Source organism: Equus quagga, chromosome 15, assembly GCF_021613505.1.
Source record: "Equus quagga isolate Etosha38 chromosome 15, UCLA_HA_Equagga_1.0, whole genome shotgun sequence".
Taxonomy (NCBI): domain Eukaryota; kingdom Metazoa; phylum Chordata; class Mammalia; order Perissodactyla; family Equidae; genus Equus; species Equus quagga.
This window is the reverse complement of record NC_060281.1, coordinates 19,462,918-19,607,096: the sequence shown is the minus strand read 5'-3', so window position 1 is coordinate 19,607,096 and position 144,179 is coordinate 19,462,918. Positions and strand designations below refer to the sequence as shown.

Here is a 144,179-nt window from a genome sequence, read left to right as displayed (position 1 = left end):
TAAATTGTACAAAAATATTTTATTTAACCCTTCAAGTAAGAGCAGTTCCATTTACCAGCCCTTCCAAGAAAAATAAATAACATTAAATTTATATTTCAATGACAGCAAAAAAAAGAGCAAATCTTGGCTAAGGATGAGTTAGTTCATTAGAAAAAGTTAGTGATTATAATTTTTACAGTTGCAAAGTATTTTGTTTTGTGTTTTATAATAGGATCTATCAGAAGGGGCGGGTCCAAAGTTGCATTTTTGGTAGGTGGTAAAGTTGGGATAGTCTGAGCCTTGGGACACTGTCCAAAGAAGTTCCCCCATGGCGAGGGAGTCAGAGGTCAGGGTTGGTTCTCCAATAGTGTGGGTGAGTGTGGACAAAGAGAGGGCTTCTGCGTCAGCCTGATCTAGGTTAGCATCCTGTCCTTACCACTCTGATGGTATGAATTTGGGTAGTAATTTTACCTCTAGAATCCCTGTTTTTCATGTATGATTGGGAACAGTAATACTCAATTTCTTTTAGAATTAAATGAGATTATTATGTAGAGCCCTTGATAAGCTGTGACTTACCTAGTTAGGTTAGATATCTTTTCTCTATCTCAGTTTCTGTAAACAGTGTTTATTCCCCTTGAATACACATTTGACTTACTTGGATAGCTCTCGATGCCCTGACAGACCCCAGATCAATAAAATCTGAAAAATAATTGAAAATCAGATTGCTTGTCTCTGAGACCATTTAACTGTCCTCACACCAAAAGTGGGCACAAGTGAGCGAGAAATCTTAGCTATCAACCCAACAGTGTTTTGTTCCTATGTGGAAATTTGGTAGGAGGGAGGGGTCTTGTAACAATAGATTATATTTTCACAGCTCTTTTGTATTACCTTTTATAGGGCTCTTCATATGTGTTACTGATTTTATTCTCTTGGCAACTCTGAAAGTTTTTCAGCTTCAAAAAGATTACACCACTTGTAAAAGTTCACACAGTTTTTCCGTGGAAGAACCAAGACTCTCCCCCAGGTCTTCAAACTCCAACTCCTTCCCAGTCTCCAAACTTCTTATTAAACCACTGTAGAGATGCTCTGTTATCTGTTTTGTCAACTGTTTCCTCCCTCTAAGCAGACTGGTGATGAGATGGGGAGAGGGGCTCCCCTATGTCTGGAAGGTTACCTGCTCCCACACTGCCAGCCCCAGGAGTTGTGGGCTGGTTTTCCAGACAGCTGGAAGAGAGGACCAGTTACTCAAGGCATCTCGTCTGTAGCCTGAGAGTCCAGGGTGAGTGGTTCTTGGGTGTGTGTCTTTCCAGAGCAGAACAATTTCCCTCACATTGGAAGAATAACATGGGATTGCCAACTTTTTATTTTACTGAATGAAGACATAGAAAACAAAAACAAAACAACAAAAAAAACCTGTCATCTACTACCTATACCCTTTCAGTGAAGACTTTTAATATCACCTCCAAAAAGATGGAACATACTCGCAGCGTAGGACAGCTCTTTCATGGAATCAATCTAGTTTTGTGAACAATTCCCTCCCTGTCTTCCTTCCTTCCCTCCTTCCTTCCTTCCTTCCTCTCTCTCTGCCTCCCTTCCTCCCTCCTTCTCTCTCTTTCCTTCTCATCTCAGTGCAACCCAGTCCATGAGCATCACTTTGAGAGCCAGAACCAAAGCTTCCCATTCTCCCTGGGAACATACGCCTCTTCATTTTGGTAGAGGCCCCTGAGCAGGAGTGAATTAAACCAATTGTGTGTTTCTTGGAGTCACTGAGATCTGTGTGTTTCCAAGAAATGTGAAGGATTAAAAATACTGGTGCACCATGATATAAAAAAGCATGCGGAGCAGCAGAGTCAGGCCACCAAAGTGTTGAAACGTGCCCACTGAAAACAAAAGGGACCCACCTCTCCTCTTCCCAAAGGAGGTGCAAACAGCTCAACTGCCATAGAAAACACAAAGTCTGAGAACTGCCCATGCACTTGACAGCTCCGGAGAGCTCCTTGGGGAAGAGCCCGGGTGGGTCCCGTCAGGAGAGGGTGGAGGCTGTGTTGCTTGGAGAGCAGCGCTCTGAGTTGGATGCTCCCCTTTGCAGTGGGGAGATTGGGTTTCTCTGACAGTATTTACTGCTCAGGCAATCACAGCTGAGCATGAATCACTTCATTTCCTTTATGTTGTCCCACCCTCCTACCCACACCCCTCTACACACTCTTAAACCTCCCAAAAAAGTTCCCAGAAACTCCCCACCATCCCAGTTCTTTGGTAGTGAGGACTGTGTCTTGGGTTGGTCCCGCTGTGCCGACAGGGGAGCAGGGGACAGGAAGGAGACATGGATTCACAGATTCATTCAGGCTTCCAAATCCTGTTGGCATCCTACAGACTCACTGAAGGGCTGGCCGTGGACCAGCATGGCTGACAACACGTGGAGGTGTGAGAAGTGCCCCGCTCCAGAACGACCGACTCAGGCTCTGCATTTTAACAAGACCCCCAGGTGATTCGTGTGTGTGCTAGAGTCTGAGGAGTGCCACTCTACAGCACTCGGGGTGTTGAAAAATTAAAAATTAAAATCATAATTCCCATACAACTGTAGAGTGAACACAAGTCGAGGATTTATTGAGCTCAATCAAGAAATCCGCAAGATGCTAAAACTACTTTAAAAGAGAATAGAAGAGACAGCAGTATAGTCAATAGAAGAAAGAATGCTGAAAAAAGATAGAAACTTTACATGTACAAGATTAGTTAATATCTTACAGGACAATAAAACCATAACATTCGAAGTCATCTTTTCTGTTAGGCAGACATTGCTAGCATTTCTACCAGATAAAATTATATGCAATCTATCAATCTCCTATAAATTAACATCTAACTTTACAAAGTCTGGGCTCTTAATATTAAATAGTAAGTCAAAAAGGCTATATCCCCAGGACAGAATCAGATGGCTCTCAGGAAGGCTTGCTAGACAGGGCTCTAGTGTGACTCAGAGAGGGAGCTCAGTAATCTTTTGTGTTATTTCCAAATCTGGATAATCTTTCTTAACATGGAGTATGACCAGAGGGGTGCTGCCAGCTTCCTCCTGCCACAAAGCCTCTTCTCCTCCAACTGTCCCAGGACACACATCCCATTCCACTAGGCTTCGATTCCCCTCATTGCAGATACTTTGGGATCAGAAAACAAGACTGAGGCGTTGTCTCCAGAAAGCAACCATGAGATGCGTGGGGTTAACCCGGGACAGAGAGGAGAGGAATGAGAGACTTGTCCACTTCTCTTCCTTCAGCACATTGACACGGAGCTCTTTAACTGATTGACTGTCGTCTTAGATGGCAGACAGGGCCCAGCCCTCAGGAGATAAGTTGCAAGATGGGCAAATAACAATGAGAAGGGTGGTTCAAGAAAAGAACAAGTTCTCAGATACCAGGGTAGGGGCAGAAACCATAATGAGCAAGTCTCTGAGAGTACCAAGGTCGGCAGGTAACTTGAGTCTGTGGCCCGAGAAGAGCAGATTGATGGAAGTCTCTGGGGCCCAAAAAGTGAGGGAGACACAGAATTCATTCTTATATCATTCACTGAGCCTTTACTCGCCAACTGCTCCGGTCTGGGCATTGGGCTACTAAGGTGAATAGAAATCAATCTCTGCCTTGGGGACAGTTAGCGAAGGCTTCAGGCTTCAGGGGGCCCCTGAAATTACAAGCATAATTTCATGTTTATGTTAATTTTTCTGAGTCCAGAACTTTTGTCAGAATCCCAGCATTTGTGTCCCCAAATAGTTAGAATTCAATGACTAAGTAGAAACAAAATTTTAAGAAGAGGGCTCAAACTCACAAAATTTGCATTATTAGCCCCAGAAGCCAACAAAGTGGGCAAATTAGTCGGTACAGAATGTAAGTTATGTCTACTTAGAAGATTCCCTTATGGAGACTCCAACGGGCATCCCAGTGTCCAACTGACCCACGGAACAACAGTCACTTGCCTGGCCTACCTTTACAGTTTACTGCTTCTTCTGTCTGGAAAGTTCTCCTCACTTTTCACTGCTTTTCTGGGGCTCCATCCACCCTTCAGGGCCTACCTCCTCCATGGAGCCTTCCCAGATTTCTCTAGCCCTCAGAGGGCCCTTATTCCTCTGAACTCCTGTGGCCTTTACCCATCTGGCTTATTAATGGCTCATGTCTTTCTTTTCTGTGCACTGTAAGCACTTTTAGAGCAGAGGATGGAATGGAAAAGGGTGTCATTCCTTTGTGTACCAACAGCTTTTGGTTCAGTGCTATACAACATGGTCATTGAATATTATTGTGATTTTGTTTTTTATTTTTTGGCTCTTGGGTCCCCTGTATAGGAAAAGGGGGCCTCTTGCTGGGATCCTACGGACAGGAACAGAAAATAGAGAAAGACACAGATACAAACCAAAGCGAATGAAGTGGTAAGGACGAGAAACCCTACGCTGTGATTACAGCCTCCATTTTATTCCATTTCTAACTTGAACCATTTCTTTTGCAAATTGTTTGGCATGGAAACACTTCAGTGCTGCTTAAGGGAGGTGGAAAAGAAGTCAGAGAAAAATGGAGTTTGAAGAGGCAGAAACTGTAAAAAGGAATACAAAATCTGGATTCCAGAGAAAGGCAAGAGGCCGTGCAAGTAAACAAAGACAAGGGGAAACTTCTCCAGACAACAGGGGCTCATCGTTGTGTGTGCATTGCCCACAACTATGTTTGCACAAATATATCAGGGGTAGCAAGAATGTTATAATGATACTGCATCACCCATGGTTCTCGTTTTAACCACTGTAATAAGCAAAACATACAGAGCACATTGCTGGCTTTAAAGACTATAATTTTCTCTGAGGAGAAATATTGCAAAAAGGGAAAAAAGAGAGAGAGAGAGCAGAAAACATGATATTTTGTTCTGTTCCTAAAAAAAGCATTTTTCCCCTTTCTTTGCTGCTCTTTCCTTTCATTAAACTGTCCTTAAGTGCTTTTAGAGAAAACTAAGTAGGCCACAATTCTGGGCTGCTGACTAAATAATTATGAGTCTGGGAGGCTGTTGGGATGGCCAGAGAGAGGCCCCGGTCCCTTTCCTGAAATCCAGAGACCCGTGGGGATTGTGCCAGTTGTGGCTGGACTCTTCACGTTGAAATGATTTCTCATTTTAAAGGAAAATCAGGGACATTCTTAGCCTTATTAGTCCTCTGAGAACTTGGGCCACTGCCAGGTTTTATTGGAAAATTGCAACAAAAGAAATTAGAGATAGTGAGTCCTGCAAGGGTCTTATGTTCGAAGGGTTACACTAGAGGCATATCGAAACCAGATTATTTCCAGATCAGCTCGGCTCTTCGAACTAAAATATACTCTTTGCTTTTTAAATATCCACATTTCCTTCAGTTGAGATTCTTATTGTTAACTATTGTTAGTTTCTGTTTGTGTATAGGAAGTATAACTTCTTTGTGTTATAAGACGTTGTCATAGGATTACCATAGGGAAAGCTACTACAGAGCGAGGGATGGGTACTCCACCGCCAAAGGATTCAATTCAACTGGACAAGCATCTTCTTGTCTACTGGGGCCCAGGAGATGGCTGGGCCTATGGGGTGGACACCAGAGAAGAGACACAACAGGAGCTGGGACATACTACCCACTGGAGAAAGTGGTCTTTTCGAAAGGCCTGAGAAGAAATGTGTTTGATGTTTGGATCTCTCAATGGCATCAATGTCTGAGCTTCCCAGGGGCAGCCCAGCATGGGGAAGAAATCCAGGCTTGGGAGCTGGATACCCCTGGTATTGTATCTTAATTTTGCTCCTTGTTTCTTGTCACATGGGCAATTTACCTACCCTTTCTAGGTTTCTGAGATGAATGGATTGTAGCAGAGGATCTCCAAGTTGCTTGTTATTCTAAAATTCAGAGATTCCTCATTTTCTAGTAACTTTTCTACAAATCTGATAGATTTGCTCCAGGTCATAAGTATAGCTTCAAGGTAGCATGGCGGACTTGAAGTGGGTGTATATCATCTTTTCATCTTACCCTCCATTCTCCCTCCCAGTACCCATGTATTGTAGCATGCCACTCTGACAATTTTTAATGTGGTGTCCTCATGTTCCAGAAGGAAAACTATTGGGGTGAGGGAGCTGAATGTTAGAAATGTGAAAGAAAACAAATCATAATATCACATAAACTCAGCACAGTAAATTGTGACATGCGTTATAAATGTCTTTGTTCTCTGACAGTGTAAAGATCACAAATATTAAAGCCAAGAGAGAAACTAAAAAATAAAGGAAAATCATGAGCACAGTCTCAGGAAGAGACCCCCCCACACGCACACCAAGTAAGATTGTGTCTCTCCGCCCACCCCCACACATTTTCGTCACTCAGCATCTCCGTAAGATGGTGGTATTCGTCCCAAGAGAGACACCTTGTTCTGCCGCTAATAGAAAAACACTTTCTCACCTCCTTGGGTCCCGATTTTTGTATTGTAATGAGAGTCTCAAGGTTTCTAAACTCTGCTGAGGTTTCAAATTTTCCCCTCCAGAGCACTTGGGATTAATGTCCATTCTAGATGCAATTCTCAAGAAGCTCTGAATGCCAGAGGTACAGCTGTCCATCTTTAAGCATGTCCACCATGCTGGCTCCACAGTGTGAGCTGAATTTCAAGAGCCCTTGAAAACCAAAGAGAATGGCCCCAAGCTTGGGAGGCTGGTGTAGAGCAAAGACACTGGTTGGGCACTCTTTATGCCCATGAGGGGTTTCCATGAGCTCTCACGAGTTTGAGGGACCGATGTAGACCAAGTTAAAAAATGATTGGATATGGGATAGATGCCTTGTAGTGTTACTAAAGAAATTTAGCTACTTAAAATAGAAGAAGAATTAGGTGGCTCAGGGCAAACATCCTCTCCTCTCTTGCTCCAACTGTGATTTTTGAGATCATAAAGCAGTTGACTCTGCTCAGGAGCCTCAGCTAGAGACCCGTTGCTCCCACCTCCCTGGCCCACAGTGAGCCTGGAGTCCTGTCCCTGGGAGGCAAGTATGGCTGGTTTGTTCATCTCTGCATCCTAGCTTTTCCCACACCAATGAGAGTTCAGGGAACGTGTTTAAATCCCCCAAAGAAGCAGTCTCTTCAGCATTGTTATCAAACGCTGTTTCCAAACCTCTCGGCCTCTCTCTTTCCAAGAAGCACTTCTCACTTGAGGCTCCCACTTTATAAATGTCAGCCTGGCTTCTCTCATTGTTCTCTCTCAGAGTGCTCCATGAAAGGAGGATTGAGGCCATATTTTATCCTGCTTGGCAGGGTTCCCATGTGAGCTGTAGAATGATTCTCCCCATGTATTACAAGGGGGGCGTGGAGTTATCTTGCTTGTGGTCCCACAAGTTGCACAGAAGCAAAGACAGATCCAAAGCTTTTCACATAGAAAACATTTAATAACTACTTGTTGGGTGCATAAAATCAATTAATGACCCTCATTTTATACTTCCTCTTGCATTAATATTGTTTGGAGGTGTGGATGTTGGCTAAAGGAGTTGTTATTTTACCAAGCACCTTTCTTTGCTAACTTTTTGTTGGCCGAAACCTAAATCCACCCCTGACAGAAGTATTGGTGAAGAACGTCCATTTGGTACTGCCTGCCTATGCCCTTCCAGCACTTTCTGCCACAGCTCCCTCTCTGTCATGGAGTGGTCCTTCTACAGCTCACCAAGAGCTGGACAGCGTTGCCCCCACCAGCCTGCCACCATGTCTGAGTTTGTGTTTCTACTTACACCTGTTCTGTGACTGTCAGCCAAATCCTGCTGAAATATAATGCATCACTTGCATTCTCTCTCCTGGGATACTAGTTTTGCATTTAATAGGAGCCTTTAGGAGATCCTGTGCTCTCCCTCCCAGAGGTAGCTTCAGAGTGAGGACTTTGGCAATAGGAATTTAACAGCAGATATTACAATAATTTGTCTCTCCTTTTGGACTAAAATCCTCTTGAGGGCAGTCCCCTGTTTTATACATCTAGTATTCCTGGAAACACCTACCTCTAGTCAATCATCAATAGTATTTCAGGAATAAATATGAGGTGACTAGCTAATATAATAAAGTAATTCAAGAGGTGATGGATATGGATTAATATAATCCTGCCCATGTAATGTATTTACATCTTCCACAGTTCTCTTCAATGGTTTCAACCCCTTTGGTTGAGAGAGAACATTTTCAATATGGAGGTTCCCATTGATCCCCATGTCCTTGTATTCATGGCCTTATGTAATCCCCTTCTCTTGAGTAGCTTCTCTTGCTTCTAGCCAATAGAATATGGCAATGTTGGTTTGGTTATGTGGTCAAGTTACACTTTTATTATTAGGTTACAAAAGCACTTTTGTCACTTCCTTCTAGCTTTGATGAAGTGAGTCGCCAGGTTGAAGAGGCCCATATGGCCAGGAACTGAGAGCAGCTTCCATGTAATAGCCAAAAAGAAAGTACCTTCTCAACCCAACAACTTGTAAGGAGCTGAATGCTGCCAACAACCGTGTAAGCCTGGAAGCAGATTCTTCCCCAGTCATAACTTTAGATTAGACCTCAGCCCCAGATGACATCTTGATTGCAGCCTTGTGAGAGATCCTGTGGCAGAGGCTCCAGCTAGACTGTGCCCAGACTTCTGACCCACAGGAGCTGTGAGATAATAAATGTGTGTTGTTTTAAGCTGCTAAGTTTGTGGTGACCTGTTACATAGCAATAGAAAACTAATGCAGGGGTCTCTTATCCCATTTTCCAAGTTGTCAGACTTTCCCAATGACATTTTTTTTTAAAGATTTTATTTTTCCTTTTTCTCCCCAAAGCCCCCCGGTACATAGTTGTGTATTTTTAGTTGTAGGTCCTTCTAGTTGTGGCATGTGGGATGCCGCCTCAGCATGGCTTGATGAGCGGTGCCATGTCCGAGCCCAGGATTAGAACCGGTGAAGCCCTGGGCCGCTGAAGTGGAGCGCACGAACTTAACCACTTGGCCACAGGGCTGTGCCCCACCAGTGACATTTTAAAAGGAATTATCACTGGGAAAAATTCCAAAGATTGAGAGCTGAGGGATAGGCCAGGCCTTGGAGAGTTGCTTCTTCCCATCTTGTCTCCTTCCGCAACGTGACTCCTTCATGAAAATTCATAGCATTGGCCAAACTTCTCAGTTTCTAAAATCCTATATGGTTCTGACGACAATGACAGAACCAGACCCAAGAGATCCTTATCCTGTGCCTTCCTAAGACTACTTTTATGTCTCCATGGAGTTCTGCCTTGGTCCTTAGAGATGTGCTTCTCCCCGTCCTAGGGCTTGTCCATGTGAACCATATGGCAGAAAGAGATGCCAACCCCTCCAGCAGTGGGAACCAATCTTTCGTCCATAAATCATCTGGGAAGTTTGTTCAAATAGCAGATTTGAGCCTTACCTATTGAGAGCTTGTTTCACGGAATCTGAAATGGGGTCCAGGAATTATAATTTTTAGCAAGCTCCCAGGGGACTCTGATGGTGGTAATGAAGTCCCAGATTTTGAGAAACCCTGATCTGGAGGCTCAGAAACATTTTTCAAAGTTTCCCAAAGAGGATCTTTGACATCAAAATGTCCATATATCATTAACAACAGTATGTAATTGCCCTTGTGACTCTGAAAAAGTCAGTTTTTCATCTCTCTACATCTCAATATTCATAACTTCCATATGAATTGACTGATTTAGATATTTTCCTTCAGTCCCATGATCTAGGATTTAAGTAATGAAAGGGATAGTTTAGTAATAAAGGGAGAGTACACCAGTGGCATTTCCCATTGTCAGACACTGCTCCGAAGCTGTTCTGCATGAACCCCTTTAGCCCTTAGAACAATCCCATGAAGTAGGTGCCATTCCTAATTTCATTTTACAGATGAGGAAACTGAGGCCCAGAAAGACCAAGTGACTTGTCCAAGGTCACACAGGTTTACTACTATACTAGTAGATAGTATAGGCAGGATTCAAATATTGACAGGGTGGCTCCCTGTTTTAACTACCATGCTAGACCAACTCTCTTTCAAATTGTAAGTGTTCCCAAGTTTACCAAAAAGCAATACTGGTGCAGACTGCACTTATTGGGCATGAGTACGAGTTACGACTGTCCTTTATTATGGAATATCAGTGGCAAAAGACATGAGAGAAAGATATTGTAAACAGAGGCAACCCCAAGAGACGAACCAGGGAAGTAGGCCTGAGGGTGGCTTATGGGTCAGGTAATGAGGAGACTGGCTGCCCAGAGCAAGGTCCAATGGGAGAGCAATGAAAGGTGGGGCTGCAGAGGGAGAGTGGGCTATGAGGTGGGGACAGGAGCCGGGGCTTGAATACCGTGTAGAGGAATTGTTAACTCTCCAACAGCATTTCCCCTTCCCCCTTACTAACCAGAACTCCAATTTTCTTCTTGCAATCCCAGGGGATGCATATGATTGTTCTGCTTTAATTATAGCCACTCTCTTCCCCTTAACCAGTGACTCAATTCAGCCAATAAAACATAAGTAGAACTCTGCTAGGGCCCACTGGAAAAGATTTTTGTCTATAATTAAAAAAGGGAGATGCATGAGAAAAAACTTTTCTGACTCCTCCCTTCCTTCCTCCTTGGGATGCTGTGGTGTGAAGACGTGATGTTTGGGCCTTTGGCAGCCATCTTGCAGCAATGAGGGGAAGACTAGAGAATCATGAAAATGATTCCATAGAACTGCTAGAATTCTATTCTTATAGAATCCATGGAACTCCTCAGCGTTCTAACTTCACAGAGCTACTGGACCTAGAACCACTTTCCTCCATTCTCGCGTTTATATGTAAGATAAGGTAATGCCTTTATCATCCGGACCACTGATAGCTGAGTGTCCAGTTGCATGCAGCCAAACAAATCCTAATTGATAGAGATTATACAGGAAGCCAGGGTCTTTAGTGAAATAATATTAATAAGAGTTATTGACAGGATTGTGCTTCCACGCACATGATTTCATTTAGTTAGAAACGAAAGATCACCAGCTTTGGAGTTAGAGATCCTGGGTATGAATCTCTGCCCCGACTAGAGGACCTGAGAGAAACCATCCTCTTGGGCCTCAGTTTGCTCATCTGTAAAATGTGCAAAATAATATTGTCCCCTTCAAGTTGTGAGGATTAAATGAAATATTTTCATGGCATCCAGCTCAGCATCTAGCACTAACTCATCTAGAAGGTAGATAGATCGACAATGATGATAATAGCAAATAATTATGAGCTCTTACAGCATGCCTGCCTCTGTATCAAGAACTTTAGGCATGCTGTCTTATTTAATCTTCTTGGAGATTGGCCTTGTTAAAATCCCATTTCCACTTGTTCTTAATCCCCAGAGCCCTTTGAGGAGTAGGGAGAAGAGGTTCAATCGCCATTCTTCCCCTTCTGAATGGAGGAGGCAGTGCAGTGACTGGAAGTGGATTGCTGAGGGCTACATGATGGCAGAACTGGGTTCTGGTTCCCTCAATCTAAATCCTGACTCTGAGCCATGACATGTCAGTGTCCTGTGCCAGTATCCCGGTGTCTTGTGCCCAAGGGTGACAACTTACCTTTCTGCTGGCTGTGCTTATTAACAGAAATGATAGCATCTGTGATTGTTATTAAAAATATATACCCCCATAAACTCTGAAGGAGGAGAAATTGTAATGCCTTATGTGTCTTGGGAGAGGCCTGTGGCTTCCACCTGCTGTGCCCACAGCATCCATCTGAAGACGTGGATGGACCCGATTTAATGAGGTTGCTAGCCAGCTCCCCATGGTGGTAACAGGGGCTTTGTTAGGAGAAGTTTCCCATCCCTAAGGAGTTCTTTGCAGGGTGATGGACCAAATTGTTGGCAGTGGGAGGTCTGGAGAAAGATCTGGGGCTCTTCTTATATGGAAAAAATCCTCTTAGCAGGTACACGATATTTTCCACTTCCCTGTGGGGACCACCCACATGTGGAGTGCCCTGGAACGGAGAGGGGAAGCAGCCATGTGTTTTTACTTAGGTGTGGGTCGCTCAGTTGGGTTAAGTGTCACTGCCTACATTGCTTCAGCCCTGTGCAGCCCCTGGATTCTGAACAGTGGCTCTGACTCCTTTGCTCTGTTTTTGATCATGCAAGTTGAGAAAGACTCACAGAAGTTAGAGGGGACCTGAGTCATTAGCGCACCTTCCTTACTGGCCAGGGGGTGGAGTGCATCTCCCAAGTTCACACAGCTGGTTAGTGGCACAGCCAGGCCCAGAACCCAGAGCAGCCACAGATCAGAGCAGAAGGAGCCCGGAGTGCCGAGGAGTACCCAGGCTCCGATTCTGCTTTCTTTAGAGAAGAGAGTGGCAGAGCTGCCTACCACCTTCAGGAGTAGACTCAGCATTATTTGTGTTATCCTGCCTGGTCCTCACGTCAGCCTACAAGGCACATGCTGCCGTTCTATGCGCTGTACAGATGGTCGTGGCCCGAGGTCACAGAGCCGGTGGGGGACAGAGTTTTTTTCACACTGCTCAAGGCCAGCTTGATATTTGGAGGTCCAGGGTTCCAGGCTGTCCTGGGGCTCACCTCTTTCCTTCCAGCGGTGGGGCTGGCTGTGGTGGGATGGCAGCTTTCCTACCTATATTTTCAAAGACCTGAGGGGTCCTGGACACATTGTCGGTGTCCCATTACCACTCAAGTCTGCCCCCGCCCCCCTCCCCACACACTGTTTGGAGGCAGCTCCACGTGGCATGAAGTGTGAGCTGCATGCAGTGGTGTGATGTGAGGGCTGCTGGAAACCCCCAGCCCTGAATCCCTTCCCTGGAGTCTTGTTGCTAAGAGCTAAAATCTGAAGCCCGGTTCTGGATGCCAGTGCCCTTTGAACACCGCCCTTCCTTACGGAGACAGTGCACCCCATAATTCTTGACAGTTCAACTTCTCTAATTTGTATCCAGAGTTTCCCAGCTCCCAGCCTGGAAGACTAACAATACGAGAACGTTTGGCTCTCAGAGGTAAGGGAGGAACTGGACTGTGGGGGGAAAGAGGGATAAACGAGGAGGCTGAAGGACTGAACTTGGACTTCAACCACAGGCCCTTAGGGCCACATCAGCTCTGCCTGAATCTGAACTCAGAGCTTCTCAGCGTCCAGTCTGGATGGGGCCAACGCAGGATTCTCAGCCACCAACACTGAGGGGGAAGTGACACGGCAGAGCAAAAGGACCTGCCGCGCCGTGGGTGTGTGCAGAGGGCACTGGGGAGGGTGCGTGTGGGTGGCACAAGAGCCCGCCTCTGGTATTTCCATTCCTGCCTGATGAGGCCGAGGGAGCTTGGGCTTCCCAGGGCAATTCCAGCACAGTTCATTTGTGCATGTTTTACAATGGTGTTGATAAAATCCCCATGGAGCCCTGGAGCATGTGTGAGGAGTTCCCACCAGAAATCTAAACAACGCCCTGGCGTTGCTGACAGCTTAATAATGTGACAAAGTTCAGCTCCTTCAATGACAGGGACAGGAATGCAGCTGGGCTGGTCTGACCTAGAGCTTTAAAAATACCCCCTCGAACTCCAACCCAGCATTTGACAAATAACCTTTTCTTAGCCTCCTTGAAGGCACCAGACAGAACCAAGTGCCACGCAGGGGCCACATGCCACCGTTAAAATGTTAAATGGAGTGGCAAGGGCCACCAGAGTCACCTGGGGCTGACATTTATCTTTATTATTATTATTAATAATAATGCCTATATTGCTTTTTGGTGCATTCCAGGATTTTTTGCACTCCTAAATCATGCGGCTGTACATCAGCAGGCCCGATAAATCACCCAGTGAACCCAAATTCAATGCAGCTGTCAGGCCAGATCCGCGAGAAGCGGAGTTAGCTTAATTGAGCTGCAGCAGGGAACCGACGGGCGTAGCCCAGAAAATCAGAATAATAGCAGTGTTGCTGGTGACATTTCAAGAGCTAGATGTGAACTGCTAGCTTCAGCTTTAATTTTACAAGAAGGGGTGGGGGGACGGGTGCAGGGAGAAATCCAGACTTCAACAAATATTTAAACTCTTAGTTTTTCATTCTGCCTCAAAGCCAGGACAGACAATGAGTTCCACATTTAGAAATTTCAGTAGAAAGCATTCCGCTTTTTCTCCTTTCTCTACCTTCCTCTCATTTCTTCTGCCTGCGCCCTCCTCCACTCCATGCCCCGTCCCAGCAAAAGGAAAGCTGAAAGTAAGGGAACCACAGGATTTGAGTTGGAGCCAATTTAATGGGCCAAGAGGTTACATATGGAGCCAACAAATCATAGAACCATGAAGGATATTACTGATTTAAAGTTATGTATGTTAAAGCCCAAATCTTAACAGCATTCATAAAGGTAAAGGTAACTAATGGAGAGGCTTAACCGACAGAAAATGGGCTTTTTCCCCAGCTGCCCTGCCTCCCTCTTCAAAATTGCAGTGCATCTCAGCTGAGAACGGCTCCCAGCTGCAGATTCTCCCGTTTTCTGATGAGAGGAGAGACCTCAGTCATACTCACCAAGGAAGGACAAGCTCAGCTGGATCTTGCATTTATAGGAGGCCTCAGACACCATCGTTGGGTTTCTTTTTGTGTGCACGAGAGTGTGTGTTTCTTCTTCAGATGTTTTGGGGTTACCAGAAAAACCATTCTCTTTCCCCCTTAATTTTTAAAACTGTGTGTAATTTCAGGGAAATTTGATCCATGTGTTTCAGATTCATTTGCACTTAATCATGAAAATCTCTCTGGAAAGAGCTATTTTCTCTTCCAGAAGACTTTGGTGCCCTTTTGAATAAGCCCGGTGAGTGCCCTTCCACCCCAGCCTGCCCTCTCCAACTGCAGAAGGTTGTGTTTGGCCAAAGGAAAACCAACCTGACCACCAAGGGCATGGGTCTGGTTTGAAATGTCAAACTTGTGAATTTGGACCGTATTCTGACAGTGGGGAAATGACTTCCCCTGGCCCCAGTGTTTACAGAGTCAGAGAATGAAGCCCTCCAAAAAAAAAAAAAAAAAAATGCGAAGAAGTGCCGACCAACTCGAGAGCATTGCCATTCCTGCCAACCAACCACGCCAGGCCCCTTGGAAATGCCTCATGGCCATCGGCAGGTGAGAGTTAGCCTCTGGTCACAGGTGCAGAATGCACCACTGCTGCTTTTCTTGGAGGTTCTTTGAGAAAATGCTTTTATCCAGAGACTCCCAACTACCTAAGAAGCTCCCAGCTACCAAAACCACCCTGGAACCCTTTTGGATGGCTCCCAACAGCCATGGCATGACCGTGTCCAGGACACGAATTTCCCCACCCTCCATCCACAACAACCCAACCACTGCATTGAAGCCACAATGGCATTCCTTCAATCCAAAACAAACATGTCATTACCAATCTCAGATTAATTGATGCCATTTGTGTGCCCTGCCTGTTGGGTTTCAGCTGGAGCCCACCCAACAGCAATGGCCACCGCCCTCGAAAACCTCAAGGCACTCAGAACTTTGGCCCTTGGCAGAATTCTCTTAACTGCTCTTCTTTACCCCTGTGACTCCAGGCCTCTCCCCCCTGCCCACTCCTTGCCCCCTCCTCTCCCACTCTGAGTCCTTTGGCAATTTTGAAATGAGTTTCTAGCGGAATAAGGTTAACCGTAGAACTGAGTTTTACTTGAAGTGTCATTGCTGTATTTTATTAATTTTAAGGTACACATTTGTTTTTGTTTCAATGCCCCTGAAATTAGGATATTGCTTATAACTGATGATGAGAAAGTATTGTGGTGAGGTCACGGAAAGCATTTCCGTTTGTAGTGGCACATAGAATAATGATGCATCTATCCTAGTCCCCAAAAAGATATGTGACCACTTCTTAGAACACTGCGATAAACTTTTACCTCTCTCACTCCTTCACTCACCATTCACTCTTCAGTAAGAGTATACTGACCTCAGGGCTGGCTCTGTGCAGAGTGAGGAGGAGGTTCGAAAGGGTTGAAATGGCCCCTCACTTTCAGAAAGTTATAATTTAGCTCTAGGCATAAGTGCATACATGACCAACCAAGCAAAGTGCTAAATTAGTGGTGTGGCCAGAAAGCGGTGCAGAAAATCAAGATGGAGCCAGAGGGAGATGGAGAGACTCTGAGCCAGGAGGCAGGCAGCCTCACTGATGGCTCGGCTCTCTGACCCAAGGAAGTGAATTCTCACCTGTAGACTGAGGGGCTTGTCCTGGGTGAGAGTCTCCCACAGTGTGTTCTACAGAGCTGAGTCCAAGGGAATGCTTTGAGAGAAAAGGCTTCCACAGTGGGGGTCAGAGGAGGCACTGAGAAGTGTCACCATATTCCTTTCTCAGAAATTTCCAGCACATGTTAGCATATTATGGGCTCTGAGAAGTTCTGCAGTGAAGGACTTGTTTAAATTTTGTTTAACTCAATGCTTCCCAAGTATATTTGTTTCTGGAATCCTTTATTTCACTCAATAGCTATTGCTGTAATAAACCTTAGGAAAACTCTAAAGTCTCTTCCAAGTCTAACATTCCAGGAATTCATGAGACAACATGGAGCTGGAACACGTGGGGAGAAGAAAGCCTAAAAGGAGAGATTCGAGCTATGGTTACCATGGGATGGGCTCCTGGCATGGGGCGTCATCGCCGAGAAGAAAGTCTTTACCAAGTGAGCGATCAAGAAACATTGATTAAGTACTTATAGTGTACTTAATGAATAGAGTTCAATAAATATACTACAATTTAACAATAGCGTGTAGTATAATAAATATAGTGTACTGTCCCGGGAACTCAGAAATAAGGAAAACACTGCCCTGACCTCAAGTGGCTCCTAATCAGGGAGAAGATGGAATGTTAACAAATAGTCAGGGTAGAATGTGTACTTGGCTTGTCACTATGTAGGACCAAAGTGCACCAAAGGACACCGAGCACTCCTGGAGGAAGGCAGTGAAGGCTTCATGGAGGAGGAACCCGTCAGAACCAGATCTAGAAGGAGGGGTATGAATATCTATGTGCCTGGAACAGAAGCAGAAGGAGAGCATTGTAGGCAGGAAAAGGAGCATAGATAAAGAGGAAAAGGCACGAGAATGTTTAAGTAACTTGTACTGGCTGGAGGGCAAGATGCATCGTGATGAAGGGAGGAAACTGAGGCCGACTAGTTAGGTTGGGACCAGACCATGAAGGTTCTAACTCAGCAGATAACACCAACAACAACAAAAAGAGGAGACTTAATTATCTCCCATAAGAAGGCATCTGGACATCCATCAGGAGAGGGTCTAGAACTGGCTCAGAGCTCAGTGACGCTCCAGCAGCCTAGGCTCCCTGCATCCCTCTGTTTGGCTAGTCCTCAGCATGTTGGCTTTTCATCCACGTGCTTCTTGGCCCATGTCAATACATGGCTGCCACAGAACCAGTGTATTTCTCATGGATGATACACTTGATCCTTCAGTGAAGGCATTCGGAAGTATCCTATGGGGAAGGGAAGCCTGGCTTCTTTACGGAAAGAAGTGATATGATCAGACTGGTGTTTTTATGAGACAACTGACTACAGCGTAAAAGCAGGAGTGGGAGAAGAGAGATTGGAGGCAGGAGACGGTCTAGAATTGAAATTATCTAGCAAGAAAGCCTTACATGCCGACACCAGATCCCCAGCAGGACCTGGAAGGAGGCAGGAGAAAAATGCTTTCCTTTTACCATGGGAGACCATTCTCCTAGGCAGCCCCAAAGACTCACCTTCTCTCTCGTTGACCTGGTCACATGGCCACCCCAGCACAGGGAAGCCTGAGAAATTGAGTCTCTGGCAAAGGGGAATGCAATATCGTTGAGACCGCTGAGGAGTCAGTCACTCAAGTGGGCTGGGCTGGGCTGTGACTCAAGTGAGAAGTCAATCTTGTCACTGATTGTTGGTGATTATTGGTTACAGCAGTTAGACTACTTTTTCTAATATATATGGATCCCAATGCCCGATAGAAAGAGAAGATGGCCTCGTGTACGAGGAATGGGATTTAAGGCTGACCTACGGCAACCACAATTTTTGGCAGAGGGGGCATTTTGGGGATCATGTACTCCTTATTCTTTCCTCTCTCCAGAGGTAAATAATGATTTGCAACTGCCCAAAATGTGATAAACTACCAAAAGTACATGAAAAATGCAGTGTTTCTCCTGAAATAAATTTTTAAAATCCCAACATTTTCAGTAAGGGTAAGGAAACAAAAACAATTCCATCGAGAAATCGAATTGAGAGCGTCCCCACTCCACCCTGCCCGTTACCTGACTCAAGGATTACTCTTCTCTAAATATTTTAGTCATGTTGTGCCCATGATGTCAACAGAACATCATTTGTTTCCTTAAAGAAACAGATGTGATTGAAAGGGTGGGGAATAGTCAGTCCCCCAAAGTGGAGGCGTGTGGAAGACACTTCTCTGTTGTGGATACAAATCTGACAGGAAAAGATGAGGGGATGGGGAACTCTCTGGACATCCTCTGAATCTAGTTTCAAGCAAAAGGATGGTTGATGAAATGAAAGTCATGGAAACCCAGGGAGAAAGTGTCCCTGTCCTCCAAGAGCTCCTAAAGCTAAGGGGACAGTGTGCCCTTGGGGATGCCTGTAGAGGCTTTAGTAAGATATTGAAGAAGTTCAGAGAAAAGTAAATATGGTGCCATGTCAAGATGCTTCAAGTGGGAGATGGCCCAAGAGGAATGGGAGGCTGCGAAAATTCTGAAAATATAATAAAAATATGAACTTAATGAGGAAGCAGAGCTCCCCGGCTAAAGTAACCAATGTGGCACGGGAACGTCTTTAGAAAATCCCCAAGGGATGAAAGCAGGGGAACATAACTGTAGATGGATGCTAAAGAGTGGGACCAATTGGCTAGAATAGGATCTGAGAGATTAAATCCCAAATGAGCAGAGCCCATTAACGTTCTAACACTTCTGTAAGAGAGACCTCTGGGTCTCCTCAGAGTAGGTCCTGAAATGGGTTGGTCTGTGGTCTCGGCCAGTCCCACGAGGCAAGAGGAAGCAGAATCCTTACCACCTCTCCCAGGGGAAACCCACGGTCCTGACACTGACCAGGCATCTGGGTCAGTAACCGACGGTGAACCACAGGGAAGACACTCACCTAACCCTCCACCATTGGGTGTGCTCTGAGTGGCCCCACGCTGAACAAGTGTGTCCTGTCCTTGTCTGCCTAAGTCACACCTGCACAGACCCCTTTCATCAGCCCAGCTTCAAGTGGCAATTTAAACCTCTTTAGGCCACCTGTCGAGCACCCACTCAGTAGATTTCCTTTTATCACTAGCTCGAGGAGTAACGGGATAACATAATTACGGGGCAGAGAACAGGGCGTTTTGATTTGTGTTCTTTGAGGAGTAGCCAAGTGCCTCCCTGCCAAATCTGTGATCCCCTGAAAGGAAATCTGAAGGAAGAACCTGCCAAATAAGTCCTCCAGGGGCTCTTCAGGCAAATGGCTTTGAAAATCGGCCTTTTCTGCCCTTTTCTCGTCACTGCAGAGCATGAAGGCTTTTCGAGTGGACAAAGCTGGTGGCTGGCTCCTTGCACGATGAGGTGGAGGGAAGCAAAGGAAGACATGTTTTCCAAATGCCTGGAGCCAGGACAAGACAGTTGGGGAGCCTTTTGGATGTGGGATGATGTGCAGAGGAATGACGTGGAGCCAGACCTCTGCTTTCCTGCGCACTCCTTCCTGGGCGGGACATCACCTGTCCCGTTCCGTGCAGAGGCTCTCAAGGATGCCCAGGAGGGGGCACAAACAGGCCACTTGCTCTCAGACTTCAGGGCATGGGATGCTGAAATCCCACCTTTGATGCAGTGGACGGCCTCTCTGAAGATGTTGGAGTGACATTGCATTTTGGCTAGGAATATGTGGAAACAGATCTAGGAAGGGTCGCATGCAGGACATTTTTAGAAATGAACGACTACATGGTGTATTCGTTTCCTAGGGCTTCTGTAACGAAGGACCACAGTCAGCGACTTACAACAACAGAAATCTGTTCTCTCACAGTTCTGGAGGCCGGAAGTCCACAACCAAAGTGTTGGTAAGGGGTATGCTTTCCAGAGCCTTCAGGGGAGAATCCTTCCTTGTCTCATCCAGCCTCTCGTGGCTCCAGGTGTTCCTTGCCTTGTGGGACTGTAACTCTAGTCTCAGTCTCTGTCTTCACATGACCACGTTCCCTCTGAGTCTCTCTGTGTTCAAATTTTCAGCTTCTTATGAGGACGCCAGGCACATTGGATTAGAGCCCACCCTAATCGAGTGTGACCTGATCTCAACCTGATTACATTTTCAAAGACTCTATTTCCAAACATGGTCACATTCAGAAGTACCAGGGATTAAGACTCCAACATATCTTTTAGGGGGACATAATTCAACCCATAACACACAAATGTGTGAAAAAACAAATTTACTATTCACGTGATTTATCCTATGAATACCAATAATGTGTGGAGTCTTGGATCTATTGTCACTTCAGCTTTGGGTTCACCCTTTAAAAGAGGCAATGGCTTTTTAATGTTCTAATTCTAAAAAGAAATAACCTGGTATAATGTAATATAGTGTATAGTCAACTGACATGTAATAAAACTATAATGCAAATATAGAAGGAGAAGGAAAGCCACGGGGACCTAATTGTCACAGGAAGCTCTCTTAGAAGAGAGAGAGGGAAAAATGGATTGGGAGGAGAGAGAAGAATGATCAATGAATCTTAAAAATTTTGTTTAATTTTTTAGACTGGCACCTGAGCTAACATACATTGCCAATCTTTTTTTTTTCTTCTTCTTCCTCTCCCCAAAGCTCCCCCAGTGATAGTTGTAGATTCTAGTTGTAAGTGCCTCTGTTGTGCTATGTGAGATGCCACCTCAGGATGGCCAGATGAGTGGTGCCATGTCTGCCTAGGATCTGAACCAGTGAAACCCTGGGCCGCCAAAGCAAAGCAGGCGAACTTAACCACTTGGCCCCAGGGCCGCCCCGTGATCAATGAATCGTAATGGACTGAATTACCCTAAGCCTCCTGCTGATCCTAGTAAGACTGGTTGAAGAGGGTGCCTGGTTAAGGGAAACATTAACAAGGCAGCACCAGAATACACTGTGTGGTCCTAAGATCTCCAGAAAATCCAAGCGGTGGGAGACTGTTGGGTGTTCGCATAAGTAGTGGTTGAGAGAAGAGGACTGAAGTGAGAGCAGCTTCAGAGGATTCACCCCTGGGGAATGAATCATGGGGCTTGAAGCACAGAGCAGTGTGTGGTTTCATTTCACACATGGGCCTGAGAACAGGGCTTTGCAAACCCAGGCTGCCCAGGGATTCCCCACAGCCTCATGGTGTCTCTTCGCCTGACGTTTGATCTATATATGATAGAGCGCGTTTTCTATCACATACATTTCTTAACTGAATTTGTAGGAAGGGTCTGTTAACTGGTATTTCTAATGTTCCTAGAGTTTCAGGAAAAGGGGATAATGCAAGAAATTTTACATTTACCACCTGGGGAAGAAAATTCATGGAAATTGATGCTGAAGGTTGTGCTACAAGTCAAGGAGAGCACCAATGGATGAATTTGGAAGAGAAGCATCATGGCCATTTATAACTTTGCTTCAAGAGCCTAGAGATGCCCTGAACAGCCTATTTAAAAAAAAATTATCCCTATGAGTTCATCTGAACCTGTCATAAATAGATTTTGACACATATTCCATAACTTTCAAAATAGGTATATAGCGCTGTAGCATAGCCACATGATTCAAATAATAAAACACACAAAGGTGTACAGAGAAAAACCTCCTTCCTATCTTGTTCCCTCCCATTCAGTCCCCAGCCTCCCCAGCAAAGCACATTATTGTTAGTCTTTTGTTTATCCTTCCAAGGAATTATTACAAATTTGTCAGCCAACACAGATACATAAGTCTATTTTCCCTTAATTTTTTACACAAATGGTAGCAGGCTATATGCATTTTCCTGCATCTGTTCACATGAGTGTGAAATGAACTATGTACACATTTATTAATTACAGCAGTTTGCAACAGCAAAAATTTGGTAATAACTTTAGTGTCCATCGAAAGGGGACTAATTGAGTTATGGAATATCTATAACTGTAGAAAAGTAGTACACAGCTATAAAAAAAATGGGCATGAGCCCTATGTATTTATATGGGAAGATCTGTTATACATTAGGATACATTAGGTAAAAAACATATGATGCAGAACAATATATATAATATGTACTTTTGGGGTGAGAAAGAAGGAGATAAGAATATTTGCATTTTCTTGCATCTGAACAAAGAACAATCTGGAAAGGTTCACAAGAAACTAATGAAGTTTTTACTTACAGATGGTGAAGGAAGTATAATGATGAGGGACAGGGAGAGAGGTGAGACTTTCCCATATTTATTTTGTTATAATATTTTCATTTTTGAACCATGCAAATGTATTTCCTATTTAAAATAAAAAATAGAATGAATTAATTAAATACACATCCCCAGGATTTGATAATCATACCACCAGGAACTTATCCTACAAATATTTTCTCACACGTTGAAAGATACCTACAGGGATGTTAAGCAGCATTATTCCAACAGCAAAGGACTGGAAATGCCCTAAATGTCTATTAAACGTAGGCTGGTTAAGTGAATTAAGTTATATTCAAATAGTGAAACACTATGCAGATTTTACCAAGTATGTAAAACACGTATTGTTATGGAAAGTTCTTCAAGATGTAAGTAAAAAAATGCAACATAAAATACATCACGCTCCCATTTTTGATAAAATAACTATGATGCATGTATATATACCCACACATCCTGTATTCTTATTAAAAAAGAACATGCATGTGCAATGGGATGTATGTGTGGCTGTGTGTGTACACATGGAAAATTTCTGGAATACGAGAAATTGTTAACAGTGGTGGCCTCTGGGAAGGAGAGAGTGTTTGCAATGAGAAGGTCACCTACTTTTCACTGTAATGACTTTTGAGCCATGTGATTTTTCTTTTACTGTGTGCATGGGTTTTTTTCAATTAAAAATGTTTATAAATAAATCAATAAATAAAGGTACAGCCATACAATGAAGACTGTGAACCTCTTAAACAAACAGCTGAGGATGCTCTTTATGTACTCATACAGAACAGCCTCCAAGATACAGCGTTAAGCAATTTGTATTTTTAACTCTAGCTATTTCACGGTTTCCCATACAGTGTGTTACATGGTTCACCCTTCTACCTGGTGGTCAACTCACAAGACTTCTCATTACTTTGGGTTTGATCATATTATGGCTCTGCCTTTCAGATTGAGGAAGACTATTTTTTGTTTCAGTCTGTCTTTCTCACCTCTAAGACTTGATGTTAGTCTTTTGGGTTGAAATCCTAGCTGCTACTGGCTTCTGACCATGAGCAACTTGCTTAAACTGCTGTGGGCCTCAGATTCCTCATGTGTATGGGAATGTTGTAAGAATTTCAGATAATGCAAATACATACTATTTAGCACCTGAGGACACAAGGGTAGGCACTCAACGCGGTGGCTGTTACCACCATTAATATTCCTTGGGATATGGCCATCAGAACTGCAGAAAGTGACCACACCCTGGTTTTGCACTGGAAAAGTGCAAGGCTTTGTGTATCATGGCCGTGGCTGTACCAGAGGAAGCCCAGCATTTGGCTGGTCTGTTTGGCCACGGTGGACTTGGCCCAGTAATGCAGAGAATCAATGTTCTGTGAGTGCAATGAGGGCTGGGTTCTTGCCTATTTGGGGCATTTTACAGCTCCTCTTAAGGAAACTTAGTCTCATCTTTTAACCACGAATTTTATCCAGAGGCTTCCCCCTCGAGATGCTTTTTGCTGCCATCTGTTGCCCTCAGTCCATTAGGCCTATTTGTGTTTGAGTGCATATTTATGACGGTGTCTTTCAGAAGAGGAAGTGAGGATGTCCATGTTGGCTTTCTTCATTTTTACAGGGTTAAAAAGAAAAAGAACTGCCTCTCTGTGTTCTCTCCATTTCATCTCCCAGTGTAGCTCTGGGTCAAGTGGTCCCGCTGACTATCTAGTTGGCTTTCTGCCTTGATGCATTTATTGGGTCTTTTATTATTGACTTTGGAGCTCCTTGCAAGGTACTGCAAGAAAGCATTTTAAAATAGTCTCTAGTGGGCAATTTACATTTTAACTGCTCCTTTCATTAGCCCCCTCAATACCCTCATGCAGTTCCCTTTTCCAGAATTGAATAACCACATGATAGCTTTTGGGCTCCATGTCTCTTTTGTATGTTGAACTTGGGCCTGTTGTGGTCTTTATTACATAGTGGTTCAGTTAGTCTCATGCTCTTTCCCATTCAACACCTTTCCCCTAGTTTTTATTTTCAGGTGATATGGCATCTTGATAAATTAAGGCCCAGATAGGTTGTGCCATCTTGGTTTAGGTTTTTGAGAATTCTGCTGAGAATCACTGACACTGCGATAAGAGATGATGGTCGAGGAGTTGTGTGAGCCTGAGAATGGGACGGGGGGAAAAGGGAAAGACTGAAGACTCCCATTGTTCAGAAGTCCTTTGGTTCCAGGTGAATATGAAGTCTCCTTTCCCCATTAATAATCTAGGATTTAAGACTGGAGATCTGCCTGTCTTGGGTCTTATTTTAGAGGCCACAGCACTTTGGAGGCCATTACCCTGGAAATACAGATTTGGCTTTCAGGTTCTCCTTCTTCACTTTCCTATCGCCCTTTCACAAATCCCAGTGCAGGGCCTGCCACCTTGCCATTTTTCTCTCCCTTCACTTTATCCACACTCATCTTCCCTAAGGACAGGCCTGATCTTACTCTGAAGGCCAAAAGCTTAATGAATTGTGAGAGTTTCTGGTGAAAATTTCTGGTAGAAAATAGCTCTTCATAAGTCCAATACTAATGTTTCCAGAGCTATGTCAGAGAAGACGTCCTGCCCCTCCCCAGCCACACACCACACACACCTTCCCCTAATATCTTCCTGATACCCCTGAGACTATACTGGCAGGGGGTACACTGGGTTTGATGTAGGATAGCAATCCTTATATGGCCTAAAATAAGGAATTTTTTTCTTTTGTCTTTTTGTGAGGAAGATTGGCCCTGAGCTAACATCCGTGCCAATCGTCCTCTGTTTTATTTGTGGGATGCTGCCACAGCATGACTTGATGAGTGGGGTGTAGGCCCACGCCTGGGATCTGAAGCTGAGAACCCCAGGCCACCGAAATGGAGCACGTGAACTTAACCATTATGCCCCCAGGCCAGGCCCAGGAATTTTTTCTTTTTTAATTGTCTCATGTTTTATTTAAAGAAGGAATTCTACATTTTTTTCTTCTACTTAAAAATAAACCAAGAAGTCCAAACAGAACAATAACTGCCATAAGAACCAGTTTATACTCAACTCATTCCATGATATGGCAGCTTCGTGGATTTGTAGTAGCTAAATTGCAGAGGCAGAAGCTAGCACATTTCCCTCTATGACGGAGAAAATCGAAAGACAGTAAAGAAACGGAACTGTGCACTTAGGAGAGATCCTCAACAAGTGGATAAATAGATAGCCGTCAGGTATATTTCACTTATCAAATTGAGAAGAATTGAAAAATGATACAACCCGTTACTGGCAATAATGGAAGAAAATAAGCACTCATACTCTTCTGGTGAGAAAGTAACTTGGACCAATCTGGAAGCAAATTTAGCAATACCTATCAGGAACCTTAAAATTTCCATGCCTTTTAATTTAGTGATTTCACTTCCAGAATAGATTTATTCTAAGGGGGAGATAGAGATAACGAAGAATCTAGCTCATTGGAACTTCATTACAGCATTGATTGTAAGAGTAAAAAACTAGAAACACCCTAAAGACCAAATAATAGAGAACTGGCTAAATGGATTATGATACATAAGAATGATGTTATAGATGAAAAAGGACATGGAAGATGTTCATGCTATATGAGTAAAAAAAGAAACATTAAAAACAGTACATAGAGTGATAGCTGACAATTACCAAAAAGAGGAAAACTACTAGAAATACTTGTTGATATAGAAAAACTAAGTTTATTAGATTTATCTCAATAAAGAAGAACACCTCCTTGACAGAGGCTCGTTGTATAGCAGGAGAGGATGTTGGGAGAGAATATTTACAGGGTTTTAGGGCCAGAGCTGAGAGATTATAAAGCAGGTCTTACCAGGTAGGGAACTGGCTGGGATTGGGCAGTTCATGACATGGTAGCTTTGGATTGGTGGGCGCAGTAAGGTAGGTCTTAAGTAAATATTGCTGAGCAAGCTATTGGTCTTGATAAGTCAGCAAGTATTTTCTGGAGCAAGCAGCAAGTTATGTTTGTCTAGTCCCAGTTTTGTTTGGCACAGAAAGAGGAAAATATTCTTTGCCCATAATTGTTTATCATAGGGACAGGAAAGTGTGTTAATTTCAGTTCTCAATAATAGCTCTCCTTTTATTAAAAAATTACTCATATTTCTATTTCACTAGAAAAAGTCTAGGCAGATGATTATTTACAAATTAAAAGTGGTTATCACTGGGTGGAAGGATTACAGGTGTTCTCTAATCTCTTCTTTTTTGCTTATCTGTATTTTCTACATTTTCTCTAATGAGCATATATTTGGAAAAAAAGATGCATTTTTAAACCCATATTTAGCCAGATAAATCCAGGACTACAGTACCCAGAGTCACCCTCACCTCGAAGCTTCTAATGTATTTCTAAAAATAACCAACAACCTAGGCAGAATTTTTGCGGCCAACTTGAGGAACTGTCTAAATAGTTACCTAGTCACAACCACATGATACCATAAGCATTAGGCAGCTTTTCATCTTTTCAGACAGACAGATAGATGCTGCACAGCCTGTTTTAGAAGGATCCATTCTTCAGAAGCATATTTGGAAGCATATTTAATTAACGCAGACACCTGTTTCTCCCCTTGACTCTCTGTTATCACTCCATTTTCAGAATTACGGTGCAGCAGGTGCCAGGGACTCCAGGGAAATGGAGAGTGAGATCCCAGGTGAGCCCAGAAGTAGAGACTACTGTCTCGTGACCTCTCCAGGCAACCGCTAATAAATATTTGTGAGCATCTAATATTGACTGAGTGCTAGACAAGGGGAGGCATGGCACAAAAATTGGATAACTTACACTCTATCCCTTAAAGGAACTTAGTTTTTAATCGGAAAAAGGGTGGTGAGGAGTGACTAACACACAGGGACAATTCCAGGTGGATACAAATGGCCTGCAACCAAGACTTGCTCCACAGGTGGACCAGTGCTTGACTCCATGCTCATCTCCATTATGATATTTGTATTAGTGGTCTTGTGTGGTCTAGATAGACTCTGAGTCCTACATAAATGTGGAGATAAGGAGGTTTGGGATGTTGAGATAGTCTAGGTAAAAGAGGTTAAACTCAAACTTTTTTTGATTTCCATACCTGTTCTTGAAAATCTTTCCAACATTTGAGTCTGCTTTACCTTCTATATAAATAACTGTAGCTTAATGAACCAAATTTTGGGACCCCAGGGTCATTTTCATTGCATATAGATGTAGATTCATTGAATGTAGACTGGAAAGGTGAGAGACTAACATGGATGTGAATTGATTCCAAGATAGCTTGAAATTTACTTTAAAAGAAGCCCCCCCCCAATTCCTAATATCTGTATATTTTTTTGGTGATCAGCTTCTTTCCCTTAAAGAGGACCCCAGTGAGACCTTCCAATAGATTGAAGGTTCTGATTGGTTGAAATGTCACTCGACTTGAAATAACCCTTTATTATCAATCACTACTCTTCATCAGGGATCTCATCATCTCAAGACAAGGGGCCTTAGTAACCCCCTTGAGGAAACGGAGGCCCAGAAAGGGGCCTTGCTCAAGTTCACATAGTCACTTAGTGATGGACCTAGGATTAGAATTCTGTTCTCCTTGTTTTCGATCCTGAGCTTCCTGCCTCTCCAGTCCGATACCCCAGGCAGTTCCCTACAAGCCAAAACTTACTGGGGACTCTGGGGAACTAAGCTACAAGAGGTAAAATAAAAGAGACACAGCTCACAACACCTTTGTGTACAGTGAGATGTTCTCATTTCCAAGTCCACTTTTAGGAAGCTTCTCTGGAACGGGACTCAGTTCTCCTCAATGCCAGACACAGGTATTGTCACTGTTGCACCCCTTGGTTTCATCATAGCACAATTAAGGAAACCAAGATGCAGACAGATGAAGTCTCTGTCTCCCCAGCCCTGGGCCAGCCTGTACAGCAGCCCCTCGACTTTCAAATAATGGAAACACAGAACATCTCCCAGCTGAGCAATCTGATGCTTTAACTGGCTATTAAAAACAGGAAGCATCGGGGGCCAGCCCCAGCCCCGTGGCCAAGTGATTAAGTTCACATGATCCGCTTCAGTGGCCCAGGGTTTTGCTGGTTCAAATCCTGGGCGCAGACATGGCACCGCTCACCAAGCCATGCTGAGGCGGCGTCCCACGTGCCACAACTGGAAGGACCCACAACTGAAAATACACAACTATGCACTGGGGGGGCTTTGGGAGGAAAAAGGAAAAATAAAATCTTTAAAAAAAAACCAGCAACCAACTTGGCTAATACACCACTTAAGATACCTTTGGGCGCTCATAATAATAAACAAACAAAAAGACTCCCTCAAACAATATAGGATGTACTACAGAACAGGGAAGGCAGAGTTCAAACCATTTTTAGGGTTTGCTGACTCAGTAGGTCGGTGTCCCATCAAGGAGCCAGCCTCTGCATTCTTGTGGAATTTTGCAATGTACTGCCTTTGCCCTGGAGCTTGAGCCTCATGGGCTCCAGAGGGTGGCAGCACTTCCAGGCCCCAAACCCATATCCAGAGGCAGCACCAGAGGCACTGACTTGAGTCACTTTCTTAAGAACAAGAGGATCTCTATTAGAAGTTCCTGAATAAATCTCCCCTCATAATACCGGGTGAAACCTGGTCAAGAGCAGTCTGTCACCTACCGTAGCTGGGAGGATGGGCACAGCCATTTGTGATTCCCCCCTGTAACTGGGGTTGGAACCACTTTCCTGTGAGTCATGTGAGGGTGGGGAGGGAGTGGAAGGTGAGGAGAGAGTGATGGAAGGGAGGGAGCGAGAGGGTGGAGAGTAGGGAGGAGTGGGGAGGCAGAGTGTCCTGACCCAATCAGAACTCAGCCAGAGGAAGATGGGGGTGGTTGGAATGGAGAGATGACCATCAACAGCGTCTCCTACACGTGCTCTGAGCAACAGGCTGCCTTCCCCATCTGAGTCAGGTGTCTCATCCCTTCCAAGATAATGAGAAGATGCTCTGATAGAGCATGGAGGACACAGGAAAGCATGAAGACCTTTGCACCTTTTAGCAATGTGAATGCTCACAGAGGTCCTTGTCAGGTGTTATGTTGACCTCAGGTAAAACTTACTGAGGACTCTGGGGACCTTAATCCAGAGTCAATGATGCGGTGCTAAGCGAGGGAATGCTGATAGAGCAAGGGCCGAGAGAGACCACTGGGTGTAGGTAGACCAGTATTTTAAGGTACTCCTTCAATCACACTTGGAATGTCACTGTTGGCCTACCTCAGGAATGGCCATATAGATAGGAAATTGAAATGAGAACATGAAGGAGCATCGACATATTTTTTTGCCTAGCTCATGCACTATGATAGAATTTAGCCTTGCTAACATAGAAATTAGTTTTGGATGGCTGGGTCACAAGGTTTTTGCTTTTCCTTCTCTTCTTCTTCCTCTTTTTCTTTTTCTTTGCTTTCAATTTTTAAGGATGAACGTATTTTCTTTTATGATGGGAGAACAGCATACCCTTTATTTGGAAAAAAAAGAGCTATTTCACACGTCATTTAAAACAGCATAGGAAATCCCCACGTCAAATAAGAAATCTGATGATCACTTTTGTAATATTTGAAAATAAACCAACTTTATTTGAATCAGTCAATATCAATCAAGACTGGGAAACAAATTTATAACTGGTTCAGATTCATGTGAAAACACTCAGCATTCTCTTCATTAAAAGACAATTTACATTTATTAAGGCTTGAAAGCAAGTCCTGTTATTTTATCACCACAGTTAAAGGTCTTGAGAAAATCAAGTAACCACCATTTGGAGTGTCTTTATAAAATAAAATGTTTGTTCTTTTGTAAAAGCTAGGCATCTTTTGCTAAATTAGTTCACTTCCCAGCTTATAAAATGGAACAACCAGGTAGTCAGTAAAAGACAAATTCAAACATCAGCTGGATATTTTATCTTTTAAATAAATGCATAGTCAATCTTGTGAAATCTCTAACTCTACATAGAATACCTTAGATAAGTGGATCCTTGAAACTATGTTATGCCAAAAAACAGATTGCTTTTATAGAAACACAGATTAGGCCAAACCCTATATGAGGCAATATTTCATCTTATTTTTGGTTGACGAGGGGAGCATTGGATCTACTTCTTTAAGTAATATTAAACAAAATTCTACACACTTTGGATCATACCTAATTCTGAAATAAAATATCCTGAAACTAAGCTGGGAGAAGAATATTGACAAAGGGAGAGGAATATGCAATCAGGAGGAGGGCCCTGTTGTTTGGTTTGAATGCTAAAGAGCATTGGACAAAAGACAATGAGCCTTGTGTACACACAGGGCCCCAAGGCCAATGATGTGACCCCTGTCTGTTTCCCTAACATCGGAATCAGGATGCTTCACATGCACACTTCTTTCTCTAATGCTTAAGATTCTTTTTAATGTCATATAAAAAAATAAGGAAGTGATCCCTTGGGAATCATGAACTCAGCTTTAACCATGAGCTAATGCTTCATCTTTCCAAGGAGGGAGACACCAGCATCTTGATTCACTCCGCTATTGAAATGGCTCCTGGCTAGTGGGAAGAGAGGTAAGTCATGGAGTGCCCACTGGAGGTCTGCTGTCACTAGTCCAGTTTAATTTTAGACACAGGCTCTCACAGGTTTCTCATGATGGAAAACTCTTACTAGAGAGACCTGTACCTTCCTGACTCTACCTCCCTTTTAATTCTGTTTGTCCAGGTCTTGCTGATTCCTGGGACTCCTAGATCTTCGGGGTCTATTCCAGGCTGTGATCCATTTTGGGGCAGTTCTAAGGTGCGTGGTATTGTCTGTCTGTAGAGTGGCCAGTGGGCACAGTGCCGTGAAGAGCTTCTGTTGTTTCATTTGACAAACGCTAGGAAATGCAGCCCACGAAACCTCACTCTTGACAGAGCCTTTTTCTGATGAAAAGATCAAGATCCTCGCTGGCTCCACCAGCAGAAGTGAAGACCGAGGACAGCGGCATTTCCTGGGAAGCTGAAACTAGTCTGAGACTGTGTGGCCAAATAAACTGATGGAGTGTGTTTTTTCACTTTTCAGCTCATTAGTTTGGTGCCAGGCAGCTATACCCCTTTGTTTAAAATAAGATAGTCATCCTCATGCCTGTGATTCTGAATTGTCAGGCATTTGACTCCCTCTGTCAGGATATGAGGCACAAAATAGAAGGATATGCTCTGGAACAGTCAAGATTTTACTTCTCCAGCTCATCTTCTGTAGTTGTTAAAATCTTATCCCACACCTTCTCTGTGGGCCGAGCTGAGAGGGAGGCAGTACCGCGTAGATGGGTAAATTCAACACAGTCATCCTGACGTTGCTCTGCCTCCGCCTTCCTCCCGCTACACTGCCCCATAAAAAATAGTGACGTGACAGTCAAGGGAGAGAAATAAATCCAAAAGAAAACAGGATCTCAACCCAAATAAATCCCCTTTCAGTGCCACTGAAATGCTCTTTGAGGCGTCAATATTCACTCAAGACCAGGGACAAGGGTTACCCCCTGTCTTCTAACTCTGGGGTATGGAGTGCAAACCGCAGACCTTCAGTGCTCCTTGAGTGGGTGGGTTCTGGGGACAACTAAGGACCTCATCACACTGTTGCCAGGAGACGAGTTGCTCTGTTTATGACAAGGTTATGGCCAAAACCAAGGGAGGCTGAAGGACCTAGAAGAAAATCTCCTTTAAAAAAAATAATCAGAAGGTTATATTACTGTTATTTAAAAGTACTCTGATAATCTGGCCATCAGACACTAAAGCTCTAAGTCAATAGTCCGTTGCATTATATGATAATCTACTGTTGAAACAAAAAGATATTCCTGAATGAAGTCCACAGAAGTGCCTTCTATCTGTAGCTCCATGCCCTCCTTTAAATGCTTACAACTGATCACATAACTGCCTCCGCCAGTGCCAGAATATTGTTAGTGATGTAAAACTAACTCAACCACAGAAGGAATATCTAGAAACAACAATATTGATTTGGTTTGGCTTGTTTGGTTTTAAATACTTGGTAAAGACTTGCCAACTGCTGAATTCTGAATATCAAATCCGAGTCATTAGCGTCCCATAACTTCTCTGGGGCAGCCGTTCTCCCCGGAGTCCTTCTGTTTTCTCTGTCGTTCGGGCTGTGCAACACGGAAGTGCTTTGAGAACAGCGTCCCTGTGGGTCTCAGGAAAGTCAACTGCTTCCTAGGTCATCGAGCCTGTGCCGTTAGGTCCGGGGCAGGATTTCCTGGGAGGACAAGAGGATTTCGCACTAATTAAAAGGCCTTTGGGATCATTCAAGTTTTCATCTCCCAGGAGGCCAGCTTGGGGCTTTTCCCTACAGAAAAAGGACTGTTTCCTCACCAGTTCTCCTTTTTAAACATCTCCAGGGACTAAGTTTCCAGGGAGTTGTGGAAAGGTTTATTTAGAAGTGGAAATGAATCAACTCCTTCTGCATTTGCAAAGCTCTCCGGCTGGCTTATAAAGTGTCCTACTGGGAAATGTCCTCTTCCTCCATGGGTTACAGGAGACGCCTGCTTCCTCCCCTCTGCTCTGATCAATGGGTCACTTTTTTTCTTCAGAGATCCCTGGATGCAGGTAGGTCTCGGGGTGGCTGGGGTTAGAATTTATTGATGTTTCTATGGAAAGGACAGTGCTGTCCTGCCCTCGCTGAGCTATGAGCCACGTCTTGGGGCTTTGGGCACTTGGGAGCCTCCCCCTGGAGCAGCGGGCAGCACAGAAGGAGGATGTCGAAGGTGAGGGGCTGCGGCTGTGGCGGGTGGATTTTCTCAAGGGCGTTCGCTGGGAGAGGGAGCCAATGATTAGTTCATTTTTCTTAGTTTCCGCTGCACAGGTCCCCCCGCTCAAGTCGGGTAAGCGTTTAAGGAGGTGAAACTCAAGGAGAACGTCTAAGGAGTGAAATATTAGTTAAAAAAAGTTTCCTTGTTTTCATCTGGCAGTTGAGTCAGATGGTAGGAAAACGAACCCAGGTGGGCATCTATTTTTCTTTGAGTTCAAACCACATGGTTTCCCAGTCAGAAAGGCCCATGGACTTTCTTCCTAAGGTGTTCCATGATCATGCCACCTCCTAAATGGATCTTGCACCCACGAGCGGCTGCCCGAGAGCACCCAGCTGGCAGACCCAGATCCAGAAACAACTTGAAGAGACTGGAAAGTCATTTTTGGCCAATTCTTGCATTTTTGCTCTAAGGCTAGTAGTTAGATGCATCATCAGTTGAAGACTCAAGTTAGATCATGAGAGAGAAGACCTCTCTAAAAGATTTCCAGGGAACGCTGAGCCACGTGAAGAACTTATCTTCACTCATTCCTCCACCGCCCCCATCCCCTTTCTCACAGACCCAAATGCACTCGCGGATAAACACAGTCAAACCCAGGCGTGCAGTCTCCAAGGAAACAACTACCCTACGCAAGCAAACTCCATGGCTGATGGACCCCTGTGGGTCTTTTGGCATCGACACTGCTCCCCAACCCTCCCTTCCCAGTCACCCCAGTTTGAAGTGCATGCCGACTTCTTTTCCTGGCAAGGCCCGGATAGCATGAAAGCAGAGGTCAGCGTGGGCCAGGGGTGCCGTGGCCTTGAAGCATTCACAGCACAGCCGCAAACCGAGGCTGTGTCTGAAGTGCTTTTCCCATCTGGCCTTCAGTGCCCAAGGTGACAAGAGTGTCAGAAATTAGTGAGTGGCTGAAGGGGTGCCTGCCAGACACCCAATCCACAGCCTGCTCAGTCTTCTCCATTCACTCTCTGTCATGCCTAAGAGCGGTGGATCTCGGTCTAATGAGAACTAAGATGGCATTTGGCCTTGGCCTTCAAGTGACAAAGAGGAGGAAGAGGACACTTTGCATGTTCCTAACACATCTGAGGAGATAGTCTGATATTGGCAGAAGGGGACAGTGACAATGCCACACCTGAATTCTTCAACACTGCCCCCAAATACGCTGAACCCAGACCAGGCCCAAAGGCTGAGAGCTTGACTATTTCTATCATTCCTGCTTGCAGATTCCCACATGAGCAGGTGGGGTTGGCGCTGACAGTCATAAAAAACAGCAGCCTGGAGTTTTGATGATGCCCGCAAGATGTGACCTGATGAAAAAACGTTTCCCGAGGCAATGCGGAAGAGGAGTCCTTTGGGAGAAGCTGAGTCCTTCTGGAGCAGTGATGGCAAGATGGCCAGCTCAGGATCGGCTGAGGCGCTTGGCGACGTCTGCGTAGGCCAGCTCGATCTCTGTGTCCGCTGCACAGGTGTTGGTGAACTCGTCCCGGGCGTAGGCATTCTTGAGGTACCGCCACAGGCCTGTCATCTCAGCCGGGAAGTCATAGTTCCGGTATTTCTTGGCCACAATCTGCAACAGAGATGGCAGAACGGAGATGGTGTGAAGGCATGAAACCAATCATTGGGAAGGTGTTAGCGGTGCCACCCAGGGTGGGCACAGAGGGCAAACCCCTCCCTGCATCTCAAGGGACCATCAGCAAAATGACTATAATGCAAGGGGGCAGTGCTGCCTTCTTTGTATCTTCTTTTATTTCATATTTCTTAAACAAATATAATTTGCCATTTGACCTGGTGATTCTGCTTCTGGGGGGATTTTTCCTAAGGAAATAGTCATGGACGCACACAAAGATTTAACTATACATATCTGATCACAGGACTATTCGGAATAGCAAAAAATGATACACGACACAAATGTCCAACAACACGCGAACGGATAAATACATTCTCATACATCAGTACAAGGACATGCTGGAGAACAATTAAAAATGATGCTGCAGAGGAAATGCCTGCGATCTGGAAAACTCTTCAAGATAGAGCGTGAAGTTTAAAGTTCCGTGTAACGCATTTGGAGAAATAGGTATGCTGACTAGAAGTGTACATTACCAATATCTTACCAGTGGTTATGTCTGACAGACTTACAGACCATTTTTTTTCTTTTTTCCCTTATCCACTTTGTTTTATGTAAGCATCCTTATTTAGAGAAGGGAATACAAAGCATAAAAAGTAAGTTAGATGTTGGAGTGGATGTGCAGCTTCAGGGTATGAAGTGGGAGTAAACAAATAGTGGTTTCTTTCTCTCTGTAGTTTGCCACACTTGGGGGCTGTGGACTTGGGTGTTAAGGGGAAGTGGCATTTGTGTTGAGAGAAACAGTAGTGTGGTGGGTGAAAGCATGGGCTTTCCATCCCAGCTGACTGGGTCTGCAGTCCTGACTCTGCTACTTAACAGCTGTGTGACCTTGGAGTAGTTACTTAACCTCTTGGAGCCCCAATTTCTTTATGTCTAAAATGGAGGTAATAACAAGACCTACCTTGGAGTAATAAATTATTTAAAACACATAAAATACTTAGAGGCGTGGCTGGCTCATAATAAGTGCTCAAGAAATATGACCTATTATTATAATTCATTGCGACCCCCCTTTCGCCCATTTGCATGCATTCCTTCACAGGTAGGGGTGGGGCGGGCTCTTTAATCAGGTCTCTTTACCAGGGAGGGTTTCACAGATGTGTGAGCTGTGCGGTCACACGGGGCCTCGCACACAGAAGGGCCCTGCTGCTGGTTTAACGCTCTGCCATCACTGTCGGGAAACTGAGTGCTTTTGTCCCACAGGCTCCCTTTCTTTTCCCCGCGTGCTAGGCCCTGCACATTAGCGGGTCTTGCCTCTAACCCCCCGGGGGCCGGGGTGGGGATAGCAACAAGCAGCCTCTCTCCTAAAGCACTGACTTGCTTGCTGTGTAGAGAGGCCTCCAGATCACGGGCCCTGGGATCCTCCTACTCAGGGAGCCCTCAGATCAGCCTCCCTAGGCTTTCAGCTTCGTTTTCGGGCCAGTGATGTGCAGGGTTCCCTGGAAAGCGGTGCTGAGTGACAGACGACCACGACTTATTGCGTGAGAAGCTCCGTCTCACGGATGCGACCACACTGGAGGGAGGATGCATTTCCGCCTCGCTCTCCTCCATCAGCCTGAGCTCCTGTCCCAACACTAAGAGCCACGCGATCCCAAATCCCAGTCACTATTCCTGTCTCCTCTCCTCTCCCTCAGCTTGTGAGCAGCATCAGGACAGGAAGTGCAGCTTCTTCACTGCCGCACCCCTCCATCAGCCCAATCATGCTGTTGACAAGGGTGACGACGACAGCAAACGTTTCTCGACTCTGGGCTCTGCTCCAGCACTGCTTTAAGCACTGTGCAAGCTACTTAAATTTCTCAATAACTCTACAAGGAGGAGTGAATTATATTGCCATTTTACAGATGAGAAAAGTCAGGCAAAGAGAGGTTAAATAAGTAGAGATCCAGTAAACAGTTGTATTTAATCTTTGCCATCTTCAGTTATCTTAACACCAGACAAAGTGCATCTAGTGTCAAATGTAATTAAATCTCTTGGGGCCGGCCCCGTGGCCGAGTGGTTAAGTTTGCACACTCTGCTTCGGTGGCCCAGGGTTCACTGGTTCGGATCCTGGGAGCAGACCTACACATCAGTCATCAAGCCATGCTGTGGTGACCCACATAGAAGACCTAGAAGGACATGTAACTAGGATATACAACTATGTGCTGGGGCTTTGGAGAGAAAAAAAAAAGAGAGAGGAAAACTGGCAACAGACGTTAGCTCAGGGCTAACGTCTTCCTCACCAAAAAAAAAAAAAAAAAAAGCATACCTAAAAATTATGTGGCTTTAAGAAAAAATCACTTAATTTTAAAGATTGAAGGTCCTTAGCAATGAGCAAACTGAAGCCACAGAGTTGTAGTGGCTTACACAATGTGACACCAGAAAACAACAAATTCAACCAATATCTACTGAGTAATCATTAATATTTATTACAGTCCCAGTTTCCTAACCCACAGTTCTTTCCACTTTGCCACTCAGCCCTCTGTAAATGATAAAGGAAGAGCTCTACTCAGCATCCTCCTGTGCCAGTTGCTTATCTCCAAACCTACCCTTGTATTTGTTACTTTGTGATGCTTGGACTGGGACTGGGCAAACCACACCTCTGCTTTGCCAGCGACTCCCTATTAGGCTCTGCCAAGAGGGGGCGCTAGAGAGAGCCTGCAGGGCTGGAGGAAGGTGGAGGCACGTGCCCCTTCCTGTCCACTTCCTGTTCCTGCCAGAGTCCCCTTTGTTCCAGCAGCAGCAACTGAATCCAGTTTGTCGTTTTGCCTAGACTCAAAGAACCAGCGTCATCACCCTGGCTCAGAGAGGCCAGCACGCAACAGTGAGCCCACTGCAGAGGCTGGGTCCCAGCGAACATGGTCCCCAGTGCCAGCTGAGCAGCACCCCACCTCAGGAGTCCACAGTTCAGCTCTGTGGGACCCCTCATGTGTGTTTCTAAGTTTTGATGATTCCAACCTCTTCCCTTTGCCTCCCTTGCCCGAGGGGTAGTAGCTGCCTCCTGAATGTGGAACCTCATGGTGCATTCTGCCTTGCTAGTTCTTCAGGACTTAGTACTTCTTTATATTAAGTTATCTCCATTAAAATAACTGGTTTGATGTGGTCACCAAAGGAGCCACCCCCACAATGTTCTGTCTGCCTTCAATGTGGCTAAGAAGCAAAGGGAATGGAAAGAGTCCTTAAGCAGAGCACTCGCCACAAGCGAGTGCTGGGGCCAACAAACCCTGCCGGGTCTCCTCTGTTCGCTGTATCATGAGGGTCCCCTGAGTTTTCCCAAGAGCATTTGAGCAGAGGCCGTCTTGGCTACAGAGCAAATCCAGGCAGGAGCGGTGGATTACAAACTGATAAAGCAGCCTCAAGTCTCTCCACGCTGGGATTTATTTTCAAGTTTTTAAAGGATGTAATATGAGCCTTAAAACAACAGAAATGCAATTTATGAATATATGTTTGTGTTTATATTTATACCTCCCTTCCCGTTTGCTTCAGGGGCTGAACAGGTCACTGCACTAGGCGAGGGTCCCAGTGGCGGCTAGAAAGCTCACCACAGCCCTCCCTGCCCGGATCTGCCTCCCTGAGCCTGGGCGGCAGAGCCTGTTGTTTGCTCACAGTTGGCTTGATGTGGGGAGATGAGAACTAGAAGGGAGCCAGACAATGAAAGTTCAAACCAGGCTCTCAATGAGTGCCTGGGCCAGAGCAACTCCGCTTCCACGGTGAAGATGAATCTGAAAGAAAGCCAGAAGAGAGAGAGAGAGACCGAGCGAGGATGCGCACACAGAGCTGTGACGTTTGCAGGAACTTCCATGCTCATGTTCTGAATTTATTCTTTCATATGAAAACAGTTAGCTCCCACAGCCCAGATTAAGTTTTGGCGTCAGACGCCAAACTGGAGGCCTGACTTGGCTTCCCCTTGGCTCTTTCTGCTCTGCAGAGGTTTGCCAGGTCTCTGGGATCTGATAAGCTGGATCAGCAGAAATCCAAGGAGACAGGAGGCGAGGCCCCGCCTTCATCCCCTCGCAGACCATGCTCCCTCTGATCCTCAGCTTCTCCGAGTGACCAACTCACTGAATTTCATCCAAGAACAGTGCGTAACTTAGTCAGTTAGGACTGGAAGGAACTGGAGGAATCATAGGATGAGCACAGGGCCTGGGAGATCTCTTGGTTCTCCTTATTCAACAAGCGATTTTTGAGTGGGTCATCAGTACATGTTTGAGTAAGAGAGAAGCAAGAAGCAGGGAAAGAAGAGAGGATAAAGAAGCGAGAGGGTGTATAGTCCACATCTTTTAGGCAAAAGAAAAGTGAATTCCCAAAAGAGTGAATGACCAGCCCCAGCTCACGCTGCTAGTTGGTGGCAGACAGAGGACTAGATCGTGGATTTCCTGACTTCCAGAATGAAAGTCTTTCCATTATATCACTCTGACACTACATCAGCGTGACTGGACTAGAATCATATCGTCTCAAAGGGTGCCACTTGTTCCTCAGGAAAAGAGAAGAAAGGATGTTTCAGGTGTGCAGTGGGCATGCACTAATTAATAACTGCAAAGAGATACAGCTTAGCTGGATCTACAAGTGACCATTGGCTTGGCCCCAGACCCAAAGTGTCTTCATATTGATAGGCTGTATTTGCCCAGCCCGTCAGCACTGGCTTGCATGACTCCTTCCCAGTTTCCAGCTCTGGCTGAGGCCCATGGGCGACCCAGTGCACGCACAGCTGAGATTTCAGCTCAAGCTGGTGTGTGCTCTGATTGGAGGGAAGCCTGCATTTCTAGCCCAGAACTTCAGCTGAAAAAGATAGACAGATATTCAGCTGATAAATGGTTGAATCTTATTCTTCTCAGTGAAGGGTAGAAAAAAACTGGGTATTATAAAGACACAAGCTAGGTGATCAAGTGGTCAATCAATGAGTATTTATTAAAGGACCACCACGTACCCACCATCATGCTTGGAGAAGCCCCTATCCTCGCAGAGCTTATTGTCTAACTGAGACGGAAGATATAAATGTGTAAATGTAGAGAGCAGTCTAACTCTACAACCCCGCTGTATTTTCCTGTAGGCTGGTGAGGGTCAGCAAAAGATGTGAGAAGTGTTAGTTTAGGGAAGTTTGGGAGACACAACTGCTGTCTTCAAATGAGATGAAAAAGAGCAGCCGTGTTCTGTGTTCCTCCAGAGAACAAAGGGTAGCAGGGTAGCATGGAGGCCCACTTGGGCTCAGCATAAGGAAGGATGTTTTAATAATCAGAGCTGTCCAAAATGGTGGGGCTGGCTCTTCAGGCAGGGGGCTCTTCATTACCAGAAACACGCAGTCACAGTGGCACAGAAGCCTGTCACAGACACACAGAAAGCAGCCCAGTTAGGGGTAGGAGGTTGTTTTGATGACCTGGGAATTCCCTTCTTTCCAGCTCTCAGATCCTAAGGTTCATATAGGAAAGGATTAAGCTGCATGTCGACAATGGTCAGTAAGTGCAACGATAGCAAGAACATGACATCACCTCTTACAGCCTCCGGCTCTTCAACTGATAGATGAGGAAAGTGATGCCTGCCCACCCTAGGGAGTGGCTAGAAGGAATGAGAAGGTGGGTCTGGGCATAAAGCAAACATGCACATGTGGGCACACTTAATAGAGATGATGGGGTATAGCCAGTGAGAACCTACGAGGAAAAGGCAAAGAAGAGGCCTTTAGAGTGCTATGACTATCTGCAACTACATATGATAATGACAATAGCAACTATTACGTATTGAGCCCTTACAGTATGTCAGGAACTCTCGTGCCATATTACTCTCCTAGCAACCCTAAAAGTAAGCAATATATGCTATTCTACAGGTGAAAACTGAACCTTAGAGAGGCTATACAGCCAGCACACAGTGGAGGCTGACTGGGACACTAGTCATGTGACTTCAGAGCCCCAGCTATTGACCAGCAGGTGGCACTGTCCTTGACTCGTCCACACAGGTGACCAGGGCCTAAGATGGTCTGGCGAGCAGCACCTGTGGCGGAGGTCTCTTACCTTGACCACGTGGAGCTTGGGCAACAGATTGCAGTCAGCCAGAGTCAGCTCGTCCCCATCCAGGAACTTGCGCCGGGAGCCCTTGTCATCATCCCCGCGAGTGTTGGCATCGATCTCCTCTGGCAGAGGGGTGTTCAGGTAGTCATCAAGTTTCTTCAGTGCCTTGGTCAGGCCTCTCTCAAGGGCTGGCATGAAGAGCAAAAGAAATACCTCTATTCAACCTTCTTGCCACCGGATACAGCCACAGGGTCTTCAGAGTAAAGTAGCTTATCCCAAACCCTGTGCCCTCATCACACCGCCAGCTCCCCACACACTTCAGGAGACCTGGCAGCCATGAACACAGTGCAGTAGAAGAGTTTAAATGGCCTTAAAAAGCAGACCTTAACCAAACAATGAACACTAGCTAATCTTTTTTTGAAAAAAATATAACTACAGCAATGCAACCATTAGGATATATATGAAAGCTTATATAGTGCTTAGCTCCAGCAGATGCAATAATAGCAGTCCTCTTTTATTTTCTTTCTTGCTTATCTATATTTTGCCAATATCCCACAATTAACCCATATAATAATTTTGTAGAAAAAAAAGGGCTATTAAATAAGTAAACACGAACTGCATAGAAGTCCTAGGACAGAGATAGGCACCAGATTCTGTGGAAGCATTAACTAACCCAATCTAAGAAGCAGTGGGGACAAGACTTCCAGGAGGACATGACACAGGAAAGTGAGCGGCCCTGTTTGGCGTTGCCCTTAGAGAACCAATGGGTATCAGAGAAGCATCCTTGAGTTTAACCTAGGGAAGTTTATGCCAAAAATCAGAGCTCTCTCGAAAGGAAGGGCCAGTGCATCAGGTGGTGGGGTCCCCCAGAAATGCGCAATCTCAGTCCCATGGAAACCTTCATGGATACAGCTCCAAGAATAACGATCCAGGGGAAGATACTGTGGCAGAAGACTTTTCCAGTCTTGCCCCAAGAAGGATCTATCCAATAATTCACTGAGACACAAGAGCAGAACAAAATGCTCAAAAGAACCACCACTTTGAAGTCACTGTCACTTAGAGTCATTCCACCTCCAATCTCACAGTCCATTCTAGTCGCAGAGCACTAACACAGAAACCATCTCCTGAGCCCAGAGGACAGAGGTGGAAGAGATGCTGGCCGGGTCATTAGCCACTGCACCTGTGTCATCAGCCCCATCCCCAATGGCTGTTTTTCCCAGACTCTGGTTTGGGGCATGACACTGAGATAAAGGGAATCAGTCCTGGTGTTAATTCCAGCAGAAAAAGGGGGATTCTGCCCCTGGAAAAAGAAACCAGAGGACTGTACTCTTGTTCAGATTTTCCCCAATGTGCCTCCTGTTAACCGCCCCTCACATCGCCACATTTGTCTTTTCATAGAGGGCCTTTTGTTTGAGACAATGAAATGACACCAGCCCAAGATAAATCAATTGAACATTTACTGGAATGTTTGGAAACAGCCTGGAAGTTGGACGTAGTTTCTCAATACTTCCTTCTCCCTGGTGTGGCATTTGAACTTGGACTTCACCATCTGCTTTGTGTTTTCAGTTTGGGAGAATAGACGGAGCAGGGCTGGGAAAAATGCTTGTATTCCCCTAGTAATTGTCTAGACCAGGACGGGACTGCAAGCCTATTCAAGGGCAACAGTAGAGGGTGGGTACGAAACAATACTTATTAGGCTCCTACTCCCACCAAGGCCCTTGTGATTTATATGGAGCTTGTTTGCTTCCTCTAATCCTTCTACCCCTTCAGTTACGGAGATTACAACAAAATCGTGATTCTAATGGAGAAAGGAGAAATTAAAGAAGAGTGCCCGCTGAGATCTGACCAGCTGATACCAACCAAGAGAAAGAGACATGACGGGAAACAAGACGCTGCGAGTTCTAATTCCACACGCCCCTTGGAGAGCTGGGCAGGCCGCTGCACTAGTCTGTGCCCGTTACCCAGTCTGGGAACTATCACGAAATTTGGTAAAAGAGGCCAAGACCAGCAAGGGAAGCTCCTTGAGAGGATAGTTCTGGATAAGTGTCAACTATCTCTCTAGTGACGTCTTGAGATGAAGGGTAAAGTTTGTCAATAGGCACGGTTGTTGCCTTATGTTGTAACTGTGTCACACCATGTGACGACCAAGTCAGCATGTTCTGAGGATGTCCTCCCTGTGTCCGTTTCATCACTCTGTTTGTGTATTTTTGATCAAGAATGTGAAGGTCGGGGTAGGGGGGCGCCCTGCGGCCAAGTGGTTAAGTTCGTGTGCTCTGCTTTGGCGGCCCAGGGTTTCCCTGGTTCGGATCCTGGGAGCGGACATGGCACCACTCATTAGGCCATGCTGAGGCGGCATCCCACATGCCACAGCTAGAAGGACCCACAACTGAAATATACGGCTGTGTGCTGAGGGGATTTGGGGGAAAAAAAGCAGGGAAAAAAAGAGGATTGGCAACAATTGTTAGCTCAAGTGCCGATCTTAAAAAAAAAAAGAAAGAAAGGAAAAAAAGAATGTGAAGGTCAGAGTTGGTAATAAGCGTAGTCGAGAGAAGAGGAGACAAGGGAGCAGAGAAGGGGCCACATGGCCTGGAGCTAACTCTGTTTAAAGTTTGACTTTGCTCAGGGTAGATGTACTGCAATGCCACTGAGATTTAAGCTTCAAGTTCCCTTAATGAAACGGGCCCCTTCCAAGGCCTTGAACTTGGTTTTTAAAATTCCTTATTTGTATTTGTTGTATTGGCTTCAGACCCCACAAATCCTGGAAATGTCCCTGATCCTGGCAGTTACTAAGTGAGACCTTGGGCCAATTCCTCAGTTCCACTGAGCTTCCGTTTTCTCCTCTGACTATAGGACGAAGGATCCCTAACCTTCATAAGGCCATTGTGAGGATTAACTCAGATTACGCAGGTACAGTTTCTCCTACAGTGCCTGGCCCACACTAGGACATCGATCAGTGAGAGCTATTGCTATCGCATTACCAAATATGGCAGCCATCCTGCTCTCTGTCCCTCATCTCGTACCCTTGCTCAGTATAGTCCTCAAAAATCCACGGTGCGGCAAAGAATGAGAGAGTCTAAGGAGCTCCAATTCTGAGGTCCAGTCTCTAACGGAGGAAATCATTAGCCCAGAGCTTCGCTTCTCTTCCTGATTTAATGTACAGGCACAGCCCTATCCCTGATGCTCCCTGGGGATCCTTCTCAGTGACGAGCTGTGTTGACAGGCACAGCCAGAGGGAAGCAGATGCAACACGCCTATGTGCTAACACACTGCCATATTATTGAATAACAAACGCCAGTACCAATCCTTCTCTGCCAGTTCTTTTCCCTTGTACCTGCCAACTCATTCCTCTGACCTTGGCTCAATCTGGCATCCACAGAATTTAATTATCTCTTTTGGCTGACGGCACCCAGGTCATGAAACCATTGGTGGCAAACTTTCTGCTCTGGTAAGAGTGAGGGGGACGTGAAAGAAACCAGAGGGACAAGAAGATGTTAATTTCTCTGGTGTTCACATGTGAAACCCTCCCTCCCAAATATTTCCTCTGAGTAGCAGGATGGGGTAACCCTCAGATCACAGCAAGCAAGCCTGACTTCAGGGGACCCCGAGACCCAGGATCTATAACGTTCCAGGCACTTGATGGATATCCAGTCCTTTCCTGCTTTCTTCCCCTCTCCACTCCACCCTTCCTATAAAGATTTATTCCGTACCACACACAAATGCACTGGGTAAAATATGTGATGAGGAAACAAGGGGAATAGTTCATAAATATTCTCAGCCATATGCAAACAATCTCAAATTTATTTTTCTCTTTTTTAAGGAGGAAAAAAAAAATCCACCCATTCCATGATCACTTCCAGATTCATTGAGGTTGATATTACATAAGACCCAATATTGTTTTCTCGTTGTAGAGAAATAATGACTTGGAAACGGCAATTTGAGCTAAGAAAATAATATACTCTTACCAGGGCATGGAGGCTGAATGGGGACCAGGGAGCCAAGACTCCAGCTCAGCCTCCAACCAGCTCTCGTAAGCGTGGCTCAGCCCTGCTTTGCTGGCACGCTCTGTGCAGCAGGGGTGCTGATCAGCAAGCAGCCGTGCAGACCCCTTGGGCTCAAAATTCACGTGAAGTGGAACAGTGTCAAAGGTGGTTTTTGAAGGGACCAGAGCAGCTCTGTGGATCCAGGTTGCTGTCCTCTCAGTTCCTCATGTGTGGTTTTTCTCTGCCATGTGAACATGCAGAGAGATAAGAGCCAGGGGTCCACCTCTGCCGACATCTACACCCTGGATGGGGGTCTGTTCATGGAGAAGGAGATCACGGCTACTGGGGGCTGGCCCCAGGCAGAGCACCCTCGGCCCTGCTGTGTTCCTTTCATGGCTTTAATCCTGTTCCCCAGCACCAGCAAGAAATACACTTCTGAATTTCGGAAGTGGTCCAGGGATGTTCAGGCCACCTACCATTTATGTACACATTGAAGCTACTGAGATGGCAAGTATTATTCATTCCCATTTAACAGATAAAGAGATTGAGTTTTAGACTCATCCAAGGTACACACGCAGTGCCAGCACACACATAAACCATTCAAACTACTCCTGGGATGTACAATGAAAAAGTACCTTATTTTGTTCTTAATTGTTGTGTTCTTCCTTACAAGCTCCAGCTCCTGGGTAATGGGAAAACAACACCTTTAACCCATTCTGGATTATAACCTAGTCTGATGTAATAATGTAAATAGTTCCTCTAGAGAATTCTCTGTCTCCTTTGCATAAAAATACTCAGTTTCTCAGAGAGCCCTGCTCTCTGCTCTTCTCTCTGAGTAAATGGGGCGGTAGGGGGAGGAAGCTCCTGTGACCTCCTGGCACTGGGGAGACCGGAGTCCTGGGATCTAGGGGGCAGAAGGCTTTGGGAAGCTACCACAGGTCCCGCGTCTCTTCCCAGTTGTGCTGAACCTCTACTTCCTTCTACAGTAACCACGAGGATGTTGACCCCAGGGTGCTGGTCAGAGGTGGGCTGCTGGCCTCCCTCCAAAGCCCTGGAGGGATACCCAAGCAAAGCACCACATGACACATCTCCAGTTCCCTGGCCTCTCTGCCTCTCTCTTCTCCTTCATCCCCAAAGCCCCTGGGCCAGAAGGGCTGGGCTTTCCTATGTCAAATGTTCTCTCCACCACAGAGCAGCAAAGCTCCCCGGCTGCTGCACAGGCAGAGGGCTCTCTCGTCTGTAAGCTGAGGCCTCCAGGGACGGTTCTGGACATGCTAAAATTGAGAGATAAAGGAATTTAGAAAAATTTAAGGCAATAGCTTGGCTTGCAAGGCTACTGGCTTGTTGAAAATGCTATTTTGAATATCAGAAGCTCAATATCGAATTCCTCTTTCTTCCTTAGAATTCTTTCTTAGAAAGCCTCACCTCTCTTGGAGCCAATGGATGCCTGGAAGTACCTCCTTAGTAAGAATCATTTACTCAGAAAGGCAAAGAGAAAAATATTTTCAAAGGAGTAACCCTATTACATGAGTTAGGAGCAAAACCAGGACTTAAAAAGAGGGTGGTTGGATTCGAAACCTTAAACTTCTTCCGGTCTACAAGGCCGTCTCTGGGTGCCAAGGGCTGGCCCACTGCTCCTTGGGGTCCCCCCAGCCGCCACCTTCCTTTCATGCTGCAGACCTTTCTTGCACACACTTATTCCGCTGACAAGCATGTGGCTCTCAGAACATCACTCCACACCCACTATGTTCCTCCTAATTTGATAACACGTGTGTTCTGCTATTAATGGCTTGACTTTAGTTGGACGTCTCGGTGGTCTCAATGACCATGATTGGGTTTAGAAGGAGTTCTCTCTAACAAGAGGGTCTAGTGAGACCCTGCACATCATTTCTCGGCGACAGATACCAGCTCTGCCTGTCCTTGAGGCCAAAGCTGTCACATTGCCTATGTGACAGTGAAACATCTGGGCTAAAAGTAAGAAATCCATTTGAGTTTTGCTTATGAAGAAAGAAACTTCTAGATTTTAAGAAACACCTGGAGGATTGAATGAAGTTTTTACTTTTCCTCTTCTCATTTGAGATCATGGTAATATAACTAAAGAATGCAAAAAAAAAAAAAAAAGAGAGGAAGCCGAGCTATGGTTTGAGGGAGACCACAACGGAGATTTCTCTGGCCATCACATATTCTTGGAGAGAAAACACAAAGATGGCCACACCTGTTGACATTTGATAGTTTTGAACATGAATGAAAATGTGATGGGAACAAAAAAATCAAGTAATAAGAATTTAATATCACTTCTCCCTTTTGGAGGAAGAAGACTTCCTTTAGAAACGGAGAGAGGTCACACTGCCCTATATAGGATGCCCAGGGCCAAAGATCCAGGAGCGAGGAGGAGGCTGGAGCAGCAGCAAGGCCCAGGAGAGTTATAAGGGGCGGGAAGGAGGAGGTGCAGGCCAGGTGGGCAGAAACTCAGGTGCTGTCGCAAAGAGTGCCATCTTAAGGAAGAACAAAGATGTTTGAAGGGGACTTTTAGGACTTTCAGCTTTGTGATGGGCAGTGTAATTCCCTCCCAGCAGCACACTTTCCATAAACATCCACAATTATCTCTCAGGTTTCGAGGATTAGAGCCACGTAGCTTTTCTCTGTTGCATAACTCCTTAAAGAGAGAGTAAGGTGGCCTAGTTATACTTGGGTTACATAAGTAGGAATAACCACATAGAGGTAAAATTATAAAGCAGGTGGAAATGGGGGTCACACCCCCTGACCCACAGTGACCCTTGTGGACAAGCAAGGAGTGGCTGATGCCCATGGTGCCTTTGTCTGTTAAAGCATTATCTATGCCCAGTCCTCATACCACAGTGACGCAGAAATGGCTGCAGGGTTGTAGAAGATGGGACAGGCTTTCTCTCAGGTTTGGTGGGTGCTCCTCTGCTGTGTCTGGGCCCTCTGGCTATGCTAGCATGTCACTGATATCATTGGGGAAGGGACAGAGCAAGCCTGGGTCAGGGGTATCAGAGAACCCTGACCCAGGCTTCGCTGAGAGGACTTGTGATAACAGACGTGGTAGTAAAGTGGCGCATCTGCTCTGGCACTAAGGAGACCTGGGTTTGAATCCTGCCACTGATCATAGTTGTTCACAGGTCCTGCTAAAGCGTCTTCTACAGACTCTGGTGCACAGTGGGACTCAATGAAAGATAGCTATTATCATTACGGCTGCAGAACTTAGTGTGTGAGAAGATGGGAGGGAAGGAAAGAGTGAGTGAAAGCTTAAGCCAAGAAAGCAACTCGAGGCAGAAGCTGGGTGTCTGAAGTGAAGCTTATCCGAACATTCCAGAATTGCCCAGGTGCAAGGAGAATCCTGGAGAGATCACAGAACGAAACCCACTCTTGAATTCCCTGACATGTTCAGGATTCCAAGTTGCCTAGAATCGTCTCTTTGGGTTTGGCATTGTTCTCTCCAGGCTACGTGGGTGTGTCAAATTCTCTTGGTTTGGAGAATTCATGTCCACCTTTGGCATCAGACCAAGAACCAGTGAAGCCAACTGGACTTGGCCTCACAGCCAGAGAGGAGGATATTGTCAGATTGGCTCTGGCTTTGAAAGACCCAGGGGCTCACACGTGGGAAGCAACTCCAGGCCTCTGTTTCTAGGCACGGCTGAAAACAGGAAAGGTGGAAGGACAACCGGTGGTTTGCGAGAAAGCAAAATGCAACGGTGGCAGCTTCAACAAGATTCCCTCCTATTCCCTCGGGCCGCGTCAGCTGAGCTCGAGAAAGCTCTGCAGCTCCTGCTGCCGTGGGTATTATTTGTCGTTCTAGAAAAGATTTCAGCCGTGAATGGGAGGGTGAATTAAATGACAAACTCCCATGGTTCTTTTCAGTAAGAGGCTACTAAATGATTCTTTACTCCCGAGGCAGGATTCTAGTCTGACAACTATGGTGGATTGGGATCTAAGACACTGGTGGATGCCCCCACCCACCTTCGGCGGAGAGAATCACCCGGTGAAGGGGGTACCCTCTGATCTATTCCCAGGGACTCAGGGCTTTTCCCTGAGGAACAGACAGATCCACTGTATCGCTTCTTCTCCAAGCCCTATCGGAGACCCTTGCGAAGAGTTACCTTTTTTATACAGTTGTGCAAACCAACTTGATATTCACCCTATGTCCAGAAGTATTATTCCCAACAACAATTTTTTTTAAAAAAGACAATCTTTGGCAATTATTTGGCTGTGTTGAAAACACTAGCACAGGAGAGAATTTTAGGACAACTTCAGCATGATTCTCATAAGATGTTTTTTAAAGTATGAAGGAAAGTATGGATAATCTAGACAATTCCAGATGCTGATAATTTTCCAAATCTCCTAAAAGCCACAGTAAATTTGAAGAGAAAGATTATCACTTAGGTCTTCAAACTTAGGTTTCTTTTTGTGTGCACAGTCTGTACCCTGTAAGCTCCCTAAATATTTATTTATCAACAGGAGGAGAAAGAGAGACTGGTTCTGAATGAAGCCAGCCCAAAGAGGAAACTGCAGAGACGCACCAGGGAGGGTGCACGCCAGCACTGGCGGAGCAACCCGGAGAGAACGTGTTCCCGATTAGGGAGCCCGGCTCAGGCTTTAGTGACAGGGTGGTGGCGACCCCTTCTGGTCTCTCCTTAAGCAAAGAAAACTCTTCTGCATCTTCCACAGCAGACGTGTATGTGTGTTTTCTATTAGGCTCTCCAGAAACTCATAAATGGTTGTAAAACCCATTGTGCTAATAGAAAGAACGACATAAATGCTGACTGAAGCTATTAGAGCGGGCTGTAGTTCATTTTGCAGACTGAATCAGGCTGAAAACTGTGAGCATTTTATGGGTACTTTAAAACAGGTTATTTTTAAGTATCAGGCCATACATTAGGATTAGTGCTGATGTCCGAACACTTGGAATGAGCGGGTCAAGGGAGATTCTAACTGCGGGTCATCAGTTCCAGCATTTAGACCTAGAGCCGTTCCTTCTCAACTCTCCCTCCCTCCAAACACTCAGGCTGAAGTGATTTAACCACATTCTGTCTTGCTCTGTCCTTAAACGACTACATCTCTTATAAAAAAGCCATGAACGAATCTAAGAACTGCCACCCTGCCACCACAACTCTGAATCTAAATAAGTGCTGGTTTTAGGCATTCTGCGACTATCCTATAAATTCTCTTCTGGTTGCCTGTTCTTTTCATTTGTTAAACAGGTGTCTGTCCAGCGCCCACCGTGGGCTGGGTCGGCGCCCCTCATCCCCATGGATTGCCGGGTCAGGACGCCAACAGTGACGCTGGGGCTGTTCAGCCTATTTAGGGAAAAACACATGGTAGTTGTGCAGTGGTTTATGAACTGATTCGATCACAGTTTCCTAAGTGACCTACTACTCTTGTTTAAAAACTCAGCACTAAATGCATTTTAAATAATGCATTTTATTAAATGCGTAATGTGCACAGGTCAAGCTCACAGACCACGGGACCAGCTGCCTGGAGTGGGATCCTGGCTCTGCCACCTACTGGCTTGCACAGGCTGCTTAACCTCTTCTGCCTCAATTTCCTCATCTGCAAAATGGAGATCAAAACATGGCACATCTTATAGGGTTGCCATGAGTGATGCCTGTGGAGAGCTTAGAATGGTGCCTGGCCTGCAGTGAGCAGTCCTTATGCGCCATGTGGGATGGTGCCGATGCATAAGAATCAAAGCATACAAAAATGCTAGTATGTTCTTAGAGTTGCAGAAAAAAAGTTGCTTAATAAATATTGTGCTTGTCACCCCAGATGAATTATGCAGAGTCCTTTCTTGAATATTCAGCTGGTCCTTTCGCTCTGACTCTGTCGCCGTAACCACAGTCCCACCAGAGCGAGACTTCTTGCTAACAGTCATGCAATGGGGCAACCTCCAGGGGTAAGTTTGGTGGGGTGGTGGGTACCGATACTTTTGCGGAATTTCCCGCCATTATCCTGCCGCCCCCTTGCTCAGAGCAGCTCCCTAGGCGCTCCCGCTTGCCCCACACAGATGACAGTCTGAGGGAGAAGCTGGCCACAGGGTGTTCTGGCTGCACAGCTTTTACCACATGAGTTTTGCATCTTCTAAGGTTTGAAGTAAGTGTGTAGCAGACGAAGTGTGCAATTTTACACCACTTCTGTTTCTTAAAATCTAGGTGGGTTAATGATTCAGATGTGGTCAACCCCAAAGGAGAATTTGAAATAGTGTGTCTTCTTCTGGCGTGGCTAGATCAGATATTTTCACCATAGTTTAAAAAAAAACCCAACAAAACCTTAAGCTGAAAGTGAATTATATGCAAGAATTCACTTTACCCTCTTTGTTACTAACAGAACCCAGATTTTTTTCAGAGTAGCAATATGCCTGGTCAGAAATACTTATCATCTGGGGCAGGCCCCAAGGCCAAGTGGTTAAGTTCGCGCGCTCCACTTTGTCTTCCCAGGGTTTCCCCAGTTCGAATCCTGGGCGCGGACATGGCACCCTTCATCAAGCCATGCTGAGGCAGCGTCCCACATGCCACAACTAGAAGGACCCACAACTAAAATATACACCTATGTACTGGGGGACTTTGGGGAGAAAAAGGAAAAATAAAATCTTTAAAACAAAAAAAATACTTATGGTCCCAGACTTTCAGCTAGAGGAGGCCAAATGACTGAGTTCTGGCCGAGGAGATGTAAGTGGAAATTTATAGATAGGCTCTGGGAAAGAAAAGACAGACACAGCTGGCGCTGCCTGGAACTCAGATGTAATGTCTGGAAGTGGAGCATCTATGTTGTGGCATAAGAATGAAAGTCACTAAAGATGGAGAATCAGTGCTCTAAGGGGCTGGATCCATGACTTCTTTAAGCAACTACAACTGCCTGGAACTCTCTGCTCTCAGGACTTCTTGTTATGGGAGAAAAGCAAACTCCCATGAAGAAATAAACATTTATAAAGAGGGCTTAGAGCAGGGCATGGCACACAGTAAAATGCTATATAGGTTTTTGTAAAATAAAATGACATAAGTATGTGCTTTAGCCTGTATGATCGGGTTTCTATTACACACAGCCAAACACGACCTTTGCCACAGCATGTAGATATTGCCAATATTTCATTCCTATATTATTCTCGCACATTGTGCAGTGCCTGATCCTGAATAAGGATTTGTTGAAAGAATGAGCTATTCTATGGGGTTTGAGGAAAGAGGAGGGACCCTAAAATGGAACCCTATATGTCTCTATATGCTATGCAACTGGCTTTATGTCACTAGAGGGCCGACAATGGGGCAATGGTAGTGCTTGGTCTCTTGGGGATGCATGGATAGATGGATGATGGATGGATGGATGGATGGATGGATGGACGGAGGAAGGGATTCCTTTCCTCTGGCCTAGCACACCCTTCTGCAGGGTCATCAGAGGCAAACAAGGAGCAGAGGCCACCCCCAACCTATACCTCTCTGCCAAGTGATACAGGCCGGGGTCAGACCTGGGACAGTGTTGAATAAAACCTGTCTTTGAGGTCCCCACGAAGGAACCAAAACATGGGTAACTGTCAGTGCAAATGTCAACCGGCGTGTGAGCACCAGAGTTAGAGCTGAATGGGGACGGCCTGAGAAATCATGTGGTTCAACCTCCTTCCTTGGAATTTTCGGGAATGGAAGGGATTCTGGACATGGGCACAGGGAAACATATTTCTTACTATGATCCAGATCATTAAAGGATTCTTCAATTGGGGGTTCCTAGAAAAATAATTAGACTTCTGGCTTCTGGCTGTAAGAACACAAAATTCTAAGTCTAAGTTCTAAGTCTTCTGTGTTTTCTCTTCTGACTCTTGGTGAAGTTCCACCTTTAACACCAGAAATAATGTTCCTTGAATGTGGTTATAAAAATTAGGGTGACAAGAAAAGTACTACATGAGCAAACACCGCCACCCCACACTGACCGTCTTCACGAGGAGAATTGTTCAAATTTTATACTCTTTTATTGATTGGTTCTAAATGAGGTTATTCTTTTTTTTCCCCCACCATGAGGCTTGATTTAATATAACAGGTTATATGAGCACCATATGTCCTCAGCTGAGAGATAGTTCTCGTCATAGAACATCATAAACTTTAAATGGAGACTGGGAAATTTCAAAGGTAATCAGAGAATGGAAGGGCCTGTAACATGGGACAGTCTTAAAAGTGGGGGCTGGGCAGGCAGGAGCAGGAAGTTGCTTGGAGGAAATGCCCCTGACACTGATGAGGGGGGGCAGCCTTCTCCATCATCTCTTGGGTAAATGAGCAGACAGGGGAAGGTCGTCTGGAAGCGTTTGGGATGTTCATTCATTTTATGAATGTCTATTGAGCACCTGCTCTAGGCGGGATGCTGAGCTGGGCTCTGGGGATAGTAACGATGAATGAATGAATGAGACACACGCAGCAGGTCCCCTGGGGAGACTGCTGCCTAGAACCTTACTCCCAAGCACCCTCCTGGACCAGCAGCCTCAGAATCCTGTGGGAGCTCTCAGGCCCCACCCCACCCACTGCATCCAATATCCACATTTTAACAAGACCCCCATGGGATTCAAATGTCATTCAAGTCGGAAAATGGTCTGAATAACAAGGCAAACAAAATAAAGTGGTACTTGACACATAAGTCCTAAACATATGCATCTCCTTAGCTAATGAGGCTACTCAGGCTAACCTGGTGAACGGGCTTGAGTGGCTGGGATGCACTCCCGAGAGACAGCTCTGGAGCAGGTTTGTAAAGAGGGCTGGGGGTTTTGAGGCCAAAGTTCTGTGTTGCAATGTTGTTTCTCAATAAATTATCCTCTCTAAGCCACTGATAAATTCAGAACACCACTCTGGTTTCAATTCTTGTGTTTTAGTATTATCCATTTGTAGCAAAAGACTTTAAAAGCTGAGAAAGGCCTGGTTTGTCCTGTGCCCATCACTGGCTCCATCATGTCTCCCGAACGATTTTTCATGCTTCAGCTTTTCTTGTGTGAAATGGAGAGGATATTGCCCATCTCCCTGGACAAGACAGTGACGAGTTTGACAAGGAGAGTTTACGATTGGGGTGTTTGAAGTTTTTGCTAGAAGGTTCAGCACGCCACCTGGATGTCACATCTTGTCATTGTCAGCCCCAGCTCTACCAAAAATGGGGGAACCCATTCCACATGTGAATCTACCTAGAGCCATCCTCCACTGAGAGTCGCCAGAGAGGCGGGAGAATCATTCCTCAGAGCTACGTTCTAATCACAGGCGAGGGTTACGAACGCAGTCACAGGATAAACCAACTACAACTCTCCCAACCTACATACACACGATGAGTGTAGACACACACCCATGTACATACTACTGCACGTCTGTGGTCTAAACACCATTGTGCTTCGTGGGAAAGTTGTCAGACCCACGTCGTGTCCCGTCACTAAAACAACTTTACATGCAAGCACATTTTTTTTCCCAGATTAATTGATACATGACCCTATTTATTTAAGGCGGTATGTATGGCCTCTGCTAGTGCATAGAAATATCAGACCCCACACAAGCTATGTGTGTTTGTGTATGTGTGTAGAAAGAGACACGTTTTGCTCCTACGTGTAGACCACACAAAGTCAAGAGGTGTCGGTTGCACAGGATGAGGTAACGGTAGCCAGAGGTGAAAGAGCATTTAACTCGTGTTCAAATTAGCCATTTAATGTTCCTTTATTCCCAGGCCTTGAGCGGAGGCCAGGCCAGGCCAGAGCACTCGTTCTGGTCAGACGGCGGGAAATTCCACCACATGGAATGGTGTTGGTGGTCTCGCTCCACTCCAGCCGGGGAGCCCACACAGCTAACACGGCCTCCTTCCACTAACGAATGCGCCCACCCACACAGGACCCTCCCTCCCACCCCCTTCTTCCCCCGTCCCTGCCTGGGCCTGCCTGCCCTCTTCCACTCGTCCCCGCCACCAACCGCCTTCCTTATGACCGCCCAAGGATTCATTTCAGGAGCAAAATTTGTTAAATTCTAAATTGCCAGCATCCGCCTCAATAATGAACCAAATCAAAGACCCTCCCTGGAGGGATCCCCTGGGCCACTCCTGGGAGGTGCCAGAAGGGGAACAGTCGCCCCTTCCCTCCCTCTCGTCTCAGCCTCCAGGACCCTCTACATGTGAGATGATGCGCATCTCTGCAGGAAACACCAGACCTCGGAGGTGGGTCTCCCAGCCCAGGTTATTTGTTTTTCTTTGTAAGAATGCTAATCAAAGCAAAACTGGAGCCCAACAAACAAACAAACAAAATATCCCGAGTTGGCTATTTGCAGGCCGGGTGGCCAAGGAAGGCAGCCTGAAGGGTTCCTTTATGACCAGAGGCGTTTTTGAAACCAGATGGGCGATGCCTGCTTTATGAGGAAGTGGCAAGACAGTCACCTCGTTATCCTCACTCCTGTGGTGGTCCGGGGACCACCCTGGAGCCTCCCTCATGATAACAGTCTTGGCAGAGGGCTTCTTCCAGGGAACCAGTTGTCCCGAGTTGGGACACAGCTGTCCTCTTCCAGAAGAACGGGTCGGTGTTCCCCACAGGAGAGACACGGAGGCCCACGGCCACTATGGGGCTTCTGTTTCTGAGCAGGGTAATTATAACTCGTGTTCCTGTACTTTTTACATATTTGAGCTTGACCTCAGAGCACGAGGCTGAACAAGAGGTGGGGACCATGCCCATCCCCTTGGAAAGGCCGGGCCTCCAGACTGGGCCCCCTGTGATATGGGGCTGAGGGCTGGGCGGGGAGGAAGAGGAGAAGGAAATAAGCGCCCTGTGATTGAAGCGGCTTAGAATAATAAATACATACACCCGCTTTTCAACATGGCTCACCACATCCTGGGGAATCTGGAAAAACGCTCCACCTCGCCTGCCCACCTCCCTTCCCCTCCCCTCCCCCCGACAGCAGTTGGCTTTCATGATGCTTTGGGAGAAAGCACGGGGCCTCTGATAGGAAGCGCCTTGTTAGTTCTGGGCTAACAGCCCTCCCAGGCTGCTTCGAATCCTTTCAAACACTTTCCTATTTTAGGTCAAGGAAGTTCATAAAAGTAAAGGCTGGAGGTGGTGGAAGGGGGACAGGAAAGCAAGAAAGAAGCAGTTGGGCAGCCAGTGACCTCTGAAGGACCCATGGGGCCTGTGGACATATCCTACCCTGGGTGTAGGGGATAGATAATGGAAGGTGGCTTCGAGTCCCAAAGGAGACCTGGCCTTTTCTGGAACCCTCAGCCAAAGCCGAGGCATAACTCAGTCCCTGTATGCAGAAGACGCTTGGAAACCCACAGGCCTCCTTATGCTAAACATGATCAGCAAATCCCTGGTGCCGATTCCTCCACCTGCCAGAAGAGGGCAGCACATACTTCCACATTACTCTGAAAGCTGGGCCGCTGGGTCCAGAGTGTGGACACCAGGGAATCTGGGGGAATATTTGTGAAATTAAGACCAGTAGCCCCAATAGCTATCACATATTGGTGCTTACTGTGTGCCAGGAACTGTCCTAAGTGCTTTAATGCATTAATTCATTTAATTAACATGACGATGTTGCAAGACATTATATCCACATTATAGATCAAGAGGTGAAGAGGTACAAAAATGAAGAGAACCTGCTACTGCAGCCTGGGACCAAGACAGAGGGCAGCGAATTACAGTCCAAGGGCAAAATCGAGCCCGCTGCCTTTCGTTGCACTCTCCTTAAGCTAAGAATGGTTTTTACATTTTTGGATGGTAGGAAAAAAGTCAAAAGGAGAATGATATTTCGTGACAACTGAAAATGATACGAAATTCAAATTTCAGTGTCTATAGATGAAGTTTTATTGGAACACACCACACTCACTTGTTTACGTATCGTCCGTGGCTGCTTTATAGTTCCAGCAGCAGAGCTGAGCCGTTGCGACAGCTGGAGTAGCCCACAAAGTCCAAAATATTGACTATCTGAGCCTTTACAGAAAAAGTTTGCCAACGCCTGACCTAGGAGATAAGTGCTATCTGTTTCCAGGCAGGAGCGACGGAGGGCAGCACTGACACTTTCCTGGATACGGAGTTAGGACAGCTATCCCAGAGGGATCTGGAAGCAATGTTGACCTAGACTGACTTTCTTTCCAATAGGGCAGCTTAAGGTCAAGTAGAAGGGGGGTTGACATTTCACGCACAGCCGCCAGGAAGTAATAGAATGTTAGATTTGGGAAGGGCTATGGGAATCGTCTACCATGTTTCATCGAGACTAAGGTGTACATTTTTTCGCATTTGACATCTGAAATCAGACTGTCTTACAATCCAAATGTAATAGTTTAAGGGAATCCATTTTTGCTTACTTGAAAGTAGTTTTTGTTTCTTCATGGTGCTGAAAATAATAGCGTCTTAAAACAGATGATGCTTTAGATTCACAGCTCCTACCACCAACGGTCCAGCCTCTTTTTGTACCCTTCCATTGATGGGGACATTCACCTCTACAGATTTCACTGTAAACTTGCTCTTAATATTGAGCTGAAGTCTGTGAGCCTCAACTTTCTAGACATCTAACGGGGATGGTCTTGCTTCATATATTTACTTAAGGGGCCTTATAGATTTATTAAAAGGGAGGGAGGGGTATATGCTGGGAAGAAGGCAGTTTGACCCCTGGGGTAGGGAGGCACAGAGCAGGCTGCAGGAGAGGTGGGTCTGGTGGTGCGGGTCGGCCAGGCAGGCTTTGAGGTGGGAGGACGGGAATGAACTCACGTGGACACAAAGGACCGAGAACATGGCAGGGAAAGACTGCCAGTGCTACAGACAGATTATCTTTCCATCAGCATCAGCCAGAAGCACGGCCCACTGCAGGGGGCACCTCTTAGCAGAGAGAAGACAGGAGCAATTTGAGGATTCAGGCCTGGATGGAGGAAAGAGATGAGGACAGAGCAAGGCAGGCAGTGGAACCCATTTGCCCACGCTGCCTTTCGTGTGGGCTCTGGGAGGGCGGGAGGAGAGCAATGGCTATTGTAATAATAACCACAACGTAATCCTTCAATCCATTTCCATCCGCGGGCATGATCACCCCATTGATGAGGTGAGCTCACTGAGGTTTCCAGAATACCCTGGAGTCTTCTTCGTGGTATGTGGCTGTGGCAATCTGTTCTTTCAGAATAAACCCAGGGAACGCCCTGCTTGCTTCCAGGCCCCAGGAAGTGAAGCGTGTGGTGGGAGCCTTCGGAAGGAGGAAATTTGGCCCTTTCTGTAAACAGAACCAGGGCTGCTCAGGGGACTTCGTGGCCAATGGGTGACTCATTTGTTCCGGCAAAGGGTCTGGGGCCAGGAGGTGGCAGGAGCTGTGATGTGCTCATCCTCCCTCGCAGCGGCAGCCACTTTTGGATTTGGAGTGGGGAGGAGGGGGAGCAGAGGGCTGAGCCCCAGCCAGGTGCTTTTCATTTGGGGACATGTGTCTTGGATTTTCTGGGACAGTACTGATTTCTTATAATTTGATTATTTTCAATGAAGGCAATTTGTTAGACATCTGATTTTCAGTTTGGAAAATACAACCACTACACTTACAACTAATGAAGGGCAAAAGCCAGAGAGACGAGTCCGCCTGAGACTGTGGCCTGTACTCTACATGCATAGCAGTGGATCCTGCACGTCATGGGGCCCCAAGGAAGGTTTAGGACTTTATTTAGGACCTTAGAAGTATTTTATTAGGACAACTATTTTAGGAGGAGTGTGTTAGGACATCATAGCATCTTCCAGAAGTGGAAGGGGCACATCTCTGCAAACACAGCACGGGGCCTGTCAGTCCTGATGAAAAGAGACAGGCGTAGGCAGGCTGCTCCGAATCTCGGAGACGACGGAGAGGAGCAGGAAACTGGATGACACAGGCCTGAGGCTGCATGGGGCTCTCCTGAGTCCTCAAGAGAAGATGGAGAGATAAGAGGAGAAAATGGATTTCAGGTGTAGAGAGGGCACAGGTGAGGACCAGAAGGGTGGGGAGGGGTGAAGACAGTGTCACGGGGAAAGACGAGAGAAGTCACGTCAGCCTGAAGTCAGTGGGCCTGGAGTCTACAGGCAATAGGAAGGAAAGTCACAGAAGGGAAAGGCCCAAGAAAATGAAAATAACAGCTCTTCCCTGCCCACAACTCCAGCCCCCAAGTCAAGAATATTTGTTATTCTTCTGGGAAGTTGGTTTGTTTTTATCTTCCGAGAGAACCTAACTGTAGCTGACCAGGGTCCCTTTTGGCTTTGTCTAGGAAGGGTGAGAGCCAACTCTGTGGTCGGCCATGTGTGTCGAGCATCCAGGCTCTGGGAGCTCCTCTCGCTGTTTTAGCTCCCCCTGAGCTCCGTTTTACGGTCCCCCCTTGTTTTTCTTTCTCACCTCCTTCTAGTGCATGTTGCTTTGCTGTGCTTTGCGTATCCTTGTGAGTAGCTAGAAAGTCCTTCTGGAACAAGTGGAGTATAAATTTTAAAATAGAAAGAAGGCCCACAAGACAGAGGAAAACAGAGGCGGAAATATTAGAGAAAGCTACACTTGAAGGTGAAGAGACGAGGGAATTGCAAGGAAGTCTTGAAAGACCCAAATCATCCCAACTGGGAAAACGTGATTTAGCACAGAAATATGTGGTGCCAACAGCCTGAGATGTATGTGTGTTAGATGCATTAAAAAGGGAATACGCAGGGGCCGGCCCTGTGGCGCAGCGGTTAAGTTCGCACATTCCACTTCTCAGCGGCCCAGGGTTCGCTGGTTCGGATCCTGGGTGCAGACATGGCACAGCTTGGCAAAAGCCATGCTGTGGTAGGCATCCCATGGATAAAGTAGAGGAAGATGGGCACAGATGTTAGCTCAGGGCCAGACTTCCTCAGCAAAAAAGGGAGGATTGGCAGCAGATGCTAGCTCAGGGCTAATCTTCTTCAAAAAAAAAAAAAAAAGGGAATATGCAAATATGATTAGGAAAAGCCATAGGGCTGCATATGGTATACTGATTAGATAAAAGATTGCCTTTGGGGCTTTTAGACCTCAGAGTCGGGGAAAGAGAGTCCCACGGAAGAGGGATGCAGGATAGAAAATGAACGTGAAAGGCGTAGGAGAAATGCTGGATTCTTGTCTTAGTCGACACGCATGTACACGTCTCCTTTCTCTCCAACCAGAAAGAAAATGGGGAAAAGGACATAAAAGTGTAATGCTTTTGCCAAAAACGAGACAGTAACACCAGACAGGAATATTCACAGTATCTGGGGGAACGGGATAGGGCTGGAAGAAATTTTAGAGGGACTTTAAAAATGGTGAATAAGAATAGAGAACTGGAGACGCACATCAGATCCATTTGTCAATTGCCTGGCACATGCACTATGTACAGAAAGTTGAATAAATCAGTAGAACTGATAGTATCGAAGCATAAGGGAAAAGATTATGAAAAATAAAGTAAAATATAGTATTTTATGCCTGGATTAGGGTAAGTAGCTAAAATGAAGTTCTTGAAGGCCAAGGGGTTTGGCAGAGATCTGTAGAGTCTGTTCAAAGGGCAGTCTGAGGGTAAGAAATGCAAGACGTAAGATGGCTACTCAGAGAGAGGAGCCCAGATCCTCTTAGGAGGCGACAAAGTGGGGGTGACATGTTCAAGTAGGGTGTAAAATAAACCCCTCAAGGGAAGGGATAGACCCGAGGAGGCAAACTGATGGCCCAGGCTCGGGTCGTCTGGGGTCTGCGTGTCACGGTGGCATCTCAGAGGAAGGTGAAAGGAGCAATGCCAGCAGGTGAAGCTCTTTAACAGCGACACTTGCAAGAGAGAGATGGGAGGGTTAGAGACCCTAGGCCACCAGGTTGAAGGCCCGGGGCCAGGCCACCACTGGACTCTGGTGCAGGCGGAGAAGGACCAGCCGAGGCAGGATCCAGGGTGATGACAGAGCTGACTGCTGGTTAATTCCAGGCGTGTTACCAGATGTGCCAAAGATGGGATGGGCAAAGCTCATACCCTCCCTCCAATCCTTCTACTTCAGAACTCTATAAGCCTTCAATACTGAACAAATGACACGACACTTCCTGGCTAGATTGAAAACATAACGTGCAGGGACCCAGGGCAGGGACTGCTACAGCCGAATCTAAATGCAGCGCTGTTCTCTCCCATCTCAAAGACGTCCTTCCTCAGGACCACGGGTTGCCCTCCAGGTGGTTCTCCATTCCATTCCCTGTGGCCTCCCACTACACCTCCCCCTTCCGAGGGAGAAGGGTCTGAGCTTCCTCCATTGGCCTGGGCTCGCTCTTGTTGTGTAGGGTCTGAGCGATGGGCTCATGCAGGTGAGAGGAGCAGTCAGAGAGAAATGCCCAAGGACACCTCCAAGGAGCTGGACACAACAGACAACGTCCCCGTGACCTTCTGCGAACATCTTGTACCGCAGATCACTCTCTTTTCTTAAAAAAAAACAAAAAGCTTTCCTTCCTTATCTTCTTGATCCCCCTACCCTCTACCCTTCCTGGATTTCCTCGTTCCCCACTGGCTAGTCCTTAATCTTCCTCCCTGACTCCTCTCCCTCTGCCCCCCATAAATGAGGGGGAGCCTTCGGTGTTGTCTCTAATGGTCTCCTCTTCTCACCCATGGACTTAATCATATATATATACACACACATATATGTCTCCTCACACTACGCTTTTATTCCAGACCTCTCTGCTGAGGCACAATTGTTTGCCCCGAGATGATAGCTCAGAAAAACAGTTGACGTTTGAACACAGTAGCGGGCATTGTCCCAAGCATATCTGTGGGGAATGGACAGTTATTGCTCCCATTTTACAGGTGAAGACATTGAGGCACACGGAGCTGATGTAACTTGCCCGATGTCACAAGGCCAACAAGAGGTGAAGCGGGAGTGTGCACCCAGGCCATTGGCCTCAGACTCTGTGGGTTGAACCACCATACTGCCTGCCTCAGAGCCGTGGGAAATGCAGCACAGCCAAAACCAAAGTCTTTGCTTCCCCCTAAACCGGGGGAGGGAGACCCCAAGTGACAAGAAAGTGAGCCCAGGTGGCATCTTACTGAATGTGGGGTCTTAAGACTGTCATGAGCTGCCACCTTTAAGTGAAGTGAGCAATTCTGGAAAGCGGGCAAGGAGGGGCGTGGAGGCAGAATCTGTCACAGCAGCCCCAGGGGACCGGCTCCAGCGACTGCAGAGGGAGGAGGCAGTGCAGTGACAGACAACAAAAAAGAGCACAAGCCCATGACCTCTGGTCAAAGGCAACAATACCACAGGTGTGACAGTCACGGCCAGGCCAAGGCCCCTTTGACGTGTGCTCCGGAGGGGAGGAAAATGCACCAAGAGAGTGGGAAGCAAAATCAAACCAGGAGAAAAGAGACTAAACGGATGGGAGATTTGGAAGGCTGGGTGGGGAAAAGTGGGAGCTGATGCAGCAGTTTCTGAGCACTTACTGTGGGTCAGGCTCTGTGCCAAAGGATTTACAAGCACTGACTTATAAAATAAATGAAGCTGCATCACTCATCTTGGATGTGTTATTGATTGCCTTATTTGGCAGATGAAGAAAGTATTGTTAAGTGTATCCTACAGATGCAGAAACAGAGGCGGAGAGAGCGTACGTCTTTCAGGCAGAAGAGGCGGACCTGGAACTCAGACCCAGGCCAGAATTCCCTGTTTATACGTTTTACTGCCTCCAGTGAGGTCATCGAGGGCAGTGACTTGGTCTCATTTGTCTTGACAACTCTAGAACCCAGCGCAGTGCCTGGCACACAAGAAATGCCCTTTAAACAATGTAGCCACTCCACACAATCTGTGTTTGTTGAATGAATAAATAAATGACTGAATGTACAAACTAACAGACAATTCTCTGGCATGTTAGCTGTGGATGGGGGCCCTAGATAGGGTCTAGATTCCAGTACTGGGAACTTTCGAGGTCTTGTGGAAAGTTTGAATGGCGGCTCCTACATCCGCTCCAGGAGTGGAGAGATCATCCACCACGCAGAACCATGTCACAGTGTCATGTTTTTTATGCTTTGAAGTTGAGAGGTCAGGAAGGACCACGACCACGGCCAGTGTACGGGCGAGGGCTGGGAGGGGCGAGGTGGACAGATGGTAGGGGGGAGGGAGGGCTCTGCTCAAGAGAAAAAAAAATTGAAAACACAAAGGGACAACCTCAAAAAAGGACATTGAAGATACAGATGCAGCACTGAAGATCCGGAGAGAAAAATGGGAAAGTAGTGTAGGAAGACATGTCAAAGGGTCTAATGCTGATGTTGTCACGGAGACCTGGGCGAGCCTGCTTCCTACAGAGCTCAGACAAAGCAGAGCGGGGTGTGGCCTGTCTCATGGGGCAAGCGACTATGTGGGGCGGGGCCACGGCGTGGCTCTGGATCCCAGCGCCAGAGGGATGCTGATCTCTTCAGGACTGGCCCCGCAGGAGCCTTGGCCTCTGGCTTGCTGAGCCTAAGTACCTTTGGACCCAGCTGACCATAACTGGGGGCTATGGGGTTGGGGGAAGAAAATGAGAAGAGCGAGGGAGGGGAGCGGACAAGCTATAGTTACAATGAGGGAAGAACGCGTGGTGTCTTGTTAAAAGGCAGGAGAGGAGAAGAGCTCCAAGGACTGTGGCCTGGGGGTTGGGCTTTTTGGGAAAGCAGAAATGCTGGAGCTTTGAAATGTTCAGTGAGTCAGGGGGAGGAGTCACAAGGGCATCTCGGAGAAAAACAGGGTGAAACAGAAGACGCAGAAACAATGAAAACTGGAGAATGTTGAGTTTATAAGAAATTGATACGGGATGTTCAGCGGAAACTGTTGCTTTGGCCTTGGGGATAAGAGAACTGTAACACAGATAATATGTAAATATCATTTATAACTTGAAAAATCTGGAAGGCTCAGACGAGATCATCTTGCTGAGGGTGCTTTGACAAGTATGAAGGAAGCTATTTGCGGCTGAGGGGAAAGGCACAGGATGAGGAACCTGAAAACTAGAGTTGAGAGCCGGCTCTGCCCCGGGGGCAAGGATGAGCCACTGGTCCTCTCATTTGTCTCTGCGTCCTCAGCTGGGTGAGTGGCCGTGATGCCCTTTCCCATGACAGCCGTGAGGGGCTGCATTCGTTTCCCAGGACTGCCACAACCAAGCACAACCAGCCGGGAGGCTTGAAACAACGGAAAGCTATCCTCTCAGTTCTGGAGGCCAGAAGTCCAACATCCGGGTGTCAGCAGGGCCACGCTCCCTCCCAAGCCTCTAGGGGGGGTCCTTCTGTGCCTCTTTCAGCTTCTGGTGGCCCCAAGGGCCCTCAGCTTGTGGCTAGAGCACTCTAATCTCTGCTCTGTCCTCACATGGCTTTCTCGCCTGTGTCTGTGTGTCCCCTCCTCTTCCTATAAGGACACCAGTCATTGGATTTAGGGACCACACTAAATCCAGGATGATCTCATCTAGAGACCCTTACCTAACTACATCTGCAACACCCTACTTCCAAAGAAGGCCACATTCCCAAGTCCCAGCTGGACATGGGTTTATGGCGGACGCTGCTCAGTTCACCACAGGGTCCAAACAGGAACGAGGCACGAGCACCGAATATATTTAACATATTTTCCACATTCTTCTTCCTCTTGTCCCTAAAAGGCCACTCTCCTTATAAAGCCTCTTCATGAACCTTTAATGGTTGCCGTTGCCCACAGGATAAAATCCAGTCTCCCAGGCTGGCACCAGAGGCTCTGGCCACTTTTCCCGATCTCTGTTGCTGGTGTTTTCCCATCCTCCACACAACCTCCACCCTATGGTCCCAGCCGACTCACTCCCCCTTAACCTTTATGACCCAGTTGAAATCCCTTCCAGAAGCTTCCTCAAAGTCCCTGAAGGTAAATTCCTCCTGCTCTGAGCACCTTTGGCAGATACAGTTAATCAGCTCTTCAGACTCCCTTTGGTTAAGCCATCATTTCTCCCTTGTCTTGTTATTTGACTTTTTATGAATTTAAGCCTTTTCTTCTGCACCAGCCGGGCCTTAAAGCCTGGGAAAGCATCTTTTTCTAGTTTTCTTTTTTTCCTAGAATCTAGTTTTTGCCTGGCATAATCCAGGTCCTCTGTAACTGTTACTGAATTATGTATTTCCCACTGCACCAACTCTGTTCCCACCAAAATTTCCTCTTTCACCTCATGCACGGCTGCCTTTCCTGGTCACCTCAGTCCAAAGAGATACCATTCTCCTCGGAGTTCCTGGAACATCTAGCATATGCCACCCTGTTTGGGTCCATTGTGTATTCATGCAATGGTCATTCCTTCCCTCGCTCATTCACAAAGATTCATGAAGTCCTTACTCTGCTTGGCTGTGCTGGGCTCCCGGCTCCAGCCTGTAATGCTGTCTCATTCTCCCGTTCGGAGGGCACGCAAGCTTTCTCATCCTTCTTCCTTGTCTTCACAGGGCCTAACACACTTCTTCAAGTGTTACGCTCAATTTGACGGTTCTATTCAGATTGCTTTAGCTAATTCTTAAAGGACGATGCCGAATGAGGAACCAAAAGAGCTATGAACTTAAACGAGGCGCTCAAACCCCTCTGAGAAGCCACCACAGGAGAACCGAGTCCCAAGCTCTGTAGCCAAGGCCAGAAGGAGGGCTTTGGGAGGTGGCTGCCCAGCATCCTTTGCACTCACAGAGGGGAGAATGCAGAGGGTGGGGCTCTGCCTTCCGCAGTCACCGCCGTGATGACTGTGCTGTCCCACCATGGCCTCTGGACAGCCACCTGAGCAGTCTTTCAGAGACCAGAAGGAAGCTGAAATTTGTTATTGCAATCAGGACTTCCTGAGAATGTGGGCAAGGTTGTGAATTTGGGACAAGTGGGCAGTAGTACGGCTGAGGCAGGACCCTGCTGTGCAGTGCATGACGCTGTGCAATGAGTCAGGCTCGAAATGCAGACTGCGTTCCTCCCTCCAAGGCAGCGCAAAGGCCCATTGGCCTTTTCACCTGCACTAGACAGAAGGCAGGATCTACAGCCCCGTCCCCTATGTCAAGCAGGGTGTGTGGGATGACTAACAAGCGGCGTTGGTTCCAGGTGCTTCCCTGACCTGAGTATCTGAGATGCCCCGGGCAGGGGACAGCGCTGCCAGGGGCTCCCAGTGGACGGGAGTCACTCACCAGCATTGTTTTGAGGCTTCGTGTTTTTGATGTAGGCAGAGAACTTGGAGAAGATGTCGATGCCTGCCGTGTTGGACTCCCGATGTTTCGCAGCCAGTTTGGGGTACCTGGGATGGAATACACGATGTTCTAGGATCAGTGATAACATGGAGCTCCTTTAAGGGAGAGCCTACTCTCATCACCATGAGCAACACTCCTGTTTCTAGCTGGATCTACTAGTCTTTTTGGGTTTTTACACCCATCCTATAGGGAGGGTGGGTACTCTCAGCCCTAGTTCACTGATAGGGGAAGACAGAGGCCAGTGAGGTGAGGAGAGCTGCCTGGGGGACACAGTCTGTGGGCAGGGAACCAGAACACCATTCAGAGGGCCCAGGATGTGTCCTCTTCCTGGAACCACCCACAGTGATGCACCAGTGAAAAGTCTCTCCTCAAAATTCTCAACGAGCTTGCCTCTATATCAACAGGGTTCCTGACATTTCTGTAACCCACATGAAAATAACTATCCACGGCCAGGTCTGTGATCACAATCCCAGCTGCACAGAGCTAATTCTGGGAGCAAGGAGATGGCACCAAGGCCTTGAAACCATTTCTCGAAAGGAAGCGTATCTATGGTCCTCTTCTGAAGTAGCTTCGTACGCTTCTTATTTGTGTGCAGTAATATCATGTGGAAACTACCAGGCTCCCTCAGCAGGACGAGTGCTTCCAATTGTTTTATTTCCAGGCGTGGAGATAGATTTGCAAGGATCCAGCCCCTCTCGCTTGCACAGTCTTTCATTTTGAAGCCAGAAGAATATAAGGGACAGAATGGGGTTAGGACTATTTCTACTGCTTCTGAGACTGAATGAGGTAAACTTGCTTGTATGGGAATCCACTGCTTTGACCCCATGAGCACTAGCAAAATGAGCAATTCTAATTTTCAAAAAATATTATTTCACAAATATTTGATGTGTATGGCCAGAGAAGGGTGGGAGGAGATGGGGGACAATTGCTTGGTTATCATTATTATGAATTACGTGGATCTCTGTGATCTCTGGGTGAACAGCTGTGGACTGTGAGCTGTCAAGTTCCTTTACGTTTACAAAGCAAAAGACCTTTTTTTGTTTAATGTTTTAGACAATTTGAACCAGAAAACCTTTAAAAATTAGTTGTTGTTCCTTCGTTTTTCTGCTCCTCAACTGGCCCATTAGTTAGGACTGTCCACTCTTGGGCCGTGTTAGGTGGCTGTTTAATTTCAGATCCTGCCACTGGACGAGTCCTGAGAAGGTCACCGGGTCCAGACCTCTGCCGTCAGATAGACACGGAAGGCATTATCATCACCATTTTACAGGGAAAGCAGTTGAAAATCGGAGAGGTTAGATGACTATTTAAGGGCCTGTGGAAAATCAATAGTGCAGGCACCATGAGAACCTGGTTTCCCATCCCTGGAGCAAGGTTCTTCCTACTCATCACACCACTTCTCTGATCCTAGTGAAAGCTAAGCTGTATTGAGTGTCTACTATGTACCAGGCGCTGTTCTACCCCCTTTCCATGTAATCATCATTTACTCCTCACAATTCTATTGGTACTGTTCTTAGCCTCATTTCCCGCATGAGAAAAATGAGGCACAGAGAAGTTAAGCAATTTGTTTAAGGTCATGCAGCTGGGTGGCAGAGTCAGGATTCCAACCTAGGCAGTCTCACTTTGGAAACCAGCTGTCAGGTTCTATGTCCGGTGGCCTCTCCACTCTGCTATTTATTTACCCTCAAAGCCCCAGAGCCCTCGCTGGAGCTTGGCTGAGCAGCGTGGATGAACTCTCTCCATCCACCAGGAGGGGGCGCTCTGCACAGGTCCTGCAGACGGACGTCTGAGTGAATATACTGGGAGTTATCAAATTTGTCCTCTCTGACTGGGGGGGCACAAAGCAAGGTTTCCCACAAGATGCTAGGTAATCTGCCAAGACACGGGACTTTAAGATCATCCTTCCCTATTTTGGCCCTCTCACATAGAACACGGCATGCTCTTAAAATTGATTGCCTTACATTATTATTAATATATATCAAGTGCTCTTTGTTTTTGCTTGATAAGGTAATAATGTAAAGAAAGAAGGGCCTAGAAAATGCATTTTCATTTGGGATCGTTGGGGTTTTTTTGCTTTGTGCCATCATTTGATCAGACTTCTAGTAGTCTGACCACTTGTTCACGATCAGTGTAAGCCAAACGTGAGCAGGTGGTACCAAATCTAATCCAGACGACAAAGGGCCATGGGTCCAGGGAGACCACGGGAGTGCCATCCTGTTTTCCCAGCACTGTGATTCAATGAGACTTCACTATAGCATCATGTCCCATTTGAAGATTGTGCCTGTGGGAAGTCTGTCTTCCAACATTAATCTCACAGATTTCGGTAACTAGATTTGGGGAGGCTACTGTACAGGATGTTAAGTGCATTTATTTTAGCTCCATATTTACACTATACTTTAAAGATGCCAATGAGTGGGCTCCAGAGTATATTCTGTTTCTCCAAAAGGCTAGCAAAGAGTGTTTCATTCACAGAAGCATCTTTGAAATAAGATTGTGACGTGGTCTGGTGACAAGCAAAGAGATGGTGAATTTCTCTAACTCAGGGGCTAGCAAACTGCAGCCCGTGGGCCAAAGTCAGCCCAACATCTGTTTATGTACCTCCCACAAACCAAGAATAGTTTTTACATTTTTAAATGATTGAAAAAAATCAAATGAAGGATATTATCTTGTGATGTGTGAAAATGACAGGAAATTCAAATTTCAGTATTCATAAATAAAATTCTATTGGAACACAGCTAAGGCCATTCATTTACAAATTGTCTGAGGCTGCCGTCACTCTGCAGGAGCGGAGCTGTGACAGAGATGCTACGGCCCACAAAGCCAAAAACGCTTACTCTCTGGCTCTTGACGGAAAAGTTTGCACCCCTGCTCTAGCTACTGAGAATTTCTCTCCACTCTGTTTTTAAGATATTTCCTTTCAAATGCATTCACCTTAGGCATGCACTTAAGCTTCATTCTGGGAGGTAAAATGGTTGGCCTCTCATGAAAAAAAATTTTTGTGGGTGAATAGTAGCCAAAGAACAAAACAAAAAGATGATTGCAGATGGAAGTGCCCTCACTGGCTCTCACTGACTATCCAAAGGCCACTGAGCCCCTGAACCAAAAGACCTCATGCAACTGAAGCAACACGCAGTAAATACCTACCAGGGGCTGGGCCCTGTCCCTGGCATAGGAGATACACCGGAGTCAAAGAGTGACAGTCCTCTGGTCCACATGGAGTAACCTTTGCTGATTCCAGGGGCTCTCCTGGAGCTTGGATGTTGACCCTCCTTTTGCTCATGAGCTGAAAAGCGGAAGGACTTCCCCTCTGTCTCTGCTCCATCACTCCTGCTTCCTCGCCTCACCAACCCTCACTCAAGAAGTAGGTTCACGCTCCTGACTTTTCTGACCCTTGATTGTGTGCTCGCCTTGTCTTGTCTCTGCTACTTAAGCAAATGATCCTTGGAGGTGGGTGGGGTCTAGTTTATCCATTAAAAGACTTCCATTGGGATCTGTAGATTTAAGACCTAAACTCACCAATCATCTTTACAATTGCACCTGGGAGACAGTCACAAAAGAGGCACGGACCTCTCCAACTCTTCAAGCTGCCATTTAATGATCTCTTCTTACTCCACGTCAGGGACTAAGCAAAGTAGTACTACCTTCTAGGATAGTCCCTCGAGCTCAACATTATGGTCATCGCTTAGTAGACGTGAGAATTAAAATTGGAGAGGTTTTAAGTAATTTACCTGTATCAGAGACCACTCATGCTCACTAAAGATCCATGTGCTTCTCTACATTTCCCAGCGTCTCTCTGTCAGGTTGGGGTCATGTGACTGGATTCTGGCCAATAGGATGGGAGGAAAAGTGATGTCACCACACACAGACCTGCCCCTTAAAAATATACCATGTGATCCTTCTTCTCGCTCTTTCCCTGCTGAAGGAGTCTTAGAGGAAATGCATTCCAAAAGCTACAAGATAGAAGAGGACCACACTACCTGCTCAGACTTTCCGTGAGTGAGAAATAAACCCGTATTCTGGTAAGCTGCTGAGATTTTGTTCCTGATTCGTTACTGCAATGTAGTACGACCTAGTGGTACAGATAAGAACCCAACTCATTCTGACTCCAAAGCCCGTACTCTCAGCCACGACACCATCCTGTTACTGGTACTGAGGCTGTTTCTCCACCTCTCAGAGGGCTAGAAGAATGTTCTTGCCTTTTACTATTGTGAGATATAAACAGTTCTTAATATAATGAATTCAAAATGTCTTCCAATTCTCCCAGTGTTCTGAAACCTGTTAATACTCAATACTTGCTTGTTGGTTGACTGACTAAATGACATACCATGTAACTAGACCTCAACAGATTACCATCCTCCCAAATTTTTATCACAGCATCTATGAACCAGGATTATTTTAACCACCAGCTCTGGGAAAACACTTTGAAAAACTCGTGGAATCATAGAACTTCTGCTGAAAGGCGTCTTAGAGACTATGTAGTTTCACCCCCTCATTTTAAACATGAGGAAATAGGGAGGGTGTCAGAGGGAGAGAGCTTTGCCCAAGGTCACACAACAAACGCTGTTGACAAGTGGCCAGAGTTTGGTCTCCTGACACTCAGTTCTGGATCTTATTAACTCTGGCCATTCCTCGGAGATAAAGGTTAGGAGCAGCATGCCTCAACAGCGATCCCCATGATAATCCTGGCGCTTCCCGGGTGAGCACTAACTGGGTCAGTCCAAGGAAAGGGATGGTAGTTAGTCTCAGTTAGAAACTACTCGAGACTTCCTGGATTCCTCATTTTGACACCAAATGCTTTGTGAGATCAAATGTGAGTTTTCAAAAAATTGTTGGAGTGTTTGTATGTGGTTTTCTCCTTTAAGGGGGAAAAGGCTCCCACAATTTCTTGGCTCTCTGGCAGCTTTTACAAACAGCAGTGTGATGAGAAACACATGGCTGAGCTGCGCTCAGCAGTTATGGGGGGTTTGCTGCCCCCTAGAGAACCGGAAGGTCAGGCTGCCCTCCTCCAGGGGCCTCAGGACACAGGCCACCCAACTCCCAGCTCCTTGAGTCAGTGGGAAGCCAGTTGAGGTTACTAGCTTGTTGTGGGCAGAAAAGCAGGTGCCCTTTTATGGGTCTGAGGCACTGGCGTGGGACACATACCGGGAGTGGCATCTGCCCCAGTCTCACCCATACAAAGGCATCTAAGGGACACTCCTGGGGTCTCTGGAATGGTTGATGGTCTCGTCACTAGGGCCCCCACTTTGGTGGCCTCCGGAGTCATGCGTTTTCACAGTTTTGAGTTTCTGCTACCTGGGCGCAGTGGATCATTGCATCACTGATGTGGCAGGAATGCATACAACTGCAGTCCAGAAAAGGACCCAGACTGGAGGAAGCAGAGCTCAGGACAGGTAATGTGGGCAGCCAGGGAAAAGAGCAGACTGTGTCAGTGTCCAATTGCTTACTTCTATTTGGATCACGGACATGTTTAAGAATCTGATGAAACGATGAATCTGATGATGGCCCTCCTCTGGAAGAATGTACCTGTACACATGGGGCAGACAGTTTTGGGGGTCTCATGGACCCCTTTGGTCCCATTATGGATGTAGCTTGGACACCCTGAGTTAGAGAAACAGCCCAGGAAAGGCACAACTGGACTGGAGGCGAAGGGGGCCTGGCTAAGGAGGGTGTGAAGAATCAGAGAGCAGGAAGGGCTCTGGGGCCATCCTTCCACAGAGGAGGGAACTGAGGCCAAGGGCAGAGAAGGGACTGGTTCGAGGGGTCAGAGCACATCGGGAGCAGAACTAGCAGTGGACCTCAGGCCTCCAGGCTCAGCACAGCCCTGCACACCTCCGCCCACCAGCCTGGCAAAGGACCAGGTGGGCCACTCTACTCCTCACTGCTTGGATTTTCCATTCCCCAAGGGCCTTGATGGAAACAGTCACTCCTGAGTGCGGGAATTACCTTTAAAAGGGAAAATAACTTCACCACAGACTTTCTCCTCTGGGTCTCCCAGATGCAGTCTAATGTCTATTTAGATATTGAAAACAGCATATATTTTGTCCTGTGGGACTTCAAACCAGCACCAGCAATGAGGTTGAGTCCCAAGGGAGGGCCACGGAGCCTGAGCCCCCCCAGGGCCCTTCCAGCAAAGGGGCTGGCTGCTGTCCTGTTCAGAGCTGTGTGAGCCTTAACTGGGTGTTATGGGCGGTGCTGCCTGGATGATTTAATTAATGCATTTATTTAAAGTCTACACTCAGCTGCTTCCAACGAGCTTGAGGCGGCTTTCCGCTCTTAGTGTGAAAATAAACTCTCTCAATGTGGATGACAAAGAATCCTTTTTGGGAAGAATGTATAAACGTTCAGGGCTTAATCAGAGTACAACTGGGGGTTTTAATTTAACAGTGATTGGCTAGATGTGTGACCTTACGCAAGTTACTCAACGTCTCCATGACTCAGTTTCCCCAGCTGTAAAATGAGGATTATGACGGCACTGATCTCCGAGGGCACAAAGTAAGGGCGATATAAGAGCTGATAAATCAATAGAACTTTAAAGTAAATGCAAGATGGTGGTTTTTAGTAGTCAAGTTCCACTTGTTTTACCTACTATGTCGGGAACCCCAATTTCACTGTCCTTAGCTTAGCCTTCCCATCTGTCTGGCCTGGACTGTCACCAAGTGGCTCCTCCTAATTGATTTCTCTGCCTCCAGCTCTTCTCATCTTCCCCCACCCGCTGAAGAAAGCCTGAAAAGGGATTCTCCATCACCTTTGCTTAAAACTTTTCAGTGGCTTGTAATATTATTTTTCTAGAATTAAAAAAAATTCTTGTGATTGTGTAAATCCCTGATTACAATATAGTATAATGACCACGTCTGGCTTCCATAACCTTTAGAATTCACCTCTCTTCTCTCTGCTCCTGTTTTCCATGAGGAGCATCTTCTCTGCCAACAGGGACACACAGCCCTCTGGTCTCTCCGCTCCCTGTGCGTGTTTAGAGGAGGAGCTGCTCTCAGTGTTTTCGTGTCTAATTATGGGCTCGGACCAGACCTGGTCACATTCATGACTCTTACTCATCCTCGGTGTGGTTGTAAGTCATGGGGTCACCTCTCTCCTGGCTTCTTTTCAATTTGTCAGCCTTTCAGCTGTCATTCTGACATGAAGGAGGCTTTGCCCTCACTTGGGGGGTCTTTTAGGCAAAGCGAACTGGAGGGAGGAGGGCTTCTTTAGGTGGTCGGAGGGCGGTAACTTGCACAGCGCTCTGTTTGAGAGGGAGCAATGGCTCCACTTCATGGGGCATCTACTCTTTGGAGTTGCTCTCTGTGGAGCAGTTTGAAACTTGCGCTGGGCCCTTTGGAGGTGGGGAGGGGTGTCCAGACTCTCTGAAAAGAGGGTCCTCTGCTCCTGGGAAAACTTGCCTCCTCAAAATTAACACTGTGCTTTTCCAGTTCCCACAGGGACCCCTTCCTGTCATTAGCTCCCGAAATAAGCAGCTCATTACTTTTCAGGGGTCAAAGTCTCCTCCAGGAACTCCTCGATCTTATTGACGTCCGTCTTCACATCCCCGTTGAAGGTCAGGAAGGGCGGATGGGTGCCAGGGGCCAGGTTGTGCAGGTCTGCTGGCTTTCTGTGGAGACAGAGATTCAGAGATCCAGGGCACTTCCCATTAGGGGAAACCTGGGACTTACCGTAAATTAGACTCCCTGCGCTACCCAACAAGCCTGGCAGCAAAAACAGACATGATGTGGAGTGTAGGGCAGGGGAGGTTGGAGAAGATTCTGAAGGGATGCCGTGTGACACGGAAGTCTGTCTGGTGGAAGTCAGTGAGAGAGGAGCAAGTCAAGATGAAGGAGTTGAGTACTATTGAAAAAGTAGAAAGTAATCAGAGTTGACTGTCTAAATCAAGACCCAGGGCAGAGGTTGGGCTTTGATTTCAAAAGTGCCTTCACCAATGAGCGTAACAAAAATACACTATCAGAATTGCAAACTTTAAAGATGAGTGAATTCAGTCACGCTTTTATACTAAGAAATATCTTCTGTGTTGTTAAGGGTCTGCATAAGAGGAAGGAAAGTGACCTTGTGTTTGAGCTGGGGCCCTCTTCATGCCCAAGGGTGCTTCCACCAGTGGGTCAGAATGCAAGAGCAGGATGGAGCTACGTGAGGGGAAGAAGGGTTGGCAGATGGAGGGCACGGGGAGGGAGAAGCTTACACTGAAAAGAGAGTAAGGAAGAGGAGGAATAATGATGGCGACATCCGCAGGCAGGGCTGGAACCTCAGAGTCACCCCGAATGCTTTCTCTGAGAAGGCAACACTTCCTGTGGGAGTCAGGAGTGGAAAACATTAGGTGGAGGAACTGAGAAAAAAGTAAACAATGGGAGAAGAGGAGTCTGTAATGAAACAAATTCCTGGCGTGATCAGTTTGGGAGGGGAAGAGAAGAATTTCAATTACGTGCTACTCCCATAGCCTGCCCCAAACACACACACTCTCCAGCTGCCTTCTGTGGCACTTGGAACTCCTTAGATGATTGAGACCAAAAGTATTTTTTTTTAAAGATTGGCACCTGAGCTAACAACTGTTGCCAATCTTTTTTTTTTTTTTCTTTTCCTCGTTCTTTTCCCCAAAGCCCCGCAGTACATAGTTCTATATTCTAGTTGTGTGTGCCTCTGGCTGTGCCATGTGGGATGCCGCCTCAGCATGGCCTGATGAACAGTGCCATGTCCGTGGCCAGGATCTGAACCGACGAAACTCTGGGCTGCTAAAGCAGAGCGGGCGAACCACTCGTCCACGGCCTCCAAAAGTATTCTTTAAAATCTCATCAACTTAAACCGTTTGTTCACTTTGTGTGCATCCCTCATTTCAGACAAGGAGAGGACATTCTTTACCTTCTCCCCCTGTTTTTTTTAGCTGACACAGGGCAGCAAAGCCTCGGTTCTCAGCTGGGAGGGGAAAGCTACATTGATTTTATTTTTCAGCAATTACTTCTATGTGGCTTAAAGATTCGGAAACGAGGTGCTTTTCTGTGACTTAAGAGAAGAAAGGCCTCTGGAGTGTGGCCCCCTGGGGAAATAGTGCGTATGGCTGCTGAAGCTCAGCGAGCGGGACGTTGGCCGTGGGATACTGGTCAGTGAGGCCCTCACTCTTGGCTGACCCTTGGCACCATTTATGGTTGAAATTACATACTTAGCATTTAATTACATATAGCCAAGTCTATCTTATGGATTACTTCATGCACATCAGTCCTCTTTCCCAGACCGGACTGCCAGCTCCGCAAGGGGAAGGATGATGCTCAGAATATCCCATGTGTGTGAGGTTCTTGCCCTGAGCCAGTTGCACTACTGAATGCAAATACTTTACAGGGCCTGCCCCACTGAATCCTCACGAGAACCCTACAGACGAGGCACTACTTTCATGTCCTCTGTGCAGATCAGGAAACTGAGGCTCAGAAAAGTAAAGTAACTTGTTCAAGGACACTCAGCCGAGGAACGGTGGTGCCAGGACAAGAAATCCATTTTCTTAGAAATCGCTAAACTTCATTGCATCATACGTTAAAAAAATCTTTACCTCTTTATTATATATGTAATATACATGTTATATTTTTTTATAAAATATGTATATTTTATTAAACATATATATTATATTTTTTCTTTTATTTTCAGTAAGAAAGCTTCCTTATCCCTAAAACTGGAGTTGTGAGATTTGCCTGGCTCACCTCAAAGGGTGTTGGCAGGATCAATGCGATAACAGATATGAAAGAGCAACATAAGTGTCTAAGGAATGCTGGCTTGGCTCCCTCTCCCATTCTGATCTCCAACCAAACACACAGCCCCACTTTCACAGATGATAATCCAAAGGCCTCCTCTTCTCCACTGAAGGAAGCTATTCCTTCAAACCGTAAGAAAGTCCGCTCTCTTGAGCTGTCACAGACGATGATTGCCTGGCGGGTGCCTGTTGCTGTATTTGACAGATATTAGCTGGGGGCCTGAATGAGTTCGCAGCCAAGGCGGACACAAAGAAAGTTAAAACATGATCCCAGCCTGTCCTTGAGGGATTTAAGTCTCAGCTGAAAGACAAAACAAACTCTATAACTAATGCGTTCTGAAGAGCATGGTACTTGAACCCAGGGGACTGGATTTTAGTAGTTGGGCACTTTGGGCGAGTCATTTAAATGTGTCTGTCTTGGTTTCCTTGAGTAAAATGAAGAATTAAGACCTCCTTCACAGGGTTATACGTTATGTGATGTTTTACAGGAAAGCCCTCACTTGTTGCAAAGTGTTGCGACTGTAGCCACTATAACCTGGTGAAATGCTAAATGATGATACAAGGCAACATGGACAGCAGGTGCCGGGTGAGTTCGGAGGGAAGCTGGAGTGATGTGATGCTCCTGAGAGTGGTCAGGGGGAAGGGATGCTTCCCGGGGAGGGGGGCTGAGCTGTACCTGGGAGCTGCACCCTTCAGGAAGGCGGGGAGAGCCTCTGTGAGACAGAAGAAGCATCTTAGCCCAGGGGTGGGTAGGTCATGGTGAGAAGTGCTGGGAGATAATGTTGGGAGGAACCAGGGAAAAGACAAAGTGTCAAAGCATCGAAGGAGGGCTTCAGACGTCTTTACTCCATGGGCACAGGGAGGGGTGAGAAGGTTTGCTGAGTACGGGGAGCCACAAGATTATTTTAGGAAGAATAACCTTCCCGTAATATTAAAGATGGATCAGAGAGAAAGAGAGAGGGACCTGGAAGGATGAAGACCAGTTTGAAGAACAAAGCAACAGCCTGAGTGGCAGCAGTGCAACCTGATCCAGGTGTGGCCTTCGAGAATGGACAAGAGAGCTCGCAGTGGGAGAGTGCCCTGGACTTGGCGACTGACTGACAATGGAGGTGGCAAGAGAAGGGAGCCGGAAACACTTCAGTGCCTAGAAAGTGGAAGAACAAAGGGATTCAGGAGGGGAGCCCAAATCAGAGGAAAAACCACAGATACAGTTTTCAACATAGACCATTTAAAGTGATCATAGAAAATGCAAGTGGAAGTATCTAGAAGATAGCAGGTTCTGGGTATAGAGAAATTTACATGAAGGTGACAGGGAGAATAGACTAAGCTCACCAGGGAAGAAGGTAGAGGCAGATGATAAACACTCAGAACGTGAGCCTCGAGCTAGTCCTCACTTAAAGGAAGGCGGGAGAGAGAGAGAATGCAGGGCCAAGAGTGGGGCTCCTGACATGAAGGAGGCCTGGAGTTTTTATCGGCACTGTGGCTGCACTGTACTCTCCATGCCGGCCGATAGTCCAGAGCTCTCGCCCTGAGGAATTCCAAAGACAGAACGAAGCAGAAGTGGTCTGGATCCCAACTCCGTGGAAATTCACTCTCCCACCTGAAGTCCCGCTCGGGTCCCACAGGATGAAGGGACTAGTACTACCAGGATGTTACCAGTACTACACTAGTGCTACCAGGATGGCAAACTCCTGGATTTGTAGACATCCCTGCCCCTCTCTGTACCAGGCACTCTTAGTTGCAGATCCACTGTCCACTCCCCCTTCTTCCTTGAAAACTGAACCTCGCCTCGCAGGACAGCGACACACTCAGGCCCAAGTGAGGCACTTGCTTCTGCGGCCTCCCTTGTAACCAGGGGTCTGGCCGGTGAGGTGTGAGCAGGAGGCTGCCGGGAGCCACAGGGAGACTTTCTCCCCTTCTCATGGAAGGTTCTCTGTTTCTGCAGCTATACACATTCCTCATTAATACGCCATCCTTTACCTTTTCAGATCCACGGTGGTGACATTGAACACGACTCCTTTCAGCCAGAGGATCATAAAGAGTCGCTGAGAGAAGGGACAGTTGCCGATGCTCTCCCCATCGATTCCAGCCTAGAAGGAAGAGACCCAGAGTCCTGAGTTGGCATGTGCATATTAGCGAGAAGGAAAAAGGGATTACAACACCGAAACATGAGTCTGAGGAGAACCGACTAAATCCCGTCCCAGCCTAACTTCCAAGGGCAGTTGCCCTATTCATCGTTGTCTTCCTAATGTCTCTGCAGCGCAATGCCTGGCACAGAGCGAGAGGCAAATGCATGCTGGACCAAATCTGAGTTTCCAGCATGGCAGTTATGTAGAGTCATAACATTCTGAACCACAGAACCCCAGCATCTCAGGGTAAAAAGAGACCTTCACCATCACAGAGTCTAACACAAATGGTGTTGAACCACCAACTTCTACGCCCCCAAGTAATCATCTAGTCTATGCATGAGTGTCTCCACTCACCCGTAATTTATATCTTTCAAAGCAGCCCATTCTGCGGATAGTGCTAACAATTAGAAATGCTTTTCTTTGGCTGGGCCTAGCCAAAATATGTTCCTCTGTAGTTTACCCTCTTCCACCCTTTGGTCCTTGCTCCATGAGGATGTCATGAGTACAAATCCTCAGACCTTGATCGCATCTCCCTGTATCTAGACTAGTCAGCAGGCTCAAGATATAATCAATACCTCACTTAGTTCTGATGAGTACTTGACCTTCAATGTCAATAAACCCTTCATTTGTTAAATTATCCTTTTACTCAACAAATACATACTGACTATCAATTATGTGCAGGGCGCTGGAGAAAATTACACAGGAGAGTGAAAAGTGCATTCACTCCGGGAGGTTATGGCCTTCTGTGGGGTGGCCTGGGGCTGAGACAGGAACACAGACGGCACAAGAGCAGAGAGCGATTGAGTGCTGCGTATATACTGCTGCTAAGCCCCCTCCCCTTCTCAGGACTCTCCCCAGCACAGTCTGTTGGTATTTTTTATTGTCTGAAAGGTCAGGCTGCCTGTACTTCTGAGTGGGCTGCAGGCATGAATTCTATAAAGAATTCATTCTCAGCAAACACACGAACAACAGAAAGGATGAGGAACTGATCTCTGCATAATTTATCTCCACTGAGGGGTCTACCGGCCCCGACGTGGTGCTTAGAGGGAGAAATCACCCCTCACTCTAGTTTGCTGTTGGTGCCCCTGAAAATTGAGCTCTCCTGTCGGGTAGCCTGAGCACCAGGCTCCAGGGACCAGGAGGCTGCGAGGGAAGGGCCCCAGGCTTACTTGCAAAGCTGCAAATATTCCAACCAACCTCCTGGAAGGGGGACTTGCTAAGATTTTTTTTTTAAGAGACAGAGAAAAATACACCCAAAGCTCAACACATTATTTTCCCCCTCGGGGTTTGTTTTGCTGTGGCGTTCGGTGGAGAGGCAGCGGGCCCTTCTTTCACACACGAGAGCCCAGCTGTGCGCTTATTTCCACCTTGCAATTCACTCCTAGCAGAGGCTCAGGTTTATCATGGAAAACTGGTGCCTTCGACGGTGCTGGTTGTAGGTAATTGCTATGAAATTACAGTTCTTTTACTTCTCTCTTAGCTACACCGGGAAACCCATCCCTACCCAGGTCTCACTTTTTCTCAGTGTTGGAAACAGAAGCACCCCTGAGTAGCTGTGACGCCGTGGGCCCCATTACATAAATCTGAAAGGTGGGAGGGCTCTGTGTGGGTGCCACCCCTGCCCACAGAGCTGAAGTTATTGATAAAGCCACACTCAGCCAGGCAACTATTAATTTAATAATAGATTGGTGCTGACTTGAGACTGCGATGTCAGTTCCCCACGACCGTCCCCAAAAGGGCTCACTTCACAGGTACCTGGTTCTTGGTCCTTTAAAGACATCTTGATGAAGGACTTTTGCCCAGGGCCAGTTATAACGTAAGTGACAAGCGGAGAATTAAAAAAAAACACAAGCAAAATCAAAAGCCACATCCACACACCATCATCTGTTTTCCTCTAGTGGTGGTGGCTGCGGGGGTAGTGGATAAGGGAACTGAAGGAGGAATTGGTAAAATATTGGAATTCTTATTAGTTAGATAAAAAAATCAAACAGCGACGTTAACGATAACTAACACCTATATTGTCAGGCGTTGTTCTAAGTGCTTCACATAAACTATTAACTCATATATTCCTCAGTGAAACCTGTGTAGTGGGATCTTATCACCCTTTTACAGATATGGAAACTGAGGCACAGAGAGGGAAAATACCTGGTTAAGGATCCCAGGACTGAACTCAGGCAATCTGGCTCCAGATCCAGAGCTCTTAACTGCCATGCCCGGCGTCCCACCTGAGGACCCAGATTGGGAACTCGTTCACACGAGGTCACAGAGCTGGCAGGTGCTCGTGCTGGAATTGTCTGCATTCCTCCCACTTGTGAGTCCATGAGCACACCGCGATGCCGGAGGCCTAGAGAGGGCGCCTTTCATAGCTCCCACATTTCCACTATTGTCGTATATTATGACTCTAGGCCTAGTAAACAAAAGCTGCCGAAGGACCGATTCAAATAACATATGAGGATCTGTCATTCATCTTCACTGTCCCTGCATCCTTCTTTCAGCTTCCTCTCTTCTTTTCTTGTGGTAAGAACACTAAACATGAACTCTACCTTGTTAGAACTTTTTAAGCGTACAATACATTCTTGTTGACTGTAGGTACAATTTTGTACAGCAGATCTCTAAAACTTACTTATCCTGCCTCCCTGAAACTTATTCCTCATTTCCCCTGCCCCCTGCCCTTGGCAACCACCATTCCACTCTTTGATTCTATGACTTTGACTATTTCTGCTACCACATGTAAGTGAAAGCATGCAGTATTTGTCTTTCTGTGATTGACTGAATTCGCTTAACATAACATCCTCGAGGTCCTTCCATGTTGTCGCATATTTTAGACTTTCCTTCTCTGTAAAGGCTGAATAGTGTTCCATTGTGTGTATACACCACAGTTTCTTTATTCAATCATCTATCGTTGGACATTTAGGCTGTTTCCATGTCTTAGCTATTGTGAATATTGCTACAGTGAACAAAGGAGTGCAAATATCTCTTTGAGATCCTGATTTCAATTATTTTGAATAAATACCTATAAGTAGGATTGATGAATCTTACAGTACTTCTATTTTTAATTTTTTGAGGAATCTCCATACTGTTTTTCATAGCGGCTGCACCATTTTGTATTTTCATCAACAGTGTACAAGGGTTCCAATTGCTCCACATCTTTGCCAAAACTTGTCATTTGTTTCTTCCATAATAGCTGTCCTGACAGGTGTGATGTGAGATCTCATTGTGGTTTTGATTTGCATTTCCCTGATGATTAGTGACATGGAGAATTTTTTTCATATACCTGTTGAGCACTGTATGTCTTTTTTGGAGAAATGTCTATTCAAGTCTTTAGCCCATTTTTTAATTGGGCTATTAGTGTTTTTACTATTGACTTATTCAGCTTCCTTTTTTCCTCCTTCACAACTCACCAGTCCTGTGGCCCACATAAACCATTTGTTAAACTCATGGGTTAAACGTGGTGAGCTTGTGACAATCACTTGAAACATCAACCAAGAAGAACTAGGTGAGGCTCAATGGGACCCCAGGCCCTGAAAAGTATGATGGAAAATTCTAGATGGCCTTTGGTTCAAAGGGATTCCAAGAAATGGAGTCTGTGGATAGGCACAAAAGTGGTGGACTAGGTTGAATAATGTCCCCCTAAAATTCATGTCCACCTGGAACCTGTGAGCGTGAACTTATTCGGAAATGGGGTCTTTGCAGATGAAATCAAGTTAAGATGAGGTCATATTGGATTAGGGTGGGCCCTAAATATGACTGGTGTCCTTATAAGAAGAGGAAAATTTGGACACAGACATACAGGGGAGAAAGTCATATGAAGACAGAGGCAGAGGTTGGAGTGATCAAACCAAGGAACACCAAGGATTGCCAGCAAACACCAGAAGCTAGAAGAGACAAGGAAGGGTGCTTCCCTAGATTTTGGGGGGCACGTGGCCATGCTGACACCTTGATTTCAAGCTTCCATCCTTCAGAACTTGGAGAGAACAAATTTCTGTTGTTATCAGCCACACATTTCGTGGTAATTTGTCGAGGGAGCCCAGGAAACTAACGCAAGCAGGAGAGTATCAAGAGGAAAATATGTACAGCTAATGGCAAACTTCCCAAGTTCACAGTTCTGCTCTGCTATGGGCCTCGTGTGCACACACGATTGCCAGCCAGCTATAACCCCAAAGTACTTTCTGTTCCCTAGATATAATAAATTTACTCACTATGCTATACTATGTTATACGCTATAAGTTACAATAAAACACAAAATATTATACAGTATATAACATTACATATGATAATAATAACAGCATCATGGAATTATAGAGGTTGTATGATTATACATTATATGTTATATGCTGGGTAAGCCATATTATATGCTATGAGATATTGCCTTTCATGTACTCTCTCCCTCTCTATGATGAGCTTGGCTACCCTAAAACATGGGCCAGGTTTTTTTTCTTTTTTTTGGTGAGGAAGATTGGCCCTGAGCTAACATCTGTTGTCAATCTTCCTCTTCTTTTTTTCTCTCCCCAAAACCCCAGTACATAGTTGTACATCCTAGTTGTAAGTCCTTTTGGTTCTTCTATGTGGGATGCCACCACAGCATGGCTTGATGAGCGATGCGTATGTCTCTGCCCACGATCCGAACCGGTGAACCCTGGGCCACCAAAGCAGAGCATGCAAACTTAACCACTACACCACCGGGCCAGCCCTAGGCCAGGTTTTCTTTGTCTTGAGCAACAACAAGCACAGGTGCCTGAAACTTAGTTGATACTCAGTGCTGGTTAGAATGATGCATGTTGAGGGGAGGGTGATACTGCTCCCTTTGTGTGGCTTGAGTATCTCAAAATTCTAACGCTGGCGCTCTGAAGAGTGTCCTGAGAAAAAGCTTGGCTTATATAACACATTATAGCGGGAGAGCGTGGTTCCAGACCAGTCTCTGCCGCTAATTCACCATGTTCCTTGAGTATGTCGCCTCTCTCTCCTGGCCTCAGTCATTGCACTTACAACTTACTGCAATTTTGTGAATTCAAGTGGCTAATGGAGATTTGTTTAAGACAGCATTTCTCAAACATTCTGCTCACAGAATCCTTATATCCCTTTAAAGATTGTTAAGGATCTCAAAGAGCTTTTATTTATGTGGATTATAGCTATCAACATTTACTGTATTATAAATTAAAGCTAAAACATATTTTAAATATTTATTTACTTATTTATTTAAATATTATAATAATAAACATATTACATGTTAATATAAATAACATTTTAATATAAAGGAACTATATATTTTTCAAAAAAGAAATTTAGTAAGCACACATTGTTCCATGTTTTTACAAAATCTTTAATGTCTGGCTTAATAGAAGTCAGCTTCTACATTCAATCTTGTGCTATTTGGCTGAAGTATATGAAGAAAGTCTGGCCTTACACAGATACATAGCTGGAACAGGGAAGAGTAATTTAATAACTTTTTCGGATAGTTGTGGATATTTTTCTTTAATACCAAAACTCAACAGTGGTAGTTTCTTAAAGGTTAGTTGATAGCTGGAATTTAAAACCCTCTCAATGAAGTTCTTCTGTTCCACTAAAATCCATTCACCTTTCCTGCACTTTGAATGGATCTTTTACCCATGAATGATTTTGTGACATCACAAATCCGTCATTTGGAAAACAGCATTTCACTGAGGGGTGCAGATCTTCCAAACGCTGATACATTTCACCACACAGTATCACAATGTCTCATTCAGTAACATCACCACCTAGCTCATCAGAAAAGTTTAAGCAAAGAGAAGCTGCCAAGCTCATGATGGCAGAGACTTGTTTTCCAATATTCTTAGCTTTCTCTGGAAAGCTTGTATTTTATCATCGGCAATAAATACTGTCAGTTGTTATCCTTAAAATGACAAGCTCATTTCATTGATTTTCCAGGAAGTGTCTGGCACGTACCAAGTCGGAAAAACCACAGTTTGTCTGCCAGTTGCTCTTTCAAGCAAAAACCGTGTTCCGCGAGAGAAGGGGCTGGTTCAGCTCACAGGTCACTCGCACAAGTGCTTCTCCGGAGACAACCATTGCACTTTGGGGTGCAGCCCAAGAGCTTTGTATCCATTTCCCATTTCATCAGCCAGAACTTTTAAAAGACACATACTCAAAGGGCTGAGACTTAATCACGGTAGATAATTTTTACTGCTTTGTCAAGAACATTCATCAATGAGACAGGCTCTCTCTTTTCTGCACATGCATGGCTCCTCCTTCACACCACCACCCTGATCTGTGCTAAAACACCAGCAGCCTTAATCACGAAATGCCAACCCCAGGGAGAAATTACATGACTTCGAAAATAGTTATATTCAGCCTCCTGCAAGGGTCTCGGGGATCCAGGAGTCCACAAACAACATTTGAGAGCTGCTGGTTTAAGACATCCCATGAACCGACCGGGTACACGGTGTTTCAGCTCCAGACAATGAGGGGAAGCTGCTAATTGTCCAACAGTCACTGGAGGGTACCAGGTCCAAAAGAGCGAAGGTTCATTCAGAGGAGGTCCCAGGGGGAATAGCAGGAAACAAACGGATGGCATTTCAGCTTGACAGACGTGTCACATCAGTTCACTGTCTCAGCTCCCAATGCACCCTCCCCTAAATGCTCTGTGAGAAGAGGGAGGGGTTCCTTTCAGCGTTTCGGAAGTGAGCATACAGGTAGGCTTTGTCAGGAGAGAGCACTGGAGGGCACTGAGGAGGACGAGGCTCTCCTGTTGTCTCTGGCATGGGCTGGAGGGACAGTGGTACGGGTGTAAGGCCCTCCAGTAGAGCCTGTCCCAGCCACAGGTACCTTTCAGCCGTGGCCTGCTGATAACCTTTCTGTAGCCCTTCTGACATGGAAGCCAAAGCCCCCTGTGCACAGCCTGTCTATGGCCAGGGTGTCCGCACGGATCTGACTGACTCTGCAAGCCCCCCGTGGCACGGGGCCTCCTGCTCCTGCTGACACCTGGACGCCACTGCACGCCTGTGCCACCACTGCCGATCGTCTGCTCCCAGCCTGCTCTGGAGGTTGGCCTTTGGCTTGCCCAGTGATTCCAGACCAGCTCTGTCTTAGCCAAACCGGTGAACGCCTCTGCTTTCTGCTGAGCTGGCCATAGCTTCTCCAGTGGGATTTGAACCCTTTCCACATGGATCCTTCCTTGGCTGTTCTTCAGCTATAGGGCACCATATAGAGTTTCCTTATATGTCGTGGTTACTCTCTTATCATAGCTAATACTTCCTTGTGTTAAACTTCTCCTGTTTAAACTACTATGTGATTTCTCTCTCCTGACTGGACCCAGACTGCCATATATGCTTAAATGTCTGATATTTCAAAACACAAGATTTGTAGGCTCTCTGATGCCTTTAAAAATCTGGCAAGGTATGGGGCTGGCCCCGTGGCTGAGTGGTCAAGTTCGCGCGCTCCGCTGCAGGTGGCCCAGTGTTTCGTTGGTTCGAATCCTGGGCGCAGACATGGCACTGCTCATCAAACCACGCTGAGGCAGCGTCCCACATGCCACAACTAGAAGGACTCACGACGAAGAATATACAACTATGTACTGGGGGGCTTTGGGGAGAAAAAGGAAAAAAAATTTTAAAAAAATCTTTATAAAAAAAAATCTGGCAAGGTAATGTCCTAAATTAGGTACTAGAAGAAAGAAACCTCAATTTTCTTCAGAAAGTTCATTAAGTCACCATTTATGACACATTTCAACTTTTTGTTGCTTTGGCCCATGAAACCTGTTCCCAAAGACTCAAATGATTAAATAATTTTTTCAAGTTTACAGATAAAAATTCTGTAAACTTGACTGGGGCTGGAACTGACCTCAGGGATGATATGGTCTAGCTCGCTCTTTTTTACTGGTGAGGAAATTGGCCAAGAAAGATTAGACAACTTGCCCATGGTTGCACAGCCCGGTCCCATGGCAGAATCAGGGATGTGATTCCTGATTCCTAGCTTTCCACCATGCTAGGCTGGTACGCTTACAGGAAAGAGTACCAAAGTGACAAAGGCCCCAGGAAGAGGACTTTCTTTGGATATTAAATGACTCATTTGTATAGCACTAAAATGATTCATATTACATGGAAGAGAAAGAATCTTTCTTTATGAGAATATTTGCAGCCGTCTACTTTTTCCTATTGTCATAAGTCAGATAGCGTTCTATATTATGACTACTTTTTTAATACCAATGGCCTCTCCTCCCAATACTTTGGTTGGTCATCCTTCCATTGGCAGCGATGGGACTTGGTGGTTTGTGGTCCACTGGAAGGTAGGGAGTTTTACCCTGGAAGAAACAACGTTGTTTTTCTCAGCAGTCACGAAAGCCGTAACACACCAGCGTCATTCAGTCATTTTTCATTCAACAAACAGTCAGGTAACAAGCACACATTTAGGGCTTCAGACATTCTCAGCATTTATTTAAAGTTGATTATAAAGGCTGAATCAGCTCTACACAGACAGCTGCCTGGGGAAGGCAAGGGGAAGAATTCAGGGGCATTAGTCAGGGTTCTCCAGAGAAACAGGACCAACGGGATGTGTGTGCATACAAACATAGACACAGACATAGATTAGCCATAAACACAGACATAGATTAGATATTGATACAGATACAGACAGAGACATAGATTAGATATTGATACAGATACAGACAGAGACATAGATTAGATATTGATACAGATACAGACAGAGACGTGTAGCTTAGGGAATTGGCTCACATAGTTGTAGAGGCTTGATGAGTCCAGAACCTGATGGGGTAGGTCATCAGGTTGGAGACTCAGAGAAGAGTTGCGATTCAAGTCCAAAGGTCACCTGTTGGCAGAACCCTCTCTTCCTTAGAGGGGGCTAGTCTTTTCTATTAAGGCCAATTCAACTGATTGAGTGAGGCCCACACACATTATAGAGGGTAATCTGTTTTACTCATAATTTAAAAGTTAATCTCATCCAAAAAACACTGCACAGAAACATCTAGAATAATGTTTTGACCAAATATCTGCGGACCGTGGCCCAGCCAACTTGACACATAAAAATTAAACATCACACCAGGTGAATTTAAAAATAGTACCTGAGACAGGTAACCCATCAATCCAGCACCTGTCATCAACACCTTAGCTCACCAGGTGGTTTTATAAACCACTGTATATAGGTATGTAAATACCCCCTCCCAAAGGAATTTATAGACTCCATACATAGAAGGTTACTCAGTTTAAGTGACTGCCTAAGAGAGCAGCATCTAATGTTACCTTTGACCCCGAGTAACCAGCCTGGTCTGCTGTTGGCTTTGTGCCCAAGGCTGCCTACAACTTTGTATCTTACATAATATTGCTGTGCTTGAGGCCCTCGGGCGTGTCCTTCAGCCTGCCTTGAGCTTTATGTCAACTGCCTTGAGTCTGTACTCACCCTCCCGTCTTTCCACACGTTCTTTGAGAAAGAGCTGTCCTTTCCCACTCAAGAGCAATGCCCCTTCTCCCAGCCCTTTCTTTCCACTCCTACGTGACTTTGTTCCCCGATTCTTTCACCTCCAAACTATTTGACTAAGTGAATGCGTCTCTTTTAAACCTCTTGCTAGCCCTGCTTCTACTTAACATCTCTTCTAAAATGATCCTATTTCAATCACTTTCTGGGCCTAAGCAATTCTTTTCCTTCCTTCTTTCCTTTTTTTCTTCCTTCTTTCCTTCCTTCCTTCCTTCCTTCCTTCCTCTGTCTCTATCTCTCTCTTTCTTCCTTTTGTCTCTCTCTTTCCCTCCCTCCCTCTTTCTTTCTTTCTGCCTGTCTTTCATTCTTGCCTTGTGACTTGCTCCTACTTGACTTTTCTCTTATAGCTAGAACTTTTGATTATCCCGTCTTCTTAAAACCCAGCCCTCTGTACCTGCCTTGTCACCTGGTGCCTATCGTGTGACTGGGGCTGGCTTCCTGGGTGTGCAATCTGTGCAGCTGGATGAGGCCCTGAACTCGGAAGGGCCCCACACGTGGCTTAAGGCTCCGTTTTTTCTGTCTCAAAATCCTTAATCATTTTTGAACAAAGGCTCCCTCATTTTCCTTTTGCAGGGGGCCCCACAAATTAGGCAGCCGGTCTGTGTGGAGCCTCTCATTCCTTGTGCTGACCTCCTCCTCTTCCTGACCTTTGCCCTCTCAGCTAACTGCTCTTCCCCCTCCATGCCTGGTGCCCTTTGGAGAACTCATTTACTCCTGAGAACATGATTATCCTCCCCAAGTCAGCATTAACTCTGGCTTTTAGACCTATGAAAATGCTATTTACCCTGAGCCTTAAATAAAGGAAAAGGAAAAGGAAAGAGAGGGAAAGAAGAGAAACTGCTGGAATGCTGCAGGGCTTGCTTGGGTCAAGTCTTCCTTGTTGGTTCCATGTCTTATCCTCTCTCATGCCGATGTTACAGATTATTCTAGAATTCGCCTCATTTCAATTAAATCGCTTTCCAGTTGTTATTAGCTGCCTGAGGTTTTCTTACTAGTAAAAGTCAGACAATATTCCTTATTATTATTTTTTTTTAATATCAAATGATCTGTCCTTCCAGTAATCTAGTTGGTAAGCCCTCCATTCGCATGGATGTGGCTTGGTGATTTGTTTTCTTCTGGTCTTTTATTTTACGAGACCCTAGGAACCCAGTAGGTGCTCAGGAAATGTAAGTTTACTGGCCCTGGTATGTCCTCCAAGTGACTCATCATGCCGTGGAATGCAGAACAGCCCTCAAGTCGTATCACAAACCGGCGCCAGGCCTTCAGAGGACTCAAAGTCCACACCCTCTGCTGCTAAGTCTGGCTCTTTCTGCTGCACTCGCCACAGGTACAATATTTAACAACTAAATCCCATTGCACTAGAGGCAGGCTTGTCCTTGACTTCGCAGAGTTTGTGGTACAGGGTAAAGGGCATGGTGTAGAGCCATGCAGACCTGGGTTCAAATTCCACCCCTCACACCAACCAGCTGTATGTGGCAGATTTCATTTTTCTACTATTTCCCGTCCCATATGCTCTCTAGAGGTGGAGTTCATATTTCCCTTCTTCTTGAAATTGGGGGAGCCCTTGTAGCTGCCTCGGTGAATAGAGGAATGTCATAATGTGTGATTTCTGAGACCAGGTCATAAAAGGTGATATAGATTCTGCCTGATTCTCTCTCTCTCCTTTCAGATGCTTACCCTGGGAACCCAGCCACCACAATGTGGAGAAGCCCAGAGCACATGAAGAGGCATTGTGTAGTGTTCCGGCTGACAGTCCCAGCTCAGTTCTCAGCTGACAAGCGGCATCAACCACCAGACAGGTGAATGAATGAGGCTTCAGATGATTCCAGCCCCTAGCCTTTGAGCTGTCCCAAATGACACCTAATGAAGTAAAATGAGTCATCCCACCAAGCCCTGGCCAAACTGCAGGTTCATGAGCAACATACATGTTATCATTGTTTAAAGCCACTCAGTTTGGGGATGCTTTATTACCCAGCTGATAACTCATATGCACACTCAGCCTCAGGTTCCCTATCTGCAAATCAGGGGCAGAAATATCTACCTTGCCAGGGTTGTAATATGACTGGATGATACTATGCATAAAACACATGGTGTTTGTTTTATAAATGTAGAGCTATCATCATTATGACCACAGAAGACAAACATTTAGGAAGAGCTGATTAAACATCCCTGTTTATGAACTGCTATGCCTTAGCAAAGATTCAGTAGACCGCTCTTTGACGGTACAAAAATTCAACAATACCTCGGTGTTCAGAGTTTTGTGTGTGGAGCAATACATTCAATAGAGAAAGCAAACACAAGAAGAACTATGGCCACTGTCCATTGGCTGGAGAAGAGTGTTTCTAAACCAAGGCAGTTTTACATTGACCAGGAAGGCGGACAGGGAAAGTGACTCATATTTGGTTAGCTGTTGGTACAATGATAGGCATGTGCATGTCTATTCTCTACAAAGCCATTGAGTTTCTGTGCAGAGCAACATTCTCCAACCAAACCCTGTTTTCAAGTAGTTCAGGACCCAAAGACGAAAAGGACTGGAACTCAAGGAAGATAGACGGATGAAGCTGAGGGATCAGGTCTATGACAGATTGCTGGTAGTTTTCTGTTAAGGGCCAGAAGAAGCCTTGTGTTCTCTCAATATCCGGGAACCTTTGTCACAAATCTTTATTAAATAGCGATACAAATCTACAGCCTCAAATAAACAGACCTCCTTCCCACATGGGTTTAATTTGAAGATGCAGTCTTCTCACTTAAGCCTCCCCTGGAGAAGACCAATCCTAATGGAGGAAACACACCTTCCACTGAATTAGGCCACTGTCAAAAGTCTGCCTTTCCGCCCTTGATATATTTTTTTATTTGTTATTCAAGATCCTACAGAGATTGGTTCCAGCTTTTGATCACGAATCCTTTTCCCCTAGATTCACGGACTGAGCCTATAATTCCCATACCCTTCGTACCAAACCAGGGTGTCTTGATGTTGAACTCTGCTTTTCCCACCAAGGTTGGTGTTTGGGCTCCTTTGATGGCAGAGATGCCACAACTGTTACTCATCTACCCTCTGCTCTGGTTGTCTGAATGTTGAGTTTTGAATATAGCATCTTCATATCACAAGCTGGTCTGAAAAGACTTTGGTGAAATCAGAAAGTCTGTCATCCTGCCTCTCCAGCTCAGTAAGCTCTCCTCTATTCAAACCTCCTGAATACAACAGATGAAAAGCTTATGGAGCTGAAATGAAATCTGAGTCACGAGATTTATTAGATAGGGTCACTTAAATCCTAAACCCTCTGGAAAATTTTTGCAAAGTCAGTATTTTATAATATGTCAACAAAATATGTTTATAAAGCTTGAAAAGTCTATTCTAAATACTCATTTAAAAATGCCACGCCCAGACCCCACTCTCAGATGTTCTGATTTAATTAATCTGGGGTTGGGCTCAGACATGAGCTTTTTTTTTTCGCCCCAAACTCTCAAGGGGATGCTCATGTTCAGCCAGGCCTGGTCACCTCTGACCTAGTGGAGCTCACAGTTGAGTGTGTACAACGGAATTGCCTGAGGATTGTGTTAAAAAAGAAACCTGACAAAAAGCTGCTGAGCCTACTCCAAACCCCAGAGTTGGAGTCTCAGAGAGACACCCAACTTGCCCTCCCTGCTCTTTCTGGTCCATATTTCCCTGTCTGGACCAGAAACTCTTCTGTCTCCCCCTCCACTTCTCCTGCTGGTCCTTCCCCATCCAGTCCTTGCGTAGGCCCTGAGAGAAGTGCACCATTTTGAGTTGTTCAGCAAATGGAGAGTACATTTTGGATAAAGACTTGTCAGTGTAGCCAGAAACTATACCAGGAGCTTCACTCGCCAACCGAGGTCTTTCCAGTCGCCCCTCCACAGAGAGCTCTTGAGCTCTCTAAGTGGGTCCTCCCTGGTGGTGACAGAGAGCACTGCGACTAGTCCAGAAATCCGACCCACTCAGCTCAAGCCCTCACATGGTCAGTGCAGCTGCAGGCCACATGTTCTCGACCACGCTTCCTTCTCCCCAGGCGCTATCCTCTAGCCTGCAATGGCAGGAACTTCAGTTTTTCTACAATGTGGGACCCCATAAAGTCCTGTGTTTGGCTTTCCTGGCTGTGTGGGGCAATAGGAGGCTTTAGCTCCACCCTCAACCATATGCAGTCATCTGGCCACTTGGGCAGGCTAGGTCGAGGTGGCAGGACAAGCATCTTCACTGAGGGCCTGTGCGGTGGGGAGGCGGGGAGTCAGTGCTGAGCAAGATTCAGTCCATCTCCTTGAGAAGCAGGCCCACGTGGAGGCAGCAAAAGGTACAGAGATGGGGTCCAGGTTGTCAGGGAAGTGCAGTAGTGATAGAGGGTCGGGGAGGGGGAGCAGGATGGAGCCCACCTAGAGTTTTGGGAAGGTTTGGGGGCAGCAATGATTTATAGTATGAGACTTGAAGGGTAAGAGGGTTTATTCAAGCAAAGCAGTGGCAAAGGGCATCTGAACAGAAGCGACAGCCTAAGTGCAGGGCTGGAGGCTTGATTACACGCTGTGGGGTCTGTAGGCAACTGCAAGCAGTTGGTCTTGTCCTTCGTGCCGTACGAGGGAAACCCACGCAGGAATCCTCCAGTTCCCTTTCTTCCTCCAGTCTGAAGGTGCCAGCCCAATCTTAGTCATGCTTTGTCCCCTGGGTCTGCTATTTCTACCATCACTGGTCTCCAACCCCTTGGCCACTATTGGCCAACATACCTTCTTCCTCACTTCCATTTCTCAAAGCCAACTCTGAAAGCATTCACATCCAAGCATGAATTCTGGATAACTGTTTAACATTGGTCATGAACCAGTGGTGGAGTTTCAGGCCTCTGCCAGGTGTGTGAGGAACTGGGAAAGGAGGAAGAGGGGCAACGGCAGCTCCCTGGAGTCTTGAAACAAGACATGTGGGCTTTCCCCTCTTATCTCCATTCTACCCTCGGCAACTTACAAGGACGGGGCTTCTGTAGTGGGTGTCCAGGCCAGAGCCACATGTCTTCTCACAAAGCTGCTTTAATTTCCATTTAAAATTCTCTATTTAAAATTACTTCAGGGCTGCTTGGGAGGGCAAGACTTAGAAACAAAAACAACAACACATTCCTTTTTAATTAATTTGGATGTGGGAGACTACAGGAACCTTAGCTTTGCCTTTCATATGAGCACTGTGAATTGGGATAACTGTTTTCCTGTATGCGTGCAGTAAGACCACGGGCAGAATGTCTCGAGAAGCAGGATGTTTGGGTGAATTGAGTTCCCTGGGTAGCCTTTTAAGCAAAAGAAGATTAGGAGTCATGCATCCCAGACCTAGTTTAGCACAAAGAACTGTGTGATCTTGGGTAAGTAATTTCCCCCTCCCTGGGCCTCAGTTTTGTTATTTATAAAGTGGCTAAATTAAAAGAGATGATGTCGAAAGACACTCTAAAATATTTCTAAACTGTGGCTGGGAGAAGGTGAATAGCACTGAATCTCTTATTTGCATCTACGAATTCCAGTGGCTGAATCTATTCAGCTTCACAAGCTAGCACAGCTCCCAGCTCCCAGCACCATGCTTGGCCCGTGGCTCAGGCTCAGTAAATGTTTGCTGGGAGGATGGAGCTGCGGGCTGGCATTCTACCCTAAAAAGGAGGCAGGTGGGCCTGTGGGGCAGTTACCAGCACTGCAGGTTGGAGGGGAAATGAAGACAGAAAGCAGGAACGCCTGTGACCACCTTCTCCGGCACCTTCAAGGCTGTGCCTTCTCACAGCTCTCCTCTAATGTCCCCCATAGTATTCTCAGCACATCACCCTACAAAGCAGTGAAGAAGCATCCTTTTGGAAGGCTCCCCACACCCACCCAGATCCCTCAAGCCTCATCCAATCCCCTCATTTTTCGGATTAGGCCAGCTGAGGTCCACAAAGTTTAGATGAAGTCCAAGACCCAGCAATCGGTGGGGGTGGAGTTTACAATCGAATGGAGACGGTTTGAAATCTCAGTCAAAATCATCAATGGAAACGATTTAGACATAAGTACAGAAGCTGTGGGAACTGAATCCTTTCCAAAGTCATCTTTAGAGACATTCCTGCTGGCCCTTGCTTACCTGCCATTTTACTCTCTTAAAATTAAAAGTAGAATGCTGAAGACACAGGAAGAAAAATTCAGATTATTGTCCAGTATAGATTCTCATCAGATTTATTCTACTTCAATGTGGAGGATTCATTCAGGGTAAAGACAAGAAGCGGGTACCACCCTGAAGCTCCTGAGCCCCCGGGGGCAGTGTAGAAGAGAAGCGTGCAGCTGGATCCCACCTCTGAAGGCTCCTCCTTCGCCCGGAGGGCGATCGGGAGGGTTAAGGGAGATAACAAGTGAAATGGGAGCGTAGCACCCGGTGGAGAGCTGGCCCTCAACATCTGCTGTCTTCATTGTCACTCTGCCCTCTGGGCCCGTCCCTCCACTTTCCCTCTCACATTTCCAACCAGTACATTAAAAGCCACGGGTCTGGAGAAAGTCTCCTATGTCACCGAGCAATAGGGAAATAGTCCTACTAGCCATTGCCTCCCGTCACATGAGCCCACCCACTTCATTTCTCTTGAGAACTTACTGTGAAGATTCTAGTCCTGGATGATTCTATCTTCTGCTTTTTAAAAACAATCTCACAGCTATAGACATAGAAACTGAGCCAGGTTTTGTGTCTAGGAGACCCAGTTGCATTTTCTCTGCCTTGAAAAGACTCAATCTGAGCTTGCTCCCGGCTGAGTTATATGTTCAAGCTTGGGCCACGCTATAATTGAAAAGGAGTCTGTCTTTTGTAATCCCCTAGGCCCAGAGGGGAAATGAAAAGCTTTTCCAAATGGCAGACTAAGGCAGGAAGTGTTCTATTTATTGTACTCCCATAAAAAAATAAACGTATCCCAGTAATTATACCACATGCACAATAGTGCGGGCCATCACCCAGGAAGCCACAACTTGAGACAGAGACCGTGTTTCTCTTCAGAAAGGCAATTTTTCCAAGACCTACCATATTTTCTTTCACAGATTCTACAGCTACAAAAGACAGATGGCCCACCGTGCTTTCTGTCTGGCCCATGGGCGTCAGAAGACCTCATGTGGTCCCAGATGTTCTGCAAGATAAATGTGCCCTTGAGCAAGTCACTGCCTCCGTGTGTCCTTCTGCATCCTTGCCTGTGAGATGAAGGGATGACTGAGTAATGTCTGCCTCTGAATGCTCTGCTTCTCTGCACGCACACTTGTTCAGCAGTACTAATTGGGCACGAAGAAGTTAGAAATGGCCCTTGCCTGGGAAGAGCTGCCATGAAAATTGTCCACTTCACGCCTAGGAGAAAAAACTGGAAGTGTCCATTATAAAAATATAAAACTACCCCCAAATAACTCCAAAATAACAAGACTCCAAAATAAGTGAGGTGCAGGAATTGTTCTCCTCTACTGGATCCTTTCTGTAATTCTCAGAATTTGGCATGATGCTCCTGGGGTACTCCAGTTCACAAGCACCAAAAAAACCTTGTTTTGGCTTCTGCATCCTAATACTGGGATCCACAGAGAGGACCCTCTCAGATCAGCCCACGTGGTATATCAGAAGATTTGAAGACATTCTTCCATCTGTAACACAGATTGCTCCATCCACTGGATCGGAATAGAAGTTTAGGTAACTGTAGATAGTCACCAAAGCATATCATTTGTGTCTCTGTTTAGTTTGAAGATGCCAAACAGAGTAGTTGCACCTGCTTGTTAAAAATTGTACTATGGCCATGACCTTGACACCGCAACCCCCACCAAATGATTTCTACCAGCATAAGTCAGGAAAAGCCAATCACAATAGTTTCCCTTTACTTAGAAGCCCTGTCTAAGGAAGGAAGCCTGTGCTTATTGGGCTGTGTTTAGAAGATGCTAAGCTATGACCTTCAAGGATTATTAGCAGATAGACTTCAGGATCCTACCTAATGTTTAGGATCAACCTCTTCAAATTATCCTCTGATGGAGGCTCAGGAATGACAAAGACATTTCAACTTGTGCTTTATCTTTCAACTACCGGAAGAGGCTGCTGGAAGCATGATGTAGAGAATTCTGAGGTCTCAACTAGGATCAGTGGGAAAGAATGTCCGCGTCATCTGGTGATTACACGTTTTATTTATACTGCCGACCTTAGATAGAATTCTGCAAATACTTCCACAGAGAGGGCAGAGGCCTGCTCAAGAGGCAGAAGAAATGGGGCAAAGTGAAAACTATGAGAAGCATAATTTTCCCCCATGTTCTCCCAATTGGCTCTTACCACACCTTTCTTTGACAGGATTTCTTTCCACTAAGTCATAAAATGGCCCCTGTTTTATTTTTCTCTTCTCAATCTTGAGGTATAAGGCCAGATCAATCACTCTAGTTGTTCAAAACGTAGCTTGCATGCAAAGACCAACAGCCTCAGAGACATGCCGTGGGGCTGAAGAGAAACAAGGCCCTAGAAACAAATTCAACATAAGGAGAGTATGTGATTACCAAGGACTTCTACTCTGTAGCATTGCAGTTAGGTAATTAGCTTGGAGCAAGACATTTCTTCTCTCAATGCTTTCACCCAGGGGGGAGAAAAACATGGCTTGAATTAGCCTCAGCTCCTCCCCTCACTTGTCACTGGAAATAATAACAGCTGCCCACCTAGTTCACAAGATCTCTGTGGGGATTGAATGAGATAATGTACATGCAAGTGCTCTGAAAGGATGAGGCATAATAAGTATACTACAAGCCCCATCTCCCGTCCTTCTGTATCAGAGGATTGAAATTACAGCTCGAATACAACATTGCACAGCTCTACAGTCCCTTTAGGAAAATGAATAGGAACCCAGTCCTCAAGTGAGCCCCATTAAGAGCTTTCTATCTCTCCCATAGAACTCCCAGCAATGGCCCTAACAATTTTTGGTTATTTCTTTTGATAGGAGCAATTTTTTTTGATAGGAGGAAATTCTAGGTTGTCTACAGCCTTGCTACGCAGAGTCAGGTCCGCGGACCAGCAACAGCGGCATCCTCTGGGAACCTGGTAGACATGTAGGTTCTCAGGCCCTACCCAGTAGATCTACCCAGATCTACTGAATCAGCATCTACATTTTTAACAAGATCTCTAGGTGATTTATGCCTTTCGGTGCCTGAGAAAGCTGGCCTTCAGAATCTCTGAAAGAGAAAGGCCTTATATAGCAACACACAAAGACCCTCCTAACCCATGTACTAGGTCAGTGATATCGAGCTTTTCTTTTCTATTTTAAAAAGTATATATTTGCACATCTGGATTACACATAACTCCTCTTTAGAAAAAAATCTATACTCTTGCACATTGTAATCTGGCCCTATTGGATTCTAAAAATACGAGTGAATCTCAGCCAAATTTCCATACTTTGTGCAGGGGAGGGGCCAGCTTGCAAATAACAATGGCAGCCTGGTGCTGAAAGTGAACACTGAAGCTGAAACCGGAGCCAGGGTTAAATTATTTATTGAAATTCCATAACGTGGCTTGTCGCTTAGGAGCCAGCAGAGCCTAGAATCATTGAACACATGCATCCTACGCAGGCTCCATCCTCTTCCTGCTGAAGTCACCTGCCCCTTGCCTGTGGGACCAGTCAGAAGTTGGACCCTCACATGAGAGGCTAAGTTATGGAAACCTGATGAGCCATGGTTAGTGAATGGGCTCTCTAAAGGTGTTGCACTAGGGCTGGCCCAGTGGCATAGTGGTTAAGTTCACACGCTCCACTTTGGCTGCCTGGGTTTGCAGGTTTGGATCCCAGCTGCAGACCTAGAACCACTTGTCAAGCCACACTGTGGCAGCATCCCACATAAAAAACAGGAAGATTGGCACAGATGTTGGGTCAGGGCCAATCTTCCTCACAAAAAAAACAAAAAATAAAGGTGTTGCGCTGAGAGCACCCAGTGCCCATCGCTGTGCAGTGCAGTGGCTTGGCCAGCTGCCTGCTTGCAACCCCCAGTGTACAGAAAGCCTGCATAGAAAGTTGCAGAAAAACAAGAAAATCAATATGCTGCAGATAACTCTTTAAAAAAACAAACAAACATTCTCTGCCTCAGAGTTTCTATCTGTATAATGGAGAGAAAAGGTTTCTTCGCCAACCAACATGCCAATATACACATAGAATGGATTAAACTCTGTAGATAAGTGGTCCTTTCATAATCACTAATATTGGGTCCTCAAAAGCAAAATACTATAAACATGTCCATCGACAGTAGAATGGTTTATTACAATATGATATGGCCATGTTATGGAATAGTACACAGCTTTAAAAAAGAGCAAGTTGGATTCTTATGAATCATTCCGGAGGGAGTGTCATGGTAGAAGAAAATGGCAAGTCACAAAGTAATGTGAATAGTATTACGTCTTTTTTTAATTTACAAACAAAACCCTGTGTGTGTGTGTGTTTGTATATATATATATATATACATATAATGAAAAATTGGGTGTTTGAACAATAAAAAGAAAGGAGTTGAGAGCAGGACTTAACACTGATAACACTAGTTTCTCCAGTAGGAGGCATTCCAGGGGTGTGCGGAGGGAGACTCTTAATATTTTCTTTGTGTGGTTTCAGGTAAGGAAGTGTCTGAAACACCTGGTGCCAGACATATTTCAGAATTCTGAATATTTTGGAATGTAGGAAGGTGACGATGCGTGTGCATATACATGCAACCTCACCCCATTCCCAGCGGGCTCTGGGGCACCACCCTGCAATCCAGTCCATTAACATTTCTGCAGCACTGAGCAGGACAAACAGAGACTATGAACAGCCTCTAGAAACTCAGCTCCACCGTGCCTCCAAATGAATTTGCCACAAACTCAAAAGAACTTTCAGTTTTCAGAGGTTTTGAATGTCAGGATTCCAGATACAGGATTCCAGATCTGTCTTTAACTCTTTAGGGTCTGACTTGTCACTGTGATCATGTATTTGAAATTTAAAACAAATAAAGTAAAATGAAAGGGAAGGGACAAAGAGAAAGAAAAATGGAAGGCAAAACCCCTCTCATGTCCCCTTGGGTACTTTCTCTTATGCCTCCAAAGGGTCCTGATTCGGAACTTGAGAGTGATGGAGGATGCAGTTTGGTGGAACGTGGCAGACAGTGGGCCCGACCTGTGGATGTGAGATACTAGCAAATTCAAGTCTACTGGCCTGTTGTGTAGCAGACACAGGAGAACAAAAATAAGACAAAATAATATATATTTTGGGGGCTGGCCCCGTGGCCGAGTGGTTAAGTTTGCGCGCTACGCTGCAGGCAGCCCAGTGTTTCGTTGGTTCGAATTCTCGGCGTGGACATGGCACTGTTCATCAAACCATGCTGAGGCAGTGTCCCACAGGCCACCACTAGAAGGACCCACAACGAAGAATATACAACTATGTATCGGGGGGCTTTGGGGAGAAAAAGGAAAACATAAAATCTTAAAAAAAAAAATATATATATATATATATATTTAATAAAATAGAAAGTAATTCAGGTGCTGAGAAGTAACCAGCCCATGTGGCTTCTGTTACTCAATATGGAACTGAAACAAACGCGTTTGTGTCCAAGTTAAAATACGTGTTTTGTGAGGTCAACAAGGAACGCCCCACATATGTATTGATGGCATCCCCAGTGTGCCATGAACTTGTTTAGTGAGGGGCTCAGATTCTCACTGGGGCAGGTAAACTCTTTCTTTTGGCTGGGTCCCTATCAATTTAGACATGTCTTTTAAAAATATATATAGTTATGCTGTTGATTTTTAAAATATCTTCAAAGGTGCCAGGAGTCCAGTTCTATCAAATCACAAAGAACAAGACACTACTTTAACTGTCAGTCTCTGAGTTGTAAGTGCCATGTGACCCAAGCCATGTCAGTTGGAGCCTTCATTTCTCTTACTAGGAAACGATGGTCCAGCACCATTCACCACCCTCACCCGGAAGGTGTGCAAGAAAACTAAAAAGTGCTTAAAAGCCTTTCGATTAATACATGTTGTAGGTTATAAATGACCTATTTCTCTGTGGTATGTGGGTGAAGGATGAGGGCCTGAATGTCACAAAGGGAATGGAAATGATCAATGATGGAGAAACCACCAGACTGGACCTCAGAAATCCTAGGTTCTGTTCCAGATGCCCTCTAAAACAGTGGGGGCTGCTTTCGTATCTGGACCTCTGACACCTGCCCTGCCCATCTTTCAGAGTGACAATTAGGGTCAAATGAGGCCATGTGCGTAGGAAGGGCTCTGACCACTGGCAGTGGCTCCAGCTTCTAGCTACCTACAAAAAGACGAAGATTAATATAATAATATTATAGATAAGGCAGGATGGAATAAATGGTAAACAGAAGTCCTACCAATGTGGTCTACACACCCAGGGGAGCAGGTTTTACTTCTGGGTGGGGAATTGGGAAAGTGCCTTTTCATGCTCATCATCTCCTAACTGGATTTATTTTTTGTCTGCTTATTTGTTAAATGTGTAGAGTGACCACCACCCCAGCTGGCCTGGGGCTGAGGATTCCAGAGTTTTCGGGGCTTAAAACTGGATAAGTTCCTGGCAAACTGGGATGAGTTGGTAACTCTCTCTCTCTATATATATGCACATTTCTACTTTCAAAAAAGGATTTGAGGGGACACTTAAACATGGATGCTTACATTTAATAAACTCATTCATACACGCCTGTACCTGGACAGAATTCATTCACTTCAAAGCAGCTTGGAAATTTCAAATAATCCCTTCTTAGTACTTTTGGTTCATCACACTACAGTGTTATCCTTCATTGGGTCAAATCTAGTGATTCTTGGTATTAATAATCATGCCAGACTCTGCTTAAATGAGTGATAGACATTGCAGTGGCTCTGACCTTGAGTTTCCTAAAATAGCTAGAATAGATGAAAGGCAGCTAGTCAGGACAACAACAGCCATAACAAAGGAGTATTGTCGATTCTCTCTGTGGGTAGACGTTGCGTGTGCGCTATGTGTACACAAGGTGCGTGTTGTATTGCCATATTCATTTGACTTTTCACTACTGAATGGGCAGTGTAGTTCAAACAGACCCAGATCTGCCCACACATCCAGAGGGGAAATTACTCCTGCTCAGGGCTTTGTCTTTTGCAAAGAAGCTGTGTTTAAGTTATATGATGATTTATAATAACTATTTGTAATAAATATTTATTTTAAGTAGATAGATGGGGAAATTGCCTCTGTTCTACCCCTGAATAATAGAGATCACAGCAACTTCTCCAGTCTTCATTTTTGGCCCCGTGGCCTTTTAGGTCTTGCATTGCTCTTTGCTGTGAGAGCTCTTCAGCCTTCTTACAGGGAACCATAAACCTCATTTTTATCAAAAGCCACTGCAAGCTTTAGTGATGGGCATATTGTAATTGTTATCACTGCATGCAAACTGCAATGGATCCAAATGGCTATGTGACTTTTGGAGAAAGATTATTGTCTTGTTGCCAGGCCAGCAAACCCCCCCAGATTTTTAGTCCAGCCGACTTTCTTCTGTCATTTGTAAAATTAAAAATATTGGGCAGATACGCTGGAACATCCTAAATTGTTTCTTTGGCCTTCTGGGGCCCATACGCAGAACCCTCCAAAGACCTTTCACCACTAATAAGATAGAATCCAGCTCCTTGGGTTGCCTCTCAGGGCCCCCACTCTCTCTTCCCAGTTTCATCAGTCTCCCCCTTCGGAACCCCTTCCTTGGCCTCCCCACCCTTCCAGGCAAACCGCTTGCCCACCAACTCTGTTGGAATTCGATTTGCTACATTTGTACTTTTCTTTGTACCCTTTCTCTCTTCTGGACTGCAATTTCCCTATGTCTCCATTTTCAAATACCAACTCAGATCACTGGCAAGCCTTTTCTGTCCACTCGTATTAGAGTTATTTTGTGGATAGTTCATTTCATTCATTCACTAGACAAATATTAGGCATCAACAATGTGCTGAGTACTGTGCTTGGTACAAGGGCCACCCAATGAGTCTCCACTCAGCACCTTCCCCTCTGGTTTGTTATGGTGCTGATGTCCTCTGGGAGACTCAGAGCATGAGAAGGGAAAATGCAACAGCAGGTAAGCCCCTGGACTTATGGAATTTTCTTTCTGAGAGCAGAAGAAACCATCTAATTTCTTAGAGGAAGTAAAATTCCCTGCCACTGAATTACTTGGAAAATTAACGCTATTTTTCTCTACTTCTAATGGTAATTTGTGCTCTATAGGGAAATTTGGAACAGATAAGTGTAAAGAATATTACCCATAATCCACCATCCAAAGATAACGTCTGATAGCATTTTCATCTCTTTTTTTAAAAAAAATTTCGGGATCATATAGCCTAGATATCTTGCAGGGTGCTTTATTGACAACATTTCTGACCGACATTTCCCCCTAACATTAAGTATCCTTTTCTATGTGGCGCTGGATTCTCACGCCATTTCTCACATGGTGTTTTATGTGGTGTGTGTGGGGAACATTGAGGAATATAATGAACAATGTCATCAACTTTTTTTTTATCACAAATACAATAGCAAACTTTGTATGATGATTTCTTCTGGTGACACTTGCCTTTCTCAGATAGATGTTTTATTCCCCTCTCCCATCTAATTAGCCCCTTACTTATTTCCCTGATAGCACTTCTTACAGTCTGAAATTACTTCACTTATTTCTTTATGTCTTACCTGTCTATCTACTAGAATTTAAGCTTCACGAGGGCAGGGTCCAGTCTAACTTGTTCAGTGCTGTACTCCAGCACCTGAGACAGTGCTGAGCACAGGGGAGGCCCTCAAAAAACTGTTTTTTGAATGAATAACTCACAAAGATGAACAGAACCTGGGTTCTTCGAGGAAAGATTCTAAGAGAGGGTGGCAAAAACACCTGGTGGGACAGTAAAGGAAAGAGAAAAGCAGTACAAACATTGAATTGCATCCCCCACCCCCCCACCAAATTTAAAAAGGTGCTTGGCATCAAAAAACAAACAAGACGTCAGAGGAACTGTCAGTGTATTGGCTTCTTGTGTTCAAGAGGAGAGGGTTGAGCAGAATTAATCCTGAAATACTTTCCCATCGGCTGGTCTATGATTCTGCCATCTTCAGCTAGATGATGTCAATGCTCTCTCACGTCGCCCGTGCTGTCCTTGGACTCCCTGTGTTGGAGTGGGAAGGATACCGGCAGAAACCTACCCACGACATTGTGTGAATGTTCAAGAACTCCTCTTCCTGTCTTGACATCACTTACCCGACCCCAACCCCCACTCAGGAGGGTAGAAGGTCAGAAGGCCCAACCCTACATCAACCTGTGACTTCCTGTGTGACTTTGGGACAAGACACATGACTTTGGGAGCTTCAGTTGTCCTCTATCAGTAAAATGGGGAGGATGACATTCGGACTAACTGCCCCGCGTCCATAGTTTTGTTCTGAGGTCCATATTAGATAACGTCGTGCCTGTGCTCCATAAACCCTGACACCACGTGCAAACGTTCACTATTCAACAGGCACAGGATGCCTTCCCCTGTGACTCACTGTAGCATGAGCCCTTCATGGGCTTGTTGCCTTCACTGGGGCCAGTTACTCACAAAATGGAGTCCTCAGAGTGGATTTTAAAGGAAAAAAATGAATCATTAGGTGAATGACTTTGTTTATAGGAATCTCTCAAAGCCATTCATGAAGAATTCATTGAGTTTTCCATGATACTTTGCTTTCAAAGATGAGAAGACAGGGGCAAACAAGTCATTCTTTCCCTCCAGAAACATTCACTGAGCAGCTGTGTCAGGCACCATCTTAATACTAGTAAGGTCAATGATCGCCATCCTTGACCCATGACTGCCTCAAGGATGGACACAGAACATGCCACACGTTCTTAGGAGGTAATGGGATGGAGCAGTAGCAAAGCCATGCACAGGGTGTTGAAGGAACACTAGAGAGAGACCTTAACCAGCTTGGATGGGTGGGAGGGAGGGGCCGAAAAGGCTTTCAAGAGCCAAGTCCAGGCAAAAAGGATAAGGAGGACTCTCCAAGTTAGAGAAGCCCATGCAGTGTCTGAGAGAGAAGAGAGCCTGACCCTCTGGGACCCTGAACTGCTTGTTCGGGATGGTTGTCACCTGGGCAGTGAGGTAGGGAGTGGTGAGAGATGGATCCAGAGAGACAGTGAGCAGATCATGAAGCAAGTCATTCTACCTAGAGTAGAAGCTTAAGGACTTAATCTCATATGTTAATTTGCAGAGAAGAATCTAAAAATCACTGCACCATTTCACACAGTAGAGCAGGAAATATGCATATTTAATCTCCTCATTAATTTCTTCCCATTGTTACCTTTCCGTAAAAATCAAATTTACCTCAAAACAGTGTTTCATCAGGCGGTGCAATCGTGCAGTGACTACGTCCTAACCAGCCACGTTGGGGATCTGTTTGTCCCTCCAGACCATCTCCACCCTCTCCACTCGACCTGGACCGTGGGAGACTGAGGGTATCAAGGCGCTCCCTGTCCTCCGGCTACCGAGGACAGGAGGTCTGAAGGAGCATGAAGTTGAGGTATTTATTACCCTGGCCCCATCCCTATCAGGCTACTCTGAGTTGGCTGCAGCCCTCTACTGAAGGCCATACTCTTCCCAGTGACTCTCTCGGGGTTTGGGTGAAGGTTCAGGCCTAGGGGTGCTAAAGGGTCCTTGCTTTGCTCTCCCAGGTATAATTCTCCACTGTCTCCTGATGGTGCCTCTCAACCCTGCTCATCCCTCTGTAAATAATCTCTTTACTAAACTCTTCCAAGTGCCCAGTTTGAGGTGTCAGGAGTTTCCACTGAGCTCCTGACTGATACACCATCATTGTCTTCCCTGTCTCACCTTGTTCTTTTGTGTAACAGGGATTCACGGTTGTCAGAATCCTTAATGTCATTGGACAAGGCCACCAAGAGGGTGAGGAACACTGGCTGGGAGTCAGAAAATCCAGGTTCCAGTCCCATCTTGGCCCACGAGTAGCTGTGGGACCTCAGTCAAGTAAAACTCTGGCCGGGCATTAATTTGGATGAAAGGACTTTGTTGCCTACATATAGAGGGCGGTGGTATCTGCAAATGAAAAGAGTAGGCATGAAATGGGGTTTTGGGACCACGGTCCCCGGAACTCCAATGTTCTCTGGAGATGCCTTGGGGCCACCTTGAGGTGGGGGAAAGCTGAGCCAGAGCAGCCCCTCTTTTATCTTTTTTGAGGTTCCGTATATGATTTATTTTGACCAGAAGAGGATTTCTTGCCTAACAACAATGGCTTCTGCTTGGTGAATGATACTTTTGTTTTACTTTCTACTTTGATCTCTTTGGTATATTTATTTTACAAAACAAGCCAATACTTTTACCAGGAAATACTTGAAAACTACTGGGTTTGATGAAGCTGTGAGGTCTTTTCTGATTTTTAAGGCTGAGATTTTCCTTCTGCTCATTCATTGGATAGAGGACCTGGTAAGGATGCAATGTCCACTACAATCCACAAGTATGGCAGCCAGAAGCTCAAATATTCATGGCATCACTTACTTGCTTAGATTACAAAGAGGCAGTAATTGTGACCTTGCTTGACATAAGCAGGCTCGTGCAGAGACAGACAACCTGGAGCCATATTGCTTGTGAACAATTCCAGAACAGCATTAACCTGAGTCATTTTCCATGAACTGCTCTTAGGTATCAGTGGCAGTTGTGTCTCACTTGAAAGTCAGGGTGGCTCCTGTGTTGTCCATGAAACTGGAGACCTGATACCCTTCCACTGGCAGCCAGTGGAAGATGCTGAGAATAGCAACATGAGTGCTACTGTGGACTTAACCCAAGTATTTGACCCCATTACCTTAGCAGGTTTGTGGGAAGCTCTGCAAAGAGTTGGCTTCCTAGAGACATTTATTAACATCATTTCTCACTCTGTAAAACCTTTCTCAACAACTCCTCTGCCAGAAGTCATTGCTCCTCCTTCCAAACTCAACATTGAGCACTATCTTCTGCTGCCCTGTGAAGCTAACCCCCATTGGTGAGCACGTTCAAGCTTTACTTCTCTTGCTAGACCGTGGCCACCACTGGAGGAAGGAACATGTTGTACACACTTCTATGCTCTGCAGTGACTTATGTGCAGATAAAACTAAGAAAATGTTTATTGATTTATTGGCTGATGATAAAAGTTGACCTGAGAGAATGTATGTATTGATTGATTGATTGATTGATTTTATTGGTAATCACAACTCTAAGATCTTAAAGATTTGTCTAGTTTGCTTGGGCTGTCCCACGAAACACCACAGGCTGGGTGGCTTAAACAACAGAAATTTATTTCTCACAGTCTGGTAGCTAGGGAGTCCAAGATCAAGATGTCACCTAATTCATTTCCTGGTGAGGGCTCTCTTGCTGGCTTGTAGGTGGCCGCCCTTCTCACTGGGTCCTCACATGGTAGAGAGAGAGACAGAGAGAGATCTCTCTCTTTCTCTTTTTATAAAGCCACAAATTCTATTGGATTTGAGCCCCACCCTTACAATCTTATTTAATTTTAATTACCTCCTAACCGCCCCATCTCCCAGTGCAGTCACATTGCAGGTATGTGGATACAGTCACATCCTCAGGTATGGTTCATCCTGAGGAAAATTCCCCTCCAGCTGGGAATCTGTGAAACCAGACAAGTTATGTGTTTCCAAAATACAGTGGTGGGACAGGCATAGGATAGATATTCTCATTCCAAAAGGGAGAAATAGCAAAAAAAAAAAAAAGGGGCGATGGGTCCCAAGCAGATTCAAAACCTAGCAAGGCAAATTCCATCAGATTTAATTCTCAAGAATAATCCTCTTTAGCTCAAGGTTCTGCCTTCCAAACCCACTGAGGGCAGCGATCCTGCCCCAGTGGCTCTGCGGGGCAGGGGTCTTATCCCCAAGTCTCTGACAGGCTCCCCCCTCCTAAGGCTCTGCAGGGAAACCCCACCCCACAGCCTGTTGTATAATATAAGATTTATTATATATATTTGTTTATATATGTACATTTGTATTAATACATAATAATATATTGTATACCATGTATATAACAGATTTATTACAAGAAATTGGTACATGTGATTACGGCAGCTGAGCAGTCCCCAGACCTGCAGCTGGCAAGCTGGAGACCCAGGAGAGCTGTGGTGTAGGTTTGGTCCAACTCAAATGCATGAGAACCAAAGGAGCTGATGGTTTAAGGCCCAGCCTGAAAGCCAGCACGCTCAGAGTCCAAGAAGAGACAATGCTTTAGTCCAAGTCCAACTACAGGAAAAGGCTGATGTCCCAGCTCAAGCAGTCAGGCAGGAAGAACTCCCTCCTACTCAGCCTTTTTATTCTACTCGAGTCTCTAAGTGATGGGTTGAGGCCCAACCACTTCAGGGAGAGTGATCTGCTTTACTCAGTCTCTGCCAATTCAAATGTTAACCTCATCCAGAAACACCCTTACAGACACACCCAGGATAATGTTTGACCAAATGCCTGAGCACCCACCCAAGGCCCAGTCAAGTTGACACAAAAAATTAACCATCACAAGGGGCCTCAGGAGTCCTCTGGTACAGCCCCCTTTCCAAAGCATAAATCTCTGCGGCCATTTATCATCAATAAACCCAAGGAGGCTCATACCATTCTTAAGTAGCATCCTTGTTTTTAGAAGGGTTCTACTAAATTACGTTTTAAAGTTAAGTTTAGATTAAAATCAGAAACAGCATGGGCTCAAGGTACAGCATTTTGAGAGCAAAGGCTCAGGTTCTTCCCAGTGCACACTGTGGCGCTCGTCCAGCTAGCAGTGGTGTCCACGGTGGAGCAGAGCCTTTCCAGGGCAAGAAAAATGCAAGCCATGCCCAGACTCTGACCTCTGGCAGGCCCAGTGCAGCTGCAGTCCTTCCAGGGGAGGCTGACCTGGGGAGAAAGCTAAAGGCCAGGCTCGGTGTGGAAAGCCCTGGTTCTGAGTATGGAGGGTCAGTACTGAGAGCTGAGTCTTTCCCCTTCCTCCCAGGTAGCAGCATAGGCTGCACTTGACATCCATTTAAACTAGTTTCATTCTTGTCAAAATGTTGGAGGAGGAGGGAACACACAGCGTGATTGGCTTTAAATCTGAATATTCTCCCTGTCCCCACCCGATGCTTTTCATGTGTCATTTTGCATAAACTGTGTCCCCTCTCCCGACTGTCATCACTGAGACCTCAGAGATCCCCTTCCAGCTTCTCCTACCAGTAGCCCCCAGCGTCCTGCTGAAGCTGTATTGTTCTGTAAATATCCTAATTCCTGATACCACCTCTGTAAAGAAGGGATCATTTTGGCTGGCTAAAGTTAGGGCTGCTTTGAAATTTTGGTAAACGCATTAAGGAAAACTCCCAGATTAAGATGTAGGTCAACAGAAGTAGTTTCCTAGATTGACTTCTTTTCTGTGCCTAATAGCACTGTTCCACCAGTATTGTGGGCGCTGCCTTCACGACACCATATTCACAATGTCAGTAAACATGTAAAGCAGACAGTACAGTCCAATCTGAAGGGGAAAATGGAACGGCCTATCCTGCTTTCTACAAGGATTCTCTGTCCTGGCTCTGTTTCGTAAATGAGGGATATTAAAATACACAAGGCATCTCATTAAAGTTACCAAAATTCCTCAAAGGAGAGAGTGCAGGACAAGTCACATCCATTGGAGACAGTAACAAAAGTACCAGCCCTGGGCTAGTGGTTTGAGGAGTTTCACCAACAGGATGTCAATGGCCGAACTCTGGGGTCACCTCTCGGTTGTTTCTGTGGGTCTGTGATGGGATTCATCTCATATATGTAAGCTTTCTTCAGTGACGGCTCCACCCATATATCCATCCTCGCTCATGAGAGAGGGGTGTCGAGGGAGAGCTTGGCACTACATGCCAGTGCAGCTCATCCTCATAGCCACTGTGGGACCTTGGGCAAGGCACAGAGCCTCTCCCTGAGACTTTCCCGCATCTGTAAAGTAGGCACATGCAAACAGAGGTGTTTGGACAATTGAATTATATAATTAGGCAAATATTTTTTTATGGACTGCAGTCTGTTTTGCCAACGAAAGGTGTTATTAAGCTCAAGCCAAACAAGGTAGATCCTCATACGCTGACAACCCCGCTGTCTGTTCTCCTGCGGGCGGCACCAGCGTTGTCCTATTACTTTTTAAAGTGGTTTCCATTCACGTTTAAGTCACTAGGTTCCATTCCAGCAAAAGGTCAGTGAGTTAAAGAAGCAGCTAAAAATATAACTGCCTAAAACAAACAAAAGAAACCTCTACCTAGACTTTTATTTATGTTTCCTTTCTGTTTTAGAAAACCATTTGAGTTGGCCCATGAGCGCCCAGTAGAAGAAAGCTTGACAGAAGGATGGCAGCTTTAACATCTGACCCCCAACAACTATAAGTGCAGTGTCACATAACCTCCCTGAGCCTGCAGGTGGATTTCCTCATAGCAAAATTTGATAACATTCACACTGAAGAGTGGCTATAAGAGAATATAATGCAAAACCCCTCTTAGTAAGGGTGTCCTTCCTCCCTCAGAAAATATATTGATACCAAGTCCAAGGTCATGGATGTGCTCTTAATCTAAGCTCACGAAGGAATATAAATAAAGCTGGTGAGCATCCAGGAAGGTCAAAGTAAAACTTCAGTTTCCGGTACAATGGTGTCCTCTGAGTACTTAAGACTGTCAACTCCGTTAAGTGGCACATAGATTGTTGGTTGATTGGTTTGATGTCAGACAAACCTGAATTCTGCCCCTACTAGCTGCATGACCTTGGGAAAGGGACTGAATGTCTAAACCTCAGTTTCCCTTCCTGTGAAATGGGCCCATATCAATCCCTTCCTCATGCAGTTGTGATGATACGAGAAGATGACGTAAATGAAGCCCTTGGCTAAGGTATTATATGTAGAGGGAAGTTAGCTCAACCACCTGATAGACCCTAAAGTGAGCCCCCCATGACCCCCATCATCTGGCATTTATGCTCTTGTATAATCCCCTCCCTTGAGTGTGGATGGGCTCTATGACTTGTTTCTAGGCAACAGTATATAGTAAAGCAAAAGAATTCTGCAGATGTAATCAAGGCCCCAAATCAGTTGATTTTAAGTAAATCAAAAGAAGAGCATCTTGAGTGGGCCTGACTTAATCAGGAGAAGGCTCGTAGAGGACAGACCCTCCTGCAGGCCTTGAACAAGCAAGCTGCAATGTGAATTGCCTGTGAAACCAGCAAAGAGTTAGCCATTGATGATTAGATAGCTAGGAACTAAAGTTGTTTTTCCTTTTTGCAATTACAGATTACAGCTTTTAGCTGTTTAACCCACCCATTGTTAACTGTGCTGTTCAGGCAATAAGCTATCTGACTCCCACTAGGTTCCTACAGATAATATTTCCCTGGAGCCCAGGTAGCCATGGTAATGGGTGTTTGAGCTTTTTTTAGGAATTAGGACCCCACTGTCCACTCCAGGCCAGTTGAGACCACCAACACATCAACTGGGCCTGCACAGATACCTGATAAGTGACCTTTTGATGTCAAGAGGCTAAAAAGTCCACCCTCAGATCATGTTAATGCCACCATTTTGTGAGCATGCATCCTGTGAAGAGCCATGAAGTCCGCCTATGCCTGCACAGGTCATCAATTACCTCACTTCTCTTCACCCCCAACAGTCCATCTCCACATTTCAGACCATCTTGCCCCTACAACATGAATATCCCTGAGTCCCCATCTTCGAGGAGGTAGATTTGAGATGAGTTCTCCCGCTTCCTCACTTGGCTCCCTTGGGATTAAGCTCTCTCTCTGCTGCAATCTCGTCGCTTCTGTGTTTGGCTTTCCAGGTGACGGGCAAAACTAAACCTGGTTTGGTAACACCTATGTTGAGGGCCATGTGGTGGGGAACTGTGAGGGGCCTCGAGGAGCTGAGGGCCTCAGTCCTGCTTCTGCCAACAACCACAAGAGCTTGGAAAAGGACTCTGAGCTCCAGGGGGGGACACTGAGAAGAGGACCCAGCTAAGCTACTGTCAGACTCCTGACCCATAGAAACCCTGAGATAACAAATGTATCAGTTTTAAAGCACTAAATTTGTGGTAAATTGTTGCATAGCAATAGAAAACTAATACACCACTGTTTCTGGAAGTCATTTCCTAGAGACAGGCTTGCATTGAAGGAAGACAGGGTTTACCTTGATCCCATCTATAGAACTGTGGGATGTAGGGATGAGGGAAAGAAAAGGAAGCTTCCCCAGACGCATCTGGTCCCTCTCCTGAGGACTGTGCCTGGTGAGCAACTGGGAAGACTTCTCGGGTAGCCAGACCCTCATCTGGCCCCTGCCCTCTGGTCACACCCAGGTCTCCATGAGGCTGCGTGATGGCCACCTGGCTCTTGTTCTCAGACCTGCCCTGTAAAATCTGACTAATCTCTTATTCTCAGCTGTGTGGGGGGAGTCTTAGCTTGCACGTCTGCAAAGTGGGTGCAGTTATATCAGCTTCACTCAGCTCAGAAGGATGTTGTGAGGATAACATAAAGTTATCACTGTGGAAATAGCTTTTTTTTAAAGTTAAAATAAAAAAGAATGACAGTGGCTCTTCTACGGAAGACAGGGAGGGACAATCTCTGGTCCCTTAAAGGGAGGGCTTCTAACGCCATCTGGAAACAGCAACTAATCTCACATAGGGGAGAATCAGGTTCAAAAGTTCTTAGGTCTCAGTAATTCAAAGCTGAATAGAGATAGTAGCTATAAATTTTTCAGGAGATTTGAAAAAATTAGTCTTTAATTTCACCTTATTGATTTTACACATTCCACCAACTCTGCAAAAAGTTTTGAGGGCACTTAAAATTGAAACAAGCTATGATCATAAGAAAAATAATTAACAGCAAATAATAAATAATAATTTGAAAGCTACAGAACAAACTTCAAACTCCTCTACCTTATTATATTCAAGAACTGTCATGATTTGCTCACAAACAGAGAAGATATTTGGGCTGTGCCGCTGGTTCAAGGATCGAAATATCTGCACTGGTTGGTCAGTGGCTGTTCTGGAGCACTTCACCCCCACCCGGACACCCCCCTCAAGACCCTGGATTTCCCCAGCATCCAGTGTTAAGGGACTACTGGCAGACGTGGTGTGGGGCCTCCAGACCTTGCCCCAGTGCTAGTACCGGTGCCAAACCTTAGATCATTTGATTATTATCTAGGCAACCAATCTTTCTAAGAGTAGTTCTTACTCCTCCCCTGGGCACAGCCCACATGGGTTTCTCACTGGACCCTCTACTCCCACCGCACACCCTACACTTTCATGTTCTGTCTCATTTTCCACTGCTCCCTCCGCTTGGAACGTCTTCTTGACTCCCCACTACTGTCTGCCTGACCATATTCCCGCTAGCTCTGAGATACTGAGTGTTGGTGGCCACCTCTCTAAACCTCAGTTTCCTCATCTGTAAAGCGGGAATTCTAAGAGGACCTACTTCATTAGGCAAGGATTAAATGACAGTGCAGGTGACCCCTGAGCACAGCTCTGGGTGCAAAGAGAGAAAGTGTGGCCCATTCGTATTTCCAGTCCCATGATAGTTCAAAACTTGTTCCCAAATACCAGGCATCTACGAAGGCTTCCTCCACCCCCTCGGCTTGCAGTGGCAGCTCAGCCTGGGAAAGCCCACAGTGGGCTCGCCGGCCTTCCTCCTGGCTCCAGCTTCCCTCCATCTCCCAGTGTGAGGCACGGGTGGAAGTGGTATCGCCCCCTCCAGTCTGATCAAGGGCAAACACCCTAAGTCATTTTTGTCATTTCTGAGCCCAGCCGGGCCACAGCTTGGGAATTAAAAGCATTCAGTAAACCTTTGCTGACATAAGACAAAATCTCGAGACAAGTGTTTGTTGAAGGAGTAAAGGCCAGAGCTTTACACAAGGAGTGCCAAAGAGCTTTGGAGACAAGAGAACAGCCCAGGGCCATGCACAAAACCAAATAATAATAGTAGTTGAAATCTGTGGAGCATCACTGTGTGCCAGGCACTGTTTTAAGTACTCTGCACACATTGACTCATGTGATCCTCCCAACCACGTGGTGAGGGCGCTCCTGAGATGGCTGATTGTCTGTGTACCTCACAGGGAGCAAGCTTGTGTGGGCAGGAGTCGTGTCCTTTATCTGCTGTCCTGTGCCAGACACAGGGTAGATGCTCACGAAAGGCGAAAGGCACAGGGCTCAGGGCTCGCAGGCACGTTCAGCTTTACCTTTTCGTGTGCTTCCCTCACCCCACCTTTGCGAGTCCTGCTCCCTCAGCCTGACTTCACCTGACTTCAGATGCTTCACTCACACCAAAGTATAATAACCATTTAAGGCTCCAAGGAGTGGCTGCGCCACTTGGAAAAACTTGGAGTTTTTCTCTGTGTGCCTGAAATCACACCTATTTAATCATATGTAAAGCTAGTATTGCAAATCCATATTCTCTTAACTGGGACAAGGGTACAAGAACCAACGGGCTGCAGGAGAGCGTGTGCGTCAATCAGAAAGGCATTTCTTTAAAACAACAAAATCCTGGGCTGGTTTCTAAGAAGGTAAAGGGGAGAGAAGCATTTCAAGCAAACACAATGGCAGGTCTGGAGGCCAGAGGCTGTAATTCAAAAGTCTGGCATTGAAGCAACAGTAAATACAGATTTCCGTTCCCAAATCCTAGTTCCTGGGTGGAGCCTAGGGGCTTGTATTTTTTTTTAGAAGCTCTCTGGAAGGTTCCAACGTGCAGTCATTTGAGGACCTAATGGATTAATCCAGTGATGCCCAGTTCTGGCTGCATATTAGAATAAGCCAGGGGAGTGTGTAAGAAATACCAAAGCTTGGGCTTCACCCCCAGAGATTCTGATTTAATTGGCCCAGAGCGGCCAGGCATTGGCATTTGTTGAGACTCACTGGGTGCTTTCTAAGGAGGGCTGGGAGTACAGCATCAAGGTAACTGTGGGGGGTGTGTGTGAGCAGTGTCAGTATAATGGCAAAGCACGTTAACGAGGAGTGTGAGGAATTCAACACTGATTCTTGACAGCCTGATCAAACACAGATATTAGTTGAAACTGGGTGAATTTTTAACAAGATCTAAAAAAAATTAGATTTTAATCTTACATTATGGATTTTGTATAAACCATCTACCTCCAAAAACATTTTAAGGACATTCTAAATCAAAACAAGGTGTGATCATAGGAAAAATAATTAACAAGAGGAAAGATGGGCACCAGAATAAGGTTGGCACAGGGTAGTGATGAAAGAGAAAAATGGATCATGGCTTTCAGAGGATGTGAGGCAAATCCCTTACCCGTCTCGGGCTCTTCAAGTCATCTACCATCCTTCAAGGATGTCAGGGGTGCTCGCGCCTGTAAGTCCCATCTCTAACTCTGACTCTGCCTTGGGGTGACCTGTGTTTGAAGTCAGCGTGTGATGTTAATTGAAGTGTTTGAAGACAGCGTGTGATGTTAACCGATGTGTCTGCAAGTTAACATGAGAAGGCCAGCTCATGAAAAATCACATGTTTAACGGGGAACACGAAAGTGAAAGCAAATCCTTCTTAGGGAAATTCCGTTGCAGAAAGTTTCAGAAAGAACACAGTCCTGCCCCTGCCACCAGTTCAATTTTCCGGGTGAACCTGCTACAGGATGTGTTTCTGTCCACGAGACACATATGTATGTGTGGTGTACATGTGGATGCACAAATACCTGTGTATTTATACATCAGCAGATCTAAGTCTCTCTCAGTGTTTTTCAACTCTTTTTTCATTGTCATCTCCTCCAAGGGGCCTTTTCAGACATTTTTTTCTATCATCACCTCCCACGAAAATTTAATACCACAGATATACTCTATGTGCTGTATGTATATTCGTGCTTTATATAGAAAAGGAGTAAGGTTTTTCACCCCAGAAGAACCAATTTTATCCCCTTTGGGGAGATATTGCCCCTCTTGAGCATGCATCATCTACATATGCATCTGTGCATGCGTGTGCACACACACAATGAAAGTGGTTAATGTGAAAAAAGTCAACAATGGGCAGAGACCATAAGTGGATTCCACAAATTTACACAATTTGAACTGAGGCCAGGGTTGAGCAGGCCCAGGAATGTGGTTCCATCCATGTCATAGTTGAAAAATTCCCCAGAGAGGCCAAGTGTCTTGGTCAAGGGCAGAGGGGAGTCAAGGGCTTAAACCATTCCAAGTGTTTACCCTTAGGAATGTTTGTCTTATAAAAAACAACGTTCTCCTTTCTGAGGAAATCAACCTTCTGGAGCAGCTGTCTGAGCCCTCACAGAGTGGCGTGCCTGTGTGAACTGCTTACCTGTCTCACTGGGTGTGCAAAGTTGGTTTGGAAAGGAGGTCATCATTGTATTTTCACCTGGTGACGTCCCTGGGCAGACCCTGCTGCACCTCCCTGCTGCCAGGTGGCTGTGTCCCAGCTCAGAGATGTCAGGGCACTGCCCAGAGAAGCAGCATGTGTCAGCAGCACATGGCTTGGTGGGAGTCAGGCCAAGCAGTAAACATCAAGAGGATCATTTGACAGAACAACACCCCAAGTGCAAGCGCTGTGAGAAGAAGCGTGGTGGTGGAAGCGGGGAATGAGTTCCATCCCCGTGCAGCTCTCCCACACAAGGCCATTCGAGTCCATGACCACAGAAACCTTTTCATGGGTCTGGCAAACAAAGTCCAGAGCCTCAGCTGCTATGAATATTTTGTTATGTGCAGAATAAGAATATTAATAATTTGGATTCACACAGGAATGTTCTCCAAGAAATTCGGGATGCTTCATATTACAGCTCAACCTGGGGTTGCCAGATCTCAACACTTAGTGGAACGGACAGTGACCGGTAAGTATGGCCACCTCCCCTGAAGGCAGCCCCTCCAAACTCATCACCATTTATAATAAAGGCCAAGCCCACACCACATTCATTCCAATTCCCTGTCAGCCGTGCACCTGGGTCTGGGGTCACCCCACCACCTATTTGTGTAAATAAAGTTTTATTAGAACACAGGCATGCCAATCGTCTATGTGTTGTCTATGGCTGATTTTCTGCTACAAGAGCAGAGCTGGGTAGCTGTGACAGAGACTGTATGAACTGCAAAGCCGAAAATGCTGACTATGTGACCCCCCACAGAAAAAGTTTGCTAACCCGGACCTAGGTTATGAGAGCGCCAAGACCCTCCACCAAGTGCACAGGAAACTGCTTGAGAGCAGAGTCCTTTTGCAATCTCCCGCAGGGCCGCAAACGGTACTTAGTACACAGTAGACTCAGTCAAAGGATCAAAGTTTAGAGCTGAAAGGGACTTCAGATACCATTTCACTGAATCCTCTTAATTTAGAAATGAGGGAATCCAAGTGATCAATACAAAATAATAGAATGGCAGGGATCAGAAGCAAAAGCAAAGTTTCCTGAATTCTGTTGTATTGTTCTGTTACTCAACAAATAGTTGGTGCGTATGGAACGAATGTAAAGGATCTATATAGCAACAAAAGTTGAGTGTATGGTTTATGCCAAACAGTATGTAGATATAGGTATTTCAGCCTTGGACCTCAAATTTCAAGAGAAAAGTTTATATATATATATCATATCTACCTATCTAATTTATATGTATGTTATATATTATGAATAATATATGTATATATGTATGTTTATATATAAGATGTAAAATATATATTATATACATAATAAAATATGTATGTATATAAAGCAATAATAAAATGATGGTGTACATCCCATGTAGGGACCAGCCAGCCATGAGGATAGGATCCATCTGATCTGTGACTTCAAGGTAACCATCGTCAGTTGATTCCTGCTGTATTTGCTTGAACCCAACTACAGGAAATCAGCACCAAGCCCAGGGAGCAGAACGATGGCATGGGTGACAGCTATCGTCCATCCCTAGCCTCTTTTTCTGGCTCCTTGGAGACCATCCTTCCCCACGTCACAAACCCTTCATCAACTGGCTGCATCTGCTAAGCACTCCCTTCGCCTCCTGACTCATGTCTGATTGCACACTGGGAGGTACTCCCTCCCTCTCACCAAAGTGGTAACCGGCGGGGCGTTTATCTCCCACTCTGGAATGAATGCTGCCTCACCCGTGATAGTGCAATTCTTGGCACACAGGTAGAAAAATGTTTTCTGAAGAGCCTCAGGCCTAGATAAGCTTCAAAATGCCCTTTAAGGTGACCTAACAAGGAAAAGGGGCCAGAAGCGTGGTCCATGGCTTCTCTCTAGTGGTGCCCTTGGTCTCCTGGTCAAGAGAAGCTCCTGTGGTCCGGAAGGGGTGCAGAAACTGGGGTCCCTTCATCATCTGCTCCTTCCAGAATCTGCCCTGGCAACAGGGCTGTTGTGGGGAGAAGTAGATGGCTTCCTCTCCCTTCTCTGCCTCAGCTTTGCTGGGACTCTCCCCTCATGTTCCACCCCCGAGCTGAACCCTAAGCCCTTCGCTGCCCGTGCTGCAAAACTCTGCTTCCTAATGCTAGTCCCCTGGCTCTGAGTTCCCATAGTCTCGTACTTGCCCTTGGGTCACAGTCTTCCTGCATGTCCACTGGCCGCTCTGCCCCCTCTCCCGAGGCTGCAAGCTCTGCCAGAGACCCACTGTGTCTGTTTTGTGCATCTTATTCCCTACCAGATTCAGAGCCTAGTGCCTGATAGACCTCAATAAACAGCCGCCACATGGAAAAGTGTATTTCAAGCATATTTGACTTTAATTTTGTTATTTATTGACTGATTGATTTTTTAGGAAGACTGGCCCCGCTAACATCTGTTGCCAATCTTCCTCTTTTTGCTTGAGGAAGATTGTTGCTGTGCTAACATCTGTGGCAATCTTCCTCTATTTTATGTGGGATGCCACCACAGTGTGGCTTAATGAACGGTGCTAGGTCTGTACCCGGGATCCGAATCTGTGAACCCCAGGCTGCAGAGCGTGAGAACTTCACCACCAAACCACCGGGCTGGCCTCTAATTTTGTTATTTTTAATTATCAACATACGTGAAAAGATGTCGTTTTGAAATCGATCAGATCTAGGTTTGGATCCCAACTCTACCACTTTCCATGGAACCCCGAGTGAAGACTTGACCTTTCCAAGCCCCAGATTTCCCATCTGTAAAACAGTCACAATATACCTACCCCATGGCATTGCTGCATTAGGGACACTGACTTAGAGTGTCTAGCACAACGTCTCGTGCATGGTAGATACTCAAAATTTGTGTTTATGATGATGCCTCCCACAGTCTTGCTATCTTTGACCATGTCTTGCGTCTTGAAATGATTTAGAAAGGGCCTAGCATCAGCAAGGCTGGACCCCCGTGGAGTGAACCCCAGCCAGCGGCTCTGTTCTCCATCCTGACTTCAGTCTGCTGTGTGGCAATATAACAGCCAGACCTCTCTGGGCCTCAATGTCCTGTTAGCAAAATATACCTTCAGGATCCTTGGAAGCTGCTGGAATCCTGTGAGGACTCAATAGAATCCACTTAATTCCATGAATAACATTATTAACTTTCTTTTGATTTCTTGTTTTTCATCTTTATAGCGTCCTGGAAAATTGTCTGCAATTATTTTTATTGTGGGACTCTAACCTATGGCGATAAATGAATCTAGTTCTCAGTAAGGGAGTGAGGGCAGAATAACTGGAAAATACAGGTCTCTTTCAAGTCAAGGGCTTCACCCTTGCAAAGATGAGTTTCAAAGCTTACCCTAGGATCCTGGGGCCACTTTGGCCAATGGCCAGCTCTTGGGGAAATTGGCAAGGGGACAAAGTCTGCCTTTGACAGCCACCCCCACGTCACACAACAGGTACTGCTTTTACTCCCTGCCCTGACAGACTTCTCACCCAGTGCACGCAGTGCCCCAGTGGCACGCGGCCCTCCTGGTCTCTCCCTACCCCTCTTTCGGATGCTCTTCCTGCTGCCTCCTGACCTGATAGAGCAATCCTAGCAGACGTGGCAGCGGGGGCTACAGTGCCCATGTGTAACCCATTCAGGGTAACACAGTTTAAAAAGGACCTCTGGGGGACATGCCTTAAAATAAAGGGACAGATCAAAGGGTGGGAATTGATGTCACTGTGGCAAAGAAGTAGGAAGGAGACTTGAGAAAAGGTGGGTCTTTAACTGGCTCCAGCCCCCCTAACTGGCAGGTGCCCAGTTTGCCCAAGTGTAGAGATCTGCCTTGAGCTTGGACTATTCAGTGTGACCTACGGAGAATTAAGGAAAGGCAAAGCCTGGGCATCCTACTCTAGCTGGCCAACACAAGAAAGGTCTCTTACTTCAGCACAAGCACTTTCTCTTCACACAGCTGGGAGGCTCTGGGAGAAGGGAGGCGACAGACCGCACAGACCCCGACGCCCAGGCACGGGGTCTACCTCACTCTACCACATCCCAGCTCTGTGGCGTTGGTCAGGGGACTCTGTCTCTCTGAGCTTCCGTTTCCTCATCTGTAAACTGGGAATAATAACAGGACCTACACAGAGAATTCAAGGAGTTAACGTAAGGTGTTCAGCCCAGCACATAGCCACTGTTATTATTACTCAGTTTCCAAACGTATGTTCTGATTTCTGAAAATACAGAGAGACTCATGGCACTGAAGAGAACAAGAGCATGAGGACTGATGTTTCTACTTCGTAAGTCAAATCAGTTGCCCTCTGTCTTTTCCACCCCACTTCTCCCCTGCCATCCCCCCAATCTCGTTCCCAACATTTCCCCCTGAAGCACATTATACTCCGGGATGGGGACCAGCAGCTGTGCACAAAAACAAGACCAGGACCGCTTCTATAGTTCCATAGGCCATGGAGCAAATTCTAAAGTCAAGGGCCATTCCAATCATTTAAGGTGACTGCAGTACTATGCACATTGGGGCGGCCTGATAGCAGCTGGAAGACCCGCTACCCCTCAAATTTCTCTCCCACGTTTGCATGTCAGAGCTTCAAATTTCCACTGTTAGACTCACTACTCTGGATTCAGGATATTCACAGGCGCCCTGGTTAAGTTATGGGCAGTGTTCCCCTCGTGGCCTGTGCATCAGGATCACTGGGGTACTAGTTAATTAGAGATGGCTGGGACCTCCGCCCCTGAAGACTCTAATTCCTAAGTTTGTGCTGAAACTAGGAAAGTGTCCCAGGCGGATCTCATGATGAGGCAAGGCTGGAAAACCCCATTCTGGTGGGGACCCTTCAGGTCTGGAGTCAGGATCTCCAGCTTTCTCCCTCAGCTCACGCAGAAGAACACAGTATGCAGGCCCCAGAGAGTCACCTGGTCTGTGATGAGGATCAAAGCTCTTCCTTCCTCAAGGGGACTATGAGAGAATAAAATCAGATAAGAGACTCAAAAATGCCTCAAAAACTGTAAAGATACATAAGAAAGCATTTTAAGGGAGTATGGGAAATAAGGTTGGGAAAGGGAATGCAGGGCTAGTTGGAGTGTCCTGCATTTGATCTAGCAGGGTGAGGAGTGAGTATGATAAAGAGAGTATTCCAGAAAGATTAAGCTAATGGTATCAACCATGGTGGACAGGCGGCAAGAGAGGCTGCAGGCAGGATGCTGTCTTCTAGGGGGTGATGAGGTGACACAACGGAAGAAAACAAGGAAAGAAATCATTCTTATGGGTTTGCGGTTTGCCAAACCTGCTACCCCTTTTCCTGGGAACATGACCCAATGACATTTGGGTTCTGAACTATGGAAAGCAGGTGGAAGTGATCTGGCCACTTCCCGGCAGGGACTGTGCAAACCTTGTGTGTGACCCTCTATCTTCGGTCTTCCCCTTGTGCTGGCTGAATGCAGAGCCCAGCAGGGAAGCGGGCAGCCCCAGCGGGTGGCAGGATGCAGAGTGGATGGAGCCCTAGTAGGGGAGACCGTTCACCAAACACGGCACTGAGCTCTTGTGTGACCAAGGTGATAGACTGTTTCAGCAGTGGACCTCTACTGACCAACACATTGCCTTACATTTCAATAGTGAAACCTCTAGTTTACAAAAGAGGATGCTGTTGCTTATCTTATTTGATCCTTATAATAATCCTGCCAGACAGACCAGATCTCCATTATACTCAGGAAGTACCCAAATGAGGAGAAATCACATAACTTTCCCACATGGCATCCCTCTCCCAGAGGCCTGTGGTCAAGCCCTGCCCAGAACCCTGTATCCTCAAGGAAAAGCCTGAGGCACTCGTGATAAAGGACCACGGACACATGGCTCCTTTGGTTTCTAAGGCAAATCACAAACACTGAGAATCCTAGATTATATGATATGACTGTAAAATGCCGCAGAACCAAAAGTGAAACTGAATGAAAGGCAGGAGAGAGGGCCCCTACCCCGTCACCTGCTATGTTTCCTGGGCCTCTCTCACTGTCAGCATTAGGAAGCAGGGGTGTGCCCTGAGGGCCAAGGAGCCTTGGGCTGAAGCAGGAAACCCTTACCGGTTGCCATGCCAACCTCCCCAATTGAATTTTTAAGAGATACTAACAGCTGCGGTTTTCACTTCCTCTTCATTCTAGGTAATATATTCCCAGTTGGACTCCATTCACTACACACCCTCCTCTCCTTCACCTTTCGTGTTATCTCTCCAGTCTGATACTTGTTTCTTTCCCCCTTATCATAGAATACTGAAAAACAGAAGTGGAAAACATCATCCTCCGGTCCATAGAGGTTGATATAGGCTGTAGGGTAACCAGCATCAAACTTCTACACTCACAGTTCACGGGTGACCCAAGACACACTGAAGACCTCCCACTTCAAAACCCCTCTCCTCGGATGCAACAGACTCAGGCACGCCACCTTTAGATAATTAAGCACTTTCTCCTCTTTTAAAATATAATTGCCCCACACAAGCAGGTGGTAGCACATGCAATCTCCTACATTATAAATAAAAGTCCAAAATTGCTCAACCTGCCATCAGAGGTGCCTCATGATCCAACCCTAACTTATATTTCTGTCCACACCCCAACATCCCTTCACTATCTCTTTGCCACTTCCAAGAAGAACTCCTAGTTCTTCCGGGGCACAGCCTGACATGTCTCTCCTCGATATGCGCCATCGTCCATGTATTCCCTTCATCTAGGACTTTCCATGTATTCCCTGCCTCTTGAGTTGCTTCTTCATCACCTTTGCTAACTCTGCTTGTGCCTCATTGCTCCCTCCCCGGCGGGCATTTCCGAAAGCCCAGTCCGTTTGTCTTTGCTCCTTCTCTACGCTCCCTCCTCCAGGGAACTGATTCCTTCAACTTATTCTTCCCTAAGCAGAAGATCCACATCCCCGGCCCTGACCTTCCTCTCATTCTTAGTTCTGATTGTCCAGCACTTGAACGGACAGCTGCACTTAATTGGCCTGCCATCTCTTCAAGCAAAACAGTCCTAAAACCAGAAGATTATTCTCATTACTAACAACTCCTTTCCTCACAGCTCTATTTCTATTATAGATTCACAGAGTTTCAGGATTAAAAGGAACCCTAACACTCAAGCTCAATTCCTTTATCTGCACTCAGTCTGTTTACAACATCTTAGACAATAATGGTCAAGCCCTTCATTGGTATCACCATTCCAAATATGGAAACCAGTCTCTCCAGAGGTGAATTGACCATGAAACCACTGAATGTTAAGCTTTGATATCCCCCATATATTTGCATAGCTTTCTTCCAAGGCCTGTGCCCAATTTTGTATCCACAAGGTTCTTCCACAGCATACTCTTCCTTTCAGCCCTAGTTTGGGCTCATTGTCACCTCCAGACAGGAACACTGGAGAATCCTCCTCATGGGCCTCTCCCTCAGGCTCTCCTCATTCTAACGTGGTCACCTGGTCACCATGAACTCAGCACAAGAACAATGGCAGCAGGTCACATTTCTCTCTCTTCTCTTCCTTAAATCCATATCATGTATCCCAAAATGTTAAAGAATGAATTTATCTGATAAAGGGGTCAGACTGGGTGACTTCTAAGAGGTTTTTCCAAATCAAAAACTCTATGATTTTCTGATTATTGATCCCATTTTACAGAAAAGGAAACTTTGCCTTAAAGAAAGTCACACAACCAATGTGTGTAGCAGAGTCGGCTTTGGAACCCAGGTCTTCTTACTTTGAGTTCATTAATCTTCCCACTACATCATGCAACAAAGCCCATGGAACTTTCTAGGTAAAGAGGGACCAAATCAAGCTCCCACCCTGTGTAGAAACTTCCAGTCACTCCCCGTCACTAACGAGGGAGCAAAAAACACTTAATTGCCATTCAAAACCCCTTCCCGCTATTGCTGTTCTTCTATCTTGTTTCTAACCGTGCCCCTCCATATGCCATTCTCTTCAGGCACCTTGTATACCCACAGGGCCCTGAACATCCTCACCTCCGTGCTGTTGCGGGACCTGACATGACTGCCCACTCCTAGCCACTCTGTGAATCATAAACAGTCTTCAAAGCACAACTCAAGTCTCACCTCCCCTCAAACTATACCTGGAGACCTCAGCCAGGTCACACTGGTCCGTTGATCCGCACCCCTCATTTCATCTCCTGTCACTCTTGTGGCACGGATGCTGGTTTGCCTTTTTCCCCCTCAGCTGCAAACTCATGGGCTGCTGGGACCCCATCCTCTTTAATCTCCCCTCCCCCTTTCAGCTTGCAGAGTAGGTGGCCCCATAAACATGTTTGTTAACTGGTTAATTGGTTGATTGATTGTTTTCAATCCTTTAACTCCCTAAATTCCTTATCTCGTTCATGCTCAGCTTTTAAAATGACTTGTCACTCTTACATCATTAAAAAACAAAATTTCAAAGGAAGAAGAGCAAGTTATAAAAGAAAGGTCAAAGGCATTCTTTTCCTTCCTTTTCTGGTTTATTCATGGTCAGTTTGGGGTCATTCATGCTAATAAGCATATTTGCCTCTGCCTCCTCCATCCTGTGAAATGCACACTTCAAGTGGGGACTCAATTTCCTCTTGCCCTTTGGATGGCCCACTGGGCAGTTCAGCTCTATTTAGCAGGGTCTGGGCCAGTGGCTCTCTGGCTTTGACAAATCCTGGAATTACCCAGGGGTAGTTTTTCAAGGATGCACATGTCTACGCCTCACCCGGACCTCCCGAATCTGAACCTTTGGGGACAGGGCCTGAGCAAGTCCATGTGAAGAAGCTTTCCTATGACTTTTACATGCCCCGAAGGCTGAGCACCATTGGCCCAGCCATCATTTACCATGAGCGCTACAGTCAGTCTAATTCAAAGAGTCTTCCCACGCCAGCAGAGCTAGAGGGTACTTCTAGAGGTTAACAACTCCATTGCTTTTTATCGGAAAGGATTCATTTCAGTTCTGACAGTAGACTATCTATCTTATTTATCCTTAAAAAATTGCACGTCTCAGAACCAAGATACTCCTTGAATAAATATATGAGTTTGCAAAGTAGATTCTCACTCAGGGAGCTGGCAGAGAAATTTCCCCCATAGTTGGAGCTGACCCCTCAGAATATGAACAGAGTCAGGTCTAAGATGCCCTGGCTGGGGAAAGCTCTTCCACTGACTCACATCTTCAGGAAACCCACGCTTAACCACTTTGCTTCTCTACTATTTCTAGTCCCCCAGCTTTGATGACAAAAACAACTGAGGAAGTCTCCTGGGTCATAGTTTTAAAAGATACCAGATATTGAGAGTCTATTGTGTTTTCATATAGTCCAGATAGATAATAGCTGTAAAGGTGTGTGCCTATTTTTTATGAGACAAAGATAGCTCTGCAGAGCTGGAAGACTGCAGCGGAGGGAGTGGGAAAGTCTGCACAGAGACCCTGGGGGTCCTTTTGGAACTAAAGGATCTAGATTCCAGAGCCTTCTTTCTCATCTAAGAGTCAGAGTTATGGGTACCCTTTAGGTGAGTCTGGGAGGCCCTGCCCAGAACCCAGTGACAGGAAAGGGAACGAAGCTCCTGAAACAACATCTCCATGGAGCTGAAGTGGGAGAGGCCAGTGCAGCACCCGTCACCCAGCCCCTACCCTGCACCCACCATGGTTTGATGCATCCTGGCCAGACCCCAGGGCTATGTGGGAGCTCCCTTGGATGAGGGAGAAACTGACAGGAGGAATCAACTTCCCTTGAACTTGAAGAACCCCACAGTTGGTCAGGGGTCTGCCCTCACCCTGTGGTCAGGCCAACCACACTACTTCAGACAATGGCCTCTGGGCGCCTCCAGCTCTCAGAGCAGCAGCCCCAGCACAGGCAATCATTCCAGTGACGGCTGTACTGTGCTCCAGCTCCCAGTGGTCTGTGTCCTGACTCTAGCAACAAAGCAGAATCAGACAGGACTTAGTCTCTGTCTTCCTGTACACATCAAGGGAGGGAAGCCGAAGGGCTTGGCTTCTAACTATTTGGGCGACAATGGGCCTGCAAAAGAGGCTTTACTTATACCCCAGATTCATACACAGCTCAGTCAATGCTCACACCAACTCCATGGAATATGTAGTGCCATTATCAGCATTGCATTGGTAAGAAAACTGTGACCCAGAAAGGCCAAGCAGCCTGTCCTGGCTCACACAGCTGGTAAGCACATCCTGACACCCAAGCTGCACTCTTCCACTACTCCTCCGTCACCACTAACGTGGGCCCACCATCTAGCAACTCAAAAGGAACCAAGAATGGAAAGCTTTTGAACTGAATGTCTAAATCAATGGACTCAGCTCTGGGTGGAGAGAGCCAATCCACACCTGGACAAACTACACAAGTTGGCAGGGAGGCAGGAGCTGACACTGCTGACACTGGACTTCAGCATCTGCAGACCCCCAAGTCTTCACGAACCCCACCACCTGCCATAGCACCCAAGATGTGCATCAGTCAACCTTTGACACTAGCACTCCCATGGATGAGTGACTAGGCAAAGACGCACCCACTGACATAGCAGGGCAGATGAATTTGTGTACTGGATTATTGACCACAGATCAAAACCTGAAGGTGATGGGAAAGAAAAACAGTTGCTTGAAGTGATAAAGGGAAGGTCAAAACCTAACGAGTTCATGCTTAGGCAAGCGAGCTGCCCAAGAAGATCAGGCACCAGAGGGCAGCTGGGGTCTGAGCATGAATGCTGCAAGATTTGATCCTGTCTGTTCCGGAAGTCAGATGACCAGACCATGGGTCACCATGACTTGACTTGTGCCCTGCACCACTGTCAGAGCCTTCTGGATCACTCAGTAAATGAAACAACTAGTCATTTCCATCTGACAGTCAGCAGGACTCTGTTCTATTTCCCCCACACTGAAATGATGATTATTTGACTAGACCGACCCCATGCACTGAATGTTCTGGAGTCCTGTGGATAGGGCTTTACAGTCCGTCAGCATCTGTTAACTGAACACTGATTGGATGCCAGCTCTCTATCAACAATACTCCTGATCATGATGCCCTGAGGCCATTAGACGTTCTGGACATTGATCCTCATTAGCAAGGCCACCTAGTCCAATTGTGGCAGAAACTGCCTGCCATCGGACCCGCCTCTGATTATGACTCAGTGGCTCTCCACCAGAGCCCCATGCTGCAGTCACCTGGGGCTGGAGTTAAAAATACCGATTCTGGGTCCCACCCACAAAGACTTTGATATAGTCCGCCTGGGGAACAGCCTGGCATCGGGGAGTTTTTAAATGTCCCCAAACGATTTGAATATGTAGCCAAAGTTGAGAACCACTGGTTTCTGTTGAAATTCACACTCCTGGCCCCAGGAGACATTTGTTGCAAACTGGTCCACCATCATCTTCACTTGGTGGTTTGCTACCTCTGGGGTCGGGCACGGGGCTGGCTGGAAGAGTCAATACAGATGGGAGGAACATCCGGATCCCAGGACTCAGCACATCCTGTGTTTGTCTTTCCAAATCACCTTCCATTTTGCTTTTGCTTCCTTGCTCTTCCCTCTTTCAATAAACTACACTCACTGCCACTATCAACTGACCTGTTGTCCTCCCTTTACGATCAAAGTCCAAGCTGCATATGATCTCATTTATTCTCAAAATAGTCCTGCGTGTGAGGAAGGAGCCAGGCTTTTGTTCTCTAAGGCAAAGCTGGGACCTGCAGGTCAAGAAAGGTTCTATCTGCCATGGAATTCATCTCATTATTTGGTTTCAATGTGTTCATAGCAAGTTTCAATTTACAAAGTGCTTTTGCCTATTTGCTCTTGTGGAATCCTCACAGCAAGTGCGTGTTGCAGTATTTTCATAGCCAGGGTGGCCACATATCCTGATTTGCCCTGAACAATCCCGGGTTACACCTGCTGCCCCAGTCTAACTATTGGTGGCACCCCCTTTCACTCTCAAACCAAGTGTCTTGGCTTGGACAATAAATTATATGGTCACATTATTTATAATGACTCTCTTGTTCGAAGAGGGCGCTATTGAGGCTCATATGTTCAGAGTCACTCAGTTAATTATAGGCAGAGACAAGACCTGGACTCATGTCCCGTGTCTTCAAACCTCTGCCCCATCCATGGGTATCATGGAGCACTAGAATCAGAGCTGATCTACTCAACACTTTCTTATATAGATGAAGAAACTAAAAATGGGGGGAAACGGTGTCTTAAAAGTCACTATTCAAATGTTCCCTGGAAGGGCGAGACTTGGAGCCCAGGGCAGAGATGGGCTAGTAACGTATCAATAACTGTCATGTTGGATGGCACTTGAGAGCCCAACTTGGCAAAAGAAAGGGCAAGGCCTGACATACGGGTGTTCGGAAAAGGAAGAGTAAGAAATTTAGAGTCTAAACTGCTGGATTTGAGGACTGGATCTGAACGTCATTTGCTGTCTCCCTCTGGGCACTTCACACCCCCCTCTAAGCACACATGCTCAACTGTAAAACAGGACTAGTCATTCTTACTTCCCTAGGTCACCAGGAGAGCAAACTGCAGCTCACCCAGTGCCCTGACAGCATCAAGCCTCCCCAGGTCCCTGTGAGTCTCATTTATTTGCTTTCTTCATTTTTCACATGAGTGAACCAAGGCTCATGAACAAGGATGCTGGGGATCCAATGACGTAAGGTATTTGAAGGTGCTCATAAATCCTAAAACGCTGCCATTTATTATTATTATTATCACCCGCAGCAGCAGTAGTAACAGATAACAATAGGCAATTGATGTGAGACAGAAGTGTATGTCCTTGAATCTCCCTGGATGACCGAGGTTTTGAATGACACGCCCAGTAGACAGGCAGGGTTGGGGAAGCGAGTGTTAAAGATGACCACATCCCAACTCTCTGGGTGGAGCCCGGCCTGCCTGGGAGGTTTCCTAGTCACCAACCTGCCAGCCCTGCAGAAAGCACCTCACATGCCTGACACCCTCAGCAAGAAGGCCTCTTTTCTTATGAAAACCATACAGCTAAGAGTAACTTCAAACTCTGGAAATGCCTGGTTCTGTAATTCAGGACATCGCTTCCCTGAAATGAAACCATTCAAAGCCTGCCCAGCGCTTTATTTCACAACTATTTTCAGCCTTTACTTATCCCTGTAAGTGATAACTACTAACCAGATGCTCAAAAAAGGGGGAAAAAAATATCAAAAGAGCTTTCCTATCTGATTTTTTGTTCCCCCATCAGTCTGGATTTTGCACTCACCGCAAAGGCCTGCCTGGCTCTCACGGGTTGCTTTCCTTTAGGGAAAAAGCAAATGACAACACAGGCATTTTAGAACTCTTTGGGGGCACTGGGGCCTGTGCAGTGAGCTTTTTAGATAAATGGAGAAAACTTCCAAAGCTGACCGCATGAAATTCCAAAGGTGCCAGCAGGACCGCTCTCCATGCCTAGCACTGGGGCCGAGAGCTCCTTCTTCTCTAAAGAGTCAATTTGTGTTTCAAATATCTTTTAGGAACTTGACACTGTGAAACTACTTGCTCCCAGGGAATCTGAGAAAGTCCTAGAATAGCTTTCTTCAAGGAGAGCAGCAAGACTTGCCGCTTTGTTAGAGTTCTCTCTATTCACTCCCAAGACGGCAGGCCTGGCTGCTGAGATTCAGGGCACCCCTGGCCCTCGGTCCAGCAGTGCCCAGCCTCGGAGGGGATGTGGCCTTCTTCATCACCTGGGTGGGCCAGAGGACCTGGAAATCCTGCCCAGAGGGCTCCCAGCAACCAAATGAGGACAACAGAAGCCACATTTTAAGGGTGAGAAACAGGCTGAGGAAAGCTAGTGTCAGTAAATGACTGGTGTAATTTCTACAGATAATTTTGAAAAACGAAACCCAAAGAATGCAAGACCCAGCGGAAGAAATTTAACAAACCTTTGCAGTAGGCTAGGCCAAATGGGACGGCCCACCTCCCAAGTGTAAAATAAGTTACAACTAATTTTATATTTTTTAGGCCAAAAGGTACCAAAGACCAAAAGATTGATATCAAGATTTATGTACATCTAATACTTTTTTTTTTGCAAAAACCTCTCTATTTGTTTAAGTAACTTGTAGATAAGAATCATTAAGCAAACTAACATCTTCTCTATTCCAGGGAATATATATGCCTCTTAAATTCAGCCAGAAGGAACCCGGACCAGCGCTGAGGACTCTTTCCTTCTCAGTTACCTGCGTATTTCTAGGGAAACTGCATTCTAAGATTTGTTTCCCCTTTGTGAAAGGTTTTGCCGCTCAGGCGGCCTGCCCACTCCCCTCCCCCAACTCCTGGCGACTGTTTCTGCACCGCCCTCCGCCCTGGAAACAACTCTCCTGCCGCCTCAGGTTTCCCCGCTTCTGCGGCGTCGGCACCGAGGACTGATCAAATGTTACTTTCTTATTAGACCAGCGAACCGGGAAACGCCGCCGCGGCCTGCAGCCTCCCTCCCACAGGTTGCAAAAGAAATGCAGTAGCTTTGACGTTAGACTTTTTCTGCCCAGAGAGCAAGGCGACTTAATTAGTTTTTCCATTGTGCCCCGTCAGCCCAGTCGGCCCCAGGGTGACGGGGCCCTATCCCCTATTGGCAAACCCGTAGCATTTCCCGATACCACCCTGCAGAATCATGATTAGGACAATAATCATAACGTCGGCGAACAGAGGGTTTTCTGCTTTGCAGGTCACAGAGCAAAACAGCATCTTTGTTTCCCTTTTGCTTTCTTTTAGTAACTCTGAGTAAAAGAGAGAAAGGAGATTTTAAGAAATGATAATTTTGGTTTGCCAGAGAGAACTGTATCAGTAACGTTTCCTTTTCTCTCCCTTTCCTCTCCCCCACCACCCTGAATTTTAGGAGAAGGTTCACGGGCCCAGCCAGGTTCCTGCCATCTCGCTACACCTGGAGATGCTCTTGAGGACCGCCAAAATCGCGCCGGGCCGGGCTCTGGCCCCATGGTGGTGATCGCCTGTCCTGCAACGGGTTTGACAAACTGCCGGGCCAACTGTCCAAGAAGACAGCCACCTGCCAGATTGCACCTGACTCTATTCGGCCCGGGAGCGCCGAAGCGAGGCTCTCTGGCCTGCAGAAAGGCCACCCAGGGGACCGCGAGGGCTTGCCCGCTCTCCCAGGGGAGGTCCAGCATCCCAGCGCGGTCCGCGCGCGGCACGTGAGCCAGGCGAGCCCGGCTGGAGGCGCAGCAGGTGCGCGGGCGCCGGGCCGCCGACCTACCTTCACGAAGAGTTCGATCTCGGGGTCCCTGTCGTCCCCGTTAGCCGTCGCCGCGTCCGTCATGCCGTCGGCGCCCGGGGCCAGCGTCCCGGGCCGGGGAGGCGCCACCTCTGCGGCACCCGGGCCAGCGCTCTGCGCTCCTGCTGCTGCCGCTGCTCGGCGGGGCCCCTCTTCAGAGCCGCGTTCAATATTTTTTTTTCTCTAATCTATTTCTTAAGCCGGGGACAGCGATGTCTGAGAGACCAGTGTCCCGGCTGATCACAGGGTGGGGGACAGGAGGCAAGGGCTGGAAAGGTGGATTCAGGGATGGCCGCAGGTCCTGTGAGCAACAAGTGCCGGGCTGCAGAGAGGTGTCACAGGATCCCCGCCTGTCAGCGATCCGGCGGTGGCGGCCAGCGCGCCCAAAATAGCCGGCGGCCGTGGGGCGGGGTCAGCGGGCGGGGGCGGGGGCGGGAGGGGCACCCCGAGAGCAAGGCCTCCGCCCGGGCTGGCCCCCGCCCCGCCCCCGAGGCCCAGACGATGACCTGGGAAAGGTAAAGAGCGGAGGGAGGGGGAGGCGAGGAGGAGGAAGAGAAGAGATGCTTCAGTCTTATGCTTCGTTGATGAAGCGTTAGCTCCTCCAAGTTACTCCACTAGCAGCCTTACCCCACCTGGACAGCCCCCTCCTGCCTCAGCAACGCTCTGAGTGGGGAGGAGCTGTGGGGAGCAGGGTAGGGAAGGAAAGGACCTCGAAAACAGGTCACTCGCCATCCTTGCGCTGAGCAAATAGGGTAGAGCAAGGCAGGGCGGGGTGGGGGTGGGGAGTTGTAAGTAGCCGGTGAGCCAACCGGGTCAGGTACAGTGGAACCCAGGATCCTTGACTTCTAACCTTCTGGGCTTGTTTCTTCTTCTCTTTTCTTTCATTTTTTTTTGTTTTCTTTTGCTTTATACTCTTTTCTTTCCTTTCTTTTCCACTCATTTCATTTCTGTTCTTCTCTGTTTGCTTTTTAGCGACGTATGATAGACATACGGAAAAAATGCGCATGTCCTTAGCGTACAGTTCAACGAACGCTCACAGTCTGAACGCACGCGTGAAAAAGCAACAGCAGAGGAAGAAATAAAATGTTAGCTACACCCCGCCCGCCGAAGCTCCTCCTAGTCTCTTCTCTGTACCTGTCCTCCACCTTCACCCCTCTCCCCACCAGGGTAACCATTATCCTGACTTGTAGCAGAGCAGGTTGGTTTTGCCTGGAATCTTACAGTAAATGCAGCGTGTACTCCTTGATGCCTGGCTTCTTTTGCTCACCATTATATGTGTGAGATTCATCCATTCTGCTCCGTGTGATCGTAAATCATCCATTCTTATTGCCACAATTTACTTATCCATTCTTCTGTTGATGGACGTTTGCACAGTTCCCGGTTAATGACTTGCACGGATACTGCTGCTATGAACAGGCTATCAAACATCCTGTCGTGAGCACATGGACACTTTTCTGTTGGGTACACACTTAGGAGTGCAATTGCTAGCTTATAGAGTATGAGAATATTCTTCTTGAATAAACACTGCCGGATGATTTTCTAAAGTGTTTGTACCAATTTACATTCTCAGCCTTCATTTCTTTTAAAAGTAGGTACTAAGTCTTTCCCATCTGGAATCTGGTCAGCTTCTGTTTGTTTTCTTTGCCTTCTCTTTAGTTAATCTTTTTTGTGCCCTGTCTTACCTTACTTACAAATATATATTTGCTTCACAGTTTTATAGGAAAAAAAAAATACAAATAAGTAATAGTACTTATTACATGCCAGGCAAAAATGCTAAGTGCTTTACATATCTTAACTTGTTTAATCTTTACAAAAGTGATATTATTCTAATTTTACAAGTGGGTAAACTGAGGCATAGAGTATTTAAGTAACTTGCCTCTGGTCATCCAGCTAGGGCATGATGGAGTCAGGATTTGAACCCACACACACTGAGCCTGTGCTGTCGACTGATCAATTCACTGCCTCTCTCAAACTTAGTGCACACTGGGTAAGTCACTTTGGGGAAGCAAAGACACTGCCCTGGTTTTAATGGAGATTGAAATCCATTTCAGTATAATAGTCACATGGCAAATGGAGGGGCTATGTAAGTTCGCACATAGAGAGATTATTTGCCCCAGTTGGAGGGAGTAGAGGAAAAGGCCTCACAGAGTGGAAGGCACTTCAGTTGAACCTTCCTGAATGGGCAGGCATCTGATAGGCAGAGAGGATGGCAAGGTATCCTGACCACCCTTTATGACAGGCTGTTTCCCTGTAAACTCCAAGTGCAAATAACTCCTTCTTACTGAAGAAAGCAGTCACCAAGCCCAACCTGCAGTCCTCATGGTACACTACAGCTTAATCAAGGTGAGGTTTAATTGCTGTCTCCTCCTCCTTGGTTTCTGGCTTACATCACCAAAGCCTTTAGAGAAACAGTCACCTTCACAGCAGGACATTTCGAGCCAATGACTGCATACTCTGGAAAGGACAAAGTTGCACAGGGAGACTGGTACCTTCACTGCGTGCTGCACAGACTCACCACTTTCCTGCTCTGGAGTGTGGACAATATTTGCAATGCAATGTGGCAGAGGTAAATAAAATTATATGCATAAAATGTCCTCGAGGTTTTTTTTTTTTAATGAAAGATGCTTTACACATGTGATCATTTTCTTGGTTATGATCTAAGCAATGTATGGTATGACCTCTGCTTCCCTTAATCCCAAACCCAGCAGAGTTAGCTTTTATTTTATCTTCTCCAAGTATTTGCTACTTATTGGAAAACAAAACAGTTCCCTTTTAATTTTTAGATAATACCTCGCATTTGGACATCCCTAAAGATAACTGATAGTTTTGATATTATAAGCCTTCATCTTGCAAAAAAAAAAGAGTCTGCTTTGTTATAAAATATTTCTGTGCATATTTCTAGTTTTTAATTCCACATTCTGCTTTAGCTCAAGATAAAAAGACTTCATTTTGTATTCTTTAATGTCAAAGCATAATTAGAGTCAATTTTAGCTTTGTCCAGAGAAAAACAATTCCCTGATCGTAGTCTACTTCTAATGAGAATCATAGTTTCACAAACTTGGTGCAAGTTTTGGATGAATCTTTACCAGGAAAGCACTTTAAAAACATATTTAGTGCTCCAGTGTGGCAACACATATACTAAAATTGGAACAATACAATGAAGATTAGCATGGCCCCGATGGAAGGATGACATGCAAATCTGTGTAAAAATATATCTTTTTGTATGATTGTTGAAGGAAAAAATTATAAGATTCTGATGGAGTTTTCAATAGATTCAGATTTGATGATATGACAGCTGCAACATAAAAGGAGGAGGTAAAGGGATTTATATAGTGGTAAGGTTTTTATCCTTCACTTGAAGTGTCACACTGTGAACTCTAAACCAATTGAGAAAAGTTAGGTGTGTATATTGTAACAACTCCTAAAGCAACAACTATAAAAGTTATACAAAGAGATATAGTGAAAAAACCAATAGATAAATTAAAATGTAATGGCAAGAAATATTCAAATAATCTAAAAGCCAAGACAGAGGGGGAAAGAGAACAAACATATAACTAAGAATAAAACTAATAATAAAATGGTACACCTGAATTCAACCATGTCAATACTTATACTAAATATAAATGGTCTAAACAAATCAATTAAAATCTGGACATTGTTGGATTGAATTAAAAAATCCCTAAGACCCAACTAGGTGTTGTTACAGAATTTCACTTCAAACATAATATCAATAATTTAAAGGTAAAAAGATAGGAAAAGAAATAAAATGCAAAAGAAAGTTAGTGGCTATATTAATATCAGACAAAACAGACTCCAGAACAAGGAAATTATCAGAGATAAAGAGAGATATTTCCTAATGATAAAAGAGTCAACTCCTAAAGAAGATATAACAACCCTAAATGTGTATATACCTAATAACAGAGCCTCAAAATACATAAAACAAAAGTTGATGTAACTAAAAAGAAAAAGAAACTAATACAAAGTTACAGTTGGAGACTACAACACTCCTCTCTTAGTAATTGATAGCACAAGTAGACAAAAAATTCAGCAAGAATATAGAAGACCTAAACGATACTACCAAACAATATGACCTAATGAACATTTATAGAATATCCTACCCAAACAACAAAAGAATGCACATTATTTTCAAGGACAGATGGAACGTTCACCAAAATAGACCATATTCTGGATCACAGAACAAACCTTATCATTTTTAAAGGAATGAAGTCATACCAAGTATGTTCTCTGACCACAGTAGAATCAATTAGATCAATAACAAAGATATATGAAAAACCTTTGAATATTTGGAAATTAAGCAATACACCTTAAAAAATTCATTGGTCAACAAGGAAGCCTCAAAGATAATTAGAAAATATTTTGAACTGAATGCAAATGAACCTACAACATATCAAAATTTGTAGAATGCGGCTAAAGCAGTTCCTAGAAAGAAATTTATACATGAAATGCCCTTTTAAGAAAAGAATAAAGGCCTCAAATCAATACTCTAAGCTCCCACTTTAAGAAATTAGAAAAAGAATAGCCAGCTTAACACAAAGCAAGAAGGAATAAAACTATAAATTTAAGAACAGAAATTAATGAAATTGAAAAAAGATAAAATAATGGAGAAAATCAATGAAACTGGAAGCTGGTTCTCTTAAAAAAATCAATAAAACTAATAAACTTCTAGCTATATTTACCAAGAGAAAAAGAGAGAAGATCTATATTACCAATATCAGGTATGAAAAATGGGGTGTCACTACAAACCCCACAGACCTAAAAGGCAATAAGGGAATACTACAGGCAACTCTCTCCACATAAATTGGAAATTTAGATGAAATGAACCAAATCTTGAAAGACACAAACTAACAAAATTCATTCATGAACAAGTAGATAGCACAAATAGTCCTTTATCTATTAAAGATATTGCATTCATAGTTGAAAATCCCCCCAAAGACCCATATGTCTTCATTAATGAATTCAACCAAAAATGTAAGAAATAAATAACAACGGTTCCATACAATCTCCCAGAAATGAGGGAAGAGGAAACGAAGGACTCATATCCAGAATTTGTAAAGAATTTTCAAAACTCAAAAATAAGAAAACAAGAAACCCTATTAAAAAAAATAGACAAAAGATCTGAACAAACAGTTCACTGAAGAAGACGTATCAATGGCAAATAAGCCCTTGAAAAGATAATCCACATCACCATTCCATAGAAAAATTCAAACTAAAAGAGAGATACCACAATATAACTATTAGGATTCTTAAAATATACACATATGGCACACATGATAATCCCACGTTTTAGCAAGAATACAGAGCAACTGGAACTCCCATACACTGTTGGCAGGAATACAATTTGTACTGTCATTCTGGGAAACAGTTTGATAACTTCATATAAAGCATACACTTACCATATTACTCACTTACTATCTCTTGGATATTATCCTAGAGAAATGAAGACTTAGGTTCTCCCAAAAACTTGTACATGAATGATTATAGTAACATAATTCATAATTGATCCAAACTGGAAACAACCCGAATGTCCCTCAATGGGTAAATGAATAAACAAACTGTGGATCATTCATATGATGCTGCACCACTTAGCAATAAAAAGGAATGAACTAGGGGCCGGTTCAGTGGCCGAGTGGTTAAGTTCGTGCGCTCCGATGCGGCGGCCCAGGGTTCGAATCCTGGGCGCGGACATGGCACTGCTCGTCAGCCCACGTTGAGGCGCCATCCCACATCCCACAACTAGAAGGACGTGCAACTAAGATATACAACATGTACGGGGGCGGGGGCGGGGTCGTTGGGGAGATAAAGCAGAAAAAAAAAAAAAGATTGGCAACAGTTGTTAGCCCAGGTGCCAATCTTTGGGAAAAAAAAAAAAAGGAATGAACTATTAATAGGTGCAAAACATAAATGAATCTCAAAAGGTCACATACTGTTTGATTCCATTTATATGACATTCTGGAAAAGCAAAATTATAGGGATGGAGAACAAATCAGTGGCTGCCAGGCATTGGGGTATGAGAGAGTTTGACTACAAAGGGGCAGCATAAGGGAATTTTTTCAGATGATGGAACTGTTCTGTATCCTGTTTATGGTGGTGGTTACATATATTTCTGTGTATGTTAAAACATATAGAACTGTATGCCAAAAAAGCGAATTTTCTGTATGTAAATTTTTTAAATGATCAAGATGCTTAAAACACTTCAAAAAATGTAAAGCCACTAGGTTCTATTTCCACATACCCTTCCACACATTCTTTGCTTCAAATTCTTAACATCAGATCTCATGTTACCATTGACTTGAGAAGCATAAGGCAGATCTCTATTCCATGAGATCTAGTGCTTCTAATTATCATCAATAAAAGAGGACAAACCTTCACCAAAATAAAAAATAAAACAAAACAAAATAAGCATATTTAGACTGGGAGAGTGTGTATGTGATAAAAGGACATTTATGATGAAATAATGATGACTCTTATAGAGAGATTTTCCAGAAATGTTCACCTTGTCTAGTACAGGGTATAAGCATATCGCTAGTTACAAGCTTCAATTTTTATGTACCTAGTGATATTTAGTTGAACCTAATCACTCTACCCAGAATAGCAGCTACTTGTATGGGAATTACATTGTTCCACTCTTCCATTCTTTAAGAGGATCTCTTGAACAATCCCAAGGACTTCGGGTTCAAGCTGAGGGGATGGGCAGATTTTGTTGACAGCTGCAGAAGTACCAAATACATTGGGTCTCTGGGGGAGGACAAGTGGGTGTAGACAAAGGGAGGTGAGTCCTGGAGGGATCACACCTACATGAGGTCACAGGTTGGGCTGTGAAGAGGATTGGGTTGGGTTTCTAGTTCTATCTATTCCTTTATAAGTTAACATGCCCTTGGGCGTGCCCAACATTACCAGTCATCTTTGTTCCCTCAGCAATCAGCCTGCTTGTGCTCAGCAAAGGGAGAGGCCTGGGGATGGGCTGGACTGAAGCCTACAAAAATCCGTGTCAACAACCATCACTCATCCCACTGATTCACTCATTACTCATTCCTTCAACCACTGTTTTGGGGGGTGCCTACTGTGTACCAGCTGCTGCTGGTGCTCTTTCTAGAATCATCTGAGAGCACACCATGTGCATATCACTTCCTGATGATAAGCAGTCTTCAATCCTGCATTATTCCTTCTGGGTTGAGTCATGTCTTTCCCACAAGAGCGAAAGCTCCTTGAGGAGACGAATCCAGTTTTGTGTTTTTCTGCATGACCCACAGAACATGACAGTCCTTTGTTAAACTTGTAAACAGACTGATAACAATATTCCCAGTACAGGGACACACTCAATAAATAACTGTCGATGGAATCAATTGATGAATAACTGCCACCTCTTGTATTCACAGCCACCCCCTCCACTGGGGATTCTGCCGTTACTCACTCAAAGGCTGCCATCAGTGAAATGGACATTACAGTGTGCAGTTTTATAAAGAATCTAATTTTGAACTAATACATAGGAAAGAGTTATATACTAAAAATAATAGTTAACATTTTCTAAGAGCTCACCATGTGCCAGGATCTCTGAGTCCCTTAATAGCTTGTTTCATTTCCATAATAACCCAGTGAGGCAGGTGCTGTTAGCCCCATTTCACAAATAAGAAAGCAAAGACGTAAAGAGGTTAAGTAACTTGTCCAGGGTCACATGGATAATTATAAACAACACAGTTGGTACTTGACCCGGTTCTCTCCATTGTTAAAGCCCATCTTATTAACCGCCATGCTTTACTGTGTATGTGAAGTGAGCTGCGGTTGGGGAAGGTCGGGATGCTGCTAGAGACTTAGAAATTGCTTATGGTATTGGTGGAATCAGTGAATGACTGGTCTAGTCCAAAGAAAGCCTGGATTTGGGGATTCTGGAATCCTCCTTTACTCTGCTCAAACTAAGAGGTACCCAGAGATGAGCTGAAAAAAGAAGTAGGGAGCAAGAGGTAGCACACACACACAAAATACCCAGCCCCCAGAGAAAGGAAAACCATAGGAAACAAAAGCCAGGAGAAGCGACCTGAGGTCATGTTCTGTTGCATCATCACGAATTTTGGGCAGGGTTCACTTCACTGGTGATCGTCCTTACTTAACAACAAAGTTCATACTGTAGCCACAGCAAGATCACATAAAAATACAACTGTTACACAAATACATTTAAAAAAACCTGGGACGGGCTTCAAGATGAACCCGTGTAACAAGATTAAAAAAAAACTGTTGACGCATATTGTTTTGATCCACATATCTGACTTTCTTTTGGCCAACAGGCTCATCATGTCGATTGACCAGAGATAGTCGTTAATAACTCAGAAAAGGGGATGGTGTTAAAGTGGACCAGGGTTGGGGGAGAAGCAAGATGAGAGACATTGTGGGGGAAAGTCAGCATCTATACAGGTGAGAGCAGAATGCAGACTGTTTTGAGGGAAGTGGGCAAATATCCATGACAAACAGATTGAAGTTCTGAAAGGACAAGTGAAGTGTTGTTACAGTGATTGACAACTAGAATCCATTCACCCTCTTGTTAAAGGCCGCCTCCCTGACACTGTAATTTTCCTTGGGGATCTACACCTTCTCCATTCACAGCCCATTCAAGGGGAGCTTCTGGGGTGGGCAGGTGACTAATCTTGGCCAACGGAAGCACAGAATCCTGTGACCACAGTGATTGGATCAAAAGGGACACACAGTCAGCTTGGATCCAATGAGATTTAATTCTGAGACTCTTGTCATAAGTGTGTATAAGGGACAATTTTTCCCTCTGCTGGACTTACGGAGAAACTAGGATATGATTCTGGAGCTGCTTACACTCTCTCGCCACCACTAAGATAGAGTCTGACTGCCAGTAAAGCCGACAGAGAGGAGACTGGGCCAAGAGATGGAGAGAGGAAGCCCAAACTCTGCTGTATTGGAGGGAGTGGATTTCTTGGTGCCTGAAACTTGATACCCGAGAATTCCCTGTCCTCATAGTCAATACAATTTCTTTCTGGCTCAGACCATCTTGAGTTGGGTTTTCTGATGTTTGCAACTGGAGATTTATACCCACAACATTAGAACCTGCATAGAATAAAGAGGGCCATGGGCAAGAGATGGTCCACGTGATAGAAAAAGATCTTAGGGTTATTGCAAGGTGGACATGAGTCAACAACACAGTGATGCACTTTAAAAAGGAGGCCACATCCTGAGATGAGTAAAAAGTATTATTTTTTAAAGTTACAGACCCTCATAAAAACACTGTATAGTCTTTTCAGGTCCATAGGCTAAAGTACAAAATGAAAGTAAAAATACATTCAGACAAAGTTACAGAGAAAGGCCTTATGTGTAGATTTAAGGTGATCATAGATAGCTGCAGAATAAAATGGTAAAATCTTGAAACGGGGTCTCCAGGAATTGATTTTTTTTCAACAGAGAGTATCTTCCAGTACACTGAAAAGAGCACTGGGCTTCGATCCAGAAGTTCCAAATTCAAGACTTGGCTTCTGCCACTTTCTAGCCTTGTATGCTGGTCATCCAACCCCTGTGAGTCTCAATTTCTTTATCTGTAAAATGGGGATAAGTGTACCTTCTCTGAAGTTTATGTAAACTTTGAGTAATTCTATTTATGAATACACATAATGCATCCAATATAGTGCCGACCCACAAAGAACAGAAGAGCTATTTTTCCCCAAATGTGTATAAGGCTGCACTGCACCTCACAGGCAGTTTCTCATCTGATCCCTCACTGCTCCCGACGTATGAGGCAGCTACTATCTTTACTCCACCTTACAGAGGAGGGAACTGACACACACACTGCTCAATAAGCGTAACTAACCAGAAAGCTCTAGAGCTTGGATTTGAATAACAGCCTCGATAAATGAGTGCTAGTTAGTAGGATTTTGTTATTAATGTGTTCAAATGAACAGAAAAGTAAAATACATAAATAGACATAGTAAAGGCCTAGTCTGGAAGTGAAGGCTGAATATCAGCTACTGGACCATTCGAAGAAGAGATGCTTCTAGGTGAAGAATGGGATACATACTCCATCACAACCCTGACCGCACCGGATGACCATCATCCTTTATCTGACTGTCTCCCTGCCACAGTGTGAGCTCTTTGAGCTATATAAGGAATTATTTGCTGACAGGCATAGGATATTATTGAGAAAATTACAAATTCCTTCTTGGAAATGGGCAGAGTTGCTCTAACCCGAATTGTTATTATTATTTTAAAAATAATCTACCCTAAAGCTCAGGATAGCACTGTAAGTCTGTCCCTGCCCTAGAATTCCAGGAACATATCCATATTTGAGTCTTTCTTTTCTTTCCATCTACTTTCTTGTGTATATACATATATGTATATATATGTACCTGCATTTTAGGGTCTCAGAGAAATAGAATAAAACACTTCTGTGCATTATTATCTGGTCACGGCTAGGCAGACACAGAAGAAATTTATTTCTGCAGCACTCTAATAAGTGCTTCTCTTTAATCTATATTCAGGGAGGATTATAGATTTGATTCTATTTTTGTCGTATATTTTCCCCAACTGTGCAACGTTTCACGATCTGCCAGGAAGATTAACCCTACTCCCACGAAGCTTGGTGGACAGAAAATCAGTGTCTTACCTTGAATTGCTTCCCTTTCTTCTTCCAGGGAGAAGGCAGAAAGCACTTCGAAAATCTCATTTTGGTTAAATTCAGTAAATTTACCTTAGTCGGCTGTTCTGTGCCAGGCACTGTGCTCCAGGCGGGGGATAAATTTGTGAACAAGACCTAGCCGCTGCCCGCAAGGAGCTCACAGTGCCCCAAACATGTGAGGGGGCTCCCACTCCTCGCCCCGTTTCTAGCTGAGTGGATGCAATGCGTTTTTAGGAAAATAGAATTGAAATAAATGTGACAGTATCATGAAAAGATCTCATGGCCTAAGTTTTCATAACCAGAGGAGGGGATAACACTTGGATCTCCACCTGCTGCTCTCAACTGAGTCCTCTTCCCCCGAGATGGCCATGTCCAGAGTTAACCACTTTCCCATGCTTTTACCTATTGACCACCTGTTATTCACCTAACCCTCTTGCAGATACTGGATGTCTCTTGGGCGATAAAACAGTTGTGGATGGCCTTTGCCTAGTGGTTCTTGCAATTTCTTTGTAGAAGACAGAACAGATATGTAAAGAAGTAAATAGATGTATAATTACAAAATGTGGTAAATATTATCTGGAAATCTGGGTTATAATGCTGAAGAATCACAGTGGAGGGTGAGGGAGCCTCCTTTGTAGGTTGTTCCCATGGGAAAGTCCTCTCTGAGGAGATGAAATTTAAGCCCAGACCTGAAAGATTAAATGGAGCCAGTCATTTGAAGACTGAAGGGAAGAGAGAAGGGAACAGCATGTGTGAGGGCCTTGAGGAAGAACAAAGTGGTTTCTTCTTGAAGAAATGAAGGTCTAGCTTAAATTCCCCCTATGGTATCCCTATGGGGTCTACATTGTGGGGTCACCTACATTTTCACCTTTTCCTACGTAATTACATTATGTAACCTTTATAATTTCAATACATCATTGGAGAAAATCTGCCAGAGGTTTTCATTCAAGGAAAACGTTCTAATGTAAAGAACTCACGATGGCGCCACTGAGTGTGTGTTGAGTTTGCAGCAAATCACTTTCGATTTGCTCTGCAACTATTCATAATTTCTCAGTTAAATGCACTTTGGAAAAGTTTGCAGTGCACCCCTGTGCAAATGACAGACATTAGTCTATGACTCCTTTGCAACATTCGTGCTTCAGCTCAAGGTTCTTCACACGAGGTTCCGCTCGTTGGCTGCATCTGTAGTGGGCGACGGCACGTGGGGCACGGCAAACCCATTCCAAAAGGCTAGCATTTTATCTAAGTGATTTTATGGTTAAAAAAATGCTTTGAAATTAATTAGATTACATTGAAATTCATTCTTTTTTTACCTTGCTCTTTCGGTATCTTCTAAATCCAAACATTGTCACTTTTTCCTCTCTCATAAAATTAAGTCCCAGGATGAATAAAGCCGAATACAGACCCAGTCATTTATCTCCCATTAACACAGCACAGGGAAATTGCATCAGCAGACACCAGACTTAATGCGCTCCCTGAAGCCTCCTGACATCAAGGCCCGAAGGGTCAAACCGCTGATCTAAGCTCTGCCTTACTCACCACACCAGCTCCCTGGGGGAGTCATCAAATTAAAGGGCAGAGGGATGCAAACAGCCACGCCAAAGTGGTCTGGCCCAGTTCACTAGTCAACACCAACTCCTCCACTCCTCCCCTCTGGTCACAGGGATGCTGTGCACCTGCCCGTGTGTTGCTGACTGGACGGCACCCCTTGCCCCTGTCCTGGGAAACCACAGGTGATCGCAGCTGCTCACCGCTGGGTAACCACTTACCCTGCAGGAGATAAAGGGTAAGGGGATCCTGTCTGAACCCTGAGCAGTACTGACTCTCTATACCCATCTGTCACAAATGAAGACAAAACATTGGAGCCATAAAAAGAGAAGGAGCTTGCTCATGCTGTGTGCATGCATGGTTGGACCTCTCATTTATTGCTATTTGAAGGTATGTTTACATTCCTCTCTCCTCCAGTAAGCTGTAGGAGGCATATGAGATCCATTCCCTCTCTCTCTCTCTCGCTCTCTCTCTCTCTTTTTAAGTAGACTATTTTTTAGAGCATTTTTAAGTTCATGGAAAAATTGGGCAGTAAGTACAGAGATTTTTCACATACCTCTGCCCTACTTATGCACAACCTCTCCCACTGTCAACATCCCACACCAGAGAGGTGCTTTTGTTACAATTGGTGAAGCTACACTGACCGTCATTATCACCCGAAGTCCACAGTGTATGTGAGAGTGCACTCCTGGTGTTGTCCATTCTATGGGTTTGACAAGTGTATAATGCTGTGTATCCACTGTTATAGTACCATACAGAATAGTCTCAATGCCCCCAAAATCCTCTCTGCTCTGCCTAGTCATTTCCCCTTCCCCTAGCCTCTGGGAACCACGATCTTTTTACTGTCTCCAGAGTTTTGCCTTTTCCAGGCTGTCACAGAGTTGGAGTCATACAGTGTGTAGCCTTTTCAGCCTGACTTCTTTCACCAAGTAGCATGCACTAAGGCTCCTCTACGCCTTTTCCTGGTGTCCATCCTGTTTTTATCCCTAGCTAGAAATATGCACAGAGTAGGCACTCAATGAGCCTTCGGTGAATAACCGGGTTGAATAAATGAGCAAATGAATGAGTGTATTTTACTCACAGTTCATCTGACAGCAGTTGACTGAGGCCTGCTAAGTGCAGGCTGTCTGTAAGCATCTTTAAACCAGGATAATATTTGCATGGGACTTCCAAAAATATTTCTTGTTTTATCATAACAGCAGTTATAAAAAGTAGAACGGATATGTTTCTTATTTTCCCCATTTTAACAAGATCAGGAAACGTAGATGCAGAGAGGCAAAATGACAGATCCAAATTCTCCATGCTGGAAAGTGGCAGAGCCAGCACCAGCCTCTGTAACTCTCTGATGGACTTCGACGTCTTTATCCCGTGCATCGTCTTCCCCCAAGTCAGGCTCTCGGTAATTCAAAGTGACAAATGTTAAACAAGAAACTAATTCATGCTGATAGAGCGACAGGTGAGGGCTAAAAGCCATGCACCTCCCAATCTTGTCACTCAGGGGAGCCCATCTTCTCACAAAGAAGAGTGCCCTTGGCTTTGACTGTTCAGCCCATGTCAATGAACCCCAATTTTCCTTTCACCACCAGCAAAGCCCTGCTGGGCTGTAGAATAGATTTCTGGGGAAGGAAACTCTAAGAACTCATCAATGAGTAATTCCTCTCATTCAACAGGAAAGAATTCACTGCTGGGCTTCCTCTGCTCCTGTTAGGGATTGCAAAGGCTTCAAGGATCTAGGCCAAAATTCATTCGAGATCTGCAGTTGTGATGGGGCCTCAAAGGGACAATGAACTTATCCTGGGAGTTATGCCTGCTTACGAGTGAGTTATGGGTGAGGCTCTTGAAGGTCCCTGCCTTGAAATCCAGTGTCATTTGGAGTTCATTCATTCATTCCCAGATCTTAACTTTTAGCCTTTTTCTCTTCCCTGAGAGCTTCGAACTAGTATATCACTATTTGCTGAGTATATCCCTTGGGCATCTCAGTTTCCTCAAAGTCAACATTTCCAAAATACCACACTAATAATCTTCTTCCCCAAATCCTCTCCTCGTCCTGTATTTTCTTCCCCAGTCAGTGATGCCCTCATCTATCCAATCACCCAAACCAGAAACCAAACCCATATTTTTATTTAATTCCTCCGTCATCCCACATCCAATTAGTCACCAAGTCCCCACTCTCAAATCTCTCCACTCTTCAACCCTGTCACCACAGCTGCATTGCCTCAGGCCTGAATGGAGACAGAGCATTCCTAATGGCACTGTCTCTTGGCCACCCACGTCGCTCCTCAAATCCATCCTCTGCCTGGTAGTCAGAGTGAACCGTCTACAATGCGCATCAGCCCTTGCTCAAAACCCTTGGTTGGCTCAGAGTGGACCATGCTGCCTGGCATGATGTGATGGGTTGTGACCTGTCTGCCCTCCGGGCTCATCTGGCCTCAGGCCCTAAAGATTCTGGGAATCCTAATATGGTTTCATTTCCTAATATGGAAACACACCCTGCTGTTTCATACCTCCATGTCCTTGCTTCCATTACTTGAAACACTTTCCCCATGTTTCCCCACCCAGCTAACTTTTCCTC

The 144,179-nt window shown here is 45.6% G+C and overlaps 1 protein-coding gene and 1 non-coding gene across 2 annotated transcripts; one reads left to right on the top strand and one right to left on the bottom strand.

Annotated features, from left to right (window-relative positions):
- Window positions 1-29,762: 29,762 nt before the first annotated feature.
- CLIC5 (chloride intracellular channel 5) lies at window positions 29,763-129,798 on the bottom strand. Its single transcript, XM_046641114.1, has 6 exons — window positions 129,400-129,798; window positions 77,362-77,471; window positions 73,123-73,248; window positions 65,589-65,695; window positions 40,570-40,754; window positions 29,763-34,537 (listed from the first exon to the last, which is right to left on the bottom strand). Exons 1-6 carry the CDS (start codon window positions 129,460-129,462, stop codon window positions 34,370-34,372), a joined length of 759 nt encoding a protein of 252 aa, XP_046497070.1. The 5' UTR covers window positions 129,463-129,798; the 3' UTR covers window positions 29,763-34,369.
- Window positions 129,799-132,530: 2,732 nt separating this feature from the next.
- LOC124227486 (U6 spliceosomal RNA) lies at window positions 132,531-132,638 on the top strand. The gene has a single exon (XR_006885496.1). It is a non-coding gene; the product is annotated as a U6 spliceosomal RNA (small nuclear RNA).
- Window positions 132,639-144,179: the final 11,541 nt, after the last annotated feature.

What these genes read in the sequence shown, in the direction of transcription:
- CLIC5 (XM_046641114.1), bottom strand. Translation starts at nt 129,462, where the DNA reads ATGACGGACGCGGCGACGGCTAACGGGGACGACAGGGACCCCGAGATC. An exon ending in AGATCGAACTCTTCGTGAAG is followed by an intron (nt 77,472 to 129,399) that starts GTAGGTCGGCGG and finishes TCTTCCTTCTAG; the next exon opens with GCTGGAATCGATGGGGAGAG. An exon ending in CCAAGCTCCACGTGGTCAAG is followed by an intron (nt 34,538 to 40,569) that starts GTAAGAGACCTC and finishes TCTCTGTTGCAG; the next exon opens with ATTGTGGCCAAGAAATACCG.